This window comes from Mytilus galloprovincialis, chromosome 4 (genome assembly GCF_965363235.1).
Source record: "Mytilus galloprovincialis chromosome 4, xbMytGall1.hap1.1, whole genome shotgun sequence".
In the NCBI taxonomy this organism is placed as follows: domain Eukaryota; kingdom Metazoa; phylum Mollusca; class Bivalvia; order Mytilida; family Mytilidae; genus Mytilus; species Mytilus galloprovincialis.
In genome coordinates this window covers 22,854,226-22,998,404 of record NC_134841.1, presented here as the reverse complement: position 1 = coordinate 22,998,404, position 144,179 = coordinate 22,854,226, and the positions used below count along the sequence as shown (strand labels likewise).

At 33.2% G+C, this 144,179-nt stretch overlaps 1 protein-coding gene across 3 annotated transcripts; it reads left to right on the top strand.

The window, feature by feature from the left end:
• The first annotated feature begins 39,307 nt into the window (after positions 1–39,307).
• LOC143071648 (dmX-like protein 2) lies at positions 39,308–142,076 on the top strand. 3 transcript variants are annotated; one of them, XM_076246110.1, is made up of 50 exons: positions 39,325–39,503; positions 48,276–48,401; positions 49,615–49,686; positions 50,611–50,640; positions 52,088–52,105; positions 54,287–54,365; positions 54,993–55,170; positions 57,312–57,378; positions 58,296–58,335; positions 59,799–59,940; positions 60,386–60,571; positions 61,570–62,112; positions 64,971–65,155; positions 65,871–66,101; positions 66,605–66,762; positions 69,611–69,723; positions 70,004–70,808; positions 71,328–71,477; positions 71,965–72,196; positions 73,319–73,464; positions 74,284–74,674; positions 75,994–76,134; positions 76,547–78,148; positions 78,380–78,558; positions 80,528–80,647; positions 81,068–81,165; positions 81,629–81,794; positions 82,468–83,680; positions 84,278–84,564; positions 85,100–85,117; positions 85,532–85,860; positions 88,099–88,211; positions 88,737–88,982; positions 90,979–91,118; positions 92,567–92,694; positions 94,954–95,087; positions 96,004–96,199; positions 96,842–96,965; positions 99,126–99,230; positions 99,695–99,709; positions 103,090–103,125; positions 106,384–106,508; positions 107,164–107,317; positions 115,420–115,449; positions 121,252–121,312; positions 122,135–122,265; positions 122,787–122,864; positions 123,274–123,418; positions 125,287–125,504; positions 141,778–142,076. In XM_076246110.1, exons 1-50 carry the CDS (start codon positions 39,417–39,419, stop codon positions 141,985–141,987), a joined length of 10,521 nt encoding a protein of 3,506 aa, XP_076102225.1. In that variant the 5' UTR covers positions 39,325–39,416; the 3' UTR covers positions 141,988–142,076. The 3 variants fall into 3 exon arrangements, with proteins under 3 accessions (XP_076102228.1, XP_076102227.1, XP_076102225.1); XM_076246113.1 differs by lacking the exons at positions 50,611–50,640; positions 52,088–52,105; positions 85,100–85,117; positions 115,420–115,449 and adding an exon at positions 113,723–113,806 and having other exon boundaries at positions 39,308–39,503; XM_076246112.1 differs by lacking the exons at positions 50,611–50,640; positions 52,088–52,105; positions 61,570–62,112; ... (1 more) ...; positions 103,090–103,125; positions 115,420–115,449 and adding an exon at positions 113,723–113,806 and having other exon boundaries at positions 39,308–39,503.
• The last annotated feature ends 2,103 nt before the right edge of the window (positions 142,077–144,179 follow it).

Sequence of the window (144,179 nt, the reverse complement as noted above, 5' to 3'; positions counted from 1 at the left end):
ACTTACACTGCCTATATTTCTTCAAGTCTTTCACTGTAGGCTGCTTCTTTTGTCCTCCATTTGTAGAATTGGAAATAAAAGAAAGTCATTATTATTCAGATTAATGTACACAAATCAAAACATTTTTATACACAACTTTTTTTATTTAAACATTTTCTCATTGTTGAAGGACTGGTCTGTGAACTTGAATATGAAGAACAGCAATAAAATAAAAGGGTCTCTTTGTTGTAGACCAAGTGAATTTGACATTTTCCATCTCTTATTATTCTATTTTTTCCTGCTTCTTTAACAGGGACGTTAGAAAGAACCAATTGAGCGTATCTTTAGTTTGGCTACATCATTTTTCTATGTGGACTGCTTCCCAAAAATGAAACCAGATAATCTCCAGAAAACTTCAGCATGACATCTCAAAGTCCCCTTCTACAGGCATGGGCAGAAAGCCTGTAGCTGTCGTAGGCCGCTAGCGAACATCCGAGGCCGCCCGTCCTCGCGAGTCTGCGACGTGGGCCATTATCAACATCCATGACTGTCGTCCCATTTGGAGGTAACCAGATACTTCGAGGAAACGCCACAAGCAGCAAAATCACTTAATTAATGGTACTTACACTGCCTATATTTCTTCAAGTCTTTCACTGTAGGCTGCTTCTTCTGTCCTCCATTTGTAGAATTGGAAATAAAAGAAAGTCATTATTATTCAGATTAATGTACACAAATCAAAACATTTTTATACACAACTTTTTTTATTTAAACATTTTCTCATTGTTGAAGGACTGGTCTGTGAACTTGAATATGAAGAACAGCAATAAAATAAAAGGGTCTCTTTGTTGTAGACCAAGTGAATTTGACATTTTCCATCTCTTATTATTCTATTTTTTCCTGCTTCTTTAACAGGGACGTTAGAAAGAACCAATTGAGCGTATCTTTAGTTTGGCTGCATCATTTTTCTATGTGGACTGCTTCCCAAAAATGAAACCAGATAATCTCCAGAAAACTTCAGCATGACATCTCAAAGTCCCCTTCTACAGGCATGGGCAGAAAGCCTGTAGCTGTCGTAGGCCGCTAGCGAACATCCGAGGCCGCCCGTCCTCGCGAGTCTGCGACGTGGGCCATTATCAACATCCATGACTGTCGTCCCATTTGGAGGTAACCAGATACTTCGAGGAAACGCCACAAGCAGCAAAATCACTTAATTAATGGTACTTACACTGCCTATATTTCTTCAAGTCTTTCACTGTAGGCTGCTTCTTTTGTCCTCCATTTGTAGAATTGGAAATAAAAGAAAGTCATTATTATTCAGATTAATGTACACAAATCAAAACATTTTTATACACAACTTTTTTTATTTAAACATTTTCTCATTGTTGAAGGACTGGTCTGTGAACTTGAATATGAAGAACAGCAATAAAATAAAAGGGTCTCTTTGTTGTAGACCAAGTGAATTTGACATTTTCCATCTCTTATTATTCTATTTTTTCCTGCTTCTTTAACAGGGACGTTAGAAAGAACCAATTGAGCGTATCTTTAGTTTGGCTACATCATTTTTCTATGTGGACTGCTTCCCAAAAATGAAACCAGATAATCTCCAGAAAACTTCAGCATGACATCTCAAAGTCCCCTTCTACAGGCATGGGCAGAAAGCCTGTAGCTGTCGTAGGCCGCTAGCGAACATCCGAGGCCGCCCGTCCTCGCGAGTCTGCGACGTGGGCCATTATCAACATCCATGACTGTCGTCCCATTTGGAGGTAACCAGATACTTCGAGGAAACGCCACAAGCAGCAAAATCACTTAATTAATGGTACTTACACTGCCTATATTTCTTCAAGTCTTTCACTGTAGGCTGCTTCTTCTGTCCTCCATTTGTAGAATTGGAAATAAAAGAAAGTCATTATTATTCAGATTAATGTACACAAATCAAAACATTTTTATACACAACTTTTTTTATTTAAACATTTTCTCATTGTTGAAGGACTGGTCTGTGAACTTGAATATGAAGAACAGCAATAAAATAAAAGGGTCTCTTTGTTGTAGACCAAGTGAATTTGACATTTTCCATCTCTTATCATTCTATTTTTTCCTGCTTCTTTAACAGGGACGTTAGAAAGAACCAATTGAGCGTATCTTTAGTTTGGCTGCATCATTTTTCTATGTGGACTGCTTCCCAAAAATGAAACCAGATAATCTCCAGAAAACTTCAGCATGACATCTCAAAGTCCCCTTCTACAGGCATGGGCAGAAAGCCTGTAGCTGTCGTAGGCCGCTAGCGAACATCCGAGGCCGCCCGTCCTCGCGAGTCTGCGACGTGGGCCATTATCAACATCCATGACTGTCGTCCCATTTGGAGGTAACCAGATACTTCGAGGAAACGCCACAAGCAGCAAAATCACTTAATTAATGGTACTTACACTGCCTATATTTCTTCAAGTCTTTCACTGTAGGCTGCTTCTTTTGTCCTCCATTTGTAGAATTGGAAATAAAAGAAAGTCATTATTATTCAGATTAATGTACACAAATCAAAACATTTTTATACACAACTTTTTTTATTTAAACATTTTCTCATTGTTGAAGGACTGGTCTGTGAACTTGAATATGAAGAACAGCAATAAAATAAAAGGGTCTCTTTGTTGTAGACCAAGTGAATTTGACATTTTCCATCTCTTATTATTCTATTTTTTCCTGCTTCTTTAACAGGGACGTTAGAAAGAACCAATTGAGCGTATCTTTAGTTTGGCTACATCATTTTTCTATGTGGACTGCTTCCCAAAAATGAAACCAGATAATCTCCAGAAAACTTCAGCATGACATCTCAAAGTCCCCTTCTACAGGCATGGGCAGAAAGCCTGTAGCTGTCGTAGGCCGCTAGCGAACATCCGAGGCCGCCCGTCCTCGCGAGTCTGCGACGTGGGCCATTATCAACATCCATGACTGTCGTCCCATTTGGAGGTAACCAGATACTTCGAGGAAACGCCACAAGCAGCAAAATCACTTAATTAATGGTACTTACACTGCCTATATTTCTTCAAGTCTTTCACTGTAGGCTGCTTCTTCTGTCCTCCATTTGTAGAATTGGAAATAAAAGAAAGTCATTATTATTCAGATTAATGTACACAAATCAAAACATTTTTATACACAACTTTTTTTATTTAAACATTTTCTCATTGTTGAAGGACTGGTCTGTGAACTTGAATATGAAGAACAGCAATAAAATAAAAGGGTCTCTTTGTTGTAGACCAAGTGAATTTGACATTTTCCATCTCTTATCATTCTATTTTTTCCTGCTTCTTTAACAGGGACGTTAGAAAGAACCAATTGAGCGTATCTTTAGTTTGGCTGCATCATTTTTCTATGTGGACTGCTTCCCAAAAATGAAACCAGATAATCTCCAGAAAACTTCAGCATGACATCTCAAAGTCCCCTTCTACAGGCATGGGCAGAAAGCCTGTAGCTGTCGTAGGCCGCTAGCGAACATCCGAGGCCGCCCGTCCTCGCGAGTCTGCGACGTGGGCCATTATCAACATCCATGACTGTCGTCCCATTTGGAGGTAACCAGATACTTCGAGGAAACGCCACAAGCAGCAAAATCACTTAATTAATGGTACTTACACTGCCTATATTTCTTCAAGTCTTTCACTGTAGGCTGCTTCTTTTGTCCTCCATTTGTAGAATTGGAAATAAAAGAAAGTCATTATTATTCAGATTAATGTACACAAATCAAAACATTTTTATACACAACTTTTTTTATTTAAACATTTTCTCATTGTTGAAGGACTGGTCTGTGAACTTGAATATGAAGAACAGCAATAAAATAAAAGGGTCTCTTTGTTGTAGACCAAGTGAATTTGACATTTTCCATCTCTTATTATTCTATTTTTTCCTGCTTCTTTAACAGGGACGTTAGAAAGAACCAATTGAGCGTATCTTTAGTTTGGCTACATCATTTTTCTATGTGGACTGCTTCCCAAAAATGAAACCAGATAATCTCCAGAAAACTTCAGCATGACATCTCAAAGTCCCCTTCTACAGGCATGGGCAGAAAGCCTGTAGCTGTCGTAGGCCGCTAGCGAACATCCGAGGCCGCCCGTCCTTGCGTGTCTGCGACGTGGGCCATTATCAACATCCATGACTGTCGTCCCATTTGGAGGTAACCAGATACTTCGAGGAAACGCCACAAGCAGCAAAATCACTTAATTAATGGTACTTACACTGCCTATATTTCTTCAAGTCTTTCACTGTAGGCTGCTTCTTCTGTCCTCCATTTGTAGAATTGGAAATAAAAGAAAGTCATTATTATTCAGATTAATGTACACAAATCAAAACATTTTTATACACAACTTTTTTTATTTAAACATTTTCTCATTGTTGAAGGACTGGTCTGTGAACTTGAAAATGAAGAACAGCAATAAAATAAAAGGGTCTCTTTGTTGTAGACCAAGTGAATTTGACATTTTCCATCTCTTATTATTCTATTTTTTCCTGCTTCTTTAACAAGGACGTTAGAAAGAACCAATTGAGCGTATCTTTAGTTTGGCTGCATCATTTTTCTATGTGGACTGCTTCCCAAAAATGAAACCAGATAATCTCCAGAAAACTTCAGCATGACATCTCAAAGTCCCCTTCTACAGGCATGGGCAGAAAGCCTGTAGCTGTCGTAGGCCACTAGCGAACATCCGAGGCCGCCCGTCCTCGCGAGTCTGCGACGTGGGCCATTATCAACATCCATGACTGTCGTCCCATTTGGAGGTAACCAGATACTTCGAGGAAACGCCACAAGCAGCAAAATCACTTAATTAATGGTACTTACACTGCCTATATTTCTTCAAGTCTTTCACTGTAGGCTGCTTCTTCTGTCCTCCATTTGTAGAATTGGAAATAAAAGAAAGTCATTATTATTCAGATTAATGTACACAAATCAAAACATTTTTATACACAACTTTTTTTATTTAAACATTTTCTCATTGTTGAAGGACTGGTCTGTGAACTTGAATATGAAGAACAGCAATAAAATAAAAGGGTCTCTTTGTTGTAGACCAAGTGAATTTGACATTTTCCATCTCTTATTATTCTATTTTTTCCTGCTTCTTTAACAGGGACGTTAGAAAGAACCAATTGAGCGTATCTTTAGTTTGGCTGCATCATTTTTCTATGTGGACTGCTTCCCAAAAATGAAACCAGATAATCTCCAGAAAACTTCAGCATGACATCTCAAAGTCCCCTTCTACAGGCATGGGCAGAAAGCCTGTAGCTGTCGTAGGCCGCTAGCGAACATCCGAGGCCGCCCGTCCTCGCGAGTCTGCGACGTGGGCCATTATCAACATCCATGACTGTCGTCCCATTTGGAGGTAACCAGATACTTCGAGGAAACGCCACAAGCAGCAAAATCACTTAATTAATGGTACTTACACTGCCTATATTTCTTCAAGTCTTTCACTGTAGGCTGCTTCTTCTGTCCTCCATTTGTAGAATTGGAAATAAAAGAAAGTCATTATTATTCAGATTAATGTACACAAATCAAAACATTTTTATACACAACTTTTTTTATTTAAACATTTTCTCATTGTTGAAGGACTGGTCTGTGAACTTGAATATGAAGAACAGCAATAAAATAAAAGGGTCTCTTTGTTGTAGACCAAGTGAATTTGACATTTTCCATCTCTTATTATTCTATTTTTTCCTGCTTCTTTAACAGGGACGTTAGAAAGAACCAATTGAGCGTATCTTTAGTTTGGCTGCATCATTTTTCTATGTGGACTGCTTCCCAAAAATGAAACCAGATAATCTCCAGAAAACTACAGCATGACATCTCAAAGTCCCCTTCTACAGGCATGGGCAGAAAGCCTGTAGCTGTCGTAGGCCGCTAGCGAACATCCGAGGCCGCCCGTCCTCGCGAGTCTGCGACGTGGGCCATTATCAACATCCATGACTGTCGTCCCATTTGGAGGTAACCAGATACTTCGAGGAAACGCCACAAGCAGCAAAATCACTTAATTAATGGTACTTACACTGCCTATATTTCTTCAAGTCTTTCACTGTAGGCTGCTGCTTCTGTCCTCCATTTGTAGAATTGGAAATAAAAGAAAGTCATTATTATTCAGATTAATGTACACAAATCAAAACATTTTTATACACAACTTTTTTTATTTAAACATTTTCTCATTGTTGAAGGACTGGTCTGTGAACTTGAATATGAAGAACAGCAATAAAATAAAAGGGTCTCTTTGTTGTAGACCAAGTGAATTTGACATTTTCCATCTCTTATTATTCTATTTTTTCCTGCTTCTTTAACAGGGACGTTAGAAAGAACCAATTGAGCGTATCTTTAGTTTGGCTGCATCATTTTTCTATGTGGACTGCTTCCCAAAAATGAAACCAGATAATCTCCAGAAAACTACAGCATGACATCTCAAAGTCCCCTTCTACAGGCATGGGCAGAAAGCCTGTAGCTGTCGTAGGCCGCTAGCGAACATCCGAGGCCGCCCGTCCTCGCGAGTCTGCGACGTGGGCCATTATCAACATCCATGACTGTCGTCCCATTTGGAGGTAACCAGATACTTCGAGGAAACGCCACAAGCAGCAAAATCACTTAATTAATGGTACTTACACTGCCTATATTTCTTCAAGTCTTTCACTGTAGGCTGCTTCTTCTGTCCTCCATTTGTAGAATTGGAAATAAAAGAAAGTCATTATTATTCAGATTAATGTACACAAATCAAAACATTTTTATACACAACTTTTTTTATTTAAACATTTTCTCATTGTTGAAGGACTGGTCTGTGAACTTGAATATGAAGAACAGCAATAAAATAAAAGGGTCTCTTTGTTGTAGACCAAGTGAATTTGACATTTTCCATCTCTTATTATTCAATTTTTTCCTGCTTCTTTAACAGGGACGTTAGAAAGAACCAATTGAGCGTATCTTTAGTTTGGCTGCATCATTTTTCTATGTGGACTGCTTCCCAAAAATGAAACCAGATAATCTCCAGAAAACTACAGCATGACATCTCAAAGTCCCCTTCTACAGGCATGGGCAGAAAGCCTGTAGCTGTCGTAGGCCGCTAGCGAACATCCGAGGCCGCCTGTCCTCGCGAGTCTGCGACGTGGGCCATTATCAACATCCATGACTGTCGTCCCATTTGGAGGTAACCAGATACTTCGAGGAAACGCCACAAGCAGCAAAATCACTTAATTAATGGTACTTACACTGCCTATATTTCTTCAAGTCTTTCACTGTAGGCTGCTGCTTCTGTCCGCCATTTGTAGAATTGGAAATAAAAGAAAGTCATTATTATTCAGATTAATGTACACAAATCAAAACATTTTTATACACAACTTTTTTTATTTAAACATTTTCTCATTGTTGAAGGACTGGTCTGTGAACTTGAATATGAAGAACAGCAATAAAATAAAAGGGTCTCTTTGTTGTAGACCAAGTGAATTTGACATTTTCCATCTCTTATTATTCTATTTTTTCCTGCTTCTTTAACAGGGACGTTAGAAAGAACCAATTGAGCGTATCTTTAGTTTGGCTGCATCATTTTTCTATGTGGACTGCTTCCCAAAAATGAAACCAGATAATCTCCAGAAAACTTCAGCATGACATCTCAAAGTCCCCTTCTACAGGCATGGGCAGAAAGCCTGTAGCTGTCGTAGGCCGCTAGCGAACATCCGAGGCCGCCTGTCCTCGCGAGTCTGCGACGTGGGCCATTATCAACATCCATGACTGTCTTCCCATTTGGAGGTAACCAGATACTTCGAGGAAACGCCACAAGCAGCAAAATCACTTAATTAATGGTACTTACACTGCCTATATTTCTTCAAGTCTTTCACTGTAGGCTGCTTCTTCTGTCCTCCATTTGTAGAATTGGAAATAAAAGAAAGTCATTATTATTCAGATTAATGTACACAAATCAAAACATTTTTATACACAACTTTTTTTATTTAAACATTTTCTCATTGTTGAAGGACTGGTCTGTGAACTTGAATATGAAGAACAGCAATAAAATAAAAGGGTCTCTTTGTTGTAGACCAAGTGAATTTGACATTTTCCATCTCTTATTATTCAATTTTTTCCTGCTTCTTTAACAGGGACGTTAGAAAGAACCAATTGAGCGTATCTTTAGTTTGGCTGCATCATTTTTCTATGTGGACTGCTTCCCAAAAATGAAACCAGATAATCTCCAGAAAACTACAGCATGACATCTCAAAGTCCCCTTCTACAGGCATGGGCAGAAAGCCTGTAGCTGTCGTAGGCCGCTAGCGAACATCCGAGGCCGCCCGTCCTCGCGAGTCTGCGACGTGGGCCATTATCAACATCCATGACTGTCGTCCCATTTGGAGGTAACCAGATACTTCGAGGAAACGCCACAAGCAGCAAAATCACTTAATTAATGGTACTTACACTGCCTATATTTCTTCAAGTCTTTCACTGTAGGCTGCTGCTTCTGTCCTCCATTTGTAGAATTGGAAATAAAAGAAAGTCATTATTATTCAGATTAATGTACACAAATCAAAACATTTTTATACACAACTTTTTTTATTTAAACATTTTCTCATTGTTGAAGGACTGGTCTGTGAACTTGAATATGAAGAACAGCAATAAAATAAAAGGGTCTCTTTGTTGTAGACCAAGTGAATTTGACATTTTCCATCTCTTATTATCCTATTTTTTCCTGCTTCTTTAACAGGGACGTTAGAAAGAACCAATTGAGCGTATCTTTAGTTTGGCTGCATCATTTTTCTATGTGGACTGCTTCCCAAAAATGAAACCAGATAATCTCCAGAAAACTTCAGCATGACATCTCAAAGTCCCATTCTACAGGCATGGGCAGAAAGCCTGTAGCTGTCGTAGGCCGCTAGCGAACATCCGAGGCCGCCCGTCCTCGCGAGTCTGCGACGTGGGCCATTATCAACATCCATGACTGTCGTCCCATTTGGAGGTAACCAGATACTTCGAGGAAACGCCACAAGCAGCAAAATCACTTAATTAATGGTACTTACACTGCCTATATTTCTTCAAGTCTTTCACTGTAGGCTGCTTCTTCTGTCCTCCATTTGTAGAATTGGAAATAAAAGAAAGTCATTATTATTCAGATTAATGTACACAAATCAAAACATTTTTATACACAACTTTTTTTATTTAAACATTTTCTCATTGTTGAAGGACTGGTCTGTGAACTTGAATATGAAGAACAGCAATAAAATAAAAGGGTCTCTTTGTTGTAGACCAAGTGAATTTGACATTTTCCATCTCTTATTATTCTATTTTTTCCTGCTTCTTTAACAGGGACGTTAGAAAGAACCAATTGAGCGTATCTTTAGTTTGGCTGCATCATTTTTCTATGTGGACTGCTTCCCAAAAATGAAACCAGATAATCTCCAGAAAACTTCAGCATGACATCTCAAAGTCCCCTTCTACAGGCATGGGCAGAAAGCCTGTAGCTGTCGTAGGCCGCTAGCGAACATCCGAGGCCGCCCGTCCTCGCGAGTCTGCGACGTGGGCCATTATCAACATCCATGACTGTCGTCCCATTTGGAGGTAACCAGATACTTCGAGGAAACGCCACAAGCAGCAAAATCACTTAATTAATGGTACTTACACTGCCTATATTTCTTCAAGTCTTTCACTGTAGGCTGCTTCTTTTGTCCTCCATTTGTAGAATTGGAAATAAAAGAAAGTCATTATTATTCAGATTAATGTACACAAATCAAAACATTTTTATACACAACTGTTTTTATTTAAACATTTTCTCATTGTTGAAGGACTGGTCTGTGAACTTGAATATGAAGAACAGCAATAAAATAAAAGGGTCTCTTTGTTGTAGACCAAGTGAATTTGACATTTTCCATCTCTTATTATTCTATTTTTTCCTGCTTCTTTAACAGGGACGTTAGAAAGAACCAATTGAGCGTATCTTTAGTTTGGCTGCATCATTTTTCTATGTGGACTGCTTCCCAAAAATGAAACCAGATAATCTCCAGAAAACTTCAGCATGACATCTCAAAGTCCCCTTCTACAGGCATGGGCAGAAAGCCTGTAGCTGTCGTAGGCCGCTAGCGAACATCCGAGGCCGCCCGTCCTCGCGAGTCTGCGACGTGGGCCATTATCAACATCCATGACTGTCGTCCCATTTGGAGGTAACCAGATACTTCGAGGAAACGCCACAAGCAGCAAAATCACTTAATTAATGGTACTTACACTGCCTATATTTCTTCAAGTCTTTCACTGTAGCCTGCTTCTTCTGTCCTCCATTTGTAGAATTGGAAATAAAAGAAAGTCATTATTATTCAGATTAATGTACACAAATCAAAACATTTTTATACACAACTTTTTTTATTTAAACATTTTCTCATTGTTGAAGGACTGGTCTGTGAACTTGAATATGAAGAACAGCAATAAAATAAAAGGGTCTCTTTGTTGTAGACCAAGTGAATTTGACATTTTCCATCTCTTATTCTATTTTTTCCTGCTTCTTTAACAGGGACGTTAGAAAGAACCAATTGAGCGTATCTTTAGTTTGGCTGCATCATTTTTCTATGTGGACTGCTTCCCAAAAATGAAACCAGATAATCTCCAGAAAACTTCAGCATGACATCTCAAAGTCCCCTTCTACAGGCATGGGCAGAAAGCCTGTAGCTGTCGTAGGCCGCTAGCGAACATCCGAGGCCGCCTGTCCTCGCGAGTCTGCGACGTGGGCCATTATCAACATCCATGACTGTCGTCCCATTTGGAGGTAACCAGATACTTCGAGGAAACGCCACAAGCAGCAAAATCACTTAATTAATGGTACTTACACTGCCTATATTTCTTCAAGTCTTTCACTGTAGGCTGCTTCTTCTGTCCTCCATTTGTAGAATTGGAAATAAAAGAAAGTCATTATTATTCAGATTAATGTACACAAATCAAAACATTTTTATACACAACTTTTTTTATTTAAACATTTTCTCATTGTTGAAGGACTGGTCTGTGAACTTGAATATGAAGAACAGCAATAAAATAAAAGGGTCTCTTTGTTGTAGACCAAGTGAATTTGACATTTTCCATCTCTTATTATTCTATTTTTTCCTGCTTCTTTAACAAGGACGTTAGAAAGAACCAATTGAGCGTATCTTTAGTTTGGCTGCATCATTTTTCTATGTGGACTGCTTCCCAAAAATGAAACCAGATAATCTCCAGAAAACTTCAGCATGACATCTCAAAGTCCCCTTCTACAGGCATGGGCAGAAAGCCTGTAGCTGTCGTAGGCCGCTAGCGAACATCCGAGGCCGCCTGTCCTCGCGAGTCTGCGACGTGGGCCATTATCAACATCCATGACTGTCTTCCCATTTGGAGGTAACCAGATACTTCGAGGAAACGCCACAAGCAGCAAAATCACTTAATTAATGGTACTTACACTGCCTATATTTCTTCAAGTCTTTCACTGTAGGCTGCTTCTTCTGTCCTCCATTTGTAGAATTGGAAATAAAAGAAAGTCATTATTATTCAGATTAATGTACACAAATCAAAACATTTTTATACACAACTTTTTTTATTTAAACATTTTCTCATTGTTGAAGGACTGGTCTGTGAACTTGAATATGAAGAACAGCAATAAAATAAAAGGGTCTCTTTGTTGTAGACCAAGTGAATTTGACATTTTCCATCTCTTATTATTCTATTTTTTCCTGCTTCTTTAACAGGGACGTTAGAAAGAACCAATTGAGCGTATCTTTAGTTTGGCTGCATCATTTTTCTATGTGGACTGCTTCCCAAAAATGAAACCAGATAATCTCCAGAAAACTTCAGCATGACATCTCAAAGTCCCATTCTACAGGCATGGGCAGAAAGCCTGTAGCTGTCGTAGGCCGCTAGCGAACATCCGAGGCCGCCCGTCCTCGCGAGTCTGCGACGTGGGCCATTATCAACATCCATGACTGTCGTCCCATTTGGAGGTAACCAGATACTTCGAGGAAACGCCACAAGCAGCAAAATCACTTAATTAATGGTACTTACACTGCCTATATTTCTTCAAGTCTTTCACTGTAGGCTGCTTCTTCTGTCCTCCATTTGTAGAATTGGAAATAAAAGAAAGTCATTATTATTCAGATTAATGTACACAAATCAAAACATTTTTATACACAACTTTTTTTATTTAAACATTTTCTCATTGTTGAAGGACTGGTCTGTGAACTTGAATATGAAGAACAGCAATAAAATAAAAGGGTCTCTTTGTTGTAGACCAAGTGAATTTGACATTTTCCATCTCTTATTATTCTATTTTTTCCTGCTTCTTTAACAGGGACGTTAGAAAGAACCAATTGAGCGTATCTTTAGTTTGGCTGCATCATTTTTCTATGTGGACTGCTTCCCAAAAATGAAACCAGATAATCTCCAGAAAACTTCAGCATGACATCTCAAAGTCCCCTTCTACAGGCATGGGCAGAAAGCCTGTAGCTGTCTTAGGCCGCTAGCGAACATCCGAGGCCGCCCGTCCTCGCGAGTCTGCGACGTGGGCCATTATCAACATCCATGACTGTCGTCCCATTTGGAGGTAACCAGATACTTCGAGGAAACGCCACAAGCAGCAAAATCACTTAATTAATGGTACTTACACTGCCTATATTTCTTCAAGTCTTTCACTGTAGGCTGCTTCTTTTGTCCTCCATTTGTAGAATTGGAAATAAAAGAAAGTCATTATTATTCAGATTAATGTACACAAATCAAAACATTTTTATACACAACTTTTTTTATTTAAACATTTTCTCATTGTTGAAGGACTGGTCTGTGAACTTGAATATGAAGAACAGCAATAAAATAAAAGGGTCTCTTTGTTGTAGACCAAGTGAATTTGACATTTTCCATCTCTTATTATTCTATTTTTTCCTGCTTCTTTAACAGGGACGTTAGAAAGAACCAATTGAGCGTATCTTTAGTTTGGCTGCATCATTTTTCTATGTGGACTGCTTCCCAAAAATGAAACCAGATAATCTCCAGAAAACTTCAGCATGACATCTCAAAGTCCCCTTCTACAGGCATGGGCAGAAAGCCTGTAGCTGTCGTAGGCCGCTAGCGAACATCCGAGGCCGCCCGTCCTCGCGAGTCTGCGACGTGGGCCATTATCAACATCCATGACTGTCGTCCCATTTGGAGGTAACCAGATACTTCGAGGAAACGCCACAAGCAGCAAAATCACTTAATTAATGGTACTTACACTGCCTATATTTCTTCAAGTCTTTCACTGTAGGCTGCTTCTTTTGTCCTCCATTTGTAGAATTGGAAATAAAAGAAAGTCATTATTATTCAGATTAATGTACACAAATCAAAACATTTTTATACACAACTGTTTTTATTTAAACATTTTCTCATTGTTGAAGGACTGGTCTGTGAACTTGAATATGAAGAACAGCAATAAAATAAAAGGGTCTCTTTGTTGTAGACCAAGTGAATTTGACATTTTCCATCTCTTATTATTCTATTTTTTCCTGCTTCTTTAACAGGGACGTTAGAAAGAACCAATTGAGCGTATCTTTAGTTTGGCTGCATCATTTTTCTATGTGGACTGCTTCCCAAAAATGAAACCAGATAATCTCCAGAAAACTTCAGCATGACATCTCAAAGTCCCCTTCTACAGGCATGGGCAGAAAGCCTGTAGCTGTCGTAGGCCGCTAGCGAACATCCGAGGCCGCCCGTCCTCGCGAGTCTGCGACGTGGGCCATTATCAACATCCATGACTGTCGTCCCATTTGGAGGTAACCAGATACTTCGAGGAAACGCCACAAGCAGCAAAATCACTTAATTAATGGTACTTACACTGCCTATATTTCTTCAAGTCTTTCACTGTAGCCTGCTTCTTCTGTCCTCCATTTGTAGAATTGGAAATAAAAGAAAGTCATTATTATTCAGATTAATGTACACAAATCAAAACATTTTTATACACAACTTTTTTTATTTAAACATTTTCTCATTGTTGAAGGACTGGTCTGTGAACTTGAATATGAAGAACAGCAATAAAATAAAAGGGTCTCTTTGTTGTAGACCAAGTGAATTTGACATTTTCCATCTCTTATTCTATTTTTTCCTGCTTCTTTAACAGGGACGTTAGAAAGAACCAATTGAGCGTATCTTTAGTTTGGCTGCATCATTTTTCTATGTGGACTGCTTCCCAAAAATGAAACCAGATAATCTCCAGAAAACTTCAGCATGACATCTCAAAGTCCCCTTCTACAGGCATGGGCAGAAAGCCTGTAGCTGTCGTAGGCCGCTAGCGAACATCCGAGGCCGCCTGTCCTCGCGAGTCTGCGACGTGGGCCATTATCAACATCCATGACTGTCGTCCCATTTGGAGGTAACCAGATACTTCGAGGAAACGCCACAAGCAGCAAAATCACTTAATTAATGGTACTTACACTGCCTATATTTCTTCAAGTCTTTCACTGTAGGCTGCTTCTTCTGTCCTCCATTTGTAGAATTGGAAATAAAAGAAAGTCATTATTATTCAGATTAATGTACACAAATCAAAACATTTTTATACACAACTTTTTTTATTTAAACATTTTCTCATTGTTGAAGGACTGGTCTGTGAACTTGAATATGAAGAACAGCAATAAAATAAAAGGGTCTCTTTGTTGTAGACCAAGTGAATTTGACATTTTCCATCTCTTATTATTCTATTTTTTCCTGCTTCTTTAACAAGGACGTTAGAAAGAACCAATTGAGCGTATCTTTAGTTTGGCTGCATCATTTTTCTATGTGGACTGCTTCCCAAAAATGAAACCAGATAATCTCCAGAAAACTTCAGCATGACATCTCAAAGTCCCCTTCTACAGGCATGGGCAGAAAGCCTGTAGCTGTCGTAGGCCGCTAGCGAACATCCGAGGCCGCCTGTCCTCGCGAGTCTGCGACGTGGGCCATTATCAACATCCATGACTGTCTTCCCATTTGGAGGTAACCAGATACTTCGAGGAAACGCCACAAGCAGCAAAATCACTTAATTAATGGTACTTACACTGCCTATATTTCTTCAAGTCTTTCACTGTAGGCTGCTTCTTCTGTCCTCCATTTGTAGAATTGGAAATAAAAGAAAGTCATTATTATTCAGATTAATGTACACAAATCAAAACATTTTTATACACAACTTTTTTTATTTAAACATTTTCTCATTGTTGAAGGACTGGTCTGTGAACTTGAATATGAAGAACAGCAATAAAATAAAAGGGTCTCTTTGTTGTAGACCAAGTGAATTTGACATTTTCCATCTCTTATTATTCTATTTTTTCCTGCTTCTTTAACAGGGACGTTAGAAAGAACCAATTGAGCGTATCTTTAGTTTGGCTGCATCATTTTTCTATGTGGACTGCTTCCCAAAAATGAAACCAGATAATCTCCAGAAAACTTCAGCATGACATCTCAAAGTCCCATTCTACAGGCATGGGCAGAAAGCCTGTAGCTGTCGTAGGCCGCTAGCGAACATCCGAGGCCGCCCGTCCTCGCGAGTCTGCGACGTGGGCCATTATCAACATCCATGACTGTCGTCCCATTTGGAGGTAACCAGATACTTCGAGGAAACGCCACAAGCAGCAAAATCACTTAATTAATGGTACTTACACTGCCTATATTTCTTCAAGTCTTTCACTGTAGGCTGCTTCTTCTGTCCTCCATTTGTAGAATTGGAAATAAAAGAAAGTCATTATTATTCAGATTAATGTACACAAATCAAAACATTTTTATACACAACTTTTTTTATTTAAACATTTTCTCATTGTTGAAGGACTGGTCTGTGAACTTGAATATGAAGAACAGCAATAAAATAAAAGGGTCTCTTTGTTGTAGACCAAGTGAATTTGACATTTTCCATCTCTTATTATTCTATTTTTTCCTGCTTCTTTAACAGGGACGTTAGAAAGAACCAATTGAGCGTATCTTTAGTTTGGCTGCATCATTTTTCTATGTGGACTGCTTCCCAAAAATGAAACCAGATAATCTCCAGAAAACTTCAGCATGACATCTCAAAGTCCCCTTCTACAGGCATGGGCAGAAAGCCTGTAGCTGTCTTAGGCCGCTAGCGAACATCCGAGGCCGCCCGTCCTCGCGAGTCTGCGACGTGGGCCATTATCAACATCCATGACTGTCGTCCCATTTGGAGGTAACCAGATACTTCGAGGAAACGCCACAAGCAGCAAAATCACTTAATTAATGGTACTTACACTGCCTATATTTCTTCAAGTCTTTCACTGTAGGCTGCTTCTTTTGTCCTCCATTTGTAGAATTGGAAATAAAAGAAAGTCATTATTATTCAGATTAATGTACACAAATCAAAACATTTTTATACACAACTTTTTTTATTTAAACATTTTCTCATTGTTGAAGGACTGGTCTGTGAACTTGAATATGAAGAACAGCAATAAAATAAAAGGGTCTCTTTGTTGTAGACCAAGTGAATTTGACATTTTCCATCTCTTATTATTCTATTTTTTCCTGCTTCTTTAACAGGGACGTTAGAAAGAACCAATTGAGCGTATCTTTAGTTTGGCTGCATCATTTTTCTATGTGGACTGCTTCCCAAAAATGAAACCAGATAATCTCCAGAAAACTTCAGCATGACATCTCAAAGTCCCCTTCTACAGGCATGGGCAGAAAGCCTGTAGCTGTCGTAGGCCGCTAGCGAACATCCGAGGCCGCCCGTCCTCGCGAGTCTGCGACGTGGGCCATTATCAACATCCATGACTGTCGTCCCATTTGGAGGTAACCAGATACTTCGAGGAAACGCCACAAGCAGCAAAATCACTTAATTAATGGTACTTACACTGCCTATATTTCTTCAAGTCTTTCACTGTAGCCTGCTTCTTCTGTCCTCCATTTGTAGAATTGGAAATAAAAGAAAGTCATTATTATTCAGATTAATGTACACAAATCAAAACATTTTTATACACAACTTTTTTTATTTAAACATTTTCTCATTGTTGAAGGACTGGTCTGTGAACTTGAATATGAAGAACAGCAATAAAATAAAAGGGTCTCTTTGTTGTAGACCAAGTGAATTTGACATTTTCCATCTCTTATTCTATTTTTTCCTGCTTCTTTAACAGGGACGTTAGAAAGAACCAATTGAGCGTATCTTTAGTTTGGCTGCATCATTTTTCTATGTGGACTGCTTCCCAAAAATGAAACCAGATAATCTCCAGAAAACTTCAGCATGACATCTCAAAGTCCCCTTCTACAGGCATGGGCAGAAAGCCTGTAGCTGTCGTAGGCCGCTAGCGAACATCCGAGGCCGCCTGTCCTCGCGAGTCTGCGACGTGGGCCATTATCAACATCCATGACTGTCGTCCCATTTGGAGGTAACCAGATACTTCGAGGAAACGCCACAAGCAGCAAAATCACTTAATTAATGGTACTTACACTGCCTATATTTCTTCAAGTCTTTCACTGTAGGCTGCTTCTTCTGTCCTCCATTTGTAGAATTGGAAATAAAAGAAAGTCATTATTATTCAGATTAATGTACACAAATCAAAACATTTTTATACACAACTTTTTTTATTTAAACATTTTCTCATTGTTGAAGGACTGGTCTGTGAACTTGAATATGAAGAACAGCAATAAAATAAAAGGGTCTCTTTGTTGTAGACCAAGTGAATTTGACATTTTCCATCTCTTATTATTCAATTTTTTCCTGCTTCTTTAACAGGGACGTTAGAAAGAACCAATTGAGCGTATCTTTAGTTTGGCTGCATCATTTTTCTATGTGGACTGCTTCCCAAAAATGAAACCAGATAATCTCCAGAAAACTTCAGCATGACATCTCAAAGTCCCCTTCTACAGGCATGGGCAGAAAGCCTGTAGCTGTCGTAGGCCGCTAGCGAACATCCGAGGCCGCCCGTCCTCGCGAGTCTGCGACGTGGGCCATTATCAACATCCATGACTGTCGTCCCATTTGGAGGTAACCAGATACTTCGAGGAAACGCCACAAGCAGCAAAATCACTTAATTAATGGTACTTACACTGCCTATATTTCTTCAAGTCTTTCACTGTAGGCTGCTTCTTCTGTCCTCCATTTGTAGAATTGGAAATAAAAGAAAGTCATTATTATTCAGATTAATGTACACAAATCAAAACATTTTTATACACAACTTTTTTTATTTAAACATTTTCTCATTGTTGAAGGACTGGTCTGTGAACTTGAATATGAAGAACAGCAATAAAATAAAAGGGTCTCTTTGTTGTAGACCAAGTGAATTTGACATTTTCCATCTCTTATTATTCAATTTTTTCCTGCTTCTTTAACAGGGACGTTAGAAAGAACCAATTGAGCGTATCTTTAGTTTGGCTGCATCATTTTTCTATGTGGACTGCTTCCCAAAAATGAAACCAGATAATCTCCAGAAAACTACAGCATGACATCTCAAAGTCCCCTTCTACAGGCATGGGCAGAAAGCCTGTAGCTGTCGTAGGCCGCTAGCGAACATCCGAGGCCGCCCGTCCTCGCGAGTCTGCGACGTGGGCCATTATCAACATCCATGACTGTCGTCCCATTTGGAGGTAACCAGATACTTCGAGGAAACGCCACAAGCAGCAAAATCACTTAATTAATGGTACTTACACTGCCTATATTTCTTCAAGTCTTTCACTGTAGGCTGCTTCTTCTGTCCTCCATTTGTAGAATTGGAAATAAAAGAAAGTCATTATTATTCAGATTAATGTACACAAATCAAAACATTTTTATACACAACTTTTTTTATTTAAACATTTTCTCATTGTTGAAGGACTGGTCTGTGAACTTGAATATGAAGAACAGCAATAAAATAAAAGGGTCTCTTTGTTGTAGACCAAGTGAATTTGACATTTTCCATCTCTTATTATTCTATTTTTTCCTGCTTCTTTAACAGGGACGTTAGAAAGAACCAATTGAGCGTATCTTTAGTTTGGCTGCATCATTTTTCTATGTGGACTGCTTCCCAAAAATGAAACCAGATAATCTCCAGAAAACTACAGCATGACATCTCAAAGTCCCCTTCTACAGGCATGGGCAGAAAGCCTGTAGCTGTCGTAGGCCGCTAGCGAACATCCGAGGCCGCCCGTCCTCGCGAGTCTGCGGCGTGGGCCATTATCAACATCCATGACTGTCGTCCCATTTGGAGGTAACCAGATACTTCGAGGAAACGCCACAAGCAGCAAAATCACTTAATTAATGGTACTTACACTGCCTATATTTCTTCAAGTCTTTCACTGTAGGCTGCTGCTTCTGTCCTCCATTTGTAGAATTGGAAATAAAAGAAAGTCATTATTATTAAGATTAATGTACACAAATCAAAACATTTTTATACACAACTTTTTTTATTTAAACATTTTCTCATTGTTGAAGGACTGGTCTGTGAACTTGAATATGAAGAACAGCAATAAAATAAAAGGGTCTCTTTGTTGTAGACCAAGTGAATTTGACATTTTCCATCTCTTATTATTCTATTTTTTCCTGCTTCTTTAACAGGGACGTTAGAAAGAACCAATTGAGCGTATCTTTAGTTTGGCTGCATCATTTTTCTATGTGGACTGCTTCCCAAAAATGAAACCAGATAATCTCCAGAAAACTTCAGCATGACATCTCAAAGTCCCCTTCTACAGGCATGGGCAGAAAGCCTGTAGCTGTCGTAGGCCGCTAGCGAACATCCGAGGCCGCCTGTCCTCGCGAGTCTGCGACGTGGGCCATTATCAACATCCATGACTGTCTTCCCATTTGGAGGTAACCAGATACTTCGAGGAAACGCCACAAGCAGCAAAATCACTTAATTAATGGTACTTACACTGCCTATATTTCTTCAAGTCTTTCACTGTAGGCTGCTTCTTCTGTCCTCCATTTGTAGAATTGGAAATAAAAGAAAGTCATTATTATTCAGATTAATGTACACAAATCAAAACATTTTTATACACAACTTTTTTTATTTAAACATTTTCTCATTGTTGAAGGACTGGTCTGTGAACTTGAATATGAAGAACAGCAATAAAATAAAAGGGTCTCTTTGTTGTAGACCAAGTGAATTTGACATTTTCCATCTCTTATTATTCTATTTTTTCCTGCTTCTTTAACAGGGACGTTAGAAAGAACCAATTGAGCGTATCTTTAGTTTGGCTGCATCATTTTTCTATGTGGACTGCTTCCCAAAAATGAAACCAGATAATCTCCAGAAAACTTCAGCATGACATCTCAAAGTCCCATTCTACAGGCATGGGCAGAAAGCCTGTAGCTGTCGTAGGCCGCTAGCGAACATCCGAGGCCACCTGTCCTCGCGAGTCTGCGACGTGGGCCATTACCAACATCCATGACTGTCGTCCCATTTGGAGGTAACCAGATACTTCGAGGAAACGCCACAAGCAGCAAAATCACTTAATTAATGGTACTTACACTGCCTATATTTCTTCAAGTCTTTCACTGTAGGCTGCTTCTTCTGTCCTCCATTTGTAGAATTGGAAATAAAAGAAAGTCATTATTATTCAGATTAATGTACACAAATCAAAACATTTTTATACACAACTTTTTTTATTTAAACATTTTCTCATTGTTGAAGGACTGGTCTGTGAACTTGAATATGAAGAACAGCAATAAAATAAAAGGGTCTCTTTGTTGTAGACCAAGTGAATTTGACATTTTTCCATCTCTTATTATTCTATTTTTTCCTGCTTCTTTAACAGGGACGTTAGAAAGAACCAATTGAGCGTATCTTTAGTTTGGCTGCATCATTTTTCTATGTGGACTGCTTCCCAAAAATGAAACCAGATAATCTCCAGAAAACTTCAGCATGACATCTCAAAGTCCCCTTCTACAGGCATGGGCAGAAAGCCTGTAGCTGTTGTAGGCCGCTAGCGAACATCCGAGGCCGCCCGTCCTCGCGAGTCTGCGACGTGGGCCATTATCAACATCCATGACTGTCGTCCCATTTGGAGGTAACCAGATACTTCGAGGAAACGCCACAAGCAGCAAAATCACTTAATTAATGGTACTTACACTGCCTATATTTCTTCAAGTCTTTCACTGTAGGCTGCTTCTTCTGTCCTCCATTTGTAGAATTGGAAATAAAAGAAAGTCATTATTATTCAGATTAATGTACACAAATCAAAACATTTTTATACACAACTTTTTTTATTTTAACATTTTCTCATTGTTGAAGGACTGGTCTGTGAACTTGAATATGAAGAACAGCAATAAAATAAAAGGGTCTCTTTGTTGTAGACCAAGTGAATTTGACATTTTTCCATCTCTTATTATTCTATTTTTTCCTGCTTCTTTAACAGGGACGTTAGAAAGAACCAATTGAGCGTATCTTTAGTTTGGCTGCATCATTTTTTTATGTGGACTGCTTCCCAAAAATGAAACCAGATAATCTCCAGAAAACTTCAGCATGACATCTCAAAGTCCCCTTCTACAGGCATGGGCAGAAAGCCTGTAGCTGTCGTAGGCCGCTAGCGAACATCCGAGGCCGCCCGTCCTCGCGAGTCTGCGACGTGGGCCATTATCAACATCCATGACTGTCGTCCCATTTGGAGGTAACCAGATACTTCGACGAAACGCCACAAGCAGCAAAATCACTTAATTAATGGTACTTACACTGCCTATATTTCTTCAAGTCTTTCACTGTAGGCTGCTTCTTCTGTCCTCCATTTGTAGAATTGGAAATAAAAGAAAGTCATTATTATTCAGATTAATGTACACAAATCAAAACATTTTTATACACAACTTTTTTTATTTAAACATTTTCTCATTGTTGAAGGACTGGTCTGTGAACTTGAATATGAAGAACAGCAATAAAATAAAAGGGTCTCTTTGTTGTAGACCAAGTGAATTTGACATTTTTCCATCTCTTATTATTCTATTTTTTCCTGCTTCTTTAACAGGGACGTTAGAAAGAACCAATTGAGCGTATCTTTTGTTTGGCTGCATCATTTTTCTATGTGGACTGCTTCCCAAAAATGAAACCAGATAATCTCCAGAAAACTTCAGCATGACATCTCAAAGTCCCCTTCTACAGGCATGGGCAGAAAGCCTGTAGCTGTCGTAGGCCGCTAGCGAACATCCGAGGCCGCCCGTCCTCGCGAGTCTGCGACGTGGGCCATTATCAACATCCATGACTGTCGTCCCATTTGGAGGTAACCAGATACTTCGAGGAAACGCCACAAGCAGCAAAATCACTTAATTAATGGTACTTAGACTGCCTATATTTCTTCAAGTCTTTCACTGTAGGCTGCTTCTTCTGTCCTCCATTTGTAGAATTGGAAATAAAAGAAAGTCATTATTATTCAGATTAATGTACACAAATCAAAACATTTTTATACACAACTTTTTTTATTTAAACATTTTCTCATTGTTGAAGGACTGGTCTGTGAACTTGAATATGAAGAACAGCAATAAAATAAAAGGGTCTCTTTGTTGTAGACCAAGTGAATTTGACATTTTTCCATCTCTTATTATTCTATTTTTTCCTGCTTCTTTAACAGGGACGTTAGAAAGAACCAATTGAGCGTATCTTTAGTTTGGCTGCATCATTTTTCTATGTGGACTGCTTCCCAAAAATGAAACCAGATAATCTCCAGAAAACTTCAGCATGACATCTCAAAGTCCCATTCTACAGGCATGGGCAGAAAGCCTGTAGCTGTCGTAGGCCGCTAGCGAACATCCGAGGCCGCCCGTCCTCGCGAGTCTGCGACGTGGGCCATTATCAACATCCATGACTGTCGTCCCATTTGGAGGTAACCAGATACTTCGAGGAAACGCCACAAGCAGCAAAATCACTTAATTAATGGTACTTACACTGCCTATATTTCTTCAAGTCTTTCACTGTAGGCTGCTTCTTCTGTCCTCCATATGTAGAATTGGAAATAAAAGAAAGTCATTATTATTCAGATTTATGTACACAAATCAAAACATTTTTATACACAACTTTTTTTATTTAAACATTTTCTCATTGTTGAAGGACTGGTCTGTGAACTTGAATATGAAGAACAGCAATAAAATAAAAGGGTCTCTTTGTTGTAGACCAAGTGAATTTGACATTTTCCATCTCTTATTATTCTATTTTTTCCTGCTTCTTTAACAGGGACGTTAGAAAGAACCAATTGAGCGTATCTTTAGTTTGGCTGCATCATTTTTCTATGTGGACTGCTTCCCAAAAATGAAACCAGATAATCTCCAGAAAACTTCAGCATGACATCTCAAAGTCCCCTTCTACAGGCATGGGCAGAAAGCCTGTAGCTGTCGTAGGCCGCTAGCGAACATCCGAGGCCGCCCGTCCTCGCGAGTCTGCGACGTGGGCCATTATCAACATCCATGACTGTCGTCCCATTTGGAGGTAACCAGATACTTCGAGGAAACGCCACAAGCAGCAAGATCACTTTATTAATAGTACTTACACTGCCTATATTTCTTCAAGTCTTTCACTGTAGGCTGCTTCTTCTGTCCTCCATTTGTAGAATTGGAAATAAAAGAAAGTCATTATTATTCAGATTAATGTACACAAATCAAAACATTTTTATACACAACTTTTTTTATTTAAACATTTTCTCATTGTTGAAGGACTGGTCTGTGAACTTGAATATGAAGAACAGCAATAAAATAAAAGGGTCTCTTTGTTGTACACCAAGTGAATTTGACATTTTCCATCTCTTATTATTCTATTTTTTCCTGCTTCTTTAACAGGGACGTTAGAAAGAACCAATTGAGCGTATCTTTAGTTTGGCTGCATCATTTTTCTATGTGGACTGCTTCCCAAAAATGAAACCAGATAATCTCCAGAAAACTTCAGCATGACATCTCAAAGTCCCATTCTACAGGCATGGGCAGAAAGCCTGTAGCTGTGGTAGGCCGCTAGCCAACATCCGAGGCCGCCCGTCCTCGCGAGTCTGCGACGTGGGCCATTATCAACATCCATGACTGTCGTCCCATTTGGAGGTAACCAGATACTTCGAGGAAACGCCACAAGCAGCAAAATCACTTAATTAATGGTACTTACACTGCCTATATTTCTTCAAGTCTTTCACTGTAGGCTGCTTCTTCTGTCCTCCATTTGTAGAATTGGAAATAAAAGAAAGTCATTTTTATTCAGATTAATGTACACAAATCAAAACATTTTTATACACAACTTTTTTTATTTAAACATTTTCTCATTGTTGAAGGACTGGTCTGTGAACTTGAATATGAAGAACAGCAATAAAATAAAAGGGTCTCTTTGTTGTAGACCAAGTGAATTTGACATTTTTCCATCTCTTATTATTCTATTTTTTCCTGCTTCTTTAACAGGGACGTTAGAAAGAACCAATTGAGCGTATCTTTAGTTTGGCTGCATCATTTTTCTATGTGGACTGCTTCCCAAAAATGAAACCAGATAATCTCCAGAAAACTTCAGCATGACATCTCAAAGTCCCCTTCTACAGGCATGGGCAGAAAGCCTGTAGCTGTCGTAGGCCGCTAGCGAACATCCGAGGCCGCCCGTCCTCGCGAGTCTGCGACGTGGGCCATTATCAACATCCATGACTGTCATCCCATTTGGAGGTAACCAGATACCTTGAGGAAACGCCACAAGCAGCAAAATCACTTAATTAATGGTACTTACACTGCCTATATTTCTTCAAGTCTTTCACTGTAGGCTGCTTCTTCTGTCCTCCATTTGTAGAATTGGAAATAAAAGAAAGTCATTATTATTCAGATTAATGTACACAAATCAAAACATTTTTATACACAACTTTTTTTTATTTAAACATTTTCTCATTGTTGAAGGACTGGTCTGTGAACTTGAATATGAAGAACAGCAATAAAATAAAAGGGTCTCTTTGTTGTAGACCAAGTGAATTTGACATTTTTCCATCTCTTATTATTCTATTTTTTCCTGCTTCTTTAACAGGGACGTTAGAAAGAACCAATTGAGCGTATCTTTAGTTTGGCTGCATCATTTTTCTATGTGGACTGCTTCCCAAAAATGAAACCAGATAATCTCCAGAAAACTTCAGCATGACATCTCAAAGTCCCCTTCTACAGGCATGGGCAGAAAACCTGTAGCTGTCGTAGGCCGCTAGCGAACATCCGAGGCCGCCCGTCCTCGCGAGTCTGCGACGTGGGCCATTATCAACATCCATGACTGTCGTCCCATTTGGAGGTAACCAGATACTTCGAGGAAACGCCACAAGCAGCAAAATCACTTAATTAATGGTACTTACACTGCCTATATTTCTTCAAGTCTTTCACTGTAGGCTGCTTCTTCTGTCCTCCATTTGTAGAATTGGAAATAAAAGAAAGTCATTATTATTCAGATTAATGTACACAAATCAAAACATTTTTATACACAACTTTTTTTATTTAAACATTTTCTCATTGTTGAAGGACTGGTCTGTGAACTTGAATATGAAGAACAGCAATAAAATAAAAGGGTCTCTTTGTAGTAGACCAAGTGAATTTGACATTTTCCATCTCTTATTATTCTATTTTTTCCTGCTTCTTTAACAGGGACGTTAGAAAGAACCAATTGAGCGTATCTTTAGTTTGGCTGCATCATTTTTCTATGTGGACTGCTTCCCAAAAATGAAACCAGATAATCTCCAGAAAACTTCAGCATGACATCTCAAAGTCCCCTTCTACAGGCATGGGCAGAAAGCCTGTAGCTGTCGTAGGCCGCTAGCGAACATCCGAGGCCGCCCGTCCTCGCGAGTCTGCGACGTGGGCCATTATCAACATCCATGACTGTCGTCCCATTTGGAGGTAACCAGATACTTCGAGGAAACGCCACAAGCAGCAAAATCACTTAATTAATGGTACTTACACTGCCTATATTTCTTCAAGTCTTTCACTGTAGGCTGCTTCTTCTGTCCTCCATTTGTAGAATTGGAAATAAAAGAAAGTCATTATTATTCAGATTAATGTACACAAATCAAAACATTTTTATACACAATTTTTTTTATTTAAACATTTTTCTTCAAGGCTGTAGCTGTTGTAGGAAATTATGAGAAGAAAGGACTAGTGACATTGCCTATTTTTTTTTTTAAATAAATAAGAAAATAACCAGCCTTTAATATGGATATTGGAGAAATTGCTGAAAACAGTGAAACTTTAAAATATCCAATTTTTAATTTTAAGGATTGTTTATGTAACATTTTCAACATACACAATGTTAAATAGATTTCGATGGAAAATGTTTTTTTAACTTTATTTTGAAAATTATAAACAAAATTAAAAGCTTAAGGTGGTGGTACCCCACCACCTTCACTAAACTTAATTTGGCTCGTTGAATTTTCATAAAGCTTTGACAAAGTATTTACTTTGACCCTTTGACAAAGATATAAAAATTTCAAAAAAAAATGAACCAAACTTTTTATCAGAAAATTACACTGGTTATATTATATAGCAGTTTGACACTAATTTTGATCATTGAGATTTAGCTTAACATTCTACGAACAACACAATATCATTAAAACGGTTAGCTGATTTTACAGAGTTATCACCTTAATACACTATAATATTTGGTCTTTTCAATCACAATTACTATCAAATATCAAATGTATATCATTTCAAAATTACATAAAAAGATCCCTCTTAATATCACACACCATATCCTGAAAAACAAGATACCACTGAACTATCCATAGAACAAAAGCAAGAAACGGACAATAAAACCTGACCAATCAGAACTAGCTCAGAAAACAACTATGTTAATTGTTAATTGTTAGTAGACTTTGCACTTGAAGCACAATGTATTTCTGAAATGATCATTTGATACTTGTTTTGTCAATGGCAAATTGTTTTTAAATTAAGATAAATATTCTGTTGCAAAATTCTACTATTAAGGTTGTACATCTGATCTTAGAAACAGAGGTACTCCAAAATTAACCTCTGGTTTTCTGGAAATCTTAAATTAGTATACTATGGAGCGCATTAATGCTGAAATTTAATGCAACTGATAGACAAGTGAATTTTGGTTCAAATTGGTCGAAATATATTTCTCTTTCACCAAAAGTTTCATTTGGTTAAATTAAGTAAATAATGACATCAAAAGAGTAGGCCTTCATTTACATATGTTCTAAATTTGAGGGAGTAACTAGTGGTCTGACGCCTACATTACACTAAGGGGATAACTCTGTAAAAAAAACAGCTGAACGTTTTAATCACATTCTTTAGTTGAGGAAATATTTAGCTTCTCAATGATAAAAAATAGTCTTTGTCAAACTGCTATATATCAAATGAAATTTTTCTGATAAAGTGTGTGGCTTAAGTTTTTATGAGATTTTTATATTTTTGTCAGAGTCAAAGTAAATATTTTGTCAAAATTTACTAAAATTAAAAGAGCAAAATTTATTTTATTCGATCAAGCTGTTTAAATCAGTTTCAATTAATTAAAAGTTTTGATCACGATGCATTCAATATACCAAAAACTGACAAGAATTCGAATATATTTGCTCTATATTGATTTTAAATAAAACAATGCAAATATGACCTCATTTTGCAAACCAAACCTATTTTCACTAACATAACATAAAAAGCCAACCAAATATATCTCTATTAAATCAGTTTACTTACATTGCCTTTATTTCTTCCAAGTCTTTAGCTGCTTCTTCTGACCTTCCTTGGTAGAATTGGAATAAAATAAACAAAAGGGTTTCTTTGTTGTAGACCAAGTGAATTTGACAATTTCCCTTTCTTATTCTTCTATTTTTTCATGCATGTTTTTCTCAACATCCATGACTGTTGTCTCATTTGGAGGAAACGAGCTACTTCAGGGAAACGCCACAAGCAGCAAAATTATTTAATCGTACTTACATTCTTTATATTTCTTCAAGTCTTTCACTTTCTGTTGCTTCTTCTGTCCTCGATTTTTTCAAAACCTTTTCTCATTGTTGAAGGACTTGTCTGTGAACATGAATACCAAAAAATATAAACAATTCATCAAAGTTCATTAAAATTGGTTAAAGAGGTTTTCCAGTTAACATCCCACATGTCTGGACAGGCAGACAACGGTATACCATGATACGTTCCATAAACAGGCAAATACAAATTCACTGATCTGTTTTCTGCACTTTTTTTGTCATTCATGAAGATTATTGATTTGATAATAGGTATATTTTTTTGTTATAATGACATGTTACAGTCTTCAATACTTAATTGTGTTTCGGTCTGATGATTTGGTGCAGAATTTTTAGATCGTTTGACATAAAAAATTCAATTTTCCAAAATATTTGTTTCTCATCATATGATAGTATCCAGATTCCAAAAGTAAATTTTGTATACCAAATCCTTTTTATCCTTATTTTACTTATAAACGGACTTAGTTTTTCTACCAGTTAAAAGTACATTCACTCTGTGGTTAAAGTTTTCAATTTTTTATAACTTTCTTCCTACCCTTCATTACTATCAAACTGGGACGGAAGCTTGTTTATGATCAAAAACTAGTATCTAGAAGGAAATTTTGTAAAAATTAATTTCCTGTTTTTCCTGCTTTTCCTTATATAACATATATACCCGCGGTATATGGACTTTCTTCCATTACGTTATCATACAGTATGCAGTTAAACAGGTTCGGGACAACCCCTCCCAATGAGGGATATCCCTAAAATGAGGGACTGTTCCTCAGACAAGGAGTCATTTTACTGTTGTAGAAAAGTAGCAGTCCATCACTGAAGATTAACATAGCTGTTAATGTCTGTGTCATTTTGGTCTCTTGTGGACAGTTGTCTCATAGGCAATCATACCACATCTTCTTTTTTATACAAGTACACAAAGTCAAAATAATTCAGAATACCAGGCATTTTACTTACCTTTCATGGGAAAAATTTGGTTGATAATATAGGGATTCATTGAAGCATGTGTGGAGCAACCCCCCCCCCCCCCCCCCCTTTTAGGTCAGTCAGTGGGTCTTTCCTTAGGAAAAGTTCTGGATCCGCCACTGATCACTTCTAATGTACCCCTCATTAAAGGGATAGTCATTACATAGAGGGGTAAATTGAGGGGCTTTTGTTGTTCCCAACCTGTTAAAGTTGTTAAAGCATTTATTACTTGAACAGAAGCATTTTACAATCAAAAGATAGTATCTGGAGGAAATTTTTTAATAATTTTCCCCCATTTTTTGTTGATCAGGTTATTAGGTTCATGTGGACCCTTGGCTAAAATGGCCATATTTTCACCTTAAAATTTACTCTGAGTGCAGACAAACCTGTACACCGGGAAAAGTTTTAAGGCATAGCATGCCCTAGATAAATACATTTCAAATAGGATTTATGTTTTAGAAAAATAAAAACTTATCAGGATTTTGCAGTGCACTTTTTTTCATTCCTCCAGAAGGTACCAAAATAAACTAAGTTGAGAAAGAGGTTTGAGATCTTCCCCACAGGTAATTATTGAAGTGAGCTATTTTGTTTGTCATGGACAATAGATGGACAATAGATACCTGACAATAATTGGTGATTTAAACTGTGTACCGAGTGGACCATATCAAGCAAACCTCAACTGTTTAATTTTATCGTCTTCTGCATGGACGAAAAAAAGTGCACTGCACAATCCAATTAAGTTATGAATTTTCTGAATCATACAATGCATTTAAATTATAGTTATCTAGGGCATGCTATGCCTTAAAACTGCAGGTTTGTATGTACTCAGATTAAATTTTGAGGTGAAAATGCAGCTTTTTTAGCCAAAGGGTCCACATGAACCTTAAGCCTGCGACAAACAGCAAAAGTAGGCGAGACTGGTTTCTGTGGAACCCTTTCATTTTTTTCTGCTTTAAATCCATTCTAAACAAATCAAGTTTGTTCCAAAACAATGAATTATTAACCAGTATTTGACTGTGTAATACAGAATGTCTGTTTAAAAAAAATTTGCTGAAGTCTTTGGGTAGTATAAATTGCCATTTGTATTGCTCGGTTGATTAAATTTTGCCATTTGTATTGCTCAGTTGATCATGTTGATTATAAAAATAAAAAAAACAGTGGAGTGATTTTATTTCTTTGTTATAATTAATTACACTAAAAGATTCAAACAGGTTGGGGACAACCCGCAAAATGGGGAACTATTCCCCAAATGAGTAACAATCCCTCATTTGAGTAATCATGTCATAGTGCTAAAAATTAAATTTTCAAAAAATGGTTATTTTGGGTAAATAAAGGCAACAGTAGTATACCGCTGTTCAAAACGCATAAATCCATGGACAAAAAACAAAATCGGGGTAACAAACTAAAACCGAGGGAAACGCATTAAATATAAGAGGAGAACAACGACATAACACCGAAACATAACACACACAGAAACGGACCAAGCATCAGACAAAACACCACGAGAATAACAAATATAACATGAAAACCAAATACATGAATTTGGGATAGACAAGTACCGTGCCACGTCTTATCTCAATTTCTCAAAAATAAGAGAAAACACAAACGACTCAACGTTAAAATGCAACACACACAGAAACGAACAATAATATAACAATGGCCATCTTCCTGACTTGGTACAGGACACTTTTAAAGGGGAATAAAAGTGGTGGGTTGAACCTGGTTTTGTGGCATGCCAAACCTCGCACTTTAATGGCAAAGTTAAATATAACATTGAAATGACAACATAATATTACAGGACTACAATACAAATTAATAGAACATATTAGACAAAGAAAAACATGATTAATAGATAACAAAAAGCATCAGGTTTAAAATTCAATACGCAAAAAACGCGCCTTGTCCACACAAGACTTACAAGTGACGCCCAGATATAAAAGATCGAAAGTGAAAAAAGTACAAAGTTGTACAACACTGAAGATCAAAAGTTGAAAAGGTTTCGCCAAATACGGCATTAAAATTACACAAATCTATAGAAAATGGAACAACTTCTTCCAAAGAACTATATTTTTATTAATTTATGGGTTTAAAAAAGTTAGTAGCCTTGAAAATAGTCAGATTTTCTAATTTTTTATAGACTTGTATCTTCAAAGTAAATCAAGATAGGGATAATCATCTTTTGGAGAATTTGCTGCATAACTCATGAATATATGTGCCATTTTAAGAAAAAAGATTCCATTAAGAAAATTTAGTTTTTTAGCACTACCAAATTTGGTGGGTTGTTCCTAACCTGTTAAATACAATTTAAAATTTACAGTTCTTCTATAAAAGCATGCAAAACAAAACATTGATCAACTTGCTTGCTATGTTTGCTTGGTTGTTTGCAAACAATAGGTAGGTGGAGTTTCTGTCTGTTTTTATATTTACTGGGATTTGATTGGACAATAAGAATTGACATGAAATGAATTTCATGTTTATTGTCCAATCATATTCCAGTAAATAGTGAACACACTGAAATAGACTACCTACCTGTTGTTTACAAACACCCAAACAAATATAGCAAGCAAGTTAATCAATTGTTTGTTTTGCATGCTTTAAAAGAAGAACTGTAAATATCAGCATTTACATGTATACCGGTCCACTCGATTCCCATATTAGCTCATTTAAATATGGCAACTTTAATTTTCGCATATTTGATCATTTAACTTTCATCGACAGGAGTTATGACTTGAGTTGAATGTCTGGACTGATGTAACAATAAGACATAATCTAGCCATAAACAGGAGGTATATGAATATTTACTCGCTCTCGTCAATCAAGTTATAAACATTCATAATATCGGTTAACATTAAATTACACAGTGACATGGTCATTTTGTGTCATTAGAGAAAGAATAAGACTTACCTGACTGATAATATAATGAATTTCCAACCACAAAGTCAAGTTATTAAATCGTAAATAAGTGTTTTAGATTTTTTGCAGTTCCAATGTTAGATCATGACTTCCGGCCTCGACAGAATTTACCCGCCAAATACATTAACCAATAAATGGATAGCGGCTTAATGAACCGTGAATAGGGATATGCATACCATGCGCGTAGCTACATTTACGTCAAAACGCCCGGGCGTACACTTTAATTTGGTAAAACAAAATATTTTTGATCTAGATATTATTAAAAGAATTGGTTAACAGTACATCAACCTTCTAAGTCTTTCTTCAATTGCTTGTAATTTCGAATAAAAATGACAAAATTGGTGTCATATTTATATATATTTGTTCATTTTTTGTCTAAGTCTAAATCTACCGTGATTTCTATACTCGCTTTCCTTTTTTAAAGCAATTCTTTATGTACTTTGATTCGAAATGGGGGTTTGCATTTTTTTTTTTAATTATAACTGTGTAGATGTAGGTTAAGTATGTGGTTAAAGGTTTTATATATTAATAACTTTGTCAAACCGTCGTATGATTTTACGATAGATGGACAAAAACTGTTTATGGTCAAAAGAGTATACAGCGCATCATGACAAAATTATATATGATGAATTTTCCCGTAATTTATAGATTTTTAAAAGGAATTTCTTGAAGAAGTTACATTCTGGGGTTTAATTTTGGTACACATAAATTATTTGTAAAACCGTGGTCAAAGTTAATGAAACTTTTTTGGAGGAATACGTACACGTATAGTGCAATAATAAATTTCCATCCTGGTATCTATGATGTCGAGTTAATTAACATGATAAATTTATAAACCTCCATATTTTGTTATGAAACTTGTGCAGATATTAAATGAAAATATTTGATTTGTTTAAATCCTGTAGTTTAAACATATTTTATTGTTCCAAAAAGAGACAAATGGATTAGACACAAGTTTTTCAACTTTCAATCCTGTAATGGACTGATAAATGAATAAACTTTTACGGGGAGAAATTTCAGGCGAAAACCAGGGTTCTATTTACACATTTGGATATTGCACCTGAATAACTCAGAAAATTAATCATTTCATGTTCATTTACGATTCTAAATAAACAAGAAATAGATTAAATTTTAACATAAAAAATAACCATTTTGAATGTTCTTATTGATATGAGTTTTCAATGGCAGGAATAGTATGTCATTTTCTATAACTTTAAAACTTCCGGAGGCTAAGCACCCGCTCATCTACCACCAGCTGGTTCATTGGCCTGGATCCAATAGGGCCTTTAGGCCCTGACCGAGCAGAGGCGGATTTCCCTTTTTGGGAAAAAAACTGGTTGCTTATATAGGGAATCATTGAAGCATGACTGGAGCGGGCCCCCTCTTAGGTCAGTCAGTGGGCCCCCACTTATGAAAATTTCTGGATCCGCCACTGCTGAGGTTCGGGCGTACACTTGAAAATGACCTAGCTACGCCACTGCATACGGTGAAACCACGGTAGGTATAGTGTCCGGCTAGGATCGTGGTTTTTCGAGTGATTTGATCCATTTTTTTCGAGTGTAGTTCAGGCTTTTTCGAGTGATAAAACATGCGATAAGTTCAATTAACGGATATTTCGTAATTATAACAGTTTTTAATATTACTACCCATCTTATACATGTTATATTGAATACTATATATGTTTTGATCAATAAAGAAGCTCAATGTCCTTGTATTTAATAAATAAGTCAGTGTTTGTTATTGTCCGAGTTTTTTCGAGAGCACTGACTGTGAATTCGTCCGGTTTTTTTACAGAAAATTTGAAGGTATTCTAGGCTTTAAGCAATGACTTTTTTCTAGTTCATAACTGTAATTGAGTGAAGGATAATATCGCATATTCCCAATAAGTCACCAAAAACGTATCAAAATGAATCTTTTTTTCAATTTAATGCAAATATTCTGTTTGAAGAGCGTTATACATCTACTTTCCAGTGTTCATTTACAAATAACTTGATCCTTAACAAAACGGTGTCTAGAACATTATGCAGGGATCTTACATTCATTTAAACTTCATTCCATGCTACTTTTGATTTTACAGTTTGATAATATTTCTTGTGGTGAACTCCGGAGATTAATAAAAGAAACCTATTAATAAGAAAAAACATAAAAAACACACACACTTAATCATTATTAATCCATCCCATTTTTATTGCCATTGAACACAAAATTTGAAAAAAAATTCAGATAAAATCAATAATGAAATGAATAGTTCATTAGCCTAAATATGATCCTTTAGCAATGATAGACAAATACAAAATGTGTATATCATATGCTATCACCAACTTCATTGTCCAGTGCTTCGAACGACACCAGGAACAACATTTTAATGTCTTGGTTATAATAATAATGTTTTCCAGTTTTTATACACTTTTCTTTTATTGAAAGGAAGTTATCATGGTGTTTAGTTGCTGTATGACCAATTATTATATTTGTATACATTTGTAATCAGACACCTCCTCACAGTTGTGGCATTTAGTCATTTAATTAGGTTTCCATTTCTTAAATAATAAAGTAAATAATACAAGATACAAGACAAATGGATCATGAAATATCTAAGATGTATACTCTTTTAAGAACATACATCTCATCTTATACAATATATGTATGTACGTCTCAATTCGAATTGTCCATGCTTATGTTCCGGACCATATGAGTATTAGAACCATACGCGTATGGTCACGACCATATCGGTACGTCTAAACACTGCTGACTCCTTAGTACACTAAGGACTCTACAATGCCACTAAGGACTAGAAGGAGTACTGTTTTAAGTATTATTTTTCCATATTATGATAGAGATTGATATTTAATGCATAATTTTCAAATTTTATAGAAAAATAATCATAAATGAAAGAGATATTAAACATTAACCCCCCAACCCCCCACTCTTGGGGCCTCATTCAGCGGCCGCAAATTCCCTGCCTCCCCTGAATTCGAACCCTAGTTACGGCCCTGTCTTTCTATTTTAAGTAATTAACAATTGCATCAAAAATATGAATGCTTAATATTTATAATTAGATGTTCTGTTCTTATTTAAAATGATTTAAAGTCTTAGAATAATTTTGCTTTTGTTTTATTTCATTCCCGACAAAGTTATTTGCCATAGGTGCATGCCTCTGGTGTTAGAGGTGGTCAGCTTGTAAAATGTTTATGTAAGAGATATCAAGACAAAAGGAATAGATATATTTATAAGTGTTTTGTCTTTATTTTAAATCGGACAAAGATGCGTGTATGTACAAATGGTTTCAAAAACATTATGAGTAAATTACGAAAAAAACCTATAAAACATGATGTTAGCTTTTCCCCTTTCTTTCACTGCTTTATCTTCTTGTCTCCGTATAAGCATCCTTATAAGGACCACCACCATGAGTTATGGCGTATAAAGGAGGCATTTGGAGCCTGTGTCGGTACAGATTAATGTGAGCATTTGCCTACCCAATTCCCCAGCCACGCCGTGACGGGTCTTATTACCAGAAAGTTAACCTTCCCAATTAGAGCGAATTACGATTGAATTGAAGAAAAAAAAATCATGTGGCGTCCTTTGATATCTGCTTACAAAGGCTTCATACGGTACTGATGTGTTTGTAATTGTTCAACATTTGTTTTTTTCTAAAAGTAAAAGAAGTTTTAACCAGATGCTCCACAGGGCGCAGCTTTATACGACCGCAGAGGTTGAACCCTGAACGGTTGGGGCAAGTATGCTCACATCATTCAAGCTTGATTCAGCTCTAAATTTGGATTGTGATTAAATAGTTGACACAGCATAGGTTTCTGACACAGAATGAATGTGGTCTAATAAACTTAAAATTTGTTTTTTGCCTTTGAGCAATTCACTATGCTGTTGAATATTAATCCTCTCAAAAAAATGTTTGAAGAAATTTTCTTTTTATTTATGAAATCTGAAATGAGAAAAATTGAACCCCCGTCCCCCAAATTTTTTTTCACATCCCCCTTTCCCTTATTCCAAAACTGATCTCAATTCAAATTACTAATGGAGTTTGCATCAATAACTACTCATTGCAATACATAATAAAATATTAAAATGTAAAAAAAGTGCTTGTTATCACTGAATGTCAAAGATTGTTTTAATTTATCAGTTGGTAGTAAAAGTGAATATACATTGTATATTGTATAAAACAATGATTTAAGTTGATTCAACTACTATTACGGACAAAGAAAGATAACTTCAATTGAAAATTTCTTGCTATTGCGCAATAGTGTGCAATTAGATATTTCTTGCAATTGCGCAATACTGTGCAATTGAAAATACTTGCTATTGCACAATACTGTGCAATTGAAGATTTCTTGCTATTGCTGAATACTGCGCAATTGAAAATTTCTTGCTATTGCACAATACTTAATATAATAATTTTGGATCCTGATTTGGACCAACTTGAAAACTGGGCCCATAATCAAAAATCTAAGTACATGTTTAGATTCAGCATATCAAAGAAGCCCAAGAATTCAATTTTTGTTAAAATCAAACTTAGTTTAATTTTGGACCCTTTGGATTTTAATGTAGACCAAATTGAAAACGGGACCAAAAATTAAGAATCTACATACACAGTTAGATTTTGCATATCAAAGAACCCCAGTTATTCAATTTTTGATGAAATCAAACGAAGTTTAATTTTGCCCGATTTGGACCAACTTGAAAACTGGGCCCATAATCAAAAATCTAAGAACATTTTTAGATTCAGCATATCAGAGAACCCCAAGGAATCATTTTTTGTTAGAATCAAACTAAGTTTAATTTTGGACCCTTTGGACCTTAATGTAGACCAATTTGAAAACGGGACCAAAAATTAAGAATCTACATACACAGTTAGATTCGGCATATCAAAAAACCCCAATTATTCAATTTTTGATGAAATCAAACAAAGTTTAATTTTGGACCCTTTGGGCCCCTTATTCCTAAACTGTTGGGACCAAAACTCACAAAATCAATCCCAACCTTCCTTTTATGGTCATAAACCTTGTGTTTAAATTTCATAGATTTCTATTCACTTATACCAAAGTTATTGTGCGAAAACCAACAATAATGCTTATTTGGGCCCTTGTTTAATTCCTAAACAGTTGGAACTAAAACTCTCAAAATCAATCCCAACCTTCCTTTTGTGGTCATAAACCTTGTGTCAAAATTTCATAGATTTAACTTAAATTGAAGTTATAGTGCGAAAACCAAAAGTATTCGGACGACGGCGACGCCAACGTGATACCAATATACGACCAAAACAATTTCAATTTTTCCGGTCGATAAAAAAAAAATCATTCATCGAATTTTTGTCAGAGTAAGTTTCATTTTCAAATATATAAAACAGACAAATGTTTTTTAAAATGTTCCACAGTTTTAAGCATTATTTACGCCAAATTTCCCGTATATGTTAATTCAGAGATTAATATGCACGAAAATATGCCTTTGCCATGCACATAATGTGAAAATAATAGTTTTTGTATTATAATATAATCTGAATATTTATACCCTAACCTATCACGTGAAAAAAATAAAAAAAACCGACAGAAATAATTTCAAACACAATTTCTTTTATAGATCTATTTTTTATTTAAGAAGAACAAGTATGTTAGAATGAAATCCGATTTGTATTTTTTTCTTACCAATTTGTCTGTTTTTAAGATATTGTATGAAATGATTTATGAAATAATGACTATGTGCTTTACTCATTGTTGAAGGCCGTACGGGGTCTTATGGTTATTAATTTCTGTGTCATTATGTCTCTGATGAAAAGTTGTCTAATCGCCTATCATACCACATCTTCTTTTCTATGTTGCATGTAGTAAAACATTATTATCATATTACTAACGACGTGCTTTAACCAATCAAAATCCCAAGGCCGTAGCTAGGCATCTTATATTAGTGAGGCAAAATAATTGAGCCGAGCGAAGCGAGGCGAAGCGAGGGGAATTTTTTTTGAAGGGTATGAAATGAATGGCGCAAAATCCTGCATTCTAGATATTTTTAGAGAGTTTGATAATGTTTTGAATTTGGACACTTTTTATATATTTTTTTTTATATTTTAAGACTTTTACTAACACCAAATTTTTAACAACTTTATTTAGATTTATATGTAAGATATATAATCATCCAAATATCACTGATTTAAGTCTGCTGCCAGAACATAGAACAAACATCGATTTAGTAGAGTTTGTCAAATTTTTCTATGACCGGTTCAGTCAACTCGTTTCAGAATCATAATTTGGTCTGCTGATATCCTTATCGCGATGAACATGGCAATCCCGCACAATCTCTCGCCACTCATGCATTCTCTTTTCCAAGTTTTCAGTCGTTTCAGGGCAGTCTGTGTTTCGAAAGGAAGCACATTATCATCAACACAATAATCAATGTCTTCTTCCAATTCCTTCTCCATCAGCAATTTGTTAGCAGCATCGGTAGTAACAGTTTTGCCCCAGTTTGCAAAAGGGAATTAAGCTTTCCTGTAAGCACCATCATACAGTTGCAGTTACAAAATATTAAACTCGCTTTTATGCTGACAAAGAGTAGACAAACTAGGGATAGAATGAGATAAGAAAAATGTATATGATTCTATCTATAGAGTATATATGATATGGGTACAGGGGAATTTGGAATGGAGTTTTTGACGTTTACATGTAGGTCCATAATTTCAAATTATTTCTGGAATTAGTTGGTGGTATTTTAGTTTCAAAATCTATAAATTTAGGGGTTAGGTGCATGGGGTCCGAAAATTTTAAAACTTCGTGAAATGAATTCGCAGACAGGACTGCCCCCTTGCGATGACTTGATTTGTCAAAAGTTGGTTAAACGGAGAAATGAATACGCAGACAGAACTGCCCCCTTCCGAATACCAGTACTTGATTTGTCAGTCTACTTATCGTTTTTGGATTGTTCTAATGAAGTTATATACAATACTCAGACTCTGTTCACAAAAAAACTAGTTTACTAGAATAATTCCTTCTTTACTTTCAGTGTCGCTTTTCCTTTTCTGCAAGACTCCGGCCTGTTTTTAACTAGAGATTTATGAGGATTATCATTACTAGGTTAATGTTATCGAGAAACATCACCCGTTGAGATGCTGAGTTATATCCAGGAAGAATAGTTTAAAAGGAATGATGACAAGTTATATAGAAATTAAGGTTGAAATAGAACAACAAATGACTATTATATCAGTGATATATATGTATAAAAAAAGTAATCAGTGTCGAAATTTTAGTAAGGCAATTGCCTCACTTGCCTCAAGGGTAGCTACGGCCTTGAAATCCTAAATATATACTAAGCCGGGGATAATACGGGATTTCGCTGAGTTGCCAATCTCTTGTATTATATGTCTCTGATAAAAGCAATCAATCAATCATTCACCAATCAATCAATCAATTAATCAATCGGGCAACCAATCAATCAACTGATAAAATGTGCTTTTTTTAGTCTTTGGTACAGTTATAAATCAACAAGCTTATAAGAATTGATAAGTTTCCACATGTTTTACATGTATCATGCTCAGACTGCATTTTTTCATTCTTATTAGATTTTTCTGGGGAATCTTGGACGATCTTGGACTGAAAACTGAAACTGATCGATTGTGTTGCAATCTTTCGAAGCAAAATTATCTCCCTTGTAAAAATTGACCCATTATGGCGACGACTGAGGAGGAGTTTCGATGATTACATATTTACATGCTAAACATGTGATGTTAACTCAAAAGAAGTAGAAAAACATGAACCGGCATCAGGTCCTAACGGGTGCATGTAATCCTGGTGATCAGTGCTATGCTGTAGGAAGCGTTGAAGGCATACATTTCACGGTAAATGTTTGTAAACATGACTTGTATCAGGAAGCGATCCTGATCACGACCAGCCAGTGTCACCTGATCATAACATTCTAAATTTTGCCGTCGTGTAAATAGATTTCTGCAAATATTTTACAAGCTCATTAACCAAGAAAAAAGCAATAAAACGCTGTTCATTTGATTTAAATTGTCATCATTTCCTAACACCTGTTACACATAACATGTGTAATAAACAGACTGGATAAATAAATTAATATTTGGCCATCTAAATTAAGACCCCATACTATCAACTTTCATAGCAATACTATGCAGATGAGGACCAATACTCAAGCTCAACAACAAAGTTTTGAAATGTTAAAAAGCTAAATGTGTAAAAAAATAATTCTCATAAAGTTGGAAACATAAACCCATCCACCAATTAGGCATCATATATTTTATATTCTAAAAGTGAAAGTAGGAAGCACATTCAAGTCGATTGTGTGTCATACAACCAGACAACAGGGAAGTAATTCTGTATTGTTTCATTCAGATTTCTGTATTCCACTATTTCTGTGTGAATACAACTTCATTCATTTGCGCAATAACCATGATAACCATAACAACTAAAGTTTTACACTTTATCGCTATTTGTCCGCCATAACTAATAATTTTAACTGTTCCCATAAGATTTTGACGTCACAATACAAAATATTTAACACCACAATGGAAAAGATTTTGTATGACGTTGATAGTTCAAGCAGGGCAGATTCTCAGGTCAACCGGGACAGATTTCCAAATAGAGATAGGTGTATTGGAAAAGTTTAGTATTTTTCTGTGTTAAATACATGTACTTGACCATAAATATAAACATTTACATGAAATGCCAACAATACAGGAAAGTTAGAAAGTCTGTCAGGAGTCGGTTTCACAAAAAAACTTACGACTAAGATTGGTCTTAAGTCATGAATAAATCAGTATACTTACGATCAATTAGTCGTTATTTATTATGTGAAATCGACTGCAGACCATTAACATTGCGGCTACATGTACAAACACATGACTCCCATGAAAAAAATCTGTATACAGTCAGTGGAATCCCCTGTGCCTTTGACATATGTTGAGCTGGTGATATTGCAAATAACCTGCAACAATTATAAATAGAATTGTTCTTGAAATGTTTCAGTCTCCAGAATGGTCAGAAGAGGTTAAGAATAATAAGTGTAAACATAAATTGATATTATATTTTTAATCAAAATAATGATTTTTTTTTTTATGAAAATGCACTTACCCATGGGATAGTTATACCTTACAATTTTACTTTCACTCACTAGTTTTTACTTTCAAGTGGACAGACACCTGGTATTTCTATGTCCCCCTAAACATGTTTCACAGCCAGGACAGGAGACAAAAATTAATTTACATTTTGTATTTCAATCATTTAATTCTAAATGTAACAGTTTCTTACCTAATCTTGTTGACTCATTGTCCATTTATTTGTCTACAATGTACCAATGAAATATTGTTGTACATACTATCAAGTTTGTCGATACAATTCTCAATGTTCCCCCCTTTTCTGTACATTTACATCATTTACTTTTAAATACATGTATGTATGTTATCATGTTAAATTTGTACATGTATGTCAACAGTTTTGTTTGGAAGCAATATGTTAATACATATTTCCCATTCCAAAACCAATAAAACTTTAGATTAATTAATAATCTTAGGGTAGAGTCGTTATAGTTGTAATAGTCATCCTGATTATTGAATGTTTTCAACTACATTGTTAATTTGTATAAATAGTAAATGAGGTCAATATCTACATAAAAAAATAACATAAGATACTTGAAACTTGTACACAATGCACAAATATGCTTATTACCACAGATTACAGATCTATCAAGTTTGAATTTTGGGGTTGTCACAAATCCTAGAGTTATGCCCATTTACAAAAATAAAATTTGCATCAATCAAATTTTATGGACCATACACCATGATACACATTTCCTATAACCACAAAACTCAGATCAAGTACAAATTGTGGTAGGTTCACTTCTACTGTTCCTTTACTATATAAATAACACATAGCTGAGAGAGTGATAGAGCAGATTGTTACCCCGAGAAAACATTGTCAACTGAGGCGACATGTAGTCATAAAAGGACAAGTTTTGATATATTTAGATTCCAGACTAGTAGATGTAAAAGTTTTTGGTGCAGACTGTGAATACAGTAAATGTGAACAACAAAGAGGAATACAATCCAAGATCCATAAACCTTGAAATGACCAAAACCATCAATTGACTCTTTACACATGTCAGAGTTATTGCCCCTTGACTTCATATTATTCTGAACTTTTGATTATTTTAGATGTGATGCTGGATTGATTATAAGCAACTAAATATAATTTCAGTAGTATTTTATATTTTGATGACTGTTAGTGGTTGTCCATTATTTTTGGGGATGGTTTTGGAAATTTTTGAGAATATAATTTATGATCTCAGTCATGCTTCAGTGACATTGAAGTTTTCTACTGTCATAGTGAAATTAAAGCTTTAATATGAACTTATGTGAATAAGATGTTTTTTTGATTGCCTTTCCCTACCAGAGACCAAATTTGTCACTGTAGAAGTTATTAACTATGATCACCATACAACTACTAACATGACAAATATATCAACAAATGAGCAAAGCCCATACCATATACATGTATATCAGGTATATATAGTAAACTATAAACATGATAAAAGAACCTGAAATTACAAATTTTGAATAATTCAAACAAAAACAGGCTTATTTATGTACATGTACAATGTACAATGTATGTAATAAGATATTATAAATTTAAAACAATTATGATTTACAGCAATAATAGCTATACTGAATATAAAAAGATTTGTTATAGATCATTATCAATAAGACGTAACCTAAATCCAAATCAAATTGATAATTTTTATCATGTTTATGTACATTGTATTTTATTACTTTAATCCAAATTTGTAAATCGGTGAATTTGGTATGATTGCCAATAAGACAACTATCCACAAGCTTTCATAATATTTCATTCATAAATTTATGTTCTTTTGCTTTAGTTAGTATACTTTTCCTAGTTGAATGCATGATTTATAAAGAACAGAACTATATACAGAATGAATAAATGACAACACTGCAAAATTGGAAATGTTAATATTTTTTTTTCTCTTGAACATGTTGAACGTTTAATAATATCCAAATTGGAATTAAATTCTCTGTTTGATGTAAGAGAATAGCCTACATGGCCTATGGCTATGTTGATGATGATATTTGGTTTGCTGTACAGTATTAGCCTAGTATTTTGTCATAGTTTTATAGGTTATAAATGTTTAATGACTCCAATGATTAGTTAAGGTTAGGGAGCTGTAGAGTTATTACAATGACCAATTTACTGATTAATAAAAGGCTCTGTAAGCTGTAGACAAATGATTAATGATTCAACGCCTACAATCAGAATTCTAATACAAGGACACTGTTTTCATCATGCCACATTTTTAATGGAACTAAAATTTCTCTTTACTTTTCATTTTGCTTTTTGACATATACACATGATATATTTTACAACTCTAGCTATGTCATGTATGTTTATATATTACATGTAGTTGAATTTGATTTCTGTATTACTTTGGAATTTCACTATAATTTCACCAGTCCATAATAAAGATTTTTAAATCCCTAGTTTGTGATGTCCAAATCCATGAAATCTCTCTGATGCCTGATAGAAATGTGAATTATAAACATTTATATACCAAACTGTCAGCTGACATGTTGATTTCTAGAATAAGTTAGAAATATGAGAAGAAATTGAGGGACATTTGATAGCAAGAAAAGAATTAATGATACAAGACAGGCAAAAGTAAATATCTTTATTGAATTTTACCAATAAATTATTTAAGAAATGTCTTGTATTGTCAGGCTGTTTTAAAGCCTTTCACTCTGTATGTTGATTGATTTCATCTCATCACAGTAAAGGCTTTTTTTTTCTTCTGTAAAATTGATTATTGAATATTGAATATAGTTAGTTTAATATGTAAATATTTAATGCATTTGTAATGAAAGTGTATTGTATTTTACTAAATTTCATGCATACATGTAAATATTAAGTGATACATCCTCATAAAGGTAAACTTTTATAGAACTAAAAGTAGAGTTGCTAGATTTTCTATAGTCAGATTCTAGTGCAGTTCCATATGTATCTCAAATATTTGTTTTCGAATCAGTTCATATTCTTTGACTTAAATTTTTCAGTGTATTATGTTATGTGACGTATCAATGTGTCAAGCTGCTATATATTTGTTAGTCATGTTGTCATGGTTGTATGTCAGTTTTATTCCATGAAATTTATACAGTCCTTCTGATAATACAAAATTAGAGAAATGTTGAGATATCATACAAGGAGTCGATATCATCCATGTTTTGTGCTAAGTCATTAGTATTTCTAATTCATTTGTTGTGATGTTTCATACCAAATGTGTCATGACTTGTGTCATGTTGGTTTTTAATTTCTTTTCCGTCATATTTGCATTGTTGTGTCTCTTCCTCTTTTTATGTGTTATGTTGAGTTTCTAAGTCGTGATTTGTCTAATATGTTTCTTATGTATGATTTGTGTCATGTTGTGTTTCTTTTCTATGATTTGTGTCATGTTGTGGTTCTTTTCTGTGATGTTTGTCATGTTGTGGTTCTTTTCTATAATTTGTGTGATGTTGTGTTTCTTTTCTATGATGTGTGTCATTTTGTGGTTCTTTTCTATGATTTGTGTGATGTTGTGTTTCTTTTCTATGATGTGTGTCATGTTGTAGTTCTTTTCAATGATTTGTGTCATGTTGTGGTTCTCTTCTATGAATTCTGTGATGTTGTGTTTCTTTTCTATGATGTGTGTCATGTTGTAGTTCTTTTCAATGATTTGTGTCATGTTGTGTTGCTTTCTTTTCAATGATTTTTGTCATGCTGAGTTTTTTTTCTGTGATTTGTGTGATGTTTTGTTTCTTTTCTATGATTTGTGCCATGTTTTGTTTCTTTTCTATGATTTGTGCCATGTTGAGTTTCTTTTCTATGATTTGTGTCAATTTGTGTTACTTTGAAGTCATGCTTTGTGTCATCATGGTCATGTGCTTTTTTTCCACGGATTTTGTCTTTGTGTCATGTTGTGTGTCTTTTCCTTGATTTGTGTCATGTTGTTATTCTTTTCCATGATTGTGTCATATTTTGTTTCTTTTACATGATTTGTGTCAAGTTGTGTTTCTTTACTTGTTTTATGTCCCTTTAATAAAAGATATATATATATATATATATAAGTACGTCTGAGTGAAAGAACCAAAAATTTGCGAAAGCAAATTTACAGATCTAACATTGTTGGGTTGATGTTTAGACGAGTTGTATATATATATATATACATATGGACACAAAATTGTTTTGGATTTCTTTATGGTTATTAAAGTATTTGATTAAGAAATAATTCTTTCATGTCATGCTCTATGCTCATTTTAATATGGGTAGGCATTATATTTGTCCATATTTTACACTGAGCGTTAGCGAGGTGAAAAATGTGGTCAAATATAATGCATACCCATATTAAAATGAGCATAGAGCATGACATGAAGGAATTATTTCGATTCTAATAGGACAAATACAGTATTTTTATAGGTCGAAGCGTACAAAAATACTGTAAAAATGTTTGGCTTTTCCTGTTTCCTCCCTGAGGAGTCTGTGCATTACATTTCATATTTGATAAGTTTAAAAACATATAATAAAAGTTTATTCTAGCTGCTTAAATGTATATATTTTAAAGGATAACGATGAAAATAATGTTAATAAATTACTCAGTAAGTTTGTGCGCATGTGTCAAACATATTTTGTGCTCATTAAAACACGGCCTTGTTTACAAAGTGTAATAGGGACGTCATATTAGAATTTTATCTTGAACATGCTTGAAATATTTGCCACTGTATTTTCAATTAAGCAACCAACGACCAACTTGTTCCTTATTGAATTACATTAGTGGAAGAATTACACCTTTGATCTTTGTTTCTTGATTATGTACCAGTAATTAATATGAGATTTGTGGTTTAGAGAGTCTTCTTTGATAAAAGGTATTTAAATTTGATCTATTGGTGAAATATTGATCCTTTGTAATGGCTTAGATCAAATTCCTATTTTGTTCCACCAGTAAAGGAGACACTTGTTTTGATTTAGATGCATAATATTTAGTACCATTCATTTTGTCAATAATTTATTTCAATAGTTCCTCCATTATATGCTAATAAATTGTTTAGAAAGTTACATTTAAGATCAATCTTGTTGACATGTTATCTTTTGTTGATTGAAACTAAAACAGTTAGTAAAACATTTTACATTGATACGAAAAAATTTGTAAGCTTCAGATTCTAATTAAGTTTCATGCTATGAAAAAATATTCCAGCCTATTTTATGTTTCAATAGTGAAATTTGTTTGTCATATCCTTATCCTGCATAATACCTGAAAACCTGTCTAATATTATATGACTTAAATCATTATTCTTTTTTGGGTTTGCTTTAGACCAATTTCATGTTTTAGATAATCTGGTCCAAAGAACCAAGTAAGTTTTTCTCACCACACAGTCTGTTGTCTATTTGTTTACAAAAATGATTCTCCCTGAAAGTACTTTGCCAAATTTTTCTTGATTATCAATGGGGTGCTGGTATGTGTATTTCTAGTAAATATTAGCTTGAACATTCATCAATATTACAAGATAAAATAATATAAAACATTTATAAATGAGTGGTAAAGCAATGTGATTCATACATGTTGTGATACAATATTACTATCCAAATTTTTTTTCTTATGTTTTAGTGATTGCATTAATAATCCTGCTGCATTTTTTTGCATTAATGAAATTTCTGAATTCATAGTACAGAATGCTCATGAAATTCAACACGCAAATCATATAGATTCTCCCGGCTACTAATTAAGTGCTTATTTTCTAGTATTTCTACAGCTGACCAGAAGTCATTTGTTAATCAATACTTTACTTCATTGTCACTTGTGTGTCATACTAAAAAATAGCAGTAGACATAGTCAATACATTAATCCATTGATATAAACAGGATAAAATATTATTTCAATGTCAGAAACCCAAAGGGGAGTATTGGTGGAGATACACTCATGGGAAATGTGGAACTATTTAGCTTATAATAGACATCTTAGTGTGGTAATGGCATAACTACAATGCTTGAAATGTCTTTCGTAAGAGTGAACTTATACACATTGAATCAGTAGAGAAGACTGAAGGCTACCAGCTGACACTTATATATTGGAAATTTTCTTTCACACTGGTTAAGCTTTTCACAAAGAATGAGAAAATGTGGTATGATTACCACTATCCATCAAAGACAAAAGTACAAGAATATAAACAACAACAAGTCACCTTACAGCCTTTAACAACGAGCAAAAAACAATGGGGTGAAAATGAAATTATGGTGCTAAATTGAAATCTGTATTCTCAAAAAAAGTAACCAATGCCAGTATTTATAATGGGCTGATAACAAATCACTGTTCAATATTTCTTGAAAATAAGAGAACATATTGGAGAAGTCTTGATATATGACTGATTATCAAATCATTATCAAATCAGTATCAATAAATTTCAAACTAATATTTCTCATGAGTATACTACATGATCAGTGCATGTATTTTATACTACCGATTTTATTCAGTATGATTAGACAACAGAACTTGTTTACAAATGTAGAAGTTACCAGTCTGATTTCATTTCACTCCCAATTATTTTAATAGACTGCCATTTATGGTCTTTATTTTCCACTATAGGTTTTTAAAAACAGATTTATTACCTAAACTTACAAGTTTATTCATTCTGTAAAATTTTATGGCATATAAAACATGAAACATCATCACATGATGATATATCTGTTTCTTTTTCTATTGCCTTTCACTGAATGAAAAAATCCAATTAAACATAATTGTCAGAATGAAATATTTAAATCTTTGAGTTTATTAAATCTTTAGAGGTTTTGAGTTGACATGTAATTTCCTGAATATTCACAAATGGATTTTGCAGCTTGAAACCTCTCTTATAAGTAGAGTTATTGGGTATGTCATGATTAAAATTGAGATCAATAATTTATTGAAATTCAACAGCAATGAACCTGAGAACAATTACAACATCCTAACATCAATCAAACTAAAAACTGATAACCTTGGGAGGTTGATACTGGATTAGGGTAATAATCTAATTAAACTAAAAATGGATAACCTTGGAGATTGATAACTGGATTAGGCCTAGGGTTATGAGGTTGATACTGCATTAGGTAATAATCTGTTCATTTAATTATTAAGGCATAATGACTTATTTACATTATGATACAATGCTTTAATGAATTTGGTTATATTTATAAGAGAGACAAAACATACCAAAAGGACATTCAAACTCCTGACCCCTGTGCAAAAAATAAGACCAAAAGACAAACAACAGAATTCAAAACACAACATACAAAACTAAAGACTGAGCAACACTAAACCCACCAAAGTGACTAAATTAAAGGAGAAGTTTCATTTTACACATTACATGATGTCCACTCCACACCTATAACATCAATTTCCAAGCGTTTGATCAGAAACAGTCATCGGTACAGAAATAAGTTTCAAACATGTATTTAACATGTTTAACCAATAATGCATAGAGCACTACAAAGAGTTCCTGATGGAGAACAATTATATTTGTGACTAAGATTTTAGATTTAGTTTTAGTACTGAAGTTTTATTAATTTTTGTGTTCTTTCAGGCCTATGCTGCTGGATGTGATATTGTTATTCTAGCCAGTGATTTCCAGAGAGTACAGATCATTCCTGGTGTCACCCATGGCAACATAAAGGTCAACTGTATAGATTGTTCTACAGATTCAGGAAAGGTAAATATTAACCATCAATATACATGTGATAAATGTAGGGTTACCCATGACAACTATGTATAAACAGATTGATATACAGATTGAGGAGAGGGAGGTATGAATATGTATTGAAAACCTTGAACCAATTAGATCATAATGGGGTAGTGATGATTCATTAAATGTCTTTATTACATTGGTTGCAATGAATTACATTGATTTCCCAGTTTGATAAAAACCGATAATTTCACATGTGAAATAAACGTGGTTATTTCACTCTCTGACGTCATACAACAATAGGCGTTGTCAAGACGTCGATAACGTCGGATCAAAACAAATTGTCAATGCGTAGGAAAAAGATATAGTTCCTTACATTTTCTACATTAATTTCATAAAAAAAAGCCATTTGCCAATGTAATAAAAAGAATAACTAATCGCCGTATTTGAATATCAAAAATAAGACAACTTGTGACCGAACGCCGCTATGGATTAAACTCGTGCTGCGCACTCGTTTAATCCATGCGTTGTTCGGTCACGCGTTGTCTTATTTTTGATATTCAAATACGGCGATTAGTTATACTATAATAATACAATGCCTCTCAGTTTGAAAGCATATTCCTATTAACTTTTATTACTATATAAATAACAACCTTGACTACTAATGACAGTCTCACATGGTTGGTACTTGTACAACAAAAGTTTTATCAATTAAATCTAAGCTGATTCATTCTGACACAGGTACAGCTGTTATATATATTTGGTCTTTGTTCTGGCAATTAAAAGTCATTGATAACATGTACAACAGCATACTTTTACAAATCATCTGATTTTGATTTTAAATGAATAAAATTGAGTATGGGAATGGGGAATTTGTCAAAGAGACAGCAACCCGACCAAAGATCATAAAACAGCGGAAGGCCACCAATGGGTCTTCAAAACAGCAAGAAAATCCCTCACCTGGAGGCGTGCGTAGGCTGCATGAATGAAAGAGCTAATTGATGGTCATCAGGACTTCTAAAAGAAATGACAGATTGGGACCAAATGATTTTTTGAAGAAAAAAGTAAAGATGAAGTTAGGACATCAAACCAGTAACAAAACAAAAGAGATTTTGAGTAAAAAAGAGAAATGTTTTATCTAAATGTACAAATGTGAAAAAAAAAATGGAATAGTTGAACGTGGAAAGAGTACCTGATAAAAGCATATATTTATTGGGGAATTATGTTGTTTATTTTTTAGATTGCAGCATCATATAAAAGTAAAGTGTACATCTTTGAACCAACACCATTATTACACCATGAAAGTACACATGTAAGTGTTCTGACATTTAGATGATCTATTTTGCTTGTACACATAAAACTTTTACATTTGATTATTTTTGTGTTTGCATAACTTTCTGTAATACCTCTGAGCTTTATTTTTATGTTAAAATCACTCATAGAATTTGATTTAGTTTCTAATCTATAAACCTGTGACTGCTCTAACATATTTACACATTTTAACTGTAGCTAAGAATCAACCTCTTATTTCCAAAAACAGCAACACACAGTTAACTCTTGGCAACAATGGTTTTCAAAGAATGATGCCCCCAGAATATTCTATGTTAAGGATCTATGTTAGTCTTCTGCATCTTGTTTAAAAAAAAATGAGGTAAAATCATGCTTCTTTGAAGATCAATTAGCTGATCTATGAAACCAAACAGAAAATCATGTCCACGATTGCATTTCTTTTTTTCTCGGGTAAACAATCTTTTTTTCTGCTTTTGTCATTTCTATATAGTAAATTTAAATGAAACAAATCCCTCTCAATAATTTATTTTAGACTGAAGTTAAATTATTGTGTAAATACATGTACATATATACTGAAGAATTTATTCACATACATAAATCAAGCATGTAACTAATTTAGTTGATTATTGGAAATCATTCCCAAACTAAGTCTAGCAGTAATTATCTATTACATAATTCTTTATGAGAATTCATGGGCTGATTCCTTTACTAGTAGTTCATATAAATAAATTTACATAACTTTCAGTATTCATTCACTGATACTTTAAGCAATCTTTTATGTAAATAAATTTACATATATTACATGTACATGTATTTCATAAGTATTTTGAGTTCACCTAATAAATAAATTTTTGTGTTGGTTTCAGCATCAAAATGTCTTGTATCTATATATATTTTCATATTTCTTAGTACTAGTTTTACTTTTTTAGTTGTACTTATATTTTAGGAAGAGGATGAGTGCACTATTCATCCACATGTAATTATGACTTCGTGATATTTTGATCACGACCTAACATTTTACTAACATAGCGTATTTGGCATGTTGACCCTTTATATATAATTAGATATGGTATGGCTGTAATACATGTACAGCCTTAATCAGAATGATGTTGGTAATAGGTATCATATATAGTCCATGGTGGTATGAAGGTTTATGGCTATAACATATATTTAGGTATTGGAGGTAAGTTAAATTCATTACCGATTCATCTATTTTTGTGGTTACCAATTTTGTGGATCAATGAAAACTTGCATATTCATGGATATTTAATTTCGTGAAAAGTCTGCAAACATTCCTTTCGAAAATTTGTGATTCATTGAACATTTTAATTTGTGGTTCACCTGTTCCCACGAAATCCACTAAAATTAGTATCCAATAAATATTAATGAATCCAGTCCACAGTATGATGTACCAGTATCTTTTTTTTTGTGATATCTTTTTTTCAGGAATTGAAATGACGTCTTTTACCATACATCTTTTTTCACATAGTTTAAAAAGACAGCAAATAGACCAACTTTAAAAACAAAAAGCACGAACAGTTTACTTAGTTTTAAAATAACAATATTTTTTTTTTTAAATTGATTGGATGCATGAAATTTATGAAAGAAATTAATGTTAAAATGGATAAAAGTATAATATAAATGATTATGAAATACTTAAAAGGTATTAGTTTGTTACTCCTATTTATCTTGTTAACATAAACCAGTTCATACATTGTTAACTGGACTAGGACAGTAGGCCATTGGTTATAGATATCATATAATATTAGTAAAAAACTTTTTGAAAATGAATTAAAATTTGTATTCAGGCCTATAACTGGTACAATATTTCTACAAAGCTATTTAAAAAAATTCGTATCATTTTCTGTGAAACCTGTTTTTAAAAATATTTAAAAAATTGTGCCAGTCAGTAGAATATTATACTTGTACATAAATTTATAAAACATATTTTTGTTATAAGGTTAAAATGAAACCCATCCATTTTGTTTTTAAATAACTTTTAACACTTCTCAGTAATAAATGCATAATAAAACATCAATTCTGGTTAAATGTCAGTTTGAATATATATGCTCTTTCGATTATCCTCCCTAGACTATATGGACAAAGTGAATTTAAGGAAGATAGGTCCATGTACTTTCGAGGAGTTGACTGTCCAGTCCATTAGCTGTCATCAAAATTTGATAATTTGAACTAAGTAATCATACAGCAAGAAATATTTCAGATGCATGACTGCATGAGCTTATATTTTTATGCATTATAATATATAATCAGTATAAAATGTCAGTTTTGCATTGTAATACATTTGTACATTTGAAAATGTATCATTTAAGCAGTTCAGTAATTAATTCCCACAAGTTAACCTGATATTAAAAAATTATCAAAAAGAGCTTCTTTTGTATAACAATTTGATTATATTTATACAGAATCATCGTTTGGGAAAGGTTTGTAAATCACTGGCTAGACCATGCTTTGATTCTTAGCTATGATGTCATAGCTATAAATAGCTAGATTATGCTTTGACACTTAGCTGTATTTGGCAAGGGTCAGTTTTGTCTTTGTTATAACTTGTATAACTAAACACTGAATGCTTTACTTTGCCTCACCACAACTCTTTTGTATGACTAGGCTATTCATCAGTTGTTTGAGCAAAACATGGATTTAATATTTGCCACTGGACCTTCACAAACACCTATTCAATTTCTGGAACAATTCTCATACAGAACTAACTTCCACCATTCAAGAAAATTCTTCATTCTACATTTTGAACAGCACTAGCATGTAAACAATGATCATGATGATTAATTTATACAATTCTCAGTTTCCTAAAAAAATGTTTTTTATTTTTTTTTTTTATTTTGTATGAAATTCTGACACCATTAGAAACATGCTAAATAAAATTATTTTCAGATTTTATATTTTCCAATTTTTAAATATTCTTTAATTATGAATATTTGGATTTAAATTCTTAATTCTACTAACTTGGTTCCTCAACAAAAATGGACCCAAGGGACAAAAATAAAACAGAATGGTACAAGACTTTATATTCCCTAAATCCATAAAAGCCATAGAAAAACTGATAAGCATAAAATCTTCAGAATGACAAGAAAGAAAAAAAATCGTTGACAATTAGCAATATGGATACCAGATCTTCAAAAAGCATGCAACTGTAAATTGAACCCTGATAGTAGTTACTGCCCCTCAAAAATTTCCCCCTGAATTTTCCAACGATATATTTTTTTCCATAAGAGGAATTCCAATTTCTTGATGCCTTAAATTTATATATTTTTTTACCTGTATCTATAGAATATGTAAAATATGTTTTTATGTATATATATATATATATATATATATATGCTATGCTACTATTATAACAAGGAAATTTCTGCATACAATTTGTTATGAATAAAATGAGAAAGGGGTATACATGTACATCATCAATGAAACAGTAAACCAACAACTAAAATAACCAAAAGACATCTAGAGAAAAATATACAGATTTAAGCAATAAACAGGTGTCTACACTATAGTATTAAACGCCATTTTAAAGGAATTTATTGGTGTATAAACTGGACCAAGTCACTCACAAACAAATAAAAGTCCAAAGGACTTTTATGATATGTTTGTGAGTGACTTACTTTTATGATATGTTTGTGAGTGACTTACTTTTATGATATGTTTGTGAGTGACTTGGTCCAGTTTATACACCAAAAAATTCCTTTAAAAAGGGGTTTAATCCTTATAATTCGTTCAGATTGGAGATTGGGAATATATTTTTCCACACTCGTTACCTCTATTACACGTAAATTGTATATATATGTCACTGAATAGACCTGGCCCATGAATATATTTGTTGGTTAATGCAAAAATATGTACTCACCGAAGTTTGCTATCTGATAAAAAGCAAACTGCAAAAACTCTTATTATCATTCAAACAAATGTTTTGTGTGTTATTTTATTGAACAATTAACTTGCAGTGAAAATAAATTTTGTTGACGTCGTTGTTATTATCGCCGCCATCTTGTTTACATTGGTTACAAAAAGAAGTTCGGTCAACGTCGTCTATCGAAAAATAACCAACGTCAAGATCAACTACCGGAAGTTCTCTCGACCAATAATATCAACATATTCCTTAATATGCAAATCATAATAGAATTATAATATGACAAACTCTGTATAATCCAGTTTTACTTGAACTATCATTTATGAATTCTGTAAAAGAAGATCATTAAAATTTATTCACACATACTCTTCTTTAATTTATTCAATTGATCGAATGTCTGACTTATGAATTTTAACCTTTGTTTCATAAATGAATCCAAAACTATGGTGACTTTTCATCTAGTTTATAATCAGTTGCTGGCCTGTAATATCATTTAATTCATAAGAACATTATGTTGACAATATTAATAAATTTTATAACAAGTATAATTAGCAAACTTGACAACCTTTAAGTATATTTTAATAACTCCAACTTTGTTTTGGGCACATTAAAGTGTTTTTTTAACAAGATCATTTTTAGACTAAATATTTTTTGATAAACAGATCAGTTTGTTAGATTTGAGTAGGGTACATAGTGAGTAACAATTTAAAATATGTCATTGTCTTTAATTGTTTATTTGTAGAAATTGGACTATCAGTGGTATCAGACAGCATCTTTTGAAGCAGAAAGTTTGATTAACTGTCTAAGCTGGAATCTTGAAGGTAAAGTAATTATAGTTTTTACAGTTACAAAATATTGGTCCTCTTTTTATTGCCATTATTTGACTGCTTCATATGCAACCAATCATGCCAATTGCAAAAACAGAAACTCTTGTCATAAAGTTATTACTAGAAGATGCATTTGAAATCTAGGTATAACTTGACAAGTGATGAAACAAAGAGTGTGGACACAGTAATAAGGTGGACACAGCATAGATTTAGTAAAATGCATTTATTTCTTTTTAAGAATTGAAAATTAGGAAATTTATGCAAAAGACCCAATTTGAATAATGCAGCAGTACGTCTGAGCATGCAAAAAAGCCTTTAAGACACTGATCGATAACATTCTCGAATTTGGATATTTTCTCAAAAATATGCATTGTTTGTTGAAACAAAGACAAATTTATAAAGCACAAAACACTACATTTATACATACTATTACAAGTATTTAAATTTTTGTATGGTTTCAGAAGAGTTGTGGCTCAATGGAATCGGTTTCTTCCAATCCTTAAGTAGTACTTGTAGATAAATAAAATTCACATTGTTCTCTAATGCTCCACTCATCTCAAAGATGAAAAAATCTTAAAAAAATATCTTAATCTGAATTTTCTTTTTTTTATCTGTGTGCAGGGTCGCGTCTTCTGACAGGAGGTGATGTTATCCAGATATGGCACCTAGATCATGAGCAGCATGATGAAGAAAACAAGGGTGTTAAGTTTTCTGTGGGAGACCATGAGGAGGAGGGGAAAGTACACCATCTGTATGATGAAGATTCACTACCAGTGTGGGACTGCATCTGGAGAATCAAGTAAGTTTTCTGTGGGAGACCGCGATGAGGAGGGGAAGGTACACAGTCTTTATGATGAAGATTCACTACCAGTGTGGGACTGCATCTGGAGAATCAAGTAAGTTTTCTGTAGGAGACCACAAGGAGGAGGAGAAGGTACACCATCTTTATGATGAAGATTCACTACCAGTGTGGGACTGCATCTGGAGAATCAAGTAAGTTTTGTGTAGGAGACCACAAGGAGGAGGGGAAGGTACACCATCTTTATGATGAAGATTCACTACCAGTGTGGGACTGCATCTGGAGAATCAAGTAAGTTTTCTGTGGGAGACCACGAGGAGGAGGGGAAGTACACCATCTTTATGATGAAGATTCACTTCCAGTGTGGGACTGCATCTGGAGAATCAAGTAAGAAATATCTTGGTGATCTGATTTGGAGACTGCTAGGAGTGTGTCTTGAGTATCTATTTTAAATTAGATTTTATCATCTATTGTAGTGATTTGTATGAATATATACATGTATAAGTTAGTGTTGTTCCGATGATTGGAATAAGTCGGAAATCAGTTGGTTGGGCCTCACGATGTCGATAATCGATTGGGATTTTGTTCAATCGATTGTCGCTATAGTTTCCGGACTTTTTGCGTATCAACTTCCGGTCCGTTTGCGGTTTGAATTTTATTTGCTCAGTCAAACAAATTGCAACAAAAAATATCAGTGGATGACAATAACAATGTCAAACATCCTATAATTAAAGACAAAACCATTTTTTCCCCTTTAAAACGTGACAAAAGTATTGACTATATATATATACAGATTGATCTTTAAAATAAATAACTTTGTATGAAATACTCTCTCAATACCGGATACTTGTTACTTGAGAGCGTACATGAAATCCTTCAGATTTTAGACAAAATAATTTCTTTACTTCATAAGAGCGTGTCGCAAATTGCCTTTTATTAATGTTTTATCCATTAGTAGCGTCAAAAGCGTCATATTCCTTCCCAAATTGCTTGTCAAACATCGTTTATGTTTGTAAATTTTCTGAAATTTGTCCGCCATTGAAATACATTAGAATCACGGATCGGATACGGTTCAACTATGTAATAATTCCGCATTTTTGCAATTATAAGTTCAGACGCTCGCTTGACACAATTGACAGAAAAATGATGATCATAAAGTGAAAAAAAAGCATTCTACACGAATTAACAGACATTGGCTGGATCCTCTTTGTTTACTGTATATATTTCAATGCAAATGCATTGTTTTATTTTTTTCTGTTAATCTTAAATTTCTTAAAGTAAAATACTTTATATATATCTTTTCTTTAATACTGTGAAACATTCAAATGTTTATACTGCTAAGTTATTGAAATTATAATGTGAGTTACACCATTGAAATTTAGAAAAGTTAGTGTCACTCTTGGTAATTAATGTTGTAATTATGAGATAAAATATGTTCAATCTGAATCTGGATTCTAATTAATTCATTTTTATAATTGCTAAATAAAATATGAAAAGGAAACAGAAGATCAAATATTAACATATAAAACTCTGCAATGAAATGGAATATACACATTAGACATGACCAATGAGACTAAAATGCATGATTTCATTTAAAAAAAGGGCAAAGTATTCTGATGCGATTATAACCGATAGTCGGTTGGTTGCTGTCAAACGATTGTAATAGATAATCGGTTGGTAATTTCAACCGATTATCCAACACTAGTATAAGTTTATCATAATAAAATTTGGATCTGTAGTAATGTATATCCTACAGGGGTGTATCTGGAGAAATGCAGTTTTGTATTCACCATGATCCTTTGGGGCACATTGACAATGAATATATAGATATTTAAAAAGAAACAGGATACCGACAAGTTATTTAGCTAGTTAATTAAGAAAGTCAAATTTCCACGTTATTTTTGGAGAAATTGCTTATAAAAAATGTTATACAAAATGTATTTACAGGGATATTGGTAAAAGGCAAATCTTGATCAGAGTCTTTAAAATCAAATCTTGTAAATGTGACTCAGGATTTGATAATTAAGGGTACTCCAATAGTTATTCACTAGCTTCTTTTAAATGATGTAAATGTTTTGCACTATAAAGTAGGTTCAACTAATCTTAAAATGTACTTGTATACTTGTTGTATATATTTACAGACCAGCTACTCCTGTATATTTCTTGAAGTACTCACATGATGGACTGTTGTTTGCCTCTGCTGGACAGGTCAGTACTACAATATGTAGACTATTCTATTAGAGAAGACAGTTAATATGGGTTTCTGTCTACTGTAGTGTTCTCACCAGATATTTCATTAATCATCCTGGTAAACAGGTGAAATTGAAATACCATTTTGTTTCTAAAAAAATATAGTATCAAATCCATTAAATAATCTATAAGAAAACCTCTTCAGATAGCATCTCATTTAAGATTATAGCAACACATTACCTTGATGCTAAAAGGCCCTGGGGAGAACACTGTACTAGGATGCACCACAATATATAATCAATGTACTGGTAGATTTAGAAGGGTTTTCTTTACATAGCATATTCCACTACCTGTGAAATAACTTTTATTAGTTAAAAAGATGAGATGATAACAATAACTTTCATAAAAATGACATAAACTAGATAAATAATGACAATGAGACTGGTGCAAATTTCTCCTGTTTGTTATGCCTTTATATTAAGTTATCAAATAGTCTTTGTATTGCAAACTTAAGAGAAATATGAAAGCTCTGGTTATCTAGATTCTTTTGGCCTGTAGGTCTGATTTTTACAGGCCAGAGAGCAATTTTACCAGCCTGGGCTGTCTGGGCTGCCACTCGGCATGAAGACTGGAAATTATCATGTTATTTACCCTCACTTCACTTAAAAATCTTAACTATTAGCTACAATGCATATGCTGTTCAAAAATCTTAATATTCTTCACATGCTATTGAGTTTTTTTTATGTCTTTGAAATGTTTTTACATTAAAAGACATACATTATAGAAATATTTACAAATTCATTAAGTAGCCTACTATTGGTTCAGCAGAGAACCATACAATGTTTTTTAGTATTGATGAAACTGTCTTGGTAAGAGGTCTATCTTGGTCTGTGAGGGACTACAGAAATATTATATTTAAGAATATTTTCTTACAGAATGATCGTCTAGTGAAGATTTGGTATGAGGACAGAAAAAGTAAGTATATATAATTATGTTTAACATGAGTAAATTATTACATTACTATATGTTTTACATGGTAATTTTGATTGGCAGAAATCAATCATTAGGCATTATAGAATTATATTTTTTTCCCAAATAGAATGTAACATTAAGGGGGCTCGCGGTCTAAATCAATTTTTTTCCCTAATATATAAGATTTTGCTATATTTTTATGCCCCACCTACGATAGTAGAGGGGCATTATGTTTTCTGGTCTGTGCCTCCGTTTGTCCGTCCGTCCGTCCATCCGTCCGGTTAAAGTTTTTGGTCGAGGTAGTTTTTGATGAAGCTGAAGTCCAATCAACTTGAAACTTAATACACATGTTCCCCATGATATGATCTTTCTAATTTTAATGCCAAATTATAGTTTTGACCCCAATTTCATGGTCCACTGAACATAGAAAATGATAGTGCAAAGTTCAGGTTAAAGTTTTTGGTCAAGGTAGTTTTTGATGAAGTTAAAGTTACATCAACTTGAAACTTAGTACACATGTTCCCTATGATATGATCTTTCTAATTTTAATTCCAAATTAAAGTTTTGACCCCAATTTCACGGTCCACTGAACATAGAAAATGATAATGGGAGTGGGGCATCCGTGTACTATGGACACATTCTTGTTTTATAAATGAACTTTATCATATCCTTAATAGAAAAATGAAATAAAAAAAATGCGGTCACTGTTTATTTAAGCTCACAATCTGTCTCCGAAAGAAGCATACATTTTTGTTAATGTCCTTTTTTTTTCTGTTGAACTGATAGGAGAAATAGAGGTAATATCTAAATAAAAAAAGAACTAAATTACAGAAATCGCTAATATTTTACAATTATTTAGTGTATGTACAGCTTATTTGAAAACAATAATAAAAAGTATAGGTCACCGATGAATAAAAAGATATTTCAATTTGAAAGCCAAAAAATGGCATTTTTGCACCAATGGGAGATAATTTGGAGCTTTTTCAATGATATAAACATTTTAAGTCATCTGGGGCCAAACAGAATCAATTTTTCTGATTGAAGTTTATACCATATCATAAAATAATAACCAATAGTGTAATAAATAAAATTTGTAATGAAATTTTTGTACCCATGAGCCTCCTTGATTTCAGCACATGCTTCTTTTTACAACGTCACAAGGGTAAAAGGTTAAAGATCTGGCTTGGTATGTTAATTTAGTTCAAAAAAAAGTTTTATGCATACACATTTACATCATTTCATTCTGATATGTTTGTAAAACTTGCCATAAAAGTACATTGCAGAAAATGACATGAATATTTATCAGTAAAACAACTTATACTGAATCTACTGAAAGATGAAATACAGCTGTCCTTTGATATTTTGTTGGTCTTTTTTATTTTATGACTTAGAAAATTCTAAACATTAATTTTTACTGGTGAAAATGATAGGAAATGCATTACTAATTTAAATATGTCTTTTTACAGTATCATTTCCATCGACCTTATCAAGAGGCGACAGTTTGATAAGTCCTAAGAAAGAAGAGCTCCATTATTCCTTTGTATATGTGGCACACCCTAGGACAGTGACAGGATTCTCTTGGAGAAAAACTAGCAAATTTATGCCAAGGTTTGTACATGTATTACTTTGTTCTGTATATTACATCTTCTACAGCTAGTAGTCATTATAATTTGAGCTTACATGTATGTCAAATTATCGCCAGTCAAAAATGGACCATCTATGAAAAAATACTATCTATACTAACTGAAAATCTACACAAAATATTGAACATTTTTTTTAAACTAGAAAAACAAAATTCTACATGCAAAATTGAATATTGACTGTCATCATGGTCATTTATTTTGCATTTCCATTAAGAAACTTGAATGACTTAATGCATGTTGGTAGTCAACATATTTGTTTTGTTGATATGTTTTTGATTTCATTATAAAAAAAAGGAAATGAAGAAAAAGGAAAGACACATATCTATATAATATCTTTATTTGATATAGATAATGTAAAATTAGCAGAAAAAAATATTTTATATTTGTTCATACAGAAATATACATTTCAGGGGATCTGTAGCTAACATGTTGGTATCGTCTTGTGCTGACAATGTCTGTCGACTGTGGATAGAGACAGTGCTCCCTGATGATGGATTAGTGGATTTAGAACAGTTTGATCCCAGTGCATCATTTGATCCTAAATACCATACACACAGACATAAGAAACGTTTCATGCAAAGATTGAAAACCATCAGGTTTGTAGGTCCTAAAAGTTCATTTCATCTGTCAAATAAAACTGATAGAGTATTAAATGAACATTTAAACCGATAGGCTATTTTCATATTACCGACTTTCAACTCAAGATTATATAATTTTTTGACAGGTACCTTACTCTGGGGTAGGACATATTTGCTCATATGTGACCAAATACCAGGATGTCCAAACACAGAGAAGGTGACATGTGGAAAAATTATAATCTCTGGAGTAAAAAGTTGGTAATATGAAAATGATCTATTCAGAAAATATTTTTATGTAGAATGCATTGTATGTGCTAACAAGGTTTTAAGGATTTTGAGTGAGCAGATAATTTGCTTTATAATTCATTTAGCCAGGTAGTTGGTTTTGATAGGATATGTTGTGAATTTTCGCTCGGAAGGTTTTGCTTTGTAGCACTAACAATTTATTATTTAGCTAATAACCCATACAACATGATTGAGATTATATTTTACTAACTAACTATTATATTTATACATTCTGCTTTGGTACATTTTACTAATATCCAATGAGAGCTTTAAATTTCGTATGTTACTAACAAAACTTTAACATATAAAAACATTCAGCTTCACATTGCTATACATTAATCTTACATGCAGTGTTACTCACATTATTTATGCCTCCACCTTAGCGGAAGGGGCATTAAATTTAACCCTTGATTAGGAAATTTTAAATAATTATAGTCACTTTAATATAAATTAGAAGGATGATATGAATTAGTTGGGTTACATGTCTCATTGCCTATTGAAGATAATTGGTTCAAGAACTGAGCTAGATGGTCAATTTATAAGACACTTGGTCCATTGCATTGTAAAAGGTTTTAGTGGTAAATCAGTGACCTTCATTGGCATGTTTAAGTATTTCATATTGAATGATTATATTTTTTGAATTTTACAATGTATTTTATCCACCAGCTTAGTTATTTAGCATGTTTTAATATGAAGGTAGGTTATTTTGTTTGTATGTCTGTTTATTACAGAAACAGTTCAAAGTTCACACTTAATAAAATTAAAGAGGTAGCAAAAAGTGTCAAACCAGAAAAGATACCAGACATGTCTTCTATTGCTGAAACAATTTCTGACAGCGATAGTTATATCTGTATATCCGAGCCTGATTCTCACGACAGTGCCGATAATCAGTCGGTGTTCAGTGACACATCCACAACACCATTATCACCAAACAGAAAATCATCAATGGATTCACCAACTTCTCCATCTAAGATTACGTCAATAAACTCAGATTATGTTGTTGAACAAACTAAAGCTGACATTTCTGATTCCTCAAAACGGTTTAGAATTAGACCTAAAAGGAGTTCCTCCGCTGATTCTAAAAAAAGGTTATCAATTGATTCAAAGAGGAAGTCAGCTGACTTTTCTGATACCTTCACTCAAAAGACTAGGTCTCTAGGCAACAGGGCTAGGCTGTCATTAGGAAATTTTGAACAAGATGGCTCAAGTACACCCCAGTATTTAATGTCAGCCAGGAGCTTGTTCCTCAGTAAAACTGAAGTCACAGTGTCAAGGTTTTAATTCTATTCATCATGTAAATTGCTAGTTATTGCAGCCTTCTTTTAATTTAGACAACTCTGATCATGTCCACTTTCTCTGTTCAAATCCTGTTTCATATCCTTGACTTACCTATTTCCGTTTTGTACCTATTGTGTGCTAACCTAAGGTGTTAGAAACTACAGATTTTGTGTTATTTTTTTTAGACAGATAGGATTTTTAATTTCATATCTTAAATACATTTACTATGTATGATTCTATGATTGTATGATATTTTTCTTTTATGTAAAGGGAAAAGTAACTGCCATTTTTTATGAAACAAGTCAAAATTAAGTACATGAAGAACATCATAGTAATTGCATAATTTTGGAAATAAAATTGTACCCTATCCATTTAAAGTTCAACTTGGTTTTTTTTCAGAACCCAGTTTTCTTTCAAGAATACTTCAATTCAGTATGGGAATCTATTTAGAGCTATCATTTATTGACTTCCTACTCCTAGAGAAAATATTTTGTTGAAAAAAGTACTTTTGATATTTTTATGCCCCACCTACGATAGTAGAGGGGCATTATGTTTTCTGGTCTGTGGCTCCGTTCGTCAGTCCGTCCATCTGTGGTTCCGTTCGTCCGTCTGTGGTTCCGTTCTTCCGTCCAGGTTAAAGTTTTTGTTCAAGGTAGTTTTTGATGAAGCTGAAGTCCAATCAACTTGAAACTTAGTACACTTGTTGCTTATGAGATGAAGTTTCTAATTTTTAAGCCAAATTAGACTTTTGACCCCAATTTCACGGTCCACTGAACATAGAAAATGAAAGTGGGAGATTCAGGTTAAAGTTTTGATCAAGGTAGTTTTTGATGAAGCTGAAGTCCAATCAACTTGAAACTTAGTACACTTGTTGCTTATGATATGATCTTTCTAATTTTAATGCCAAATTAGATAATTACCCAATTTCCGGTCCATGGAACATGGAAAAGGATAGTGCGAGTGGGGCATCCATGTACTTTGAAATCTTCCATTTTGCTAAACAGATCTAAAGTTTTATCTGTTAACTTGTCAGGCTTGTGATTACAAATCAACTATTCCTTTGAAAAAGTTATTCATAGACCTCAGATGCAATTTTCTTATCACTGACCACATCCTTTCCAATTTCAAAAAAGAATCCTTACTGTACAATACTTTGTTTTTTAAATGTAAAAGGAGGCCAGTCAAACTTTGTTGTATCATTACCTGAATACTGTGTGATTAAGCAGAATGTTTAATTTAAATTCTACCATTTGTTAAAAATGTCAAAACAAAAGTAATGGTACAAAAAACTTTGAATGTCTGTAGTACTGGTGTTGGTGCACTGCTTTTATCCATTCTGTTACCAGAGAATCTGCATATACCAGGATATCACAAGTTAAAATTTAGCAAACATCTATACATGCTAGCAATAAAATCACTGCTTACTACACAGCCTCGGTTTGGATATTGAAATAATTGTGAATTACTAATATGTTACTTTTACTTTCAGACAAATAAGTTTAATAGTGTATATAGACAAGATAGATGTTTAGTCGATGTCAAATTTAATGTCACAATCCTGTTTTTCATTTTTAGCTAGAAATATTATATAGTTACTATAATCAGAAAACATTAAAAATTACATAATGTATGTCAAGTCAATAGATTCCCATTTTATATATCAGATAGAAATCCACCTTATGCAATTGCATGTATGCATGTAAATGTCTAGACTTTGATAGATTTTGGAACATTCAAATACGAAATTTAAGATAAACTTTGACATGTTTTGTATTGTTCTTATAACAACTCAATGTTCATTGTTCAAACAGTTACAGACTTTAAGATAGAGATTTTTCATCCCAAAATTTAGTAACAGTTTGATTGATATTCATTTGGATAAGGTTAATATCAATCTGATGCAGCTCATATATTGAAATGGTGAATTTTCTTTTCACAGGATATATTTTAAAGTCATAAGAAACCTCAAATTAAAAAAAATAATGCATATGTTTTTTTATAACTCAATGGATAGTTTTCATTATAAAACTTATGTACATATACATTTTCTGAAGAAAATTCTTTTATTTGTTCATATTTAGAAGAAGTTTACTTTATTTTAATTGCGTCCTTCCTGGAAGCAATTCCCCGACATATTTTCCGTATGCAAAGTGACCTCAGTGTGACCCATCTCGTGAAAATCCAGTGATCCGGCATGGATGTCCTTAAAATAAACTATTATGTGATTGTACATATGTTAAACATGTGCTCCATATTCATGCTTTTTTGTTGATTGTTGACAAACAGGTGACAATCATTAAACTTCGGCTTCAAAACACAAACTTTAATTACCTGCCATATTTTCACAACACTGACTGATTGCAAAAAAAATTGACGATTCATCTAAATTTATGTGAAAAAAAAAAGATAAAATCGTGCATAGAAGACCAAGTTTATGATGTTTGTATGCATTGATTCAAGAATTGGAATAATATTATTTTTCACCGGTCACTCGTTTCATAGGATATGACTTTAAGTTGCTTTTCACAAGATATTTTTTTATTTGAAAAAGGGTAACTTTGGTATTCAAATTTAAAGTATTTTGGATAATCTTTGATGAATATATCAAATAATCTATTATGCTTAAGATAAACTAGTGTTAATCAGACAAGGGAGACAATCTGTTGCATACTGTTATTCTATGCATTTCCATTTGAAAGTAAATGTAATATAATCTTCTTCCTTCTTTTGGTTTACATCACATTAGTGTAAAATTGTATAGAAGGAGTTTATGAACAAAGTAGCTTTCTTTATAAAGTTGCTCTGGACAAGCTTGAAATTAATTAAACTAATGATAAAAATTATATGGTTTCAGACATGCTATTCACAAGAGAAGGAAGCACCACAAGTTTGGACCAGAAACAGTAATGAGTGTACCACATTTAGACAGTATGGTTAGTTCTCAAAGTGTCCATGACTTTCACAAGTTCGCCATTCATCAGAATGGAGTGTGTCCTACTCTACATTTCCATTTGGCAGGCAGTATTAACCCAGAAACAGGTAAGCCTAACATGTGCACACTCATATAGATATTATAAGTTCTTTAAATTTCTTTATACCAATTTTCGTGGATTGAGGGAAATTTTTTTGGATATTTGTGGTTTGACCAAAGTCTGCAAAAAAACAGTAATAATTAAACTCATCAAAGATACCAGGATTGAAATTTTGCATTTGCGCCAGGCGCGTGTTTCGTCTACAAAGACTCCTCAGTGACACTTGAATCAAAAATACTATTATGTTTATGGTGTATGTTTACCCACAAAATTAACAATAATTCATATCATTATTGACAAATTGCAAAACCCATACTTGTAATTAGCAAGCTATATAAGACCCCAAAATGACATTTGAAAACAACTTATTGTTATGGTACATTTAAAAGATATACAACTTTTGTCAGATGTCATGATAACTAATTTTATCGCCATTTTGTGCATTTTGCCTTTGATCTTTTTTTTGGTGATAATTTTTCATATTGTGCTACTCGCTTGAGATGGAAAATTATTGCTAGAAACTAAGAAGGCATGTGGCGTTGCTAATGAAATTGACATGAAATTGACAACGTCATCATAAGTAAAATAGCGATAAACAGATTGACATTGGTCGTCACAACTCGATTGGTTTTCTCCCTTTTGCTCGTGCGGACTCAAGCGAGAAAACCAATCTTGTTCAGATTATCAACAATAATCCATAAATATTATTATTGTTTTCGTAGATATACCACTTTTACCAGTTGTCAATACTGACGGTGATGTCCAACACAACTTTCAGCTTCACTGGTTGAACAACAAAGAATTACAGTTTACAATGGAGGCTGAAACCATACTCCAGGAAATGCATAAAGGCACCATGTATGAGGGACAGATGGATAATCATGAGTTTAACATTGGGTCAGATAGCGATCCTTACTCAGGTCATGACCCTGATGACCAGGTTGATATGGATGGTAAGTGTTAAGGTCATGATTTAAGTTTAAAATTAGGAAGATGTGGTTTAATTTCCCATGCCACAACTCTCCACCAAATACGAAATGATAGAGATGTTTTCAACAAAAGGTGTCAATATGACCTTCAACAATGAACATCATCCATACCACATTATTTAAGTCAGCTATTAAAGGCCCTGAAATAACTGACTAGGCCTAATATGATTGTGCTTTTGATGGAAAGCTATTCAAATCAGATGTAAGACAGTTTTGACAAGCTTCTATTAAAAAAGTTATATTCAAAGCAAAGTTGGGGAATATAATATTTCTTTGCTTTTATGTTGTGGGTGTATCATTGTGCTTCTATAACTTGCATTTTTAAGAATATAGGTATTTTGTTAAATCTGTATTTAATTCATATCTATTATTCAAATAAACTCCTTCAATTGATTGACATGTATATGTCGATTACAGTACTAGTTGTGTGAATGCATAAAGCAATATCTCTTTTCTTTTAAACATAGTTCATGCAAAAAAGAAAAAGAAAAAACATTCCAAGAAGAAACATAAACTGAGAAAGGAGGAATTAAAACTTGGAACTAATTCTGAGAGCACTGCTAGTTTTCAGTCAACTGATGGCTCTGATGGAACAGGAAGTACCCCAACTTCACCTGAGGTATCAGTAAGTTTTATACTAAGCATGTAGGTAAGAGGTACTAACAACATGCTACTAAATATAGAAACAGACAATACTCCAACAATACCCCAGGTATCAGTAACTGAGAAAGGAGGAATTAAAACTTGGAACTAATTCTGAGAGCACTGCTAGTTTTCAGTCAACTGATGGCTCTGACGGAACAGGAAGTACCCTAACTTCACCTGAGGTATCAGTAAGTTTTATACTAAGCATGTAGGTAAGAGGTTCTAACAACATGTTACCTGATTATTAAATATAGTACATGTAATAGGAAAATCCCCAATGCCACATGAGATATTAGTAAGTTTTATACTTTGGGTACTAACAACTTGTAGCACATAAAGAAATAGGAAATATTTCCTAAGTTGCCTGAGATATCAACAAGTTTTATAATAAGCATGCCAGTAGGATAACATTTGTACTAACAACATGTTTTTATACGACCGCAAAAATTTAAATTTTTCGTCGTATATTGCTATCACGTTGGCGTCGTCTTGCGTCGTCGTTGTCGTCCGAATACTTTTAGTTTTCGCACTCTAACTTTAGTAAAAGTGAATAGAAATCGATGAAATTTTGACACAAGGTTTATGACCACAAAAGGAAGGTTGGGATTGATTTTGGGAGTTTTGGTTTCAACAGTTTAGGAATTAGGGGCCAAAAAAGGGCCCAAATAAGCATTATTCTTGGTTTTCTCACAATAATTTTAGTATAAGTAAATAGAAATCAGTGAAATTTAAACACAAGGTTTATGACCATTAAAGGAAGGTTGGGATTGATTTTGGGAGTTGAGGTCCCAACAGTTTAGGAATTAAGGGCCAAAAAGGGGCCCAAATAAGCATTATTCTTGGTTTTCGCACCATAACTTAAGTATAAGTAAATATAAATCTATGAAATTTAAACACAAGGTTTATGACCATAAAAGGAAGGTTGGGTTTGATTTTGGGAGTTTTGGTCCCAACAGTTTAGGAATAAGGGGCCCAAAAGGGTCCCAAATTGAACTTTGATTTCATCAAAAATTGAATAATTGGGGTTCTTTGATATGCTAAATCTAACTGTGTATGTAGATTCTTAATTTTTGGTCCCGTTTTCAAATTGGTCTACATTAAGGTCCAAAGGGTCCAAAATTAAACTTAGTTTGATTTTAACAAAAATTGAATCCTTGGGGTTCTTTAATATGTTGAATCTAAAAATGTACTTAGATTTTTTATTATTGGCCCAGTTTTCAAGTTGGTCCAAATCGGGGTCCAAAATTAAACTTTGTTTGATTTCATCAAAAATTGAATAATTGGGGTTCTTTGATATGCCAAATCTAACTGTGTATGTAGATTCTTAATTTTTGGTCCCGTTTTCAAATTGGTCTACATTAAAGTCCAAAGGGTCCAAAATTAAACTAAATTTGATTTTAACAAAAATTGAATTCTTGGGCTTTTTTGATATGCTGAATCTAAACATGTACTTAGATTTTTGTTTATGGGCCCAGTTTTCAAGTTGGTTCAAATCAGGATCCAAAATTATTATATTAAGTATTGTGCAATAGCAAGAAATTTTCAATTGCACAGTATTCAGCAATAGCAAGAAATCTTCAATTGCACAATCAATTGCACAGTATTGTGCAATAGCAAGAAATTTTCAATTGCTCAGTATTGCGCAATAGCAAGAAATCTTCAATTGCACAGTATTGTGCAATAGCAAATATTTTCAATTGCACAGTATTGCGCAATAGCCAGAAATATCTAATTGCACAATATTGTGCAATAGCAAGAAATTTTCAATTGATTGGAGTTATCTTTCTTTGTCCAGAATAGTAGTTGAGTCAACTTAAATCATTGTTTTATACAATATACAATGTATATTCACTTTTACTACCAACTGATAAATTAAAACAATCTTTATCATTCAGTGATAACAAGCACCTTTTGTTACATTTTAATATTTTATGATGTATTTGAATGAGTAGTTATTGTTGCAAACTCCATTAGAAATTTGAATTGAGATCAGTTTTGGAAAAAGGGAAAGGGGGATGTGAAAAAAAAATGGGGGGGGGGGGGGTTAAATTTTTCTCATTTCAGATTTCATAAATAAAAAGAAAATTTCTTCAAACATTTTTTTGAGAGGATTAATATTCAACAGCAAAGTGAATTGCTCAAAGGCAAAAAAAATATTTTAAGTTCAGTAGACCACATTCATTCTGTGTCAGAAACCTATGCTGTGTCAACTATTTAATCACAATCCAAATTTAGAGCTGTATCCAGCTTGAATGTTGTGTCCATACTTGCCCCAACCTTTCAGGGTTCAACCTCTGCGGTCGTATAAAGCTGCGCCCTGCGGAGCATCTGGTTAAATGTGGTAACAGTTAGAAACATTATATTACCTGAAGTACACAACATGATTCTATACTGTTCTAAGTATAGAAATAGGCAGCAATTTTATGTCACATATATAGGGTGTAAAACATGTTGCTAAATATAGAAATAGGAAATCCCTGTACATCAATCAAGGTAGCAGTAAGTTTTATACTTAGCATGGAGGTGTAAAAGGTACTAACATGGTATAACTATATTTATTTTATTGAAAAATAAATCCTTGATTTTTTATATGTTCTCACATTTTCAGTCAGTTTAATTTTAAAATTTATTAAAAATTACAATCATTATTTTTATAAATGCATATATATATGGCAGAGAAAGGTGAGTTTGAATTTAAGATAATGATGAACATGGCTGATAAATTATACAAAATATGTTAATGTACTTAAAAATAAATTGTTAATTGTATAGAGATTTTATGTTTTATAGAATTATATATTGTCATATTAAAATTATGTAAATTATAGGGTTCAGTGATAGATGCTTTAGACAGGAAGATAGAAGGACTACTGAGAGACTGGCACCAAAGTCCCGATATGTTGTTTAGTATACATCCTATTGATGGTAGCTTTCTTGTTTGGTTAGTATATAAACTTATTGATTTAATATAGGGGTCATCATTTGTACTCTTTACCTTTATATGAATGCAGAAGGGGCAGGGAGCAGGTACATGTACAATGACAGACAAATTATGGTTAACATGTACTATTGCCAATCCCTTCGACAATCATAAACTTGTCTTCTATTTAATTAATTGTTGAGGGAATTACTTTAAACTTTACCAAATTTTTGATAATGGAATATTAAGATTTTGTATAGTATACTATTTTTAATTCTTATCCATGTTTTTCATTTAACAGGTTAGTGGATTGGTTGGATGAGTATAGTCCATATTGCTTTCGACAGGCCCAAGTCAGCTTTTCTTCTCGTTTACCACATGCTTTCCCTGTAGCTGATGCTAGGACAATGGCGACTAACTTGATGTTATATTGTAATTATAGTAAAATGGATATCAAATCAGCAATGAGGCTGACAGAGAGTAGGTTAAGTTCAGAGAAAATCCCATCTCAACCTGCACCTGCCTCAGGAAAAAGCTCTCCTGGACAGAATGATAATATGCTGATTCCAAACGTTTTAATGATCTCAAAACATTTTAATGGAAGTCTTAACCAATGGCAAATTAGTTTTTCAGATACTTCTAAATTTTCTACTGTGGTAAGTGTGGCACATGCATCCAGAGCTTGTGGCCATAGATTTAGGACTAATAATGCTGCATGCCACCCTGTGTTACCGTTACTGTTGACAACATCCCATCACAATGTTCCAATCAAAGATAGTAGGGAGAATTTAGAAACAACAGAAGAGGATGATAAGAAAGGGAACATTGAGTTTTGTAGTGAGTTAATATTGTGGAGAGTTGATCCTGTTGGGCCATTGTCAAAATCAGGTGGCATAGTTGAACTGGCCAGGATTAATGCCCCAGATATTTCTGCTTTTATAGATGTGGCCTGGGTGCCGACACTACTTCCAAGCTCTACATTAGGAACCTATAGTAACTCACCCAGTGCTCTGTTTGTAGCCTCAGATGGAGCTTCATTAAAGATGTATCAAGCTGTGATAGATGCCAGAACCCTACTGTTAGATCAACAATCTACAAAACGGGAGGTTAGTTCCATATTCCATAATAATATCTGATGTAATCTTAATAAAAATGTATCAAGCAAGAGCCTACAGTTGGTTAAAATCCCCTGGAATGTATAGAGATCCTCATTGCATAGTGCAATAACACTTTAGCAGTGATAAATAGAAATACTATAATTTGGGTTAAATATAGTTCTAGCTCATAACATACACAATTGACTTCAAATGAAAAAAAATTTCGCCTCTGCACTTTCCTTACCTAATAAACAACAAACAAACCTCTGTATAAATGGAGCCACTTGCACACATCAGACAATTAAATGAATACACCATTTTATGGATTTTAATGGGTTAAGTTTTACAAGAATTTAAATTTTCAACAAATTACAAATTCACTATAAGCATATATGCATAATTTTCTTTAACCCTGAAATAGATTATATATGAACATCAGATTTTCCCTCAAGCAGTAAAAATATGTACACTCAAAGATATATGAATTAAAAGCCTGTAGAGTTTAAACATTATCTCTCTTTATTTCAGCCTGGGATGAGTTTTTCTAGTAATACCAGTTCAGGTTACAGTATAGAACCTCAGAGGGCTCCTGGGGAAATGTTTAACATCATCAGTCTGCAATCTTCGGCCAGACCAGGATGTATTATTGAACTAGAACCTCTAGCTGATGCAAAACAGGTAAGCGGTGAAAGGTGTAGATGGACCCAGAAATCAATTGGACCAAAATATTGATGTTTAAAGTAATATTTAAAATTAGAGTGATCTTACTTTGTCAATAATTTTAGTTGAACTGATTTCATTTTTCCATAATCGTAGTTCGACCAATTATAATATTATCTCCTACTCATAATATTGACTTCAAATGCTTTGTTTTTTATTCAAGCGTCACTGATGAGTCTTTTGTAGACAAAACTTGCATCCAGTGCAAATACCAAATTTGAATCCTAGTACCTATGATGAGTTTATATAATAGAATGCTGTGTTGAAATTTGGACAAGTTCCCATTGCTTAATGAAAGCAATCTTTACCACTCTATACTTACAAGCACTTACTTTTGTGAGATAATTCAATTGAGCTTTCAAAATTAAAGTCTTTCCAACTATCTAACTAAACAGAATTATTTACTAACATCTAATAGCTATATGAAATTGACCTGTAATTTCAGAATTGGCAGAAAACCCAACTTTTACATGTCTTCCAAGAGCAGTTATTGACGGGATCATCAAGTGGTTCAATTGGTAACCTGGAAGCTATTGTTGATCTCAGTAATTCTGGAAACTTCTCAGAGAATTTTTATTTGGTGGTTTTGCAAAAAGATGAAGAAAATCATGGATCAACACTTCATATGTGGAAAATAACCATTTCTTCTCAATTAGAAGCACAAAATTCCACAGAAGGTTGGTATAAAACATGTACGATATCCATTTCTCTCCCATAAGAATGAAACGATAATACAGATGGCTGATTTAAAAAAAACATTTCTTAATTTTGTGAAGATTCCAAAATAGTGTTGAAATTTAAAATCCATAAATGAAACCAACATAAAGTTTGGTAATTTTGGGAAAATGAAAGGAAATATGGGTACATTATTTGTGTAACTCCTACAGAGAAAGAGTGCACATATGTTGATTGGTTTCTTGAATTTCCCCCAATTTTCCAAGCCTGGGTTATTGTGATTTTCCATCAAATTAATAAAATACTACACCAATTTTGAGTTATTAACTCCTCCTTCAGTTTTCAATAAAAATATGGGAACCTTCACAAAGTGATTGCACAAACATTGAAGTTGTGCACTTACTATTACAATGTATTATGAAACCTTTGGAATGATTTGTTCTCAATTTTCCTGACATCATTTTTCGACCATAAAAAATCAAAAGATGGATTCCAACACTAGAGGCGGATTTAGAGAGGGCCCAGGGGCCCTGCCCCTCCTTTTTCTTGGAAAAATTTGGTTAATTATATAGGGAATCACTGAAGCATGACCTGAGTGGGCCCCCTCTTAGGCAGTCAGTGGGCCCCCACTTATGAAAATTTATAGATCCGCAACTGAACACCAGTAAATATGGACTGCCACGAGGTAGTAAATAGTGCTGAAAATTATGTTGAACATGTTGAACACCAATCAATTAATGTTTTATTTTATCCTAGAGCATTTAAACTATACAGAGAGTTTGCAAACCTATTTAGGTGGTGAACCTTCCATTAAGGAGTTGTGTAAAATGTTTTTTTGTATTTTTGTATTTTATATTTCCATTTATTTGAATTTCAGTTTCAGACCATTCTATTGTCTCAGAAACAATCCAAGCAACCAAATCATTCAAGTCCTTGATCAATATCTTAGATCTGTCTTTCAAGACATGGCATTGGTAGTTACAAATTAGAATGAATGATCTTGAAAACAAAAGCTTCATTTGAAAAAGTATATCAGTATATGAGAGCATGAGTAGATCACACCATAACCTTCTTAAGTTAATATGACAATACTCTTTGCTTAATCATATCTTGTCTTTACTTAGCAGGGGGTGATCCCAAGAGGAGTTATGTACCAGATTATAGTTATGTGGATGATGATGGGTCTAATCCGCCATCCAGAAGTTCCACTCCAGAACACTTTTCATCCAAGCCCATGGCTGTTGTCAAATTATGTTTTTCAACAGCAAAGGTTAGAATCTCTATATATATAATTTTCTATAGTTACTGTCCTTTGTGTCTTAATTAGTCTCATAATATACTTTACTTGATATGACAACAATAGTCTTGTTATTTTTATATAGTTACTTCTCTTTGTGTGTTATATTCCAAAATTTAAAAGTTTACCTTGAAAGTGAATTATAAAAAGGTTGTAAAACACTGTCAGAAATGACATCAACAGGTCTTCAATGCAATGAGAAATTTTCGCACCCGGAGGGGTCCTTCAGCTGGCCCCTAAACAAATATATACTGGTTCAGTGATAATGAACACCATACTAAACTCCAAATTGTACACACGAAACTAAAAGTTAAAATAATACAAGACTAACAAAGGCCAGAGGCTCCTGACTTGGGACAGGCCCAAAAATGCGTCGGGGTTAAACATGTTTGTGAGATCTCAACCCTCCCCCTATACCTCTAGCCAATGCAGAAAAGTAAATGCATAACAATACGCTCATTTAAATTCTGTTCAAGAGAAGTCCGATTCTGTTGTCAGAAGATGTAACCAAAGAAAATAAACAAAATGACAATAATACATAAATAACATCAGACTACTAGCAGTTAACTGACATGCCAGCTCCGGACTTCAATTAAACTGATTGAAAAATTATGTCTTCATCATATGAATATCAGGTACAATCCTCCCCGGATTACACCAAAACAAATTTGATTGGTTAACAAATTCCCAAACAAAAAATGAAAGCAATAATGTATATTCCTGTAAATTTTGAAACAACCAATTATGAAAGAGAATATTGACAACATTTGAACTTTCCATTTACTTCTATAGGTGTACACACAGAAGCTACCATTACCAGAGGATGTGGACATTGTCTCTGCTGAAATAGCAGCTGGGCACCTTAGCTCAGCTTCAATTTACCCAGCATGCTTAGCTCCATATCTCTTAGTAACAGCATGTTCAGATGGAACTCTTCGATTTTGGAGGTGTGATTTAACTTCTATAGATCCAGTATATTCTGGACAAAGTTTGTCTCATACCAGTCACAGTGAACTAAATATGAGTACTGTAAGCTTTGAATATACAATGGAAGAATTTTGCATTTCCAAGAAACCATCCATTTCTACCTTCACAAGGTCAGAGGTTACTGATATCAGCTATGATTGGTGTGAATGGAAAATGATGACACAAGCTGATGACTCTAGTGCAGTATATATACCAGGTATTTTAGTTATTTTTATAAGTTTTTAATGTAATCAGTGTTCTAGGATTTTTTTGGCACCTTGACTTACCACGGGTAAGATCAATAAAAAAATTACTTACCCACATCTAAAAGTTAAATCCGCCAACCAATGCGGGCGGCGCAAAAAAAACGATTTCTTACTAAATTTGACAAATATGTTATAGTTATTACTATGTCATTTATTAAGAGCTATAATAAATGCAACTGTAAGTTTATTTTCCTCCGATGACAAGAAAAAAAATCGTTTATGTCCCGATTTAAGCACCAGTTATCAATCCGGATTTTCCGATTTTACCGACACCGTGACCGACTTTTAGAATGATAGGAGAAGAATGTGGTCTCTTTTGCGCTTGATTACACCTAGTAAACGAGTGCTTGAATAAAAGCGCCGATAGACATCGACAAAATCTTCGATCTTTTATCAAAGTTTTTTCTCGTGATTTAATAAAAATAAAAAGCAGATATGGGAAAATTGAAGAGGACCGGGAAATTTCAAGAGTTTTTCGGCTTCCCCGAACTTGAAAATTGACTTACCACCGGGTGACAAAGGCTAAAAAATGACTTACCCGTTGTCCTAATCCACTTACCCCGGGTAACGGGTAATGGGAATCCTAGAACACTGTGTAATTGGCATATATTATGGTTTAGGTATTTTACAATTATTAAATTGAAATATCGCATTAGACTAGCTGTTAATGCACCAAGAAAAGAGGATACAAAATAATAGAAAAAATATCAACATCAGGTGTTCTAAAAGGATAAGAATATCATGTATAAGTACCAGATTTAAAAACATAGGATTATGTCTGCTAGTTGGATAAATTTACTGATGGCCCACTTAATGGCCATGGAATATATCTATCTGTTGCAATTTTGTAAAAACTCATCAAAGATTCCATGATTATAGTTTGGTATGCCAGATGTGTGTTTTGTCTTCATAAAACTCAACAATGGTGCTCAAATCAACACAACTTTGGAAAGCCTAATTAAATTCCAAGTTAAAGAGCATTAATCATTGAATATTTCGAAAAGTTGGGCCAATTACAGCAAAGTCAGTCTATACTTTGAATAGAAAACCTTAACTGTGTTTATATTTGACGTGCATATGTATACATGTACAATTAAGGCATATCAAGTTCCAAGTTAAATAGCATTAATATCATTGAATTCTGTAAGTTGTGCTAAATACGACTCTAGCAGTCTAAACTTGGAATAGAAAACCTTAGCTGTAATGTTATATTCAATATACATGTACAATATATGTCATATTTAATATTCAATTGTTACATTTATATCAGGCAAACCAATAGCAGTAAGCTGTGCCTACAGTGGTAGATTGGCTATAGCCTACAGAATGGGAAGTGTCAAAACCAAGACAGACAAGTCCAAAGGAAAAATGGTCAACTTGTATGTGGCAATATATGAATGTGAATCCACAGGTAACATTTTCCTACAAACATATATGTGTTACAGAAGCAAAGACTTAAGGAAAATTATGCCATCAATTAAATGCATGTGCTACACATGTCCTTTTCAAATGATATTTTCAATGTTGAAATGTATCCTATTTAGACTATGTATCATTGAGATGTTTTCTAATACAAAAATAAAAGAAATAAAGGGAGGTAATTGAAATGAGAGAAGATATCTTATCAAGATAAAATATATGGTAAATACACACAATAGTATTCAGAGAAAACCCACCAGCCTCTGGCAGGAAAACGCACATCCATAGTCAATTAAGATTGGGAGTAATTTTCAGTACTTAAATAGAATTGAAACAGCAAATTAAATTTTATTTGAAGAGGTGTCACTGGTTTTCAAATACAATGTAGATAATATATTTTGTAGGTGGATCAGAATGGCTGTTAGAAGATACAATAGAACTTAAGAACATAAATGTGCCAGAAAATAACCCTGAAATAGATTTAGACTGCATCTATACTCCAAACAGTCCTCCTTCCAACACCCTTGAAATAACAGAAGAGGACAAGAACAAAGGGATGTCCCCTTCTGCTTCACTTGTCAACATGAATCGTCTTACACATGTTCCTAGTATGAGTACCATATTCAGTGTTAAAAAGACATTATCAGCACAATGTGATAACCATGGTATCCTTCAGCAGAAACAACTTGTACAGTTAGACTGGGTCTCAACTGAAGACGGGTCACATATACTAACAGTAGGGGTGGGGTCTAAAATTCTTATGTATGGACAAGTGTCAAATGATATAGTTCAATCATGTCAAAAATCTAAACAGAGAGAAAAGAAACAAGACGGTGGTGTTAAATCTAGTCACGGATTCATGGATGCCTCTTATAGACGCCAGAACTTTGTAAAGTCCAAATCTATAATGATAACTAATATACATGAGGATATTCAATGGATGAAGTTACGATCGATAGAACTAACAACAGCAGATGGATTACCTCCACTGCCTATGCATTTGTCATGGGTGAGAGGAGGAATTCTGGTTGTGGGCATGGACAATGAAATGCATGTGTATTCCCAATGGAGGAATTCGGCTAAGAATACTGATGTAAGTGAAGCTGATTTTGATAAGAGGACACTTGATGATGCTAGTTTGACGGTTTATAGTCTAAATAGTCTGCAAGCTTCAAAATCTGTTGCTAAGCTAAAGCCATCTTATTCCATGCCAAGTTTTAAGCATCTTAACAATCTGTCTCGTAAAAGTTCTGATGCAAACTTATCCAAATTTAATTTGAGTAAATCTAAAAGTGAAAGTACGACTAGTCTCTCTGTGATACAAGAATTTGGTTTATTTGAGGCATATCGTATTGCTAATCCTGTTTTACCACAATACCATCCTAAATTACTTATGGAACTATTGAATTCTGGGAAGACACGACGAGTAAAAGCTATTCTGTCTCATTTAGTGCGCTGTATTTCTGGTGGTGATTGTTACCTTGATTCTGAAGAGCAGGATGAGAATCGTTTAACCAAACCGCGGACAGTTTCTGTCAGCGGTGGCAGTCCTGTAGAGGTACCAGTCATTCAGGAAGAGAACCAGTTAGACTACAAAGAGATCTCTTCTATCCCAGCTCTTCCTATGTATGCATTATTAGCTGCTGATGAAGATAACACTGTGGCACAAGCTGAGATGATTAATGCCCCTGCCACAAATGTACCCAACCAAGATTATACCAATTTATTCGACACAAATATAAATGATGAAGAACTTAATGTAGATGTTTTCTCAACCAGTCCAGAAAACACTGCCACTAGAAAAAGAATTCCATCGTCTTCACAAGGGTACCAGAAACCAACATACTTTGGTGCAGGTCACTCACGATTATTAACCCAACACTTAACCCATACCCAGTTACCGGGTCTGACAAGTCTGGACCAGATGTACCTGTTAGCTCTGGCTGATACTGTAGCTCATACTAAAACAGACTTTGCTGACAGATTTGAGGCTGAGAGTAAATCAGGTAATTACAACTTCCAGTGTATATAGAAAATAGATTTGTAGAATTCAATCAAAATACTTTGCAAAACTACTTTCCAAATTTCTGGTTTGTTCTAATATTTGCCCTGCTTAAAATTTGATAACATTTGGGATAGGAAGGAAAAATCATACATTTCAAGGAATTTATTTCAGGAAGGGGTGATTTCAAAAGTTATGCATATAAGAAATGAAATGTTTTGTATTTTTTTTGTAGATCTTCAGGCAGCAGGAACAGCAGAGAGTATAGATGATTGTGGCCTGAGATTTCTTCTGGCTATAAGACACCATATCTACCTGATCAGAACCCTACCCCCAGTACAGAGAGCCATGCTGCGTCAGCAGGGGCTTAGATCAGCTAGTCTGGTTTGGGCATACCATTCAGAATCAACTGAGGTATAACTCCATATTGCATACATATTTCTTAAGCAGATTTTCCACTTGTGGTCATACAATGCAGACCTTAAGGTGGTACCCAACACTTTCACTAAAATTAATTTGGTTCGTTTAATTTTCATAAAATTTTGTCAAAGTGTTTACTTTGACCCTTTAACAAAAATATAAAAATTTCAAAAATATTGAACCAACCGTTTTGTCAGAAAAAATACACTGGTTATATAGCAGTTTGACAAACACCAAATTTTGTCATTGAGAAGCTTAATATTCCTTTTACAACACAATGTAATTAAAACGTTTAGCTGACTTTACACAGTTATCTCCCTGTACTGTTAGGTACCACCTTAAGGCTTAAATAGCTCACTAAGTACTGATCATGCAAGACAAACCTTCAGGCTGGAATATGCAAGGAAAAACTGCATAATAAAGATAAACCACATATTCCAGCCTGAAGACTTGAATTTGGGTTTAAAATCCAAAAATTTTGATCTTGTAAAAATCTACCACCCTTCAAAAAAAAAGAAGAGCCAGTGTGTCCAGGGGTGTGGAAATGCTATGCCCGACTCGCCCGACTCGTACATTTGAACAACCGGACAAGTAATTATTTTTGTCTTGGTTGCCCGTGGACAAGTAAAAAAATATACAAGACAAAGTTCAAATCCAACAAAATGATAAAATTAATTTCAAAACGTATAAAGATGTTTAATTTATGTAAAAGAAACCAATGTTCAGCAAGTAAAAAACATCAATGTTCATGACGATAAATATTACATGATACCGGAAATAGATCGATTACCAAAATAAATTAAAATAAGTATGCGAACCCGAGTCGCGTAACATTGCAATGGCTTTGTCCATTGACCCGGGATCATCGATTAAGTTTCATCCATCATTTACCGGAAGTGTCATTTCTTTAAATTTTGTATCGAGATTCAGATTGACAAATACTTAATAAAAAGCTGGGCAAGCAAGGCAAAAAGAATCATGAGTCGAGTAGAAAACCTTAAATGCAAACGGAGGACACAGAGTATTTAAAAAAAAAACGGAAGCGAGAATTTCAGACATCGTGGATATCAGATTGCCCCCTGGCTATCTATGGAAATTCGGAAAATAAATTAAGTTTTTGTCTTATTGATAGATCAAAGGTCAACATTATTTGTTGTCAAACTGGTAAATAGAAGGGACGCTTTAATTGCCCATCAAGACAATAATAAATACTCAAGAAAAAACAAGTGTGTCAGTTGAGAGAAACACCACACAATCAATAGTTTATCTATTATTTAGTTTACATTTCTTCAATCACTGTCCTCAAATTTAGTATAATTTTTATGTACCTACTGGCTACAATTTTTATTCCAAAACTGCTGCAAAATTGTCCTTTACATGTCATTTCATTGGTTGGTTTGCTGTTAGGTTTCTATCCCATTGATGTTAACCCATTTCCTACTTTCCTAAATTTTTGACACATATAAACAAATGGATTTCATTTGTTTGTGATGCACAATAGTGCTAAGTAAGAATCATATATTAGCTAACAAGAAATACTTCAATATTTATTGGGATCATCAGGGCAAGTAAATTTTTTTCCGGACAAGTTAAATTTTTAGTTTTACTTTTCCAGGGACAAGTGCTCACAACAAATATTTCCACACCCCTGTGTGTAGTATAAGGACTTTGAATATCTCTAAAAGTTGAATCTGTCTGTTATGTTTTTTTCATAAAAAGATGTGGTATGAGTGCCAATGAGGCACATCTCCATCCAATTCATAATTAGTAAAAAGTAAACCGTTATAGGTCAAAGTACGGTCTTCAACAAGGAGCCTTGGCTCATATCAAACTGCAAGCTATAAAGGGCCCCAAAAAATTACTAGTGTAAAACCATTCTAACAGGAAAACTAACAGTCTAATATATATATGTTGACTTTATTCCTGGTATTATAACTATTTTCTGTTATCTTTATATTTATAGGAGCTATTGTCATATATACCGAGTATGCAGAAAGGAGAGCCAGTATGGGCTGAGCTGAAGGAATTTGGAGCTGGTTGGTGGATAAATAATATTAATATTTTAAAAAGAACAATGGAAAAGGTAGGAAACTATGTGATTGGTTGTCACGATTATAGTTTTTTGTTTGTCTTTGTCATTTCCTCATTCAAAGTTTAATTTTATAATATATGGGTTAAAGTTGCATTTTAGAATCCTAAATGATACTGCTTTGATATCAACATCTTTCAAAGTTTATAACTACCTTTGAAAGTCATACAAAATATTGCAGTGAATTAATCATTCATTAGATTATATCCAACAAATGGCAAGCAAATATATATCTAAATATTATTCAAGTTGCAATATGATGTGTATTTGAATTACCATTTACTTATCAAGAAAACTTTTGTTTACTACAATTACACATGAAATGCATGACATATGATTCTGAACATTATAAAGATATAAGTTATAGATCAATACATAGATTCCTACATTGTTTGTTTATATTAAATTTTCCAGGTGGCCAAAGCAGCATTTCAAGCCAACAAGGATCCTATGGATGCAGCTATATACTATCTAGCCATGAAGAAGAAAAGTGTACTCTGGGGCTTATATAGGTATATTTATTAACTTTTCTTCAAAATAAAGGAAAATAGTACTGTGTGCTTTATGAAGCTTAATCCTTAGGTTATGAAGAATAAAATATGACATTTCATCATCAAAATATAAAGGCATTTGAATTTGTAACTGCCAATTAGTTTGCAAACTGGGTTAGGAAAATTGTTTTTATTTCAACAGGTATCTTCTCCTCTTGTTCATGTTATCAATTGCAAAATCACAAACAAACACCTTTACCATCAACTGGACTTTCAACACTCATTATGTCTCTTCAGTTTCAAATATTAATCAGTATTCCTGTTGGCCAAAGCCTTGAGAAATCTACTGTTTAGTAAAAAAAACTATCACATTGAAAATTGAAGTAAAGAGTAAATACTTTGTTTAATTTGTTTAAAAAACCCATTATATTTCTGTAACAAAAATTGAAAATGAATTAACATTTTTCCTTTTATGATATTTTAGGTCACTGAGTAACAAGAAGATGGTAGATTTCTTCAAACAAGACTTTGATCAGGATAGATGGAGAAAAGCAGCTTTAAAAAATGCATTTGACTTACTTGGAAAACAAAGATTTACTCATGCTGCAGCATTCTTCTTGTTAGCTGGTTCTCTAAATGATGCTATCGAGGTCAGTTATATAACCTGTATAGATGTAGCTTTTCTATTGAGTAGCAGGTGCCCTTTGATGAAGCTGTAAGAAAAGTTGTCTATTTTTCTTTGAGTTAGTTTTCCTGCATTTTTTTGCTGTGTAACATATATAAAACATATGGCCTTGTTATGCTTTGTATTGATTGATTAATTTATAACGATAATATGTAAATAAAATAAGGATCTGTTTTGTTCTAAATTGACCTGCTGAAAATCATGAAAAAGAACAATACTGTAAGTCATCTGTTTGACCCCTCTTTAGGTAACTTCTGAATATGACCTAATAAATTCAGTTATAAAAGTCACAAATATCAGTTTTGTATTATTCAGTTTGGTCTTGGTTTTTATAAATCAATAAATGCACCAATTTATCCTTTAAACTTGCTTTTTGGATTCACTACAAAGGTCACTGTTCCATAGCCTGATTGATGAAAGCATATATATTAATGGTAAAATGCTGTATAGCACCTATATTATGAATTTAACAGAAAACAGATAGGGCATGTAATACTTTCTTTTATTGCATGAGCTTTATCAAAACTTAACTGAATATGATACATAATTTTTCAAGGAAATTTGATAACATGTTTTTACACAACTAAGCCATATTACTTTGATGAATGTTATATGTTAATATATGCTTTTGTACTTAGGTATGTGTGAATAACCTGAATGACATACAATTAGCATTAGTGATATGTCGACTGAATGGTGGAGAGGATATGTTATCGGACAGTGTTAAACAAATTCTCTACACACAGATTCTTGGTTGTGATAAAAATGGTGATAATTATGACATTGATAGAATGCTTATTGATCCTTTCCTCAGGAGCATGTCATTATGGTCTATGAAAGATTTCAGAGGCTCACTAAACACTTTATTACAAGATGCAAGAAAACCAAGCAAAATTCTCCGTAATACTGATACAGATAGTGTTAATTCTCTTCCAAGTGTGTTTAACTTCTACAATTATTTACGAACTCATCCATTACTTGTTAGGCAGAGAATGGCCAATGCTGGAACTGAGATGAGAAAAAAGAGTGTTATTCCTGGATTTACTCGACAACAGACTGTTGTACTTGACGACAGTTCTGTTGTTGTTGATAAAGTAACTCCATTAGAGAGACGTTTGTTTTTCACAACTGCTCATACTCATTATAAAAATGGCTGTCCATTGTTAGCTTTAGAAGTCTTATCAAAACTACCTCCAGTTATAGAGAATGCATCCGCAAAAACCTTAAGGGATTTTGCTCCGGTCTTGTCTTCTGCTGCCATAGAAACAGGAACAATAGACCCATTTAATCAAGAGAGTGAACCTATTAATAAATCTGACAGTCTTAATTGGGGTCAGCCTATTACCAATGGTTTCAAAGAGACTAAGAGTAGTGTTGACTGGAGTACACCAATAAGTAAAAAGGTTGATAGTTCTGATACTATTGACTGGGGAGCACCTTCTCTCAAGTTTGACTTGGAGGAACCTAAATTTGATCTGAGTTTTAGTTCAGAAGAATCTGATACAGAATTAGATTCAAAAGAACAGAATGGTGAGGAGGACAAAATGATAAACGATGTACCAACTGTTGTGGTAGATGAGCAGACTGATTCTAAGGATCAAGGGTCCAAAGGTCATCAGAAGATTGACATTTTTGCTCAACAGTATGCTTTTATTGCATGTCTTAAAGTACTAATGGAAGAAATGCAGACTTTAGCCACGGGTTTTGAAGTGGATGGTGGACAGTTAAGATTTCAGTTATACATCTGGCTTGAAAAAGAAGTGGAAGTTCTACAGTTTCTAAGTAACTATGGCAACAAAGATCATACAGCCACTGACATTGTATCACCTGTTACATCAAAGCCACCAGAAAGTAAGTTTGCAGAATATAATTAATTTGTTGACAAGAGATCTTTAAAATTTTATTTTCCTGTTTTTATTATTAGCCAGTGTGAGTGAGCTGTAGTCATTACCTGGTTGTGTGTTAAACCTGTTGACACATTATAGTTCTTTTAAAATTTCAACGTAGAAGACCTCTCCAATAAATAGCTGAGTAAATTATAGCACAAAAGTTATGATATGTTTTCCAACAAAGTTGTTCATGCAGTAATCAATAGTATAAGTTTTGGTTCCTGTTCTCTTCTTATTTGTTGTGACGTTTGGATTTTTGTTGTTGAACCTAACAGGTAGACATGTATAATGTTTAAAGTCATTTTATTCTCATTAAATGTGTGTCCTAGCTCTAGGAGGTCTATTTCATGAATGTTTCATGAATCCTTTCACATATTACAATGATTTGATGACCACACAGTATACTACACTGCAAAAATATTATTGTTTACAGGCACTACAAATAAGTTGTGTTTTAAGGCCATATATAAGGCCTCTGAGGTTCTTCTGTTGTTTATACTAGAAGATTCCTTGGACAGTGGAATTTAAGACCAGCTTTCACTTTATTTTTGTATTATAGGTCCTTCAGACTATGGGTTTGAGGATCAACCCCCACTAGATGTACCAACCAGACCAGCAAGGTCTATGTCTGTTCGATCTGATTCCTCATACAAACCAACATTACATGAGGTCATCTTAGCAGAGAAGATGGACTTCCAGTCCAAGTTAGAGAGAATGGCAAACAGAAAACAGTGGTTAAAAACACATCAGCAATTGTTACGTACCCTAGCTAGCTATTGTATGTTACAAGGGGCTGGTGGAGGAGGATTGGCCTCTGTTCAGATGGAATTACTGCTGCTTTTACAGGTGAGAATTATCCCCCTTATCAAGCATGGACCAAACTGACTTTACTCTGCTAGTAAGACCCCATCTCAAATGGAATTCCTGCTCTGATTAAGAGAGAATTTTGGTAATCTCTAAACTCAACAATCAACAAACTTTTAAAGAAGATGAGCCTCTGTTATGACTTCTACTTTTAAGGTGAAAAAGTTGTTGGACATATGGTATGGATTACTGTAAATTCAAAAATTATTGCGAAGTTTTTATTATTGCAAAAAATGCGACGGAGTTTTAAACACAATAATTTAAACTCACATTTTGAAATACTTTATTTGAATTAAACAGGATTTTTCTCAAAATTGTAAAAATTAAAATTGCATTTAAGTCTGAATTGACTAAATCGTAATACTAAATGCACATTATAATTTCTGAATTTACAGTATGTTAAATTATACTATGAAAAAAATTTAATGGTAGAAACAGAGGATTTGTTATTTCATGCTGATTCATGCAATATTAATATTTCTATCTTTAGGACGCAATGTTATAATGTATTTTTCAGGAGGGCACACAACAACAGGTAAATTACCTTGCCTTTTCCGACAATCTTTCCTCTGCCAAGAGCATTTTTGACTTGATTTCTTAATCTTCCAAGGGTGATCGCTGCTTTTGCAATACTCAAAATATAGTGCATTGATCTAAACATTCTAAACATCCTATCCATGAAATTTATCATTGAAATATATACTCAGATATTCAAGTTATGAAATGAGGTTATACATTTGTACTTGTCAAGAAAATTACATAACTTGTGCAACATGCAGAAATCTAACATCTGTTCCAAAAAATTTCAATGATATCATTTTTAAAGTAATCTGTAAAACAGGAAAAGATGTAGTTACAGTCATTATGTCATTTTCCATTTCCTTCCATTATTCACTCCGTTTTAAAAAATGCTTTGCAATATTAAAAATATTAAAAATATATTTTTCAGGAATTACAACAAGAGAAAACACAGCAGCAGTTATTATCTCCCTTGCCATTCCCTACAACACTTCCTTTACTGTCAGCAGCCATTGCTAGTTCTAAAACTGTGATAGCTGATCCTATCCAGCACATACAGTGTATGTCACAGGATCTTCTGCATTCTGTTATAGAGATAGTGGCTCCACCTGGTGTGGATAGTGCAATAAACACAATATTTACGATGAGAAATCTGAGTATAGCATTGTCCTCATGTATATATCAATGTTTGTGCGACTGTGATAGTTTTGTTGTGTCGCTGAAGGAAAGTAATGATGCTAGTCTTGAAGGTTTTACTAGGTAAGTTTAATAGGGATGGGATATTTATAATCTTGAAGATTAACCCTTTCCCTTTCATGCATTTTAGACCTTTAGTTATCAAAAATACATTATCGAAGTTTAAATGAATACAGCATTTGCATCAATGGTCATACACATGTCATGTTGGGCTCAAATGAAAGATAATGGGTAAAATATTTCAAAAAATTAAGTTTGAAGATAATTCGTCATTTTTTGGTCACGTGGTATATTTCTAAAAGTCATGTGACTGTTGGAGAAAAAGTGAAAAAATACGAAATCCTTGGGCAAAAAGTCGTGCAGAGACATATTGGTGGGCTAATAGGGTCAGGTTTTGGTGGAAACACAATGCCTCGAGTCTGTTGAAGCCATATAAGTTATCATAGTGGTATAAATAGACGCATAACGTGCTATAGGCCTTGAAATATCGATGTCCGTACCATTCAAAATAATTGATTTTAGACGCTCTTTTTGTCTGATTTCAAACTTTGACCCTAGTTATTTGTCTAATTCGTTTTCAATCAATCGGCAACCTAAACTTTGTTTTTACAAGGGAAAATTCATTGAATTACCAATGCTAGCTTGATCTGGGACACCCTTGACCGAGCCCGATGGAGCAAAGGGGGTAAAAGAGGGGGGGCAATTTTGCACACACATTCTTTTAAAAAAATTTCATAGGTTTCCTTTTTGAAATTGAAAGTAAAGTTTACATTTAATGTAGGAAATTAATTTTCCAACTCCGGCAGTGGGATTCGAACTCTCAATCTTAGCGCCTTGGGATAGATCATCGTACCCCTGCGCCACTGGCATTGTAGTGAATTAGTTGAAATTTAAGTACTTAAGTATACTACTACGGAAGAAATTAAAAAAAAAAAAACAATATAAAGATTCTCACCCAGTTTGTTTTCTTTTTGGAATTGTGTGTTCAGATGATAATTTTTTGTTGCCAAATGCATGATTTTTACGCAAATCTAGGAGGAATCCACTCTTTAAACTGTCATTTTATCATTGAAATATACATGTTCCTTTATTCAAACAAAAGTGTTTTCAACTTCAGTATACCGCAACACTTACAAAACCATGTTTTGTTACATCTATTTCAACTTTGCCAAAAAGATTCAGAATATTTTAGCGGTTTTTGTCTCTTTTCTCATAATATCTTTAAGAAATGACTTCAGATTTTTAGCGTATTTCAAGTTTGTGAATGCGCTGCTACACTAAAAATTACATTTGCAACTAGTGTACAAGTTAGAACTATTAGTTTAATACTATTCTTCAAAACCTCACTGCACAGTTATTGAAAAAAGTCATAAATCCTCTTAAAAGAGCAGCTTTCTTTGCACTTCTTTTTGAGAATATTCCTTAAAATTCGAAGAAAAATAAATGGTTTTTACAGAAAAATTACACATCAGTAAGGGGCGACTTGTTTATTAACTAATAATGATAGAGGTTTGATGCACATTAAATCGCATTGCTGGTTATCTGAGGATTAATTTGAGCCCTTAACCACATCTGTACGTCAGCAAATGGTGATTAAACAAGTCTAAATGTCCCAAAAAAAGCTTGAAATTGGTTTCACCGGTAAGCTGTACCAGTGTGAAAGGGAGAGGGTTAAACTACCTAATCAAATTGAGAATGGAAATGGGGAAAATGTCAAAGAGACAACAACCCGACCAAAAAGCAGAAAACAGCTGAAGGCCACCAATGAGTCTTTAATACAGCTAAAAAATCTTGCATCCGATGGCATTCTTCCGGTGGCCCCTTAACAAAAATGTGTACAAGTTCAGTGATAATGGATGTCATACTAAACTCTGAATATATTAGTGGATTAAAATTAAAAATCATACAAGACTAACAAAGGCCTGACATTATTATGCTTTTAAGTGTTTCTGTTTTTTTGGTGTACACTCGACCACTCCTGTGTTTAATACTGAGTCTACTCCAGAAATATATGTTTCACTCACACTAAACGAGGTATCATATGGTATTCCTTGATTATCCTTGTTTTATCATTCCTGATACTGAAATTAATAAATCCATAGTTTATAAGCTATAACCTTGTTGCTGCCATATATCAATAGGTTTCATGGAAAACAATACTTTTACACTATAACAAAAAACAAACAGTTATAATAAATTTGTTACTATATTGAAATTTTATATTATATTATAATTTTAATTTTATTCATTTCAAGAATATTGTAAGTAACTTATTATTATCAATCAACTTGTTTTTCCTAGTCATAATTTTACCAGTAGTCAGGCAGGCCATTTAATGGCCGGAGTGCAGAAGTATCGTAGACGATCTAATACAGGGGATGATATCATTAATACCTCACCTGTAAAGTGGCCAGGTAGGTATTCTGTTAGATCTTATGCTGCATATTAATTTTGCTATTTCTGTTGAGAGTCACATCAGTGATGAATTTACTCCTTTAAAAAGTTCATTTTGACAAATAAACAATGAATATATACTGAAATCATCCTTATAAATGTGTTCTTTGCTGTATATAAAAAAAAAGTAGATGTGGTGTGATTGCCAATGATACAACTCTTCACAAGAAACCAAATGACACAGAAATTTAAAACAGCTCTATGTCACCGTATGGCCTTCAACAATGAGCAAAGCTAATACTGCATAGTCAGCTTTTTTCTATGTACATGTAAGGGTAAAAAGAAAAAGAAGAAATAAAACAATGTTATTTTCCAGCTAGGTAAGGTGATACACTCTTTAATTATCTTCTTCCGTGATACTTCGTTTAGAAAAGATTGCTGTTAGTCAGATGAAAAGAAATCACTCAAGTGAATAGATGTATACTTTTTGTCAATAGAAGCTTTTATTAACATCCTTCTATTGTTTAAGTCTATCTTTATTACAGGTGTGACATCTCTTAGAGTGTTGTTAGCCAGAGAAAAAGATGAGGTTGCACCCAAGTTAAACATCCTCCTATGTGAGTCTATGTTAGCTGTGTATATCAGCCTTCTAGTCAATGCCCTGGCAGCATATGATTGCCACATGTTGTACAGGCTGGTAGCACATAGATTTCATCAACAGCTATGGGCAGCTTTGTTTGGGGGAGGAGTTAAAACAGCTTTAAAACTGTCGTCAGGGACGCCATTACCTCGTAAGTACTTCATACATCAGGAGGGATACAAAAAGTGAATTTTTTAAGGATAACTTTTCTTTGTTTGTACTTTTAAGGGAGAACAAATTAAGGTCAGCCTAAAGGTGTCCACATAGACATGCTTACATTACAAGACATAGTAAGGTTAGCGGAACAGGTCCCCAGTTATCACTGAAAAGTACTTTTGATGATAAATATAAGAGTAGTCAAGGCATTTACTCTGACAGTTTTAAACATGTAAAAAACAACATTTTTTCATGTATTTCTAAACAGTTACACATTATTATTAAACTGCTGAAATTTACGTTAATGAACTTTATATGTTAAATTTGGGTAAATGCCATGTAAGTCAATTTATTGACCATATGACATCAAATACATTTAACTGAGACAATGATGAGATAAGCATAAAAGATAATGTTAATCAGTAAATTTTTGACGGGAGATTTAATCATTTATGTTGGAAATAGTTTCTATTGTTATAATTGCAGAAGACTACAATCATAGAAAACAAAACATTAAAAACATGAAATTCAATATGGAAAAACACTGCTTTACAGTAACTACTGATAAATTTTAGTCAAAATATTTTGACAGTGCTTATATTTTCTTGTATTTGAAAGGAGACACTGATATTTACTCTGATGCAGGTGAGCCATTGGTTATCAGTTTTAATTTAAGACCTCTTTCTGGTTGTCCCATTATGTTTTCTATCCGTTTTCCATGATGGAAAGCATACTTACAACTGCTTCAGAAATACTGATAAATGTATTAATTTCCTTATCAAGCAAGCTGATGTTATTTACAGCTAGTGGGACTTTTTTAAATGAATTTTCTTCTTAAACATTACAAATTTATGTAAAAAAAGATTCAAACAGCTGGGGAACAACAAAACAAAAAATATAGAATGCTTATTGAGTAAGTCTTAAACTGACTGATTTTGTCTACGTCTTTTGAATGGTATAAAATGTCTTCCATTGTGCATGTGCTACCTTTTTTTCTGTTTTTATTCTCAGCAGTGTTTGCTTTTGATCAAAAGGTATAGGAAGATTATTAAGTAATCCCAGATTTAGCCTTTGCCTTACCTGTGCAAGAAACTGTCAGTACTGGAACTAGAAGTGGAACATTAAGTCTTGTCCAGGGTTTGGTAGCCAAGCAGACCACTTTCTCCCTTGTTATTGATATGAATACTACCTTTTTTATGCCCCCACTACAGATTAAGTTTTAATTTTGGTGGCTTTAATTTTACAATTCTTCTCTTGTCCCTTTATCATGTTTTATATGCAAGCAGGAGCATCATCTGTTTTAAGGACACATTCCCAATTCATTTTATTAAGTGGTGTTTGGTTTTAAACTTTCTTGTTGATGAAAAAGTAAAATGGTGTGCATAGACATTTGGTAATGTTCATCTCATTTATATGCATCTTTGATCATTTTAAACTCATGTAGTACTTTAAGTGTAGCCTTTAACCTTAAAGATTTCTATCATAAAATCAAATATTTCAGTGTGTTCAGTAAATGCAGCCCAACATCGCTTTACATGAATTTTCTAAAGGCAAACTTATTAAAAAAAGAAATTGCTTCATACATGTATGTATACAGTTTACTCTAGTTATCTCAAATTGTTTGGACTGACACACATTCTTTGAGATATAAGGAGTTATATGTAATCCATATTTCTCAGTTAGATCAAACTGTTAACTTTGAGATAACAGGCTTTTTGAGGTAAAAGAATTTGATATATTTAAGAGAGGTATTAACTTAAGAAACAAGGTTGTTGATAATTTAGACCTTAGTCCTTAACAAAAATTTTATAAAATAAATATTTGAATTTAATTCACTACCATACATAATTGATATATGTAGTTGATAAATACATGTTGATGTAAAACAAGCTTTAATACTAAGTTGATGCTAATCATAATTATTTTCCTGGGTTTCAATGACCTGTTTCACAGCAATAACAGTGCTTTGATTTATTTCTTTTATATTGCAGAGGATGATGAACTATCCAGACAGAGACGAAGGTTACACAATAAAGTACTGGGTCCACATGTGCCAACCAAGGAAAAGACAACTTTCAAAGAAACTTTTCTACCACCAGAACTTAGTATGATCACATTCTTCATGACAAAGGTACATAGTATTCCTACAAAAAAACCTAAACAGAAAAATAAACATGTTTATTTATGATTATGGTGTATATAGGAACTTTGACTGTGTCAGAATAAATAAATATTTATTACTTGATGAAAAGATTCAGCAGACTTGTATGGTATAATGTGGTTGGTAGTACAAAACGTTTTACATTGAGCTGATTTCTTGATTTGGTTTGTCAGTACACACACTAAATTCCTCCTACATAACTGTGATCTGTTTTCACACAGGATCTGAATTATTATTTAAGGGCATATAATATAAACAAGGTCTCAAATCAGTTTTCCCTTCCTTTGTTTTGTAATACTCTCTTGTAAATATTGAAAAAAGAATACACTTTCAGGGCTGCCCTTTCCAGTTTTTAAGCATTTTTTGTGGTAAGCAAACAAGTGATTTTTCACCCATATGTTCCTGTCATTGAAAACCACAAAGTTGTTCCAATTATGGAATATAAAAGTTCATAAATAAACAGGGCAAAAAATCAACCATATAACAAAAGTTTCAATTTATATGAAGGCTTTTACCAAAATTAGTTTAATTTTCATACGACCGCAAAAATTAAAAAAATTATTGTATATTGGTATCACGTTGTCGTCGTCGTCGTCTTAAGACGGATAACTTTAATTTAAGTGAATAGAAATCAATAAAATTTTAAGACAATGTTTATAACCAGAAATGGAAGGTTGGGATTGATTTTGGGGTTATAATCCAATAGGTTTAGAAATTAGGGGCCGAAAACAAGCATTAATCTAGTTTCAGAACAAAAAGTTGTGTATAAGTATTTCAATTGCTCTGAAATTATTCCACAATGTTCATACTATTAAGTAGAAAGTTGGGATTTATTTTAAGGGTTATGGGGCAAACAGTCTAGGAATTAAGGGACAAAAACAAGCATTTTAGTAGTTTCAGGACAATAAATTATGCGTAGCTATATGGATCTCTCTTACTTTGTACCACAAGGTTCCATATAACAAAGGGAAGGCTTGTATTCCGTTTGGGGTTAATATCCCTGAACAAATAGGAATAAGGGGCCAAAAAAGGGCAAAAAAAAGAAGCATTTTTCTAGTTTACAGACAATAACTTTAGTTCAAGTGTATGGATCTCTCTGAAATTATACTACAAGGTTTCTTACTACACAGGAAAGGCTGGAATTGAGTTTTGGGGTTCATGCTCCAAGGAAAGGGGGTTCAATAAGTGAGGGGCCAAAAAAAGGGGCCCAAGTAAGCATCAAAATTCAGAGCTGTATCAAGCTTGAATGTTGTGTCCATACTTGCCCCAACTGTTCAGAGTTCAACTTCTGCTGTCGTATAAAGCTGTGCCCTGTGGAACACCTGATTGATTTATATCTTGCACAACTAATAAAAATTTACCATATAGGTAATAATAATAAGTATATGAATTGTATATTAAGTTTGATATTTTTTCAGCCATTTTCAACAGGCTCTGGCTATGGAGAATTTAACTATGACTCAGAGGAGTCTTTGTCGTCAGAAGAGGAAGATTTATCAGAAGAGGAAGATGAAGATGATGATACATCAATGAGACCTAAAACACTGTTAGTAAATCATTGTTCATCATTAAAGAGACCTTTCACATAGTTTGTAATCAAACAGGCCTATCATATAGTTTTTATTCAAACAGACCTTTCACATAGTTTGTAATCGAACAGACCTTTCACATAGTTTGTAATCAAACAGACCTTTCACATAGTTTGTCATCAAACAGGCCGATCACATAGTTTTTATTCAAACTTACTTCATGATCAATTAGACCTTCTACAGTGTTAGAAATCAAAATAGATCTATCATATTGTAAAGTAACTAACCATGCATATCTACATCCTTCATACAAATATGTAATACATAAGCCAAAATTCATTACTTAAGAAAAAGAGGAAATAATTGTCATAGAAAACTTGAAATCTACATCTGTTGTATAACTATATATAGGTTAGTCCTAAAAGGAAATTATTGTAATAATTGTAATGCCCTCACCACTCAGTATACATAGCTGTAGCATATAAAATTACTTTTTTATGGCCCCGCAACGAAGTTGTCGGTGCCATATAGTTTTATCCTTGTCCGAAATTCCAAATTACGTAATTCCGTCATTCCATCATTCCGCAACAAACCATTATACAGAGTTTTTTTCTAAACTCCTTTAGATATTGGGCTCATTTTTGGTATGTAAGTTAACCATGATGCGTTACAGATCAAGTATAAGTTTCTTTCCGCTCCACTAATTTTTGCCGAAATTGCGGGCTTTGGACTTTGAGAAATTGTTGAAAATCACAGTTATACAGACTTTTTTTCTAAACGCCTTCAGATATTTGGCTAATTTTTGGTATGTGAGTAGACCATGATGAGTTACAGATCAAGTTTATGTTTTGTTCTGCTCCACTAATTTTTGCTGAAATTACGGGCTTTGATACATTATTGAATATCACAATTATACAGATTTTTTTATGCCCCACCTACGATAGTAGAGGGGCATTATGTTTTCTGGTCTGTGCGTCCGTTCGTTCGTCCGTCCGTCCGTCCGTCCGTCCGTCCGTCTGTCCCGCTTCAGGTTAAAGTTTTTGGTCAAGGTAGTTTTTGATGAAGTTGAAGTCCAATCAACTTGAAACTTAGTATACATGTGCCCTATGATATGATCTTTCTAATTTAAATGCCAAATTAGAGTTTTGACCCCAATTTTACGGTTCACTGAACATAGAAAATGATAGTGCAAATTTCAGGTTAAAGTTTTTGGCTTCAGGTTAAAGTTTTTGGTCAAGGTAGTTTTTGATGAAGTTGAAGTCCAATCAACTTGAAACTTAGTATACATGTGCCCTATGATATGATCTTTCTAATTTAAATGCCAAATTAGAGTTTTGACCCCAATTTTACGGTTCACTGAACATAGAAAATGATAGTGCAAATTTCAGGTTAAAGTTTTTGGCTTCAGGTTAAAGTTTTTGGTCAAGGTAGTTTTTGATGAAGTTGAAGTCCAATCAACTTGAAACTTAGTATACATGTGCCCTATGATATGATCTTTCTAATTTAAATGCCAAATTAGAGTTTTGACCCCAATTTTACGGTTCACTGAACATAGAAAATGATAGTGCAAATTTCAGGTTAAAGTTTTTGGCTTCAGGTTAAAGTTTTTGGTCAAGGTAGTTTTTGATGAAGTTGAAGTCCAATCAACTTGAAACTTAGTATACATGTGCCCTATGATATGATCTTTCTAATTTAAATGCCAAATTAGAGTTTTGACCCCAATTTTACGGTTCACTGAACATAGAAAATGATAGTGCAAATTTCAGGTTAAAGTTTTTGGTCAAGGTAGTTTTTGATAAAGTAGAAGTCCAATCAACTTGAAACTTAGTATACATGTTCCCTTTGATAAGATCATTCTAATTTTAATGCCAAATTAGAGAATTTATTCCAATTTCACAGTCCTTTAAACATAGAAAATGATAGTGCGAGTGGGGCATCCGTGTACTGTGGACACATTCTTGTTTCTATATGCCTCCAGATTTTTAGCTCATTTTTGATATGTGAGACTACTATCATGTTTGTGTCAACATGTGTTATTGAAATTGCAGATTTTTCAACTTTTGAGGACGGGGCAATTTGTGTCGTTTTGACACATTTAGTTTACATTTATGACCTTCTGTCAACAAAAATTCTGTCTATGTTGTCCAGAAATATTTTGTTAAGTGAAAATTTATTAGGGACTTTTTTCGTTTTGAATTTTCCTCAGAGTTTGGTATTTTTTGTGATTTTACTTTTTGCATTTTTTAGTAAACATAACTAAATGTTGTTTTTTTTAGAAATTTTTCAGCAGCTGTACAACAGCATACAGATCCAAATTCATATTCATGGTGCTTAATAAGATATACAATTGTTAAATTGGTGCTAAACAACCTGTTATCATTCCTTCCATTGATTGGTATAGAATTACCAGGTAATTAACATAATGTTCATTGATTGGTGTAGAACTACCAGGTAATTAACATAATGTCCATTGATTGGTGTAGAATAACCAGTTAATTAAATTTAATGTCCATTGGCATAAAAAAAATTATAATTGAAACCAATTATAGAACATTCCTTGTGAGCTATTGACAAGGCTTACTGATGATCCAATAAATATGTTCTTTGGCAGGAAAAGGATATGTATAAAATTGAGAATAGAAATGGGGAATGTATCAAAGAGACAACAACCCAAACAAACAGCAGAGAACAGCCGAAGGCCACAAATGGGTCTTCAACACAGCAAGATAATCTCGCACCTGGAGGCATTCATAAAATGTCCATTCATGCAGCTATTCGAAATTCACTGATTACTGTTTACATTTGGAACACAATAGGACAAGATCGCTCCCTACAAGATACAAAGTTATTGTGAGGCATATCAAACCTTACATAACAAGATCATTACCTGAGTCTTCATTGGAGTCATTGTTAATTTTAGTGTATGTAGGGCATTATCAATGTTTACTGTTAAACTGAATGAAAAAACGTTCAAGTTTGTCTTTACATCAGCTTATTTACCAATCATTATTTATTTGATTTGGTACAGTGTGTTAAAAATGTTTAGGACTCATACAGCTGCTGCTTCCCAAGTGCTTGATACAGAATCTACTTGACAACTACAGTGAAATAGGCTTAACCCAATCTTGTATAAACAGAAAACCAAGCATGTTCTTAAGACCAGGAATATCAAAGCGTGTGTGTTGTGAACCTGATAAAACCGAACATCTGCCAATCCGAACAAAAGCTGAAGTCCAAAAGAGATTTTGGTTTAGACAGGTTTCACTGTAGTTTGTTATCAATATGAAAGTGTACCTTCGAGTGATAACACAATTTTTTACTTTCAGAATTACCAGTGTGTTCACCATTAATGCATGCTGTATTTAAAACCTTAGAACAGTGGTTAGAAATGCTGCTGAGTAAATTAGACATGTTCTCTGGTCCACCAGACGAATTCTTGTCGTCCACTGCATTAGATACAGTCCAGGGACAGCCTCATTCAAAGTACCAGGCTCTACTTAACACCAATAATACACCATTTATGTAAGTTAGGCTGCATGATTTACAGACTTCTCTATATCTTCGTTACTGATATATTTCTATGGTTTTGAAAATGAAAGGGAGTTTGATGGCTACAATCTCATCAAATGGCTAAATGGCCTCAGTTTCATCAAAGGGCTAAAAGGCCCTAAGATAATATGTAGTTGTGAAATTTATCAGGTAGGAAGACCATAGAAAATATGTTTATTACTATTTCATGAGTCAATAACATAGACTTTTCTACCTGTTCTCACTCTTCTGAACTCAGTCTTTTCCCTTTAGATGGAAAATAATAACACAAAAAAATCCAAGCAAAATGTTAACAAATAATGCGTAAACTGGATTCAGTCATGAGACTTCTGCCTGATTTTGGTCTATAGTTAAGTCACAGTGGAGAAACAGCAGTATTAATGACTGTATATATTTAGTCAATATCACTAGTTCACCAGTGAATAGTTATTTCTTGCCCACCCAGAGAGTACTCACAGTTACTGACATAGTCATAGTTCATAGCCAATAACAACTAATAAAAAAAATCTTGCATCTATGTTTGTGTGCAGTTACCTCCCTTTGACTGAATTATTGTATGATATGTATTCGTTAAATGTTGGATTTAGAGTTTTGTATTTTGTACCTGTCTTTCAGTGATAATAATACAACATTAGCTATTAAAAGATTATGGTTCCATTTGATAAGACAAGAATGTTTGAAAGAAATATTTCTGAGATATGTGTTTGGCAAACGGAAAATACAGCACCATGACTCAAAAGTATGTATGCACAATATTTATGTGAATTTCCTGTCTGAAAGGATCTTCATTCCCAGGTTTTTGATATTGTGTTATATTAGATAATCTAAGATTGAAGCATTTCTTTTATTGGTATCAAGGGTAAAAGCTTAAATCAAAACACCAGGAAGATTTAAATGTTTGCAGTATTTAATCAAGAACTCATTTCTCGATTATGTTGATATATAATGTTATCTCAGATTATTTTAAATTGTGACAATGATATCAGAGTAATTTTATTTGTTACAGTTTTTTTCTATGTATTTTTAGCTCACCTGGCCTAAAAGGCCAAGTGAGCTTTTCTCATCACTTGGCGTCCGTCGTCCGTCGTCGTCATCGTCCGTCGTCGTTAACTTTTACAAAAATCTTCTCCTCTGAAACTACTGGGCCAATTTTAACCAAACTTGGCCACAATCATTATTTGGGTATCTAGTTTAAAAAATGTGTGGCGTGACCCAGCCAACCAACCAAGATGGCCACCATGGCTAAAAATAGAACAAGGGGTGAAATGTAGTTTTTGGCTTATAACTCTGAAACCAAAGCATTTAGAGCAAATCTGACATGGGAAAAATTGTTTATCAGGTCAAGATCTATCTGCTTTCAAATTTTCAGACGGATCGGACAACCCGTTGTTGGGTTGCTACCCTGGAATTGGCAATTTTAAGGAAATTATACCGTTTTTGGGCAATTATCTTGAATATTATTATAGATAGAGATAAACTGTAAATAGCAATAATCTTCAGCAAAGTAAGATTTACAAATAAGTCAACTTGACCGAAATGGTCAGTTGACCCCTTTAGGAGTTATTGCCCTTTATAGTCAATTTTTAACCATTTTTCGTAAATCTTAGTGATCTATTACAAAAATCTTCTTTTCTGAAACTACAGGGCCAAATTAATCCAAACTTGGCCACAATCATCTTTGGGGTATTTAGTTTAAAAAATGTGTGGCGTGACCCGGCCATCCAACCAAGATGGCCACCATGGCTAAAAATAGAACATAGGGGTGAAATCTAGATTTTAGCTTATATCTCTGAAACCAAAGCATTTAGAGCGAATCTGACATGGGGTAAAATTGTTCATAAAGTAAAAATCTATCTGTCCTGAAATTTTCAAATGAATTGGACAACCGGTTGTTGGGTTGCTGCCCCGAAATAAGTAATTTGAAGGAAATTTTGCAGATTTTGGTTATTATCTTGAATATTATTATAGAAAGAGATAAACTGTAAACAGCAATAATGTTCAGCAAAGTATGATCTACAAATAAGTCAAGATGACGAAAATTATCAGTTGACCCCTTAAGGAGTTATTGCCCTTTATAGTCAATTTTGACCAATTTTTCGTAAATTTTTGTATTCTTTTACAAATATCTTCTCCTCTGAAACTACTGGGCCAATTTTAACCAAACTTAGCCACAATCATTATTGGGGTATTTAGTTTAAAAAATGTGTGGCGTGACCCGGCCAACCAACCAAGATGGCTGCCATGGCTAAAAATAGAACATAGGGGTAAAATGTAGATTTTGGCTTATATCTCTGAAACCAAAGCATTTAGAGCAAATTTAGTAATTTTAAGGAAAATTGGCAGATTTTGGTTATTATCTTTAATATTATTATAGATAGAGATAAACTGTAAACAGCAATAATGTTCAGCAAAATAAGATCTACAAATAAGTTAAAATGACCAAAATTGTCAATTGACCCCTTAAGGAGTTATTGCCCTTTATAGTCAATTGTTAACAATTTTCATAAATTTTTGTTATTTTTTGTAAATTTTTAGGAAATATTTTCTACTGTAATTACTGGGCTAAGTTCATTATAGATAGAGATAGTTGTAGCAACAAGAATGTTCAGTAAAAAAAGATCTACAAACACATTACCATCACCAAAACACCATTTTGTCATGAATTTATCTGTGTCCATTGTTAATATGCACATAGACCAAGGTGAGCGACACAGGCTCTTGAGAGCCTCTAGTTTAGATATAAATAGATAAAAATGAATAAAGTTACGATTAAGGAAATAGCACTTCTCTCCTTACATTGCTATTACCTCATGCATCACAATTCCAGCAACAGAAATATAGCAGGGATCCATAAACATTAATAACTATATTATGTTACATCACATGCTATATGTTACAGGGAGAACAAAGTCTACAAAGTGATTCATTAGACAGCAGAATAAAAGAACCAATGAAAATCATCCATAAAGAACAAGATATTATAACAGCCTTTGCGATCAATCAGGTGAGACTAGACATTGTCTGGTGTAAAGATTCAGATTTCTGTTGATAAATTAGATTCAATGCTAGTTGAGATTGCAATTCTGTCATGACACACATCACTCATACTGCATAAAATTTAAATTACTTGGTCATATCATGCATGGTTGATCATTGCATCAAACATTTGTCATAAAACTTATTGGAATAACTAATTCACTGCCTGGTGTACAATATATTTTGACATGAGCATTTTAACAGTGATATTTTTTTAGGCCTACATCCTTACATATCACCATTAACTTTAATATATAAGCATTGTATATAAGAATGCTTGCTTGGGACAAAGTTATTTTAAATAACATGAAATGTGGGAAATCATCAGTAGGATTGCATAATATAAATTTAAAATGTTTACCCAAATAATAATGGAGATATTTGTTGATTTATTTGTAAGTACATAATATTTACTTGACAAAATGAATTCAGGGTAACAACATGGAGGTAAAAGTCACAACAATTATTTTCAGCTTCTCTACTGACAAATTAATATGTCAACTATTGCACTTTAACATCTTATCCACATGCATACAGGTATACTAAGGTTGTTGGGGAACATGTGTATAATATTTTAGATCGTGTAAATACTAGCATATTGTGATAAGGCATTTGTGTCGGACTAAACATAGTAATTGGTAGTTAATTTATGATGTACAATGAAAACATTGTTGAATTTGATTTACTAATGTAAAATTTGTAACAAAATTTGTCCAAAAGCAAATGGTCACTTATTTTAATGATACAAAAAGACGAGATTTATTCAAAAGCACATGGTCACTGTTATTTTAATGATACAAAAAGACGAGATTTATCCAAAAGCACATGGTCACTGTTATTTTAATGATACAAAAAGACAAGATTTATCCAAAAGCACATGGTCACTGTTATTTTAATGATACAAAAAGACGAGATTTATCCAAAAGCACATGGTCACTGTTATTTTGATGACATTTAAAGACAAGATTTGTTTGAAAGTACATGATCACTGTTATTTTAATGACACATAAGAGACGATTTTTTTAGAATTTTAAAAAAATTGAATTCAGTTGGCATCCATTGCCAATCTCATATTAACCGTTGTAAGAACTTATTTCCTCTGAAACTAAAGAACCTTTTGAAATACAATTTAACTAATCATCTCATGTGTGCATGTCAATTTTAAATAGTTTGTCTCATGATTTCACCAGCCACTTTCATATATCTGCTGCAACTGAAAATAGAACACATGGTAAAAAATCATTTAATGGACCATTCGAAATATTAAAATTTGAAAAGTTATATTTGTGACCTTCGGAATCAAGGTATATTACCTTGATGATGATTAATAATTATTACTGCTCCCAATACTTTTATTAATAGTTGTTAGCCTGCTCTTATTGTATCATAGTTATATGTTAAGAAGTCAGTAGACTCACACAGGCTACTTCTTTTAGTTGTTATGCATGTGACTGATATAGGATTCCGCATTTTATTTATTAAGTATTTCCTATATTCTTATAATCAGTGTAATTTTAGGTACAAAAGTTAAAATGTAAAATTTTGTAGTAACAAACAACAATTTCTAGAAATATCCCTTACAAAATATAAATGAATCTAAATTTATTTTTTGAAGATACAAGGATCAGTAAGTTAGCTGTGCTTCAAGTTTTTGTCTGTTGCTTTTTATGATTTATAATCAGGGCAATTGATATTTTAGAACTAATTTCATCTTAAAATAAAAGTTATGTGATTATTTAGATTTACTTTCATTTGATCAGCCAACATCGAGTCATGCTATTGTCATCAAGTTTGAGCATTGAATAAGAACCAATGTATAAAAACTATAGCTACATAAATGTGGTTTGTACAGTGACCTATAGTTGTTGTATGTCATAATATGGTGTCTATAGTCTAATGAAGAGTTCTCTCATTGGCAATCATACAAAGTCTTTTTATTTTTATTTTTGTATTAAATGATATAAGTCAAATATGACTGAAGTTTATATGATGTTGATATTTTAAAATTGCTTACAAGAGTATATATGGGGAGGTGAGTGGAGACATCAAGGATTTGTGGGTTGCTTAGCTTTATTTCCTAAATCCTTACTTATATAACAAATTATTTTATATTTATAATTTATAATGTGGGTATTGACAAATTTAGGGCAGCTGATTTAGGGCAACCAGTTTCTAATCATACAAGTCAAGTTCCAATTTGTACAAATTCTTTACTACATTTAAGATAGTTGGCTTTTATACGACCTCAAAAATTAAAAAAATTTTGGTTGTATATTGGTATCACGTTGTCGTCGTCAGCGTCATTGGAAGACAGATGGTTTTCCGGATAATAACTTTAGTATAAGTAAATAGAAATCTGTAAAATTTTAACACAATGTTTATAACCACAAAAGGAAGATTGGGATTGGTTTTGGGGGTTATGATCCCATAGGTTTAGGAATTAGGGGCCCAAAGGGACCAAAAACAAGCATTTATCTAGTTTCAGGACAATAAGTTGTGTATAAGTATTTCAATTGCTCTGAAATTGCACCACAGTGGTCATACCATAAGTAGAGAGTTGGGATTTATTTTTAGGGTTGTGGGGCAAACAGTCTAGGAAATAAGGGCTAAAAAGGGGCCAAAAACAAGCATTTTTCTAGTTTCAGGACAATAACTTGTGTGTAACTGTAGGATCTCTCTGACATTGTACCACAAGGTTCCATATAACAAAGGGAAGGCTGGGATTGAGTTTGGGGTTAATTTCCCCGAACATGTAGGAATAAGAGGCCAAAAAAGGACCAAAAAGAAGCATTTTTCTAGTTTACAGACAATAACTTGTGTTTAAATGTATGGATCTCTCTAAAAATAAACTACAAGGTTTCTTTCTACAAAGGAAAAGCTGGAATTGAGTTTTGGGGTTCTTGCACCAAGGGAGGTTTCATTTAGTTGGGGGCCCAAATAAGCATTTTTGTAGTTTTTAGTCAATAACTTGTGTTTTAGTGTATAAATCTCTCTGAAATTATACCACAAGTACCCATACTACAAAGGGATGGTTATGGGGGTTATAGATTTCAGAAATTAAAATGAAAATTTCTTCAAATATTTGTTTTTTTGAGGGGATTAATATTCAACAGCATAATCATAAACCTATGCTGTGTCAACTATTTAATCACAATCCAAATTCTAAGCTGTATCCAGCTTGAATGTTGTGTCCATACTAGCCCCAACTGTTCAGGGTTCGACCTCTGCCGTCGTATAAAGCTGCGCCCTGTGGAGCATCTGGTTCAAGCTTAAGGTTGTGTTAAATTGTTATTTATAGATTATACAAGGAAAAAAACACATCTTTTCTGTAAATAGAATCAAACAATAAAATTTTTATAAAAAAATATGAGAAGATAGCCCTTGTAATAAATCCTTTCAAAAAATAAATAAGATATTGTGTCACAATACTCATTTTCTGTGTACCCATCAAAATCATGTAAAGTTTCATTGAACTCCCTACATATAGCTTTGTTTAGAAAATGAAACAATGTAATAATAATCTGTATTAGTAAAAACAGTATAAATCAAAATCTAACTTCTGATCTGCTTTAAATGTTTACAAATTTACCTAATTCCTCTTGCATGATCCTGAAACTTGTCTTCATGCATTTAGGGAAGATTAAAACACCAGAATTTTAAGTGTTAATTTTTACTGTTAAAACTAGATAACTCTGATACAAAGCAGTTGGAACAAAGATTTCATTTTGATGGAGCATTTCATATTTTCTTAATGATGTGTTAGTAAATCTATTTTGTGTCATTTATTCATTTGAATTCTGATACGGTGAATTCATATCTCTTGTCAGAATCTCTTCCATTTTGAAAAAGAGGATTTGAAAACAGTATGTAATTTGCACTGCACATTAATGCTATTTATTATTAACTAACATGTATAACCTGTTCACACTAATCTCTTCCCAAAGTAGACCACAGTCTCTGTAATCATAGTGACAGCATTTGTGTGTGTGTTTCCATTTCCTGAAAAAAAACAAGACAGTTGATGCATCAAATTCAATTCTGAATAAATAAACTATTCTGAGGCTCATGCTTGGTAATTCTCTCAATCATCAGTTTTGTTTTGTTAGAAGACAGCTTTTCAGGAAATAAGATTACTAATAACTTCCAAATAACCATATGTTGACTATATTCTTATTAATTCAATGTATATAATTATATTCATTCATAATATTTAATCAGATCAATTATCATTCAAAAGTTCTGTGATTTTATCTTTGGACCTATGGCATGGTAACTGTGTTTGTCCTAATATTTCCCCCCCCTCATAGGTGGCAAAGTACAAAACCATGATTTGATTTGATGTGAGAACTGGCAAATCACTTGTCTGTATTAGTACATTTCAAATGTATTTACGAAAAATAAAAAGTTAGTCCAGTTAAATCAACATGAATGATTTATTACTGACAATCAGTACAGCAACCTGTATCATGTTGCTGAAGCATGCCTCCATGTGTGTGTTTTACTTGCTGTATTGAAGACACTTTTGTGGCCAATGGCTGTTTTCTGCTTTTTGGTTGGATTGTTGTCTCTATGATACATTCCCCATTTCCATTTCCAATCTTATTTATTGGTTTGAACACATTTATATCTGAGCAGTGTTTTTGAATGAATACAAACTTAAGTTGTCTCATTGGCAATCATACCACATCTTGTTTTTTAAAATAACCTTATTTTTATAAGATTACAAGATAAGGTTACTTTGTTCAGTTCACTTTCTTTAATTTCCCTTTGTCTGGTGAAATAATTTAGTTAATATTAATGATATAATGATTTGATACAGCTTTAATCTCCTTAATACCTGGGCTCTGTATAAAAAATAATACATGTAATCTCTTTGTGAAATTTATCTAAGGATTATTACAATAATATTTGTTGCAGTAGATTAGGTTTTTTTAACGCTGGATGTTATTTATATACATTTATATATTTGCATGTTAGAGTGGCATAATTTAGGAATTATTTAACAACTGTTATTTGGATAAGATGACCTATACTACCAATACAAGCTCTCACAGCAACCATTTCAGAGGCGGACCCAGCCGTATGTCCTCATTTAAATGCATTGATCATCCCAAAAAAAAATGAATTATTTTTCAAATCAGAGCATTAAGTTTGTATGTAGAACTTTAAAGTCCCCAACTCATCTGAAACTATTAAGCTAAACTTTCAGTGCATTTGTTTTATCATGTATCGTTGAATGCAAGACCAGGGATGCTTATTCCTTTGAAGTATTTCTTTTGTACACAAACTTGAAGATGTGGTGCAAACTCTGATAAAGACTTTTATTAGCTTGTGCCCTTCTTTGCTTGAAAACAATAAATACCATTATTTAGACATGATTAAGAAGGAAGAGAAGTTGAGAGAGATTGTGTATGTCATCTAGTTCTATTTACAGACAGTGTTATCAATTGTTTATGCATGTCACAGAGTTTTTTCCTAGATAGTTGGGATGGGGAGGGGAGTGTAGTTATAATCTATTATATTGTTTTAAACATCTAAGTGCTTCTTACAGACACTTTACCCAGTGGTTTATGTAAGTGGGACATTTTGTTTCTGGATGGTTTGATGGTTTAATTTTTGGTAAGGGTGGTTGCATTAAAGAATATACAAAAAATAAAAAAAATGAAGATTAAAAAAGACACTAGTAAATTTTATATGTTATTTGACAAATGAAGATGAGATTTTTCCTTTATTTATTCTTGCATGTACTATATTTTGCATGAATCATAATTTAATTTTTATTTGTTTATAATTTACTTGTCATTTTTTTATTCCTTGCTAAAGATGTATGACTAAATTTTGTGTTAGTTCACTTATCTATTGAAACAATGAAACATGTTTAGATTTTGAGGGCATTGATATCCCTTTTACAATTAATTTCTTGTTGCTATTTTATATTGCAACATATATTTTAGTCTAATATATAAAGTGTAAAAAAAATGCAATTTACAGCCCAATAGAACTTTCATCAAAGATAAGTTTAACTTCAGTATGGAGTTCTTAAATAGTTTTGCTTGGCATTTATATACATGTCATATGATTGGTAGTTGAAATTTAAAAAAAATGAGAAAGTGAAAAGAGCAGGGAGCCTTATAAGATATGTAAAAGATTCACTTTACACCAACAGCTAAGTGCTATCTTAAATAGTTCTCCTTGTGTGCAATGCATGTAGACAATTGTCGTCTGTTAAGGTTTAATTTTTGTTTTTCTTCCTATTAATTTGATTATTGAAAGTCAAGTAGCCATGACAAAAAGTATTTATTTTAAATGATAAAAATTGATTATTAGCTTTTTATGCCCCACCTAGGGGCATTATGTTTTCTGGTCTGTGCGTCCGTCCGTCCGTTCGTTCGTCCGTCCGTCTGTCCGTTCGTTTGTCCGTCCGTCTGTCCCGCTTCAGGTTAAAGTTTTTGGTCAAGGTAGTTTTTGATGAAGTTTAAGTCCAATCGACTTCAAACTTAGTACACATGTCCCCTATGATAAGATCTTTCTAATTTTAATGCCAAATTAGAGTTTTTACCCCAATTTCACGGTCCACTGAACATGGAAAATGATAGTGCGAGTGGGGCATTCGTGTACTGAGGACACATTCTTGTTTATTAGAACTTCAGAAGGAAAAACTGCAATAAAACACCCAACTCAGATCCAACTTATTTATTGTTTAGATTCATGATTTCATTTGTGAGGCTTCCGTATCAGAATTCACGATATATAAAAAAAAAACCAACACAATAAGATACTTTAATTCATTCATAGATGCCAAACTTATACATTAAGCTGATGTAACAAAGAGATTACTTGTACTAGATACACTTTATTGATGGAAAGACAACTCACCAGAACTTCAATAAGAAAAACACAAGAGAATTCTAAAGTTTTTGTTTACATAAGTTAATTTTGCTCCTACAGTTACATTTTCTTCACCACTTTAAGTATGACATTGGGTAAACTAAAAGTGGGTTTTGGTACTCTCTAAAAGTTAACCAATTTACATTAAACTTGGATAAAAATTTGTATTTAGCTTGTTTATTAATACTAAATTTATTATTTCATGTTGATAATAAAATATATTTTATTCACAGGCTAATTCCAACTGTTTGGCATTATCAACACAAAAAGAAATCATTGAGTTGGACGTTGGTCCAGTAATCAACCCACCAGTCTGGTTAGATGATGATAATGAGATGGATATTGAACAGTTTAAAAAGTAGGTATTATTAAGGAATGACTGTAATATTGGTTTTTTTCATTGAAGAAATAACATAGCATTTTATTTAAAATTATCCCCAGCTTAGTATATTTCTAGGATTTTGATTGGTTTATGCAAGTCGTTACAAAACCCGTAGCCCCTGAGTGTTGCTAACCCATAATCCCCGGACGTTGCTACCCATTACATCATGGAAATTCATGCACGTTTTCCTTAGTTTCATGGTTGTTCCTTATGAAATATCGAATTCTGTAGATTATCCATGATGTCTGTATAATTAGATACTTAATCCACTAACAATTATATCTTATTAAGTTTTGATGCCACAGTGATTTTTGGACAAGAATATGCATATAACCTATTTTTCACCTCTTCAATGCAAACATGTCATAAAAAAATACCTTCATGTACTGCTTTTAGAGATAAATGGGGTCAAAATTTTATACATTTACCTTCCCTGTAACTGTATCATTTGCCCTTAAGCATTGTTAAGGCCCCTATCTAAGCAATTTGTTAAACAAAAGATGTCTCTTTTTATTTAATTGATATTACAGCCAAGATCAGGATGTGATACCAAGATGACTGGTCCTTATATAAGGGTTGGTCTATAAAAACTCTTAGTCCCACAATCATTGTTTTATATTTCATTTGACAGTCCAGACCAGGGTACCACTGGAGAGATTGTAGACTTCTATGTAGTACAAACCCATTCAGATGGACAGTCTCAAGGAACCTCAAGCCCTCAAACAGGAGCTTCAACTCCTACATCTGGTGTTCAGTCAACCATGACAGGGAGATCTACAAACATGGTTAGTAGACATATCGTTTTAAATACTTTGTTTTAAAAAAAATCACTTTTGAAGGAAGACTGCACTTCAAATGGAACATTTGCATCTGATTATTTAAACTTGTTCCATAAAGAATGTTTGAAACAAAATTATTTGATACTTACCCCCTCTAAGCTTATGAAATTTGGTTTGTGAATGACAGATGGTGACTTATTACTTTTATATTATGGTGGATACTAATGGTAACATTAAGGGTGATACATATTATATATATATGTAGGACTCGGAACCGCGATGGTACTCCGAACCGCGATGGTCATGCTGAAGTGCGATGGTCTAAGCTGAAGTGCAATGGTTAACACGCTGAAGTGCGATGGTAACATTGTGACGTTAACTTGTTGATATTTACGCTGAAGTGCGATGGTGGTTACGCTGTAGTGCGATGGCCAACTTAAGACTTTGAGTAAAAGCAAAATGCACATGGACTGTTGTAATAAAATAACACCATTAATATTTGGCTGCTGGCCTCTTATTTGGAAGATGTTTTAACTTCTGTTTAGATCAAACCAAAGACTTTAATTTTTGATTTAATCTAATTTTCCAGTCTCCAATTATTCTTTTAGCACGCAAGAGTATGGAATAAGGTGTTCAAAGGAAGAAAAAAAGATTCAGCGTGTAGGTCTTTATAATAGTTCTAATCAAGAAGTGTCCATCTCATTTACTTAAATATTATGATAAAACTTAGTAATTGCTCACATTCTTCTTCAATTTATATATACATGTTGTACCTTGAATGTCGGAACAGTATCCACGAAGTAAAAATACCGACAAGTAAATTTATGCTTTACATGTACTAATAGCGAAGCTTGTCAATTATTTCACGAAAAACAAAGATGAGGATGATAAATTGGGAAGTACACGTAGGGTTTAGTTAGGTTAATTTCTGTCTGTTTTAGACTGAAACCATAAAAAAACCAAATATCTCGGAAATTAAACAACAATATATGAACTTGATATAGTAAAATCATTGAAAAATTGCTAATACTATCATATTTTTTTTTAATTTTTAAATTGCCCACATAAAATCATATGACGCTTACCGTAAGATAAATTAAGATTAATATTTAGATAAGTATACTGTATTTATCGTACAAAAAGTCTGCGGCATAATTCAGAATACTGGTTAGCCCATTTGGTGACCAAGTTCATCTTTCAGCCGCTTTTCTGCCTAAAATGTTTTAACATATTTTTTTAATCTCAACATGTACTTTTCTTTGTTAACATGAAACCTTCATCTTCAAAACCCTATTCTCTTGCCTGCGAATCCATGTCGTATTTTGAAAACGTCATATTATTCAAACGTCATACACAAAACCATCGCACTTCAGCGAAAGGACCATCGTACTTCGGCGTGGACCGTCGCACTTCAGCGTGACCATCACACTTCAGCGTCCCCATCGCACCTCCGAGTCCTACATATATATATATATAGATAGGCAGGTGTGAAACCGTTTCAGATGGCTTCACAAACCAGTTTTAGATTTTTTATCAACTTGGAGACCATGATATGAAAGCTAAAATTAAACTTGTTAACTGAAGTTCATTAACATTTCTCAAGGTTTAATTTGGGAAGAACACTGATCATGCTGATTCAAAATAATGTGTAGGAGTGAATCAGTCAACTAATAAATACTGTGTCTGGCTAAAGTGTAAATAAACAACTATCAGATTCATATGTTATACAGTTTAATGAACCAAAGGTTTACATTGTTTTTGTTTAATTAATGAATATTTTATGATACTAATGACATTTCAAACAATGGAAAAAGTAATCTTATTTTTCTCAATAGAACAAATCTATAGTAAGTATCTGATAGATGTGTACTCCTTCTGTAGGCTAGTATTTGTAGTAGTGCAGCTTTGCTCAAAGTCCATCAGTAGTATCAATACATGCCATCTCCTCTTTAGTCCAGCAATACTAAGTTCTGTTTATAAAGCAGGATCTATGAAAAGTGATGTTCATGTATAACTTCAATGTATTACATAATGTGTCACTGATAAAAAATTATATCACAAAAAAATTTATTCATTTTTTAAAGAAACAATGCATGGCTTAGCTTTTGTGTTTTTATGGCAATCATGATTTTGTAAATCAATCCAAAGATAGTAAAATAAAACCTTTCTCTTGATTCAAATATAAGATGGTAAGAAGCTGTTTTGTTTGGTGCTTCAATGTGCTTTGCAAGGCATTTTTGTCTAATCTCTCCTATGCCACTCTTCCAGTGTCATATCCTCTGAAACCACACTGACAGTGCTATGTAAAAGTTTGCTCAGTGTAGCAAACATCTGTGAATCTATGTAAATTGTCTGTTTAACATATCTATCTTTGAAACCACTATATCAACATATGTCTAAAAAATTCTCTGAAACCATGCAGACTGTTTGTCTAGCATATTTTCTCTGAAACCTCTACCATCATATGTAGAACACATTCTTTGAAACCTTCTTATTCTAGTATATGTGCTCTGAAACCACTCTAGCACATATATACTTTGAAAGCATGCTGGATTGTGTGTTTAAAATATCTCCTTTGAAACAACTTCTTAAGTGTTCACAGTCTAGCACATATCCATTGCAATCATATGGACTTTGTGTCGAGCATATCTCATCTGAAATCACTCTACTTATGTATGTCAAGCTCAAATATTCTGAAACCAATCTCCTAGCTGTGTATGTCTAGAACATATCCTTTGAAATCAAACTGACTTGGTTTCTATCATATCTCCTCTGAAAAGACTGGTTAATAGTGGCTGTGTAGCATATGCTATATCTTCTGAAACCTTTTGACTATGTGTTTAGCTTTATATATCCTCTAGAACCACTGTACTAATATCTGTCTAGCCATATCATTTGAAAATACTCTACTAGTGGCTGTCTGAATAATACCCTCTGATGTCATGATGAATGTGTCTAGCACATCTCTGAAACCACTCTACTAATGTCAATCTAGCACATGTTTATTGATACCATGCTGATAGTGTCTAGCACATCTCACCTGTAACCACTCCACTGCCTTTTTTCATTATTATGCAAAGAAACCTAAAATTTTATGGATTGTTATTTTGAGTTGTTATGCATTGCCTAGCAATTTGAGACTACAAAGCAAGTAGTTATAAAGAATAAAACAAGTAGTTAAAGTTGGTTTAACTGATTCAGAATATGAGAAATTTAGGATTACAATTGGAAGTTTTCATGGAATATATGTACATGTATCATGGATACATGATTAGTTGATAGTTTTTGTCGAGCCTGCAACTTTTGTTGCAGAAAGCTCGACATGGGGATAGTGATCCGGCGGCGGCGGCGGTGTTAGCTAACTTCTTAAAAGCTTTATATTTTAGAAGGTGGAAGACCTGGATGCTTCATACTTTGTATATAGATGCCTCATGTTACGAAGTTTCTGTCAGTCACATGTCCAATGTCCTTGACCTCATTTTCATGGTTCAGTGACCACTTGAAAAAAAAGTTCAAATTGTTTGTAATGTTGAATTCTCTCTTATTATAAGTAATAGGATAACTATATTTCATATGTGCATACCTTGCAAGGTCCTCATGTCTGTCAGACAGTTTTCACTTGACCTCGACCTCATTTCATGGATCAGTGAACAAGGTTAAGTTTTGGTGGTCAAGTCCATATCTCAGATGCTATAAGCAATAGGGCTAGTATATTCGGTGTATGGAAGGACTGTAAGGTGTACATGTCCAACTGGCAGGTGTCATCTGACCTTGACCTCATTTTCATGGTTCAGTGGTTATAGTTAAATTTTTGTGTTTTGGTCTGTTTTTCTCATACTATATGCAATAGGTCTACTATATTTGTTGTATGGAATGATTGTAAGGTGTACATGTCTAGCGGGCAGATGTCATGTGACCTTTACCTCATTTTCATGGTTCAGTGGTCAATGTTGAGTTTTTGAGTTTTGGTCTTTTTATCTAATACTCTATGCTATAGGTCAACTATATTTGGTGTATGGAAATATTTTATGATCTTTATGTCAGTCGCGCAGGTTTTATTTGACCGTGACCTCATTTTCATGGTTCATTGCACAGTGTTAAGTTTTTGTGTTTTGGTCTATTTTTTGTCGAGCCTGCAACTTTTGTTGCAGAAAGCTCGACATAGGGATAGTGATCCGGCGGCGGCGGCAGCGGCGGCGGCGGCGGCGGCGTTAGCTAACTTCTTAAAAGCTTTATATTTTAGAAGGTGGAAGACCTGGATGCTTCATACTTTGTATATAGATGCCTCATGTTACGAAGTTTCCGTCAGTCACATGTCCAATGTCCTTGACCTCATTTTCATGGTTCAGTGACCACTTGAAAAAAAAGTTCAGATTTTTTGTAATGTTGAATTCTCTCTTATTATAAGTAATAGGATAACTATATTTGATATGTGCGTACCTTGCAAGGTCCTCATGTCTGTCAGACAGTTTTCACTTGACCTCGACCTCATTTCATGGATCAGTGAACAAGGTTAAGTTTTGGTGGTCAAGTCCATATCTCAGATACTATAAGCAATAGGGCTAGTATATTCGGTGTATGGAAGGACTGTAAGGTGTACATGTCCAACTGGCAGGTGTCATCTGACCTTGACCTCATTTTCATGGTTCAGTGGTTATAGTTAAATTTTTGTGTTTTGGTCTGTTTTTTTCATACTATATGCAATAGGTCTACTATATTTGTTGTATGGAATGATTGTAAGGTGTACATGTCTAGCGGGCAGATGTCATGTGACCTTGATCTCATTTTCATGGTTCAGGGGTTATAGTTAAATTTTTGTGTTTTGGTCTGTTTTTTTCATACTATATGCAATAGGTCTACTATATTTGTTGTATGGAATGATTGTAAGGTGTACATGTCTAGTGGGCAGATGTCATGTGACCTTGACCTCATTTTCATGGTTCAGTGGTCAAAGTTAAGATTTTTTGAGTTTTGGTCTTTTTATCTAATACTATATGCCATAGGTCAACTATATTTGGTGTGTGGAAATATTTTATGATCTGTATGTCAGTAGCGCAGGTTTCTTTTGACCGTGACCTCATTTTCACGGTTCATTGCACAGTGTTAAGTTTTTGCGTTTTGGTCTATTTTTCTAAAATTATAAGTAATAGGTCAACTATATATGTTGTATAGAAGCATTGTTAGCTGTACATGTCTGCCTGGCATGGTTCATCTGACCTTGACCTTATTTTCATGGTTCATTGGTCTTTGTTTAGTTATCTTGGTTAATGTTAAGTTTATGAGACAGTCATGACAGTTGTAATAAAGCTTTATACTATCAACATAATATCAATGATTAGTATAGAAAGCGAGACATTTCAGCGTGTGCACTCTTGTCTTAAACTATAAGTAATAGGTCAACTATATATGTTGTATAGAAGCATTGTTAGCTGTACATGTCTGCCTGGCATGGTTCATCTGACCTTGACCTCATTTTCAAGGTTCATTGGTCTTTGTTTAGTTATCTTGGTTAATGTTAAGTTTATGTGACAGTTGTTATAAAGCTTAACTTTATACTTAGGACTATCAACATAATATCAATGATTAGTATAGAAGGCGAGACATTTCAGCGTGTGCACTCTTGTTAGAAAAATAATGAAGTTAATCCCTTTCTGAAGAGCATATTGAATCAAGAGTTCCAAATGGTGAAGTTGAAATCATCCCTTCGTAAATTTTACGGACGCCATCACGAGTTGGTTGACCGTTATGGAATAACCGTTTCACAAATGATATCGGATATGTTCTTTACGTCGTAACTACAATCCCCTTCCCTTTCAAGAATGTGACCTACCGACTTAGACTATTTATTGGATTTGTTATCACATAACACGACGGTTGCCACATGTGAAGCAGGATCTGCTTACTCTTCCGGAGCACCTGAGATCACCCCTAGTTTTCTATGTTGTGTCATGTGTGCTGTTGTTAGTTTGTCTTTTTCATTTTTAGCCATGGCGTTGTCAGTTTGTTTTAGATTTATGAGTTTGACTGTCCCTTTGGTATCTTTCGTCCCCTTTTTTTTTGAAAATAGGACCATAGTAAAAAAAAGTGTGCTGTTCTTATTCATTTATTCAATTATATACTGTAGATTCAGGTTTTTTTTCGTGGATATCAGATTTTGTGGTTTTGGCAAACTCTGCATACAAGGCTTATAGAAAATTTGTCATTAGTTGAACATTTGAATTTGTGGTACACCTGTAGCCACAAAACTCATGAAAATAGGTATACAAAGAATAATAATGAATACACAGTATTCTGATTGCCTGCATTACACATTGATAACTTATTTCAGTGAATCAATTCCTTTACAAATAATACACATAGTATTAAGTCTGTTTTGTTACTAAATCATTAAAATATTCGTTGGCTATTTAGGGTAAAAGTATACATATACCAGGGATAACCAATCCACAATTCTCACAAAAAATTTTGGACAGAAGTCGTCGTCTGCTAAAAACGGTAAATTCTGTTGTAATGTAGTAGATCGCTGTTGTCAGTTTTAGCTTAAAAATGTTGTACAATTTGTCAATTTATCAGATTAAAAATGTTGTACAAATTGTCAATTTATTACATTTGTTTCAATGTACTACGTAAAGTTTGTTTTCTTTTTATTAGATTTTTTGTTGTGTCTGAATGTATTAATATTTTTATGTAATAGAATGGGAGACAACTCTGTAAGCAGTTTCCATAATTTGCCTCTAAAACATCAGAAATTCAAATTCAAATTATTTATAGTAATGCAGTTAGAGGTTATAGTTGCATTTGTTATTCAGAACAAATACATGTACATTTCTATGTAAATAAAATTCAGTTATTAATATATTATAAATGGCTCATAAATATAAATTTATATGGAGTTGAATTAGAAATGAATTAAGTACAAAAGAATCATAAAGGAATTATAAAAAAAAAACACCACATTTTTTTTTTAATTTACTTTCTGAATATTTTTAAACTGCAGACAAAAATAGTTTGTATTTATTATGACCAGACAGTTTCTACTCGTAGCATTGACCTTTTGTTCATATCTATATAGGAAATTTACATGCTGGTGAAGGAAAGAATTGAAGGATTCTTCAGGTTAAACAAAACAACCAAGATTATCTTGTTTACTAAGGTTAAAATATTTCCAATTAACACATCAAATTTATTTAAGGAACTTGAGGATCTATTTGAGGAATATTTGGATCTATTTTAGGAATATTTGGATCTTTTTGAGGAACATATAATCTATTTGAGGATAGGTCACAGAATTTATTTCAGGATAAGTCACAAAATTTATTCACTTTTTCTGCTTTTAGATAAATCTAATTAATATTTGTCAAGGTTGTGTCAAACTATAGGCTAGCCTGTTTGTTTACAAAAAATGTTTATAATACACAGTGAGATCAGTTTAATTGACTGTAATGATAAAGAATTTAACTAAGCATATTTAAAAAAAAAAATGATTATTAAACAAATGCTTTTAAAATATTTATTTCCAAAATGACAAAACAGAATTATGTAATCCTTACTTATTTAGTTTGAATCGAACTAAAGTGAGCCCTTTCACAAACTTGATCATACCCTGAGTTAAACTTTTGATTGTCTTAACTAAGTAATATCGGTTAGAGATTTTATTTTTATGCCCCACTTACAACAGTTAGAGCTATAAAATTTACCAATTAGTGTATCTGTAATTCCTGTTTCAGTTATAAAATAGTCTTAGGTCACATCCACTTGAAACTTAGTACATATGTTCATTATGATGTGAACCGCATGGTATGCCATCTTAGAGTTTTAAAGTCCATAATTTGCAATTCATCGAACATGGATTGTGAATTTGTGAGCAAGCATTTCAGAAGTCCTATTGACACATTATTAGTTTTATAAATGTTAAAACTTACAACAAACCTTTTCTTGGTGTAAGTTATATGGTTAGTGGATAAATGACAACTTATTCAGCAAAGTCTGTCATCGAGTATTATTATGTTATAAAAACTTTCACAAAATTTTGAATTGTCCTAAGTTATAAGTTTTTATAATCATTCACAAAATTTGAAGTTGTCCTAAGATACAAGTTGTATATTTAGATATCAAACCATGATCCAGAACCATTGGTTGTAAGTACCTTTAAATTATCAATTTATTAACAAAACTAACTGGTAGTGTAACTATGCTAACATGACACATTAACATAAAACATTACACAATATCATAAAACATTACATATTAACTTTAAACACAATACAAATGTACCATAAAACACTACACAATAGTATTAAATATTACACAGTAACATTAAACATTACACAATAATATAATGACTTGCACTTTTAATTGGGTAAAAGTTGATTCTTACACAATAACATAAAACATTACACAGTTACATAAAACATTACACAATAGCATAACACATTACAAGATGACATAAAACATTACACAATAACATAAAACATTACACAATAACATAAAACATTGCACAGTAGCATAAAACATTACACAATAGCATAAAACATTACAAGATAACATAAAACATTACACAGTAGCATAAAACATTCACAGTAGCACCAAACATTACACATAAAATATAACTTGAACATTACACAATAACATAAAACATTTCACAGTAACATAAAACATTACACAATAGCAAAAAACATTACACAGTAACACCAAACATTACACAATAGCATAAAACATTCACAGTAACACCAATCATTACACATAACATATAACTTGAACATTACACAATAACATAAAATATTAAACAATAGCAGAAAACATTACACAATAACATAAAACATTACACAATAACATAAAACATTACACAATAACATAAAACATTACACACTAAAATAATGACTTTCATGATTGATTGGGTAAAAGTTTGTTTTTTACTCTTGGCTCCTGGAACAGGCCTGAACATTTCTGCAGATTCACACTTGAAAGACAAACTTTCTTGTATTGACAGCATCAGCCATACACCTTCCAAAATATCAATAACAGCAGTCCCAAACCCCCCAGAAATTTGAACCATAAAACATTACATATTAACTTTAAACACAATACAAATGTACCATAAAACATTACACAATAATATTAAATATTACACAGTAACATTAAACATTACACAATAATATAATGACTTGCACTTTTAATTGGGTAAAAGTTGATTCTTACACAATAACATAAAACATTACACAGTTACATAAAACATTACACAATAGCATAACACATTACAAGATAACATAAAACATTACACAATAACATAAAACATTACAAGATAACATAAAACATTACACAATAACATAAAACATATTACACAATAACATAAAACATTACACAGTAGCATAAAACATTACACAATAGCATAAAACATTACACAATAGCATAACACATTACAAGATAACATAAAACATTACACAGTAGCATAAAACATTAAACAATAACATAAAACATTACAAGATAACATAAAACATTACACAATAGCATAAAACATTCACAGTAGCACCAAACATTACACATAAAATATAACTTGAACATTACACAATAACATAAAACATTTCACAGTAACATAAAACATTACACATTAACATAAAACATTACACAATAGCATAACACATTACAAGATAACATAAAACATTACACAATAGCATAAAACATTCACAGTAGCACCAAACATTACACATAAAATATAACTTGAACATTTCACAATAACATAAAACATTTCACAGTAACATAAAACATTACACAATAACATAAAACATTACACAATAGCATAAAACATTACACAATAGCATAACACATTACACAGTAGCATAAAACATTACACAATAGCATAAAACATTACACAATAGCATAACACATTACAAGATAACATAAAACATTACACAATAGCATAACACATTACAAGATAACATAAAACATTACACAATAACATAAAACATTACACAATAACATAAAACATTACACAATATCATAAAACATTACACAATATCATAAAACATTACACAATATCATAAAACATTACAAGATAACATAAAACATTACACAATAGCATAAAACATTCACAGTAACACCAAACATTACACATTAACATAAAACATTCACAGTAACACCAAACATTACACAATAGCATAAAACATTCACAGTAACACCAAACATTACACATAACATATAACTTGAACATTACACAATAACATAAAATATTAAACAATAGCAGAAAACATTGCACCATAACATAAAACATTACACAATAACATAAAACATTACACAATAACATAAAACATTACACAATAACATAAAACATTGCACACTAAAATAATGACTTTCATGATTGATTGGGTAAAAGTTGTTTTTTACTCTTGGCTCCTGGAACAGTACACAAGAGGAAAATTTTTGAACAATATAAAGTCAAAATGTTTAAATCAAGTCCAAGTCTTAACGAAAGTGTAAATAAAAAAAATGAAACCTTTGTGTGTTCTGATTAGAACGATCTTGTATATATAACTACAAAAATATGTATTATAAATATTGTCACTGATCGCATGTTTCTGAAGTGATAAATGTGCATAATATTTTTTTAAACGTTTTCACCTCTAATCTTCTGTGTCTTAGTATAATTTTAAATACAATTATTTGTTAACTGTTGCGGGGTGTATTCTAAAAAGGTAGTAATACTTATGATTCTTCATTTACAATTGTTGCTTGATTTAATTTATTTTAATATTATTTTTGTTATGCACCGATTCATTATACTTAACTGTTGTTCTTCAAAGAATGAAATGTGCAAAATTTAATTAAATCTGCAATCTATCACATTTGCTTTCAACTTTTAAAAGAGGACATAGTGATATCGAGGTTACAAATATTCAATAATATCATGTACATGTAAATATTAAACAAAATTTTAATTCATTCCCTCAAACAAATTGGTTAATCTGAAGTAAACATTTTCTTGATTGTCAATTACAAAAAAATATATATTGTACATCTCTAAGAAACAGTCACTACTTCTGTACTTTCAGAAAGGAAATTCTATTTATTTATTTCTTTAATTGCTAAAATCTTAATTTTTAGGATTAGTTCAGGAACATGTTCACTATATTTTCTATTGTCTTATACAATTTTACATCATAAGATTGTTATATGATATTATTTTTATAGTGATGACATAACATGAAACCCCTTGTGGTGAAAAATCATTAACATAAATCGTGACACTGACTTCACATCTCCTTGAATCATTGACACCAAACCCCCTTGAAGCCTTGTTTACTGTATTACAAAATCAAAAGTACAAAAATTCAGTACATCTTGAAGGTCATCTGAAACATGCTTAATTCATGCTAGAGTTATTGCAGGCGAGCAGGAAGTATTTAATCTTAAAAGTTATACTGAAATCAGAAATAGTTGAATGCATCAATATACACTAGAGTTAAGCAATCAAAAACATATCAATCAAGTATTCAGTACCAGTATGTCAATATGGTATGATTGAAATTGGGAAAAAAAATACAAATAAAAATATCCTCAAGGTCAAAAAACAGTTAGTCATGTTTTGTAAGTTTTGTAAATAGCCTACTATGGGCATTAACTTTGCATGGGAAAGTTATTTTGATATTGTTCATTACAGAAAAATCACAGTTTTATCTCAAACATCCATGAAAATTCACTGCATGGGACCAAAACAGATGTTAATTATTTACAATCACATGGGACCAAAACAGATGTTAATTATTTACAATCAGACCTCAACATTTCTGTAGATTCACACTTGAAAGACAAACTTTCTTTTATTGACAGCATCAGCCATACACCTTCCAAAATATCAATAACAGCAGTCCCAAACACCCCCAGAAATTTGAACCATAATTCCCCCCCCCCCCCCCCCAAAAAAAAAAACCTCAAACAAAAGTTCTCAGGTAAGCAGGAAATTTGCCTGTAAATTAAATGAGATGACATTTTTATATTTGATAATAAGGAATACTGAAAATGTGTGAGAATTTTCCACTAAACAATCATTGGCCAACAATCAAACATGTATTTATCTTACCTCACAGTATAACATTGCACAGGGTAAACTGTTTCTTACCTGTCATTTAGTGTCAGTCGGTTTGTCATCTTTTTGGTGATGCCTTGAGAATGCCACTGTTATTTTTCATTGTGTCCTCTCCAAATTTGGAATCCAGAATTAGTTACATTTTTTTTCTTAAATCCTCTCTAAATTTAGATAAATGTTTTCACATACATGACATATAACCTTCAATTATTTCAATCCTCAGAGGGAAAAAATGAGGGACAATTTTCCATGGGGATGCTTTTTACAAATTCATTGAAAATGGTTTCATATTATAGTATTGAAAAGTATTCTAATTTTTTAGGAATAGCTTTTAGACATATCGTTTGATACTTAATGTTAGTTAGTTGTTATATTTAAAGTTGATGTTTGAATTGTTATTTGGAAGTAATAATTTCATAAGATAGCAGTATTCCACAGTTAGGCTAGATAAAATTAATCTTTAAATTAATTAATTATAACTAACTCTTATCAATTAAAGAAGTATAAAGTGCTTACTAACAGTATCACTTATTATCTTAGGGAGACACAGAACAATATGGAGCACTCTTATTATTTGAATTACCATGGCAGTTAACATTGTAAAAATCAATTCACAAAATATTGGCCTACATATTTTTGAAAAATAGTTCTTACACACTTTTTGTCGAGCCTGCAACTTTTGTTGCAGAAAGCTCGACATAGGAATAGTGATCTGGCGGCGGCTGTGTTAGCTAACTTCTTAAAAGCTATATATTTTAGAAGGTTGAAGACCTGGATGCTACATACTTTTTATATAGATGCCTCACGTTAGGAACTTTCCATCAGTCACATGTCCAATGTCCATGACCTCATTTTCATGGTTCAGTGACTTCTTGAAAAAAAAGTTAAAATTTTTGTAATGTTAAATTCTCTCTTATTATAAGTAATAGGATAACTATATTTGGTATGTGCGTACCTTGCATGGTCGTCATGCCTGTCAGACAGTTTTCACTTGACCTCCACCTCATTTCATTGATCAGTGAACAAGGTTAAGTTTTGGTGGTCAAGTCCATATCTCAGATACTATAAGCAATTGGTCTAGTATATTCTGTGTATGGAAGGACTGTAAGGTGTACATGTTCAACTGGCAAGTGTCATCTGATCTTGACCTCATTTTCATGGTTCAGTGATTATAGTTAAGTTTTTGTGTTTTGGTCTGTTTTTCTTATACTATATGCAATAGGTCTACTATATTTGGTGTATGGAATGATTGTTAGGTGTTCATGTCTAGCTGATAGATGTCATCTGACCTTGACCTCAATTTCATGGTTCAGTGATCAAAGTTAAGTTTTTGAGTTTTGGTTTTCGAATACTGTATGCAATAGGTCAACTATATTTGGTGTATGGAAATATTTTATGATCTATATGTCAGTCACACAGGTTTTATTTGACCTTGACCTCATTTTCACGGTTCATTGCTACAGTTATTTGGTAAGTGTTAAGTATTTGTGTTTTAGTCTATTTTTCTTAATTCATAAGCAATAGGTAATTATATTTGTTGTATGAAAGAATTGTTAGCTGTACATGTCTGCAAGGCATGGTTCATCTGACCTTGACCTCATTTTCATGGTTCGTTGATCAATGTTTAGTTTTCTTGATTAATGTTGAGTTTATGTGACAGTTGTAATAAAGCTTTATATTTAGGACTATTAACATTATATCAATGATTAGTAAAGAAGGCGAGACATTTCAGTGTGTGCACTCTTGAATAATTCTAAGGTACTGTATGTCAATAATAGTAAAACCAGGTTTCTCCTTATACAGACTACTTACAACATTATAATTTGTACAGAAACTAATAATGTTTTTATCTATGTAACAGATTCTGAGAAGACCTGTAGCTGGTGTTCGAAGGATAGGATCACATCCAAATCTACCTCACTGTAGGTTTACATTGTAGTGTGATATTGAAAATTGGTAGCTCACTGAGGTTGTGTGGTGTCATTTAGAATAAATATGACATGCTTCAGAAAAGTATAAAATGTGCTCTTCGATTTTATGACAAACAAAAATAATCATACCTTGCTGCATAGAATTACTAATACTGTAGAATTCAGAAATAGATTTGATGTTTTTGTTGATGAGAAAATACATATAGGTTTGATATTGCAGAAATTACAACAAATATATGTTTCCAAACGTATATGAACACACATTATACTATTTGGCATGATTGCATCTGAGACAACTATCCATTTAGACCAAAGGACAAAGAGTTAAACAATTACAGGTCATTTTACAGCTTTCAACAATGAGCAAAACCCATACAGTATTGTCATCCACTAAAAGCCCATTATGACAATTGTAAATTTCTTAAAGTATTTGTCGAGTTTGTTCCTTTTGAAATGCACTTTTCAAATCTTCATTAGACAGCAGTGTCTGCTTGGCTTACCGTTAACCAAATTTATATGCTATTATATAAACTGTCCAAAAAAAATCATATCTAAATATTAAAACTGATAGTTTTCTAATTGAAATACTGGTTACACTAGCAAACTGGCAAATCATACAATAACTACCAACAATCCCTAAGTCCTTTTTTTATACATCCTTGGTCCCTTGCTGTTACACAAAATGAGGTTGATTTTGATATCGTGCAAAAGTGTCTAAAGCCCTCAAAATCCTAGTTTAAACCCTGTATATGCTTTATCTTGTTTTGCTGATATCAATATCTTGTTATGGTATTCCTATATTTGTATAAACAGATCTAACAGGCAGTACAGATGGGAGTGTTAGATTGTATGAATGGGGTCATATTCAACCATTAGCCATGCTTAGACAGCCAGGAACTTTCCCTAAAGTCACTAAAGTTATGTTCAGCAGTCAAGGAAACAAGGTAGGAATATTGTTGTCAATGATAAAGGCAATCACTTTTATGACAGACTATAGATTAATGTTGAATGGTTAAATTAATAAGGTAAACAAGACCATAAATAATTCATTTTGAAAGAAGTAAAGTTTATGTTCAGTTTATTAGAGAATAAACAAGTTTTTATAAAAAAAAATGTTATTTTGGTGCAGATGTTTCTTGATTTCACTGAGAAGCCATGAAATAGTCAAAAGGTGCAGTGGTTAATGGTCAAAACCTCTAAACTCTGGGGATAAAGCATTGAGGGGACACAATCGTGCCATGTATAAAGCATTTATTTGATGAAACATGAGCCATCTTTTCACCTCTATCTATCAAACATCAACCATTTTTTCACATAGATTTATCAAACATGGGTCATCCTTATATTGATACAGTGTAACCTGTGTAATCAGACACACTGGGTGACCAATAAAAAATGTTGATTTAAGCAGGGTTTTGGAATACTAATACTGTCAAAGTTTAGTGTATGTTCCATTTACTTTCAGTGTTGTGTAAGTGACAGTGAGGGAGATGTATGTCTCTGGCAGGTTGGACTTGGTAGTAACTTTAACAAGCCAATTATGGTAAGATTCATTGTATGAGCATATCAAAAGACATTTCATTGTTAAATTACAAGATATTATTATGATAATAAATTATGAATGTTTTGTAGCTAAATTTGCCAAGGAATACCTTTGAAAAACATAATTCAGTTCAATTTTAATAAATTGAAGGAGCAACTATTATAAAATAACCACAATGTGATTTAGACAGACTTGTAAAATTTCAACAAGGTTTATTTTTATTTATTGACAATTATTACATAATACTTTGGATGTTCTGTTGATGCTAATCAAAACTGGTTTAACCTTTTCTTAAAAAAAGTTTAAAAAATCAAATATGCAATGGAATACATAAGTTACCAGTTTAAGATTGATAATCTCATGTGTTATAGGCAAACATAAATAACTTCTGTTGATATTGTAATTTCAGAGCTTGAAGTGCCACAACAAAACAACAAGTGATGTGGCTTTTGTTGGATCTTCCAGTTTGATAGCCACTGGTGGCCACTCATCTGAGAGTAGGAATGTGTGTCTATGGGATACACTGTTACCACCAAGAAGTTCTTGTGTTCATGGTATATATTAAAACATTTATATCATTTTAGGAAGAATTCAGAGTGAACTCCCCTTATTATCATGACATTTAGGTTAATTCCACACCACATGATAGTCAATAATAGGGATCAATACTTAATCATGATAAATCATATCTAACCTGCAATAAATTTTGCTTTTGTCATTAGCTGTTTACAGAAAGTTTTTTTTCAATATCAATTTTATTATTAGTTGGTTAACTTTTCTGTTTATGAGTTTTATGTGTTGCCATTCTGGTTAAACTACTATACAGTATTGTTTAGGGGTTAGTTCACTTGGGTGTGGTATTTTCTCTGCATTTTAGACCCATTGGTGGTCTTGGGGTTTTTTTTCTGCTCTTTGGTTGGGTCATTGTCTGTTTGACACATTTTCCATTTCTGTTCTCTTTTCATTGAATATGAGTTTTGTACATTTTTATACGACTGCAAAAATTATAATATTTTTGGTCGTATATTGGTACATCACATTGTCGTTGTCATCAGCGTCTTTCGAAGACGGATGGTTTTCCAGATAATAACTTAAGTATCAGTGAATAGAAATCAATAAAATTTTAACACAATGTTTATAACCACAAAAGGAAGGTGGGGATTGATTTTGGGGGTTAAGAATAAGAGGCCCAAAAACAAGCATTTATCTAGTTTCAGGACAATAAGTTGTGTATAAGTATTTCAATTGCTCTGAAATTGTACCACAATGTTCAAAACCAAGTAGAAGGTTGGGATTCATTTTAAGGGTTAAGGGACAAACAGTCTAGGAATTAAGGGCCAAAGAGGGGCTATAAACAAGCATTTTTGGAGTTTCGGGACAATGACTTATGTATAAGTGTATTGATCTCTCTGACATTGTACCTCAAGATTTCATATAGTGAAGGGGAGGCTTGGGTACAGTTTGGGGTTAACATTAAGAAATAAGGGCCAAAAAAGGGCCAAAAAGAAGCATTTTTCTAGTTAACAGTTTAAATGTATAAATCTCTCTGAAATTATACCACACTTTTCCATACTTCAAAGGGATGGTTATGGGGGGTTATGGGTCTAATCATTAAGCAATTAGGGGCAAAAAGGGGGAAAACAAGGGTTTTTCTGGTAACAGGACAATTTACACAATTTAAAAGCAGTGGAGGGGAGGTAATCCAATTAAAATTTAAAGAACACTATTATATAATATATATATATATTTGATTACTTGATTACCTCCCTTACACTGCTGGAAAATTATGTATTAAGAAATGATGATTGTCTTGAGATGTGTAGCTCTGTAAGTTTATTTTTAGAAGTTACTGTTAATCAATATTTGTATGTCATTTTATATTTTGATGTATTTAAATGAGTAGTTATTGGTGCAAACTCCATTAGACATTAGAATTGAGATTATTTTTGGAATAAGGAAATGGGGGAGGTGAAAAAAAATTTGGGAGGGGGGTGGTGGAATTTTTCTCATTTCAGATTTCAGAAATTAAAAAGAATTTTTCTTCAAAATTTTTTTTGAGGGGATTAATATTCAACAGCATAGTGTATTGCTCAAAAGCAAAAAAAAAAAATGTTTCAAGTTTTTAGACCACATTCATTCTGTGTCAGAAACCTTTGTTGTGTCAACTTTTTAATCACAATCCAAATTCAGAGCTGTATCAAGATTGAATGTTGTGTCCATACTTGCCCCAACTGTTCAGGGTTTCGACCTCTGCGGTTGTATTAAAGCTGCGCCCTGCAGGGCATCTGGTTTAATTGTGAAATATAAAGGAGTTTTGAGAAGCCTACACTTAATTTAAAGATACTTATAAATTTATAAATACCTCATGCAAATGAATTTTAAGAAATAATAAATATTTTGAGCATTTGGACCTCTTTTTCAGCTTTCACTTGTCATGAACATGGCTGTCCTGCCCTGGTATATGCACCTCATCACCAACTGCTGATCAGTGGTGGAAGGAAAGGAGAGATTTGTATCTTTGATATCCGTCAACGACAGTTACGTCATACATTCCAGGCCCATGATGCATCAATAAGATGTCTAGCAATAGATTTAGAGGAGGATTACTTTGTGACAGGGTCATCAGAAGGAGATGTGAAAGTAAGTAAGAGGTGATGTTAGGTTTATCTATGTCAGAAGAATTCTGCATCAAATACTGTAAATTCAAAAAATATGGCAAGGTTTTGATTAATGGTAATAATACAATTGGAAGAATATTGCAAAAAGAAGAACTTTAATTGAAATATCTGATACATATATTAGGATGCACATTTACATGAAATCATAATAATTAATCGTGCTTTTTTGTCTATTTTTGAAAAATAGCAATGATAAATGGCCATAATCATTTCTAAATTATAGTACTAATTGAGGAGGCAGTATTACAAATTTGACAGGTCGTCAAATTAACATTTCAAAGCTATATACTATAACCAAGACTATAGTCAGGGGTGGTAATCTGGCAACACCCTTTTAATTTAAGAAATAATTCATGGAAGCCATAGATTGTTGGAAATTTACACATGGCCTGGGCCGTGATATTCGAATTTTATCCTGAGCGTTAGCGAGGGATAAAATTAACGAATATCACGGCCCAGGCCATGTGTAAATTTCCAACAATCTATGGCTTCCATGAATTATTTCGATTCTAATAGGACAAATACGGTCATTAAAAAACTGAAGCGAGGGTGAGTATGCTGTGTATGTGGCTGTTCTTTTTTACTCCCTGTTAGATAAAGCTCAAATATCTTTATAAATATGTAACTTGCGTAGGTTTTTTCGAGAATAACTGCTAGAAAAAAACTTTTTAATTCTTTAAGTTCTCAAACGCAACATTTGTCATTTTTAATTTACATGTTTTTCTCGTAAGCTTCCGTCAAATCAAAAGTTGACATTTTGTAACTAAGGAGCCGAGCCGCCTATTTGACTTGCTGAAATGGGTAAATATGCGATTAATGCAATAGAATAGAAAATAAAACAAAACCTACCTCAAAAAATCAGTTTTAATACAATATCATACGAATTCCGATGGTTCACGTAACAGAAAACTTTCAAGTTTAGCGGTTTCATTTGTATGACGTCATGTTTTGAAATGACTTAAATGCGACAAAAAGATTAATAGACTTTCGCAGAATTTTATTTAAATTTTTATTTTGTTGATTTCTCCGAGCTTTTGTGCATTACTTCTTTTTATCATGCATACGAATAAGAATAAAAGTTATTTTGTCTTTTTTAATCGACTTTTTAAAACAATAAAATTCGGCAAATGATCTGCAAATAGGTTCCAATACATGTAGATTTACGTGGGAAGTATATTGTAACAGCCATTATTATGCATATCTCTGAGTCTGCGCTAAGTGTATTTTATCGAGAATTTTATCACAGTGTTGTTTACAAAGCTAAAGAAGCACGTCATATTAGAATTCCTGATATTCATGTCCCCTATTTATGTAATATATGTAATCTTTATTATGTATTTGTTGGAATCAGTTTAACTTCCTGTTAATCACGTTAATAAAACATAATGCATTTCTACATACAGCACTGTAAACATATTTATGTGAAAACAGTTGTTATTCATTCACTAAAGTTTATCACATGTTATTACTCTCAAACTACTAATGTTACTAAAAATAAACCCAGCATGTGTTCTCTGTGCTGAATATTTGTCCTTCACATGACAAATAAACAAATTATATTAGTGTGATATGCAGAAACAAATAGTTATGAAATGAGCTTCATAGTTATGAAAGAAAGGAAATGCAATTGACTTTCATAGTTATGAAAGAAGGAAATGCAGCATCAATAAGATGGCAAGCCAATGTTAAATATATTAAAAAGACATCTAGAGGGCAACATATAGTCTTCAACAGGAGGCAGATTTACAATCACGTTAACTTTTTTAAATTATGAGACCACTTATATCACTAGATCTTTAACAGAGAATTTAAAATCATCTTAAGGTCAATTTTGTCTCATGGAGTTGCAACCTTGGCTTTTGATCGTTTTATAATTTTATAAACTTGTCATTTACAGACAAAAGCCATCATTTGAAACTAATTTAACCCTTGATAATATATAGTCTGAATGAGCAGCAGTAGCAACCCAGTGCTATAAAAAAACCTTATGATATGATGTTTGTATGAAGACCATAGGTTTCTGGAATGATCTTCATTCTTTAAGCTCAAAACCCTCATGATCTTTCTAATTTTAAAGCCAAATTAGACTTTTGGCCCCAATTTCACAGTCCACTGAACATAGAAAATGAAAGTGGGAGTTTCAGGTTAAAGTTTTTGGTGAAATTCAAGTCCTTAGTATATATGTTCTCTATAGTATAATCTTTCTCATTTTAATGCCAAATAAAATTATTACCCAATTTCACGGTCTATGGAACATGGAAAAGGATAATGCGAGTGGGGCATCTGTGTACTTTGAACACATTCTTGTTGTTATGAAGGAATTAGTTATATTATAGTATCCCTTCAACTTGGTCATGGAGAAGATGTATCATTTTTTTCAACACCTGTATCAACTTGAGAAATCAATATAATTTCACGAGCTCTGCTCAAGATTATAATCATATTTTGTGCATTTTTTTTTAAATAAAATATTGTTTAAACTAAACTAAGATTATATTGGTTGAGGGTTGATAGAGTGTGTTACATTGACAAAGCCATATCATATACACTTTATTATATATATTTGCCTCAAGTAATTTAGATGTTTTTGCAAGAACGTGATAAGGGTTTGATTAAGTCTTAATTGCAAATATGATGGATATTGATATCATCATGATAAAGCTTAAGCCTGATTGTATAAAACATACCTTTTTTATTTACTTTTATTTTTTGCTACTTAATATATAACAAATGAAAATAACACATTATACAGGGGCGGATGCAGGAATTTTCGAAAGGGGGGGTGCTAACCCAGGGCAAAGGGGGGGTGCAGGGGGGGTGCAAAACATATGTCCCGATACAAATGCATTGATCGGCAAAAATAAAGGGGGGGGTGCGCACCCCCGGAACCCCCCCCCCCTGGATCCGCCACTGCATTATAATTGTACTTTATCAGATGTATTGGAATGTTTTGACAAACAGTTCACTTCCTATTAAATATTTTATCAGATGTATTGGACTTCCTATTAAATACTTTATCAGATGTATTGGAATGTTTTGACAAACAGTTCACTTCCTATTAAATATTTTATCAGATGTATTGGACTTCCTATTAAATACTTTATCAGAGGTATTGGAATGTTTTGACAAACAGTTCACTTCCTATTGACTGAACTTTATGTAGTACTACAATTCTGTAAACATATTTATGTAGAACCAAACTGTTTTCCAAACTATGAATGTTACTAAAAATAGACTCAGCAGGGCTTTATAAACTTCATCCTGAAAACAATATTATTTGTATAACTACATCATTGTTATAAATCCTAACACTTTCTTCGCTAGATTTAACTGGTGTGAGTGTCTTTATGACATAATTAAAATTGCAGTGTCCCTGTCCATCTCAATTGAATTCATTTAAAGTGGGTGTTTTTGTTGTCATTATTAAAACAAGCTGTTGATGCTGTTTCATAAAAGACATGATTATTGAATAAAAATACATAGTTTTCTTCTTCATTGCATTTGATACAGGAAACAGAACAAATTAATTTAGATTGATTTACACCCAGTAAGCAGCAGTGTAATACACATGAGTTGCCTGCATTAATCATCCCTCTCTAGGTGACAAGGAAATATTATAGTTATGTTTTCTTATAAATAAAATTGTTAAAAAATTAATTATGAAAGGTTTATTCCTCAACTGATAGACTAGAAAGAACAAAAGATTCTACTTTCTTCGGGGTCTGAAAAATCTATTTACGTTTTGACTATTTAACTATGTTTCCTTCCAAGGTTTAATCTTTTGGAAAAGCTGCTATTTTGCATATATTGCACACCATCACGTGAATGCCTTGATTGCTTTACTTTAAACTAGTATATTATTAAGAATATTGTTTTAGAATGTATTGTAATGTTGATGTGACAAACAGTAAACTTCCTATTAATTGAACTTTATTTTAAAAGTACCATAAGCTTGTAAACATGTTATGTAGGCGCAATCTAGGTTCTTCAGTATATCACACAATAGTATCAAACTACCAATGTAAAAATAAACTCAGCATGAGTACATAGACTTTTTCCTGAAAACATTTATTGTTTAACTGTATCATTACCTTTTGACAATTTTGTCATGTCTTTCCATTGCTTTGCCATAGATTTAAAGAAACAGTAAAAATTTTCAGTAATTCAATATCTACACATATTTCAACATGATTCAAATTGTAAAACTACTTTGTTGCCCTTAAAAAAACGATTCAAACCCACTATTTGTATTTTTGCCTATTATCCTGAAATCTATAATGGACAGACAAAAAACGATCTTGTCACCAAGAATTTATTAGCAAGACAAGATAAGTAAAATTGAGAATGGAAATGGGGAATGTGCCAAAGAGACAACAACCCCACCATAGACCAGACAACAGCAGAAGGTCACCAACAGGTCTTAGGTATGTCAAATGGAAATCACTTGTGGCAGGTCAGTGATATTTGGTATACATTTGTTTACCATTGCCATATGTCACAAATTTAAAAAAATATTGATATACAAGATGTTTGTAAATAAATGTAAAGAGTGGTGCCTCTCAAGCACTTTGCTTGATTTATATTTATACAATCAATCTAAGGTAATCTTTGACTGAGGGTGTTGGAACTTTAGTTTCCTAATAATTACTAAATTTTAAATATCAATGATGATTCAAGAAACATTTGTTATAAGTCAGAACAATCAACAACTAAGTTTATAAAACTCTCCTCCACTAGTTACCCTCCAGCAAAAATATTGACACAGTGCCAAGTTATGAAAATAGCACTTTGTAAACGTGATCTAATAGATGTATTATAGTGTTGATGTAGTTTACTTCCTATTAATTGAACTTTATGTAGAACTACAATTCTGTAAACATATTTATGTAGAGTCTAACTGCTTTTTTCAGTATATCACACAATAGCTACCAAACTGCAAATATTACTAAAAATAAACTCCGCATGGTTCAGAATTGTCCTGAAAAATGTTATTTGTTAATTAACTTTTTAACAAAGGTTACTTTTGTCCTTTCAGAGTTTTGGGGAATTCAATTGAAAAAAAAATATACGATTTTTTTAATGTCTTAAAAATAACATTGCATGTATTAAATCTTCATACAACATACAGTCTTTACAAATAGACATGTGTCCATACAGTTTGCGAAACTCTAAAGTAATTGGTCTATAAATTGATATAAGGAGATACAATCAAAGAAGTTTCCATTAAAAGATATTACATTCTACTATAACTGATCTGTGACAGGCACTTGTAGTGGGACAAATTTGTTATTTGAGATCTCAACCTTAGTTTGTAAAAATTATTGTATGGAAAACTAATACAACTTCAGAAACAAATTAAGATAGTTGATATTCGAATACAACATTTTAAAGAACATTTTACTCTTAACAACAACCATAAAAACCCTATTTCGCGTATCAAACATAAACTAAAAGAATTAGCCAAGGATTTTTTTTTGTCCCGGCTGATAAAGCTGCTAATATCATTATTGTTTGATGTAAATTTTATATTGAGGTTCTGCAAAAGGAAATCACCAATTCACCAACATTCAAACTGACTTCATTTTCAGAAAACAACATCTGTAACGAACACAAACTTTTAGCTACTTCTTTACAAGCAGAACCAAATACAATGAAAGTCCCAACTATGTACTGGCTTCCAAGCTACATAAAAAACCTTACAAATATAGATTTATTTCATTTTCAAGCCATTGTTCCACTACTAAATTGTCTATTCTACTTACTAGTACACTTGGTACAATAAAAAACCTGATAATAAATTGTTCAAATAAGGCCTTTAAAACAAATGGAACTAATTACTTTTGGAGTGTCAAAAACTCATTGGAAGTATGCATGCATATGTTGGGGATTTAAAATCTGTTCAAAGTTTTGATTTTTCTACCCTATATACCACTTTGCCTCATATTCTTATTAAGAAAAAGATCACATCCTTAATTAACTGGGCATTTAAAAAGTTAGAATGCGAGTACATATGTTCAAACTCTTGTAGGTCATTTTTTAGTAGCAATAAACAAAAGAACTATGTCAATTGGACATGCTTTGATACTATATATGAGCTTGAATTTTTACTTGATAACATCTTTGTTCGCTTTGGAGATTCCGTATATCATCAAGTTATTGGAATTCCAATGTGGACTGACTGTGCACCACTGCAGACCTGTTTTTGTATTAGCAAAGACCCATCGAAACAACATTTGATACAAAAATTTAACAATACTTTAAGGTATTTGGATGATATATTGGCTCTCAATAATGACGACTTCAGTATGTATACTAAAGAAATTTATCCTGTTGAACTTACTTTAAATAAAGCTAATACTAACAATGACCACTGCCTTTTCCTCGATCTTGATATCTATATCATTAACAGGAAGCTTAATACAAAAATTTATGATAAAAGAGATGATTTTTCATTTCCTATTGTTAATTATCCATTTTTAGATGGTGATGTTCCCTTGTCACCATCTTATGGTGTTTATATATCTCAACTTGTACGATTCGCTCGTGTATGTAACAACGTATTAGATTTTAGCGAGAGAAATTGATGTATTACTGAAAAATTATTACACCAGGGTTTTTGATATCACAAACTAGTCAAAACATTTACTAAATTTTATCATCGGTATAAGGAAATAATTCATAAATATAACTCAACATACAGACATTTTATACGTTCAGGTATTTCACATCCAATCTTTTATGGTAATATTCTATACAAAGCACAAAAATGTCAGTATTCACCTCAAACGCTTACAAAACCTTTAAACAGACTTATTAAGAAGGAATAAAGTTACGATACTTTTGTCAGGTCATTAAAGATTGCATATTTTGGCTTTAATATTGATTCATTTATAGGGTCTTTGCATCAGAACTAAATACATTTATTTAAAAAAAAAACAGTTGTTGGCATGACACAGGTTATGTTCTTCTCATATATTTTATGATAGTATTATACTAAACCGCTAAGGGAGGGATTGTGCCTGATATTCATATGATGAAGACATAATCTTCCAATCAGTTTAATTGAGGTCTGGAGCTGGCATGTCAGTTAACTGCTAGTAGTCTGTTGTTATTTATGTATTATTGTCATTTTATTTATTTTCTTTTGTTACATCTTCTGACATCTGACTCTGACTTCTCTTGAACTGAATTTTAATGTGCGTATTGTTATGCGTATACTTTTCTACATTAGCTAGAGGTATAGGGGGAGGGTTGAGATCTCATAAACATGTTTAACCCCGTCACAATTTTGCGCCTGTCCCAAGTCAGGAGCGTCTGGCCTTTGTTAGTCTTGTATGATTTTTAAAGGCAGTGCTTTAAGGCCTGACTTTTAAGTCATGAGGTACATCTTTTCATACGCAACGTCCAACAAATCTATGTAGGGGGTCATTTGGCCAGAAATAGATCCGGAAATGTTCAATTTTCTCCTCTCTTTTTTATGGTATGATATGGTTTTTGTTTCTTTCATTTACATTGGGAAATAAAGAAACGATCAGTGTGTATTGTTCGTTTTAAAAAAACTTGTTATTAATGTGTATTTTGCATTATAAGCAGTCAACCTGATTACAAACTATCATTATTTGCATTCCGTGTGGAAAGTGGTCGGGTCAATTTCGAGTGTTATCTGACATCTAAAGATTTTTTAATCAGTTCAAACGTTGATATAACAATGAAAGGTCGACTGAACATGATTAATATTGCATTTTCTATAATTCAAAGCGGAATTCGGTTTATAAACGAGAAACCGTAAGCGTTTTCAATTTCGTTAGTTATGTATGTTGTCTACGTATTATCTTGGTTCCCGCTACTACGTTCCGGGCATTAGCTATTTGATATATGTGTTACATTACGATTGGGTACCAGTCAATCTACGCATGTATGTGTATATGACTCAGTTGACAAGAGCAGTACGTTCTACTTTGATGTTGGGAGAATTTTGATTAAACTCTAAATGCTCATAGAATAAGAAATATAATCTAAACTGAATTTACCTCCTTCTGAATAATTTATTGCAATATAAATATAAATCCCTTTTGACAAGAGAAATATGACTTTTGTCAGAAATATTTTGTTCACGTGTGCAAAGGTAATCTTCTTCTCTGGATCTTTACACCCTTTACACCTAATCACGTGTGGCGGCCATATAGGTTTGTTCACATATTTGTGAAGAAGCCTCTAGAACTATGACCTAAACATAAATAGTCTTCCGAAAACGTAAACTTTATGCAATACTATTTTATCAATCATGATTATTTTCATAAATTTAAATTTGATTATTTAAAGAAATAAAATTATAGCAATTACGATTTTAGATTAGAGATTCTACACAGACATTCTTTGATCTATTTATAGCCAAATTAGTTTACCTGTGTGAAAAAGTAAAAATGGATATTAATTTGTTTTATACTAAACAAGTAAAGACAAACTATGGATGGAAGATAATAATTCACATAAATATTTCAGGACATTTGATTTATTTTAATAAATATAGGATTTAAAAACTGCAAGTGCAAACAAATTTAATCATTACATAATCAGCTGATAATTTTTTACGCAAACATCGTGGTGATGTAACTGATAAAAATCACTCCATCAATCCTCCAGCCCTTTCACATATTAAGCAATAGATCTACTTATTATTGTAGAATATTCAATTGAATATATCGGGTAATCGGATATTTTTAGCTGACATTTTGGGTATCCGATTGGCCGGAGTCTACTGTCATGACTGTACTACCATAAAGATAATAAATAGTATTTTTTTCCACTAATTTATTTACATAATACTTTTTTTTTCACAAAGACCAACAAACAGGTTGTGCCCCCCCCCCCCCCATTATGAGTGGTGTCCCTTAAATGAGGGACTGTGCCTGAAACAAGGGGTCATTTTAATGTTGAAAAAAAAGAAAGAAAATTTTAAATATTTTTAGCTCAAAAGTAGGAAAATTCATTATATTTGGAACAACTTTTGTAAATAAGGGGTCAAATTAATAAAGAAGATTATATATAAGTTTAGAAACATCACAAAATTCTTTTGACATGTTTAAATTTTTGACTATTTAATACTTAATAGATGCATAGTTCTTGGGGAAACGTTTCATCAAATAATATGAATATAAAGGTGCTCATTTTTTGCAGTTGGTTGTAATGTTCTTCCAATGAGGGTAACCCCTCATTTGGAGTGTTGTTCCCAACCTGTTAAAGGTCCATCTTTGTGCATAATTCAAAATTGGAAATTTGAACAAGCATCTAATATTTTTACACAAATAAATAAACCCTGGTCTGCTAGCTACATGTTCATCTTTTCTAACGATTTAAATACTAGAATCATGCAAACAGACTTAAGAAAAAGGCATGTAAGTTCATTATACAAATATGGCACTTTTTCTAGACAATCCAGATTGTGCAAAATACTTAGCTAAAAATTGTAATGTTTAAAATTGTTGTTGCACCCTAAAAAAAACATGGGAACTTTCAAAAGTTGGCGGGTATCTATGTAACAAGTCTTACTATCTTTATGTCCCATTTATGGGCATTATGTTTTCTGGTCTGTTCGTTCGTCCTGCTTCAGATTAAAGTTTATGGTCGAGGTAGTTTTTTTATGAAGTTGAAATCCAATCAACTTGAAACTTAGTACACATGTGTTCCTTATGATATGATCTTTCTAATTTTACTGCCAAATTAAAGATTTTACCTAATTTTCACAGTCCACTGAACATAAAAAATGATTGTACGGATGGGAAATCAATGTACTTTTGACACATTCTTGTTTGAAGAAAAAAAAATACATCATAACAATAATGGGACAAAGCAGCCTGTGTTAGTGGGGCTTCTTTTATGGTAATTCAAGTTACCTTTTATTCACCTTCTTCCACATCAGAGCTATCAGCTCTTGGATTTGTACCTGTTAAGAGTTGTATACTAAATTTTATTTTTATATAAATAAATTTGTATTAGATTGGCGTTGTGCATCATTTTCTTCTATTGTCATGATTGTCTTAATTGCAAATATGGGAAGTGGTTAAAATGCTAATGAGACAGCTATTATAAATGACCACCAGATGTCATTGTTTTCTTAATTAAAAACTCCTCTTTCATTCATACCAGTAAATTACTTTATCATGTTTATACTGAAAAATGATTTTGATTGGAGTTAGAAAAAATATGGTCATCAAAAGAGTTGACATGTTACTATGTACATTTACCATTATGTTACTTGATGTTCACACAGTACTGTGACTAGTCAATCTTTGTGAACTACTTTTCATAGGATGGGAGTCATTGAATATGCGTATATAATCAATAATTAAAAATAGTCTACTTATGTTAATAAGGAAAAGTTCTTTTATGTCTTAAAAATGCATTTCATGGCAAGGTACAGAAAATATACTGAAACAGTTGACTATGGGTGACTATAGCTGAACTAGGTACAAGAGAACTCTTAATCTTAAATACTACAAACCACCTCTGTACTATGGAAGATAATGATATAACTGGACTAGAAATACACACAACCTGTAATTAACTGCCTTTACAGCGCTTTCACGCTTTGATTAATTTTAGTTTCTTGTGTATAATTCGGAGTTTAGTATGATGTCCATTATCACTGTACTAGTATACATATTTTTAAGGGGCCAGCTGAAGGACATCTATGGGTACGGGAGTTTCTCGCTACATTGAAGACCCATTGGTGGCCTTCGGCTGTTGTCTGCTCTATGGTCAGGTTGTTGTCGCTTTGGCACATTCCCCATTTCCTTTCTCAATTTTATATTGCATTAAAAAATGTGATTATTTGATCAAGACAATCTCTAAGGATTTTACCTGTGGATTAGTACAACCAAACATTAGAAAATATATCCTCATCCTAAAAACATAGTTACTAACGGTATAATTGTAACTGTATAGGTATTTTAATAAAACCATGGAGTCGTATTTGAAGGACATATAATCTAAATTTATTAATTAGATTGTTACCGTAAAAAGATGAAAGCTTAAAATACTTTTAGATTTAATTCTAGCAATCATACTACCTTAATAAATCTCTATATTTGTAAGGGGGGACATGAATATAAAATTAACTGGTTCATGTTAATGAGCCTGTGACCTTTACAGTCTAGGAGAGGACAGGCCCCCACATTTATCATAAATTTGGGTATGGAAACTACCTTATGAAATATCAATATCAAGATTAAAAATAGATGTCATTCACTTTTGAAGTTTGATTAAAGTCATAAGAAACCTCAAATCAAAAAAAATAATGCATACGTTTTTTATGCCCCACCTACGATAGTAGAGGGGCATTATGTTTTCTGGTCTGTGCCTCCCGTTCGTCTGTTCGTTCGTCCCGCTTCAAGTTAAAGTTTTTGGTCAAGGTATTTTTTGATGAAGCTGAAGTCCAATCAACTTGAAACTTAGTACACTGGTTGCTTATGATATGATCTTTCTAATTTTAAAGCCAAATTAGACTTTTGACCCCAATTTCATGGTCCACTGAACATAGAAATGAAAGTGCGAGTTTCAGGTTAAAGTTTTTGGTCAAGGTAGTTTTTGATGAAGCTGAAGTCCAATCAACTTGAAACTTAGTACACTTGTTGCTTATGATATGTTCTTTCTAATTTTAAAGCCAAATTAGACTTTTGACCCCAATTTCACGGTCCACTGAACATAGAAATGAAAGTGCGAGTTTCAGGTTAAAGTTTTTGGTCAAGGTAGTTTTTGATGAAGCTGAAGTCCAATCAACTTGAAACTTAGTACACTTGTTGCTTATAATATGATCTTTCTAATTTTAATGCCAAATTAGACTTTTGACCCCAATTTCATGGTCTACTGAACATAGAAAATGAAAGTGAGAGTTTCGGGTTAAAGTTTTTGGTCAAGGTAGTTTTTGATGAAGTTGAAGACCAAACAACTTGAAACTTAGTACACATGTTCCATATGGTATGATCTTTCTAAATTTATTGCAAATTTAGATTTTTTATCCAATTTCACGGTCCATTGGACATGGAAATTGATAGTGCGAATGGGGCATCCGTGTACTTAGGACACATTCTTGTTTATAACTCAATGGATAGTTTTCATTACAAAACTTATGTACATATACTTTTTTCTGAAGAAAATTCTTTAATTTATTCTTATTTAGAAGAAGTTTACTTTATTTTAATTGCTTCCTTCCAGGAAGCAATTCCCCCGACATATTTTTCGTATGCAAAGTGACCTCAGTGTGACCCATCTCGTAAAAGTCGGGTGATCACAATACGCATGGATGTCCTTAAAATAAACTATTATCTGAATTTACATGTTAAACACATGCTCAATTTCCATGCTTTTTTGTTGATTTTTTGTCGATTGTTAGCAAACAGGTGACAATCGTTAAACTTCGGCTTCAAAACACAAACTTTAATTACCTGCCATATTTTCACAACAACACTGACCGATTGAAAACAAATTAGGCATTTAGAAATGCAGATATCTTCTTTTTGTTAGAATTTTACACTATAAATCAGTATTGAGGCCTATATGTTTTTATGCCCCACCTACGATAGTTTTTACGTCCGTCCGTTCGTTCGTCCATCTGTCCCGCTTCAGGTTAAAGTTTTTGGTCAAGGTAGTTTTTGATGAAGTTGAAGTCCAATCGACTTCAAACTTAGTATACATGTTCCCTATGATATGATCTTTTTAATTTTAATGCCAAATTAGAGGGTTTACCCCAATTTCACGGTCCACTGAACATAGAAAATGATAGTGCGAGTGGGGCATTCGTGTACTGGGGACACATTCTTGTTTTTTCAATGTCTGTATATGCATTAGTCCATGCTTAAAATAACCAATAAGTTATTTTGAAAGCAGTAAAGCTCAAAGATTTGAACAATAATTGTTAAATGTTATTGGTTTAAGATGTAAATTTGTTTGTCACATAAACATATTTATTGACAACATAACTAAAAAGTATGTTACAAGTACAATTTCTTATAGCTGGCTGACTTTAAAAAGAAATATATTTTCTACGGTATCAATAGTGTTATTAACATTCTCATTAACAAAATGTAAACTGTTAAACTAAAAGCTCTCATGCAAAGCAAAAACTTAAACAAATTAAAAAGTTATTAGAGAAGTTTAGCAGTTTAATTCGTAGTTACACATGTAAATGCAAACAGTAAAGAAGAGACAAAAGATTACCAGATGGACCTTGGAAACTCATTAATAAAAAAAACGGACAACGCCATGTATTTGTTGAGGGAGAATCTTCATCTTGATATTTGCTTGTTGTTTCGCTAGGTCTTTATGAAGTGTTTCCATAGATTTGAATTTGTAAGGCCAAAAGAAAAAGAAAACAAATGCAATAAAAAGCACACAGTTAGTTTACATCCATCTTGATTCTGGAATGTTTCCTTGACTTGAAAAATTTAGTCAGGACTCTGTTATAGATTTTTAATGCACACAGAATTAATCACGCCACTAGGAATGCCGTCATCTTTTATCTGTTAGAATTTGACAAAAGAAATGAGTATGAAACTCTATTGATGTGTATATGATTACTTTTTTCAATATCTATATGATTACTTTTTTCAATGTCTATATATACATTAGTTAATGCTTAAAATAGCTCATGTTTTATTTTTAAAGCAGTGAAACTCAATGATTTAAACAATAATTATAGGTTATTGGTAAACATATTTATAGACAATATAACTGAACAGTATGTAAAAAATACAATTCCTATAGAAGGCTGACTTTAAAAACAAATGTGTTTACTCTATAGTGAAAGTGTCAATAACATTCTCATTAATACAATGTAAACTGTTAGACTGAAACCTCTCCTGCTAAGAAAAGAGAAGTTTAGCAGTTGAACGTGTATGTGGAGGTGTACTTGTAGGTTTGAAATACATGTACATGTCTAATATATGCTGTAGCATATTAATCTATTGTAATAAAGATTTATAATATGTAATAAAATTGGTAGATTTAGCTAACAAGGTCCTTATATTTGTATAAAGTGACATTTGTTTATAGTGGAAAGTTGTTTTAACGTAAAATAAGCTACAATTAAAAATTGCTTGCTAGTCCCTGTCTGTGATTACCTTTAGATAACTCTGATTCATTTCCCAATCAATCTATCATGAAGGGAAGATATATAATACAAATTTCAATCATAGTCTTTTTCAAAAATGATGAACGGTTCTTTATATTGGTATGTAATCATTTTAAACATTTCAAATTTATGAAATTATATTCGTACATCAATGTTTTTGATACACCAATAACAAAAACTGAAATATATTGAATTGATACATTTTGTAACTATTCAAAATTATATCAGAAACCTAAACTTAATTATAAAATAATGAACCTGTTAAAGGGAGACAGTACTCGCATAACTTTTTCGAATTGGCACATAATACAACGGAATGTCACTCTTGCATACAAATGGCACATCAATATAATTAATTAACTGTGCAATCGCGCTCCACCTTCAATGATGATTCAAAATTATAAATATAACCAAAAGTTGTTAATCTATAGATAGTAAAGACTAATGAAATCTAACCCACTGTTAAAATATTTCTTTGCATTTTTTTAAAACTTCCTCAGTAAAATGCTTGAGCCACTTGACTTTCATAGCTCATAATTAACGTTTTTACACAATATTTAAATAAAGTGTAAGACGCAATAAAAATCGTATGCTTGCACCATCTTACCCAAAAACAGATTTAATTAAGTTCTGAACATTTCGACATTTCTTCGTTAAAACCGGTTTTAAACAAATCACAAGTACATGTTAAGATCCGACTAAATACCTATATCCCGATATCGTCAGGTAAATTTGCTATATGCTGCAGCTTATACAGGTACATATAAATGCAATCAATTTAACAAAGATTTCGATTTGACTAGATTATCAAATCCGCAGAAAAATATCCATTGTCCAAATGGCCAATTTTTGTTGTATTTTAGCTGAGCTCAAATTTAGGAGAATAATTTGTTTTTGTTAATCATGTATGCTGAGTTGGTGGTCTAGTGGTTAACCCAGATGTCTACAGTGCTGAAGGTCCCGAGTTGATTCTCAATCTTGGTGCTAAAAATATTAGTACATCAGAAGGATGATTTTCACCCTCTAACACACATCTCTGGTACATTGACCAGAGTTTAAACTAGTATGGGTACTTTAGGGGCCTTGGTTGGTCAAAGTTGTCCCCTATTTTGACCTGGAGATCAATCTTCTGATATCTCTCTGGTTTGTTGGTTCTGACAAGTGGCCCGGTGGTTTTCTCCGAGTACTTCAGCTGCTTCCACCATAATAACCGACTTCCCAGTGTCCTAGCACTCACTTTGTGCTGGGTGGAGGTTGATTGTCCTTAAAAAAATAATTGCCGTATAAATATAAGTTAGTGACACATCTCCATTAATCCTGATTGGGAGTGTACATGGATGCCACTGTAACCTGGCAGCTTTCAAGGGGGTTCTTCAGATAACAGGGGCATTTACCAGTACATACATACATGCATGCAGAGCAAACCAGTTATAATACATTTCAGTGAAATGGTGAATCCTTAATAAGTTTGCAAATAACATGATAAAAAAAGTTCTTCTTGGTTGTAGAATTAGTAACAAAGATAAATATAATGGTAAAATATTAAAAGTAAGGATATATATTTATCAAAACTTATAGTTATGTGGCTGTTTTTGCTTCAAAAAAAGCCAACCTGGTTGATTACATGTCCTAAAAGTTTAATCATGAAATGTTTCTCAGTTGATTTTTCAATTTTTGTTTTACAGAAATAATTTGTTCATGTAATTTACTTTATGAAACTGTGAAATATTCTTTTTGTTACTGCAAATATTTTTTTTAATTTGTTTGTTTCATGGAGGTTCTTTATAAGGTAATCCTATGACTCATTGATCATCCACTTCATTTTTTACAGAACATTAAGATCTACAATGTAGACTTATATCCTAATTTCATTTCATTTATTTTTCCTTTTTAACAGCAGAAACTACTTCATGCATTCAGGCTTTTAATAAACAAATGTATTTCACCCTAATGAAATGAAAAGCATATTTGGGTTGAGGTCAAGTTCTGTTTTAGTCATTTGCCAGTGCAGCTAAAATGCCTCTAGATTTATGAAGGCACAATGGTTCTTTATCTCCCATACATGTGGACACTAAACTAACCATGGATATGTATTGTTTATTTTTAGATTTGGGCATTAGATGCACATCAGTTGATTTTATCATTCCAAGGAGAGCATAGTAAAAGTACATTTTTCAGGAACATGGGATCAGCATCAGGAGTGACACAGGTGGCTGTTAGTCCAGGACATCATCTCTTCTCATGTGGTGTGGATGGATCAATGAAGTTTAGAGCTCTTCCTGAAAGAGATTCCATTGTTAGATATTGGACAGCTTAACATATAATAGATCACTGATATTCAGAGCTTTCTAGTCTAATATATATACTGCATGTATTTGTTTTACTCCATCAAACAGGATTTCATGGCAAGAAATATGCATTGTGGCATATCTTTAAAACTTCTCATTTTTTCAGGCATAATAAAATTATTTCTGACATTCTTATGGAAATGACCAAAGAGTCACACTTTTTGACATTACATTACATTTGTGTAATTCTGACATTACATTACATTTGTGTAATTCATAATTTGAAAAAAATATCTGAATAACTGTTATACCTTATTATGTTTTGTTAATAGAACAATTTATAATCAAAAACCAACCGTTGCTTTGTAAATGTCCCGGTTAAATATTTAAATCATGAGAATAATTAGATGTCATATATAAAACATATTGACTGTGTGGCTGTTAGCATCACCTTAACATATCATCACATCAGTGGGCATGTAGCATTCTGTGTTTTAATGAGCTTGTCCTTACAGATCGTAGGTGTTTTCCACTATAAAATATATTTCCTCTACATTCTAGAGGAATCCAGAAATGTGTTTTGAATTGTAGCCATGAAAACAAAGTTATTGCGAATACTCTGTACTGGTATATCTATCTTTCAATCTATCCTTGAATCATGTTCCATTGTCTCAAACGAGAAAATATACTTCTTGAAAGAGAATCATAGGGGACCAGTGTTTATTCAAGTTACTTCTACTTTTTTATATTGACTCTCAATAATACAGGGTTTAATGGATAAGTGTTATTGACTTTTGTGAATATTCTATTTCAACTTTGACAGTAGATACTATATATATATCATTTCTTAACTCGCAGATGAGGATGAAATTATAGGTGATATTATTATTGATATGTACTTATTACAGTTGTTGTTTGATTACGGATTTACTTCATGTTTTGTTCCAAAAATCTTGTTGTCATGGTAACAAATTCTTTTTTATTATTGTGTTTGGGGACACCATAGGTTTATCAAATGGCTGGAACCATGACCCCCCTGTAAGGAAGAATGTATGTATAGCTCTAATAATGTCGATGTTATGATATATATGTACTATGATAATTATCAATGTGTATGTATGAGAAAATTTTGATTTAATGCATTATGTATGTGTTGTCATTTATAACTAATTTGAAATATTAAAAAAAAAAATAATAACAATGGTCAGATGCAGTATTGTTTAAATAGACCAGTTCTTTGAGAGAATATACGAAATTGATTACGCTTCTGTTCTGTCCTACGCCACTACCTACATCATGAGTAAACACCTTGTAAGTAGTGCCAGAGTTTACATGTTGAATGGGAATGAAGTATAAAATTGTACAGAGGTGTAAATATTGTTTTAATTTATTTCATCATCATTTTATGTATGAATGACTTATGTTGTATTATGGTTCAAAAGGGTAACTTAGTACATGATATTAAATATCATTTTTTGAATCTACTGTCCTAAGAATGACTTGTGTGATAATGTGTTCAATTTAAATCTATTAAATTCCAACCAATTTTACTTCAGATTTGAAACGTTTCCAATATGTTTATATTCATATGTGTTTATTGTCAAATCTGTTGTGATTTCATATCTGTAATGAGTTACCCTGATGCATTAACAAGTTATCCATTCTGAATTATTGATATCATCAATTTAATCATATGGTCAACATATAACTAGTAATTTGAACCGAATAATAATCTTTATTTAACAAGGAAGTGGGATAACGAAATAAATACTTTTGGTTTTGGTCATTGTATGTATTTTGGTGAATATTGTCTTAAGGATGTACTTAGGTGAGGTTTTGGAATTTGTGTCAAATGTTCGGACTCCTTGGTGTTTTTCCATACAATACAATGTAAAATATTTTGCCCCATAACACCCATTTATTTTTTCATATAAGACTTAATAGCTCATGAAAGGTCATTTACCAAAATTTTAGAAGATTCTTAATTTTCTTTCTTTTGTTTTGAGACCTAATAATACCAATGCAAATATAAGGTAAAAGTCCAAGTCAGCCTTTCCCCGCCATATTTTAAATATCAAATATCTTGAAAAGGAGGTCCATGACCTATCAATATTTTTAGCTTATTTTTATCCTTAATTGATGCTCTACCAGCTTATAGTATCAATTTTAACTTCTTAATTTATGAATTTTCACCTTACCTCACCTAAGTACATGTATTTCC

What these genes read in the sequence shown, in the direction of transcription:
- LOC143071648 (XM_076246110.1), top strand. Translation starts at nt 39,417, where the DNA reads ATGAACCGGCATCAGGTCCTAACGGGTGCATGTAATCCTGGTGATCAG. An exon ending in AAGAAGTTCTTGTGTTCATG is followed by an intron (nt 123,419 to 125,286) that starts GTATATATTAAA and finishes CCTCTTTTTCAG; the next exon opens with CTTTCACTTGTCATGAACAT. An exon ending in CATCAGAAGGAGATGTGAAA is followed by an intron (nt 125,505 to 141,777) that starts GTAAGTAAGAGG and finishes GTTTATTTTTAG; the next exon opens with ATTTGGGCATTAGATGCACA.